General features: G+C 36.4%; 7 protein-coding genes and 1 long non-coding RNA gene across 13 annotated transcripts; 2 read left to right on the top strand and 6 right to left on the bottom strand.

Annotated features, from left to right (window-relative positions):
• Nucleotides 1-12,604: 12,604 nt before the first annotated feature.
• LOC117325467 lies at nucleotides 12,605-18,180 on the bottom strand. Of its 2 annotated transcripts, none has more exons than XM_033881682.1 (2): nucleotides 18,107-18,180; nucleotides 12,605-13,412 (listed from the first exon to the last, which is right to left on the bottom strand). In XM_033881682.1, the coding sequence occupies exon 2, from the start codon at nucleotides 13,343-13,345 to the stop codon at nucleotides 12,680-12,682; it is 666 nt and encodes a 221-aa protein (XP_033737573.1). In that variant the 5' UTR covers nucleotides 13,346-13,412; nucleotides 18,107-18,180; the 3' UTR covers nucleotides 12,605-12,679. The 2 variants fall into 2 exon arrangements, with proteins under 2 accessions (XP_033737573.1, XP_033737574.1); XM_033881683.1 differs by lacking the exon at nucleotides 18,107-18,180 and adding an exon at nucleotides 17,884-17,980.
• Nucleotides 18,181-24,581: 6,401 nt separating this feature from the next.
• LOC117325468 (coiled-coil domain-containing protein 78-like) lies at nucleotides 24,582-75,978 on the bottom strand. 2 transcript variants are annotated; one of them, XM_033881684.1, is made up of 22 exons: nucleotides 75,859-75,978; nucleotides 75,259-75,391; nucleotides 73,347-73,564; nucleotides 71,872-72,038; nucleotides 71,448-71,591; nucleotides 64,927-64,944; nucleotides 63,063-63,259; nucleotides 60,908-61,082; nucleotides 42,799-42,930; nucleotides 40,309-40,440; nucleotides 37,725-37,811; nucleotides 37,101-37,280; nucleotides 36,629-36,802; nucleotides 36,185-36,235; nucleotides 35,159-35,247; nucleotides 34,647-34,725; nucleotides 33,749-33,874; nucleotides 33,127-33,323; nucleotides 32,573-32,747; nucleotides 31,345-31,376; nucleotides 30,721-30,894; nucleotides 24,582-29,423 (listed from the first exon to the last, which is right to left on the bottom strand). In XM_033881684.1, exons 2-22 carry the CDS (start codon nucleotides 75,369-75,371, stop codon nucleotides 29,303-29,305), a joined length of 2,781 nt encoding a protein of 926 aa, XP_033737575.1. In that variant the 5' UTR covers nucleotides 75,372-75,391; nucleotides 75,859-75,978; the 3' UTR covers nucleotides 24,582-29,302. The 2 variants fall into 2 exon arrangements, with proteins under 2 accessions (XP_033737575.1, XP_033737576.1); XM_033881685.1 differs by lacking the exon at nucleotides 64,927-64,944.
• On the bottom strand, nucleotides 49,433-55,991 carry LOC117325469. The gene is made up of 6 exons (XM_033881687.1): nucleotides 55,148-55,991; nucleotides 54,065-54,191; nucleotides 52,141-52,214; nucleotides 51,398-51,812; nucleotides 51,027-51,113; nucleotides 49,433-50,596 (listed from the first exon to the last, which is right to left on the bottom strand). Exons 4-6 carry the CDS (start codon nucleotides 51,465-51,467, stop codon nucleotides 50,301-50,303), a joined length of 453 nt encoding a protein of 150 aa, XP_033737578.1. The 5' UTR covers nucleotides 51,468-51,812; nucleotides 52,141-52,214; nucleotides 54,065-54,191; nucleotides 55,148-55,991; the 3' UTR covers nucleotides 49,433-50,300.
• Nucleotides 75,979-76,890: 912 nt separating the features above from the next.
• LOC117325470 (acyl-coenzyme A thioesterase 13-like) lies at nucleotides 76,891-79,695 on the top strand. The gene is made up of 4 exons (XM_033881688.1): nucleotides 76,891-77,036; nucleotides 77,975-78,159; nucleotides 78,346-78,497; nucleotides 79,266-79,695. Exons 1-4 carry the CDS (start codon nucleotides 76,944-76,946, stop codon nucleotides 79,298-79,300), a joined length of 465 nt encoding a protein of 154 aa, XP_033737579.1. The 5' UTR covers nucleotides 76,891-76,943; the 3' UTR covers nucleotides 79,301-79,695.
• Nucleotides 79,696-85,290: 5,595 nt separating this feature from the next.
• LOC117325471 (DNA repair endonuclease XPF-like) lies at nucleotides 85,291-108,891 on the bottom strand. The gene is made up of 22 exons (XM_033881689.1): nucleotides 108,744-108,891; nucleotides 104,562-104,658; nucleotides 102,988-103,070; nucleotides 101,783-101,905; nucleotides 100,954-101,011; nucleotides 99,882-100,034; nucleotides 97,891-98,004; nucleotides 97,310-97,458; nucleotides 96,713-96,766; nucleotides 96,057-96,126; nucleotides 95,782-95,845; nucleotides 94,244-94,404; nucleotides 93,778-93,864; nucleotides 93,240-93,368; nucleotides 91,392-91,589; nucleotides 90,305-90,442; nucleotides 89,991-90,122; nucleotides 89,740-89,826; nucleotides 88,974-89,147; nucleotides 88,262-88,402; nucleotides 87,970-88,065; nucleotides 85,291-86,308 (listed from the first exon to the last, which is right to left on the bottom strand). The coding sequence occupies exons 1-22, from the start codon at nucleotides 108,815-108,817 to the stop codon at nucleotides 86,063-86,065; spliced, it is 2,628 nt and encodes an 875-aa protein (XP_033737580.1). The 5' UTR covers nucleotides 108,818-108,891; the 3' UTR covers nucleotides 85,291-86,062.
• Nucleotides 108,892-109,092: 201 nt separating this feature from the next.
• Nucleotides 109,093-116,130, top strand: LOC117325473 (transcription elongation factor 1 homolog). 2 transcript variants are annotated; one of them, XM_033881693.1, is made up of 4 exons: nucleotides 109,093-109,158; nucleotides 110,996-111,144; nucleotides 113,684-113,754; nucleotides 114,458-116,130. In XM_033881693.1, the coding sequence occupies exons 2-4, from the start codon at nucleotides 111,029-111,031 to the stop codon at nucleotides 114,520-114,522; spliced, it is 252 nt and encodes an 83-aa protein (XP_033737584.1). In that variant the 5' UTR covers nucleotides 109,093-109,158; nucleotides 110,996-111,028; the 3' UTR covers nucleotides 114,523-116,130. The 2 variants fall into 2 exon arrangements, with proteins under 2 accessions (XP_033737584.1, XP_033737585.1); XM_033881694.1 differs by having other exon boundaries at nucleotides 109,116-109,145.
• Nucleotides 116,131-121,933: 5,803 nt separating this feature from the next.
• LOC117325474 lies at nucleotides 121,934-126,176 on the bottom strand. Its single transcript, XR_004532269.1, has 2 exons — nucleotides 122,816-126,176; nucleotides 121,934-122,728 (listed from the first exon to the last, which is right to left on the bottom strand). It is a non-coding gene; the product is annotated as an uncharacterized LOC117325474 (long non-coding RNA).
• A 1,681-nt stretch (nucleotides 126,177-127,857) lies between these two features.
• Nucleotides 127,858-139,323, bottom strand: LOC117325472. Of its 3 annotated transcripts, none has more exons than XM_033881691.1 (6): nucleotides 139,271-139,323; nucleotides 138,516-138,684; nucleotides 132,171-132,244; nucleotides 130,558-131,695; nucleotides 128,596-129,548; nucleotides 127,858-128,179 (listed from the first exon to the last, which is right to left on the bottom strand). In XM_033881691.1, exons 1-6 carry the CDS (start codon nucleotides 139,277-139,279, stop codon nucleotides 128,126-128,128), a joined length of 2,397 nt encoding a protein of 798 aa, XP_033737582.1. In that variant the 5' UTR covers nucleotides 139,280-139,323; the 3' UTR covers nucleotides 127,858-128,125. The 3 variants fall into 3 exon arrangements, with proteins under 3 accessions (XP_033737582.1, XP_033737581.1, XP_033737583.1); XM_033881690.1 differs by having other exon boundaries at nucleotides 127,858-128,182; XM_033881692.1 differs by having other exon boundaries at nucleotides 127,858-128,272.
• Nucleotides 139,324-144,179: the final 4,856 nt, after the last annotated feature.

Consider the following 144,179-nt stretch of genomic DNA (forward strand, 5'->3'; position numbering starts at 1 on the left):
TTGGGTCGCAGCACTGGCAAGCTATGACTTTACTATCACTTACAGGGCAGGCAAATTGAATGCTGATGCTGATGGTCTGTCTCGCAAACCTCAGCTATTTTCTGAGGAAGTGAAAGCTATTTGCCAAGCAGCCTTGGTATCTGTCCCTTTAGCTGAGTGCCTTACTCAGGATGCTGTCCTTCCTTCGGCCGGGGGGGTGATGGTATCTGGAGAAGAGTTAGGTAAAGTCGATTGGGCGGCTGCTCAGAGAGGGGATGTGACCATCAGTAGAGTTGTTCAGCTCATCACTAGCGATCCTTTTCCCAGGAGAGAAGCACTAAAGAGTGAACCTGCAGAGGTACTAAGATATTTAAGGGAGAGAAAACGCCTTGTGTATGAGAATGGCATTCTCTATAGAATCGCTAGTGTTGAAGCTGAGAGAGTGAAACAACTACTGCTCCCTGCAGCTTATCGGAATGATGCACTTAAGGGGGTTCATGACGATGTAGGTCATATGGGAAGAGAGAAGACTCTGTGGTTAGCAAAACGTAGGTTTTATTGGCCTGGGTTAGAAGGTGATGTCAACACATGGGTAGAACAGTGTGAACGCTGTATTTTGCGAACACCTGTGAGAGCGGTGGCAAACTTAGTCCCTATAGAAACTTTCAAACCTATGGAACTGGTGTGTGTTGATTTCTTAAGCCTGGAAAAGTCTAAAGGTGGGTTCGAAAATGTGTTGGTGATAACAGATCATTTCACGAGGTATGCGCAAGCTATTCCGTGTCGCAACCAATCAGCACATACTACAGCCAAGGCTCTGTATGAACACTTTATTGTGTACTACAGTTTTCCAGAGAAACTTCACAGTGACCAGGGCCGCAATTTTGAGAGTAGGGTAATTAAGGAACTGTGTAAACTTGCGGGTGTGAAAAAAACGAGAACTACTCCATACCACCCTATGGGGAATGGTTCTGTTGAGCGATTCAATCAAACACTAATTAAGATGCTCTCTACCCTTGAGGATGACAAGAAGTCTGATTGGAAATCGTATGTCGCACCTATTGTGCAGGCCTACAATGCTACCAAAAATGATTCCACCGGTTTTTCTCCCCATTATCTGATGTTTGGGTGGCACCCACGTTTATCAGTAGATGCTTTCCTGGGATTGGAGCCATCAGACCAGGGAAAGGGGGCTGATCATCAAACATACATAACCAAACTCCGGGGGGAAATGGAGTATGCATATCAGGTCGCTACGGATGAAGCACGGAAAAGTGCCGCCCGGAACAAAAATAGATATGACATGAAGATTCGAGATTCTAAGCTCGAATCTGGTGATAGGGTGTTAGTGAGGAAAGTAGGTTTTAAAGGAAAACATAAACTTGCTGATAGGTGGGAAAAGAATCCTTACGTAGTCTTGAGTATACCAGATAGTGAATTACCTGTGTACAGGGTAAAGTTGGAAACTGATAAGGGGCCTGTCCGGACTTTACATAGAAATATGTTGTTGCCCTTTACAGCTATTCCACCTGGAGAGCATATGCCGGAGGTCGACTGCAAGGTCACTCCAAAACGAGGCATCAAGATTGTCACTGATATTGATCAGGGTCATCCTGAATCCGATTCTGACTCGGATAACTCTCAGGGCTATCATACGTATGTGATCCCACAGAGAAGGAAAAAACCAGGATTACCTCCCTTGGACAAAGGTCAATGGAGACATGAATCCAGGTCTTCTCATAAGAGTATCAGTAATATAGATTCCCAAAACAACACTCCTCCAATAGCATTGTCATCATCATCGCGAGATAATTCGTATCATAGCGAAACCCGTATAAACAGTGATTCCGCTGGGAACACTGGAACTGACATGAGTCACCTAAATACTCACGTAAAGGTGACAGATGATGAATATGCTGCCAGTCATATCAGTGACACTGATATCAGGGAACAGAGTACAGAATCAAGTCCTGGAGTTAGGCGGTCTCAGAGAACCAGAAAACCTCCAGAACGGTTCGGTCAGTGGGTTTGTTCCCAAATGAAAACCGATAGACAGGAAATTTATGTTTAACCATACGTGTAGTATACAGTTTTGTAATGAGGTATAAAATATCATATTTTACATTTTATGAATGCCAGTTGTATCTCTGGTTAGGATGGATTGTCAAGGACATACATAATAGAGTATAACCAATTTGTAGTTGGGATTAGTGTATTCTGTAAAGTGATGGCAATACACCTATTGTTTTATCTAGTCTACTCTGGTATGTATCAGAGTATGCTGGTAATCCGTTATCGATAATTTAATAATTGTGAAAGTTATTATTTTACAGGAGGAATAATTTCCATTTGTTGCAGGAGCTGCTCTCTTCGTATGTTGTTACATGTATTATGTAGTTAAAGGTTGTAAATAACTATCTATTTTTCTCATAGGTCGTCCAAGAATGGCTGTAGGAAAATGTGGGACACATTTTCATTAAGGGGGGGAATATGTAACCCAGTCTTATATGTGTACATGTCTATGTATGTAAATCTGTATATGGTCAGGGTTATATAATCACGTGATCTTGACATCCGTGTTGTGTGTTTGACATATATGTTGACATTGACCTGGACTCGGGACATCTGCAATGCGACAAGTACGACACTGACCGGAACTCGCACTGCACGCTCCAATTTCCCGCCGGACATAACACTCTAACATCCGGTCTGATGACCGCACCATCATTATGTGTTTTGCTCGCGAGGGCAACACATCGTAGGAATCATAATACTAGCCTTAGCTGCAAAGCTACTGAAGGATCGGGGTGCCGGATAGTCTGGTAAGCACAGCATATATGAGTAAACGTGTTTGTGTGTGAGTGTGTTAATTCTACTTTCGGTTTACCTGTATTTAATATTCGTATAGTCCGTTTCCTTGTTCTGTGAGTAAGAATGTGTTTGTATATTACAGGTTTCTTGTATAAAGGAACCCGATGAAAGGAATAAAGTATGTTGCAGAGAATCGTTGTCCGATTGATCTTTAAAAAGAGCCTCATGTTACATACAGTTAAAAACGAAACAAAAGTTAAAGTTGAATGTAAGCTGAATAAGTGGATGTATCTTTTCAAATGTCAGATTAAAAAAATGTATTCCTGATTCAAATGCAGTCTTACTATAACTAAAAATGATTCAAACTGATATGATTATGTTATCCGTGCTGAAATGCATTACTTAGTCAATTTATTTCACCAACAGTTTCACATTGTAACCACCACTAGCACCAGCATCAAAAGTATGCCGTTTATCTTGTTTAAAGATATTTCTTGTTTTGTTTAAAGATATTTCTTGTTTATACTCAAACATGTTTAAGGTTTAAAACACCTTTATGGTTTAGTGTTTTTTCATGGCTTGGTTAAATGGTTCCTCAACCGCGATTAAAAGTATGTTTGAGATCGCTGCAAGCCGTAGAGCTGACAGGCGAGGAAGGAGACTTTCAAATGTTGATTTGATTTCTTCATAATAACCCTTTTGTCTGATATGACCTTCAAATTCTCCAGGGTTTATTTGCAACGATGACAGTAACAAATTAAAGCATTTAAATGAAGTTGATATGGATTATCACTTCGGCATGATTTCATTATATTAAAACATTTCTGAAAAATGCTGTTGTTCTCTTCGCACATCTCATTTTCAGACAGTATATGTTCTTCTTCTTTAATTATGGAACCTCCGTCAAAAATGACGATTACGGTCACAGGAAGGATCGTTGTATGCTTTTATTAAAAAAGAAGTAAAAAAAGTGCGGGGATTTGGGTACAGTGAGAGTTTTTTTTAAATTTTAGTGGAAACTGTAAGATAAAAACATTATGAGGTTGTGTTTACGGTGTGTGTTTGAGATCATCAAGGGCTGCATTATGTATATGTGCCTTGAAGATCTCTAGTGTAGTGCAATGTACTGCTGCCACCGGGAGGAGGTTCCATTGTGTTATTGTGTGTGGGAAAAAGGAGTATTTGTATGTGTCATTGGTGGCAGATAGGTGTCTGAAGGTGTAGGGGTGTGTTTGCCTTGTCCTAGGGTCTGCTGGGTGCATGATGCCGTGTGGGTCTATTGCGACATGATGGTGAATGATTTTGTATAATAGTATGAGTCTGGTCTTGAGTCTACGTGTTTGAAGTGTGGGCCAGTGGAGTTTGTCCATCATGTCTTGTACTGAACTTGTGTTGTGGTATCTGTTTTGTACGTATCGTGCTGCTCTGCGTTGAATTTTTTCTATTTGGTTGATTTGGTTTGTGTTGTGCGGGTTCCCATATGGAAGAGCAGTATTCCAGTTTGGGTCTCACTAGGGCTTTGTATGCATGTTCTTTTATATGTTGTGAGTTTATTTTCAGGTTGCGTTTTAGGAAGCCTAGTGATCTGTTGGCGTTTGCAGTGATGTTGTTGATGTGTGTATCCCATTTGAGATTTTTCTGTAATGTAAGTCCTAAGTATTTGCTGGCGTCGACTTGTTGCAGTGTGTGGTCGTGCAGTTTGTAGTTGTATGTTGTTTTGGTGCGTTTGTTTGAAGTGGATATGATATTGCATTTGTTTGGGTGAAATTTCATGAGCCAGTCTTGTTCCCACTGTTCTGCTGCGTTTATGTCTTGTTGTAATTTGTGTGCGTTGTCTATGTTGTGGATTGTCTTGAAGATGATGCTATCGTCGGCGAAGAGTCTGAGAGTGCTGTGTTTGATGTAGTCTGGTAGGTCGTTGATGTATATGAGGAAGAGTATGGGGCCAAAGCAGGTTCCTTGAGGTACTCCTGAAGTGACTTGGACTTTGTCCGATTGTTTCCCTTCAAGTAATACTGTTTGGGTGCGGTGTGTTAGAAAGTCTGTTGAAGTATACAGTAATGTGCCAAACGTATTCGGTCATGTCATATTTTAACTATATATTTCATGCATTTTGAAAAAATTTCAATGAATTTTTTTGACATTCACCTGATATTTCTAACATACTTTTACGCTGCTTAATTTATCAAAAATAGATAAATATAAGCATGTTGCCTGAAATGTGAAGTCACTTTGCTCTTTATTCTTACTTAATGATTTCATTGCTAACCTTTTAAAATCTTAAGCATGCAATATCTCTTGATGTTAGCTACAGAAATTAATGCAAATATTGTAGCTAGTTCTTGTTGTTTTAACACCATTTTTTTCAACCAATGCGTTTTTCAAAACCCTTAAACATGTTTCAGGTTATTTCAAACCATAAACATGTTCGAGTATAAAAATTCAGGCCTTAAACCATGAAAAAACGCCTAACCATAAAAGTTCTTTTAAAACTTTAAACATGTTTGAGTATAAAAACAGGCCTTTATCACCCCCGGGAGATACAAATACAAGTACATTGTAGACTGAAACAAATTCTCAAGTCCATGTGTGTTTTATTTATACGACTATATATGTTTTATACTTTGTAACTATATACATTTGCACGACTACGTTTTATACTTTGTAACTACTGTATATACATTTATACGACTATGTTTTATACTTTGTAACTATATACGACTATATATGTTTTATACTTTGTAACTATATACGACTATATATGTTTTATACTTTGTAACTATATACGACTATATATGTTTTATACTTTGTAACTATATACGACTATATATGTTTTATACTTTGTAACTATATACGACTATATATGTTTTATACTTTGTAAACATATACTTGCACAATGTACTATAATTTACATTTGTATAACACTCAAATAAACAAATTGATTGATATATAAGCGGCATCTGCCGGTGCAGTAAATGTATCATGTACTGTACTGTATACCATTTGTTGAGTACATGTAGTTTAATTACCGCGTTTTATCTAAACTTGACGATAGAAGATTTTATTTATGATTATAATTCACATCTACTTTATGTACGATACATTTTCATACTTTGTCCATTGCTTGATAATAAGCACATTAAAGTAAACGGAACAGAGTCCCATTTTTGAACACTGTCGAGGAATCCTGAACTTAATCACAACACCACAATGAAGTCACGGCTGACCTGGATGCCGCTACATGTATATCGTTGCGACACTCAATACCTAAACCAGAGCAGGCTGCCGCAAAGTTTGAGAAATCATAAGCAATCCACTATTACCGCTGCGGGAGGCTAACAAAAATGTGAACGACGTCATGGCCGGCTGTCATAAAAAAATTGTAACACGATGGTCGCCACTGCCCAGACTGACACTACATAACATATGTGACAGAGGGTCGTGATGAACCCGTTCGATGTTACGGTGCTATACTTAAAGGCAGGCATAGGTAAGTTTATTATTGTATGTCCGGCTGTTCACTCGACGTTACATCGACTCCATTATGCATGATGTACTTAATTACACGAGACATTGTTGATCCAGAAAGCACTGGCCTTCGCTAGGTCATACCGCAAAGGCAAGTCTGACAAACCGTTTTTTTCAGGGACACCTCCAACAAATTATGTATGTTAAAGAAATGGGCATGACAGATCTATTCCTGCCCGCATACGTAAAACAGCGCCCTTATAGTGGCTCTGGCATTGGACGTTCAATTAAGCATTTAACTGTTTTGTTAGCACATTATGATTTGGTATTCAAATAGATCATAAATACCATACAAAAAACGTTTAACGCTTATATTTACATTCCTTTTACTTTTTCTTTTTAAATGCTATAATTCATATTTAAAATTCATAATTCCCGCCTTACCGACAGGGAACAGCCGGAACAGGGTTTGAGTGCTCTTTGACAAACGAAATAGTACATGGAAAATTGAAAAAAAACAACAAAAAAACTCAATTTTGTTAATCATTTTATTATCAACGTAAAGCGCAAATGACATATTTTTATAACAAATAATGTAGACAAAATAATTAGTCGTTAAATTTTTTTATCCTGAATATTGTAGTTCCGGTTTGTGTTGTATTAATACGCTGATAAGTGAAGCGCGTGGTGGATGTAATTTACACGTACATCAATGCCAGAGCTCTCAAACAGACTATATAGTGACAATGCCAGACAAATGTAAATATTTTGCATTGCCACCATGTCTACGATGGACTGGCAAACTCATGGATAAAGCATCATCCTTTTGTGAACGTAACTGCTTGATACTGTAGAGGACTATTCGTTGCCGTAGGCTTCACATTGACGCGAGATACGATACTGGGACAGGTATTCACGGAACAGTTTCAATGCAAGCCATGACTTTCACATGATGTCAGAGGTGCCTTGCTGCTTCGAAAGTGATTCGTCGCCTTGGCTTAGGGGAATCTGACCTTGTGCCCGTAGCCATGCAAATGCACACAGCTACAAATGGCGGTATACAAATTCTATGTACAATCTTCCGTTTAATCGGGAATGACAAGGTAGTTAACGTCTAAGAGACCAGTCAGATGGCATATATAACAAGCTTATCGGACAAGCTGTTTCTCAGTCGCGAAGCGTGTGCTACCTTACGTAATAATCCCAGATTCATTCACAATCAGTGCAGCGCAATTCCATTCAGCTAGCATAGCTGGGGATTCTACTTCCCCATTACTTGATCAGCAAGACATGGCACGCCAATAGCCTCCATCGCCCAGCAGAAAAGCTGCCTTTCCCTGCCACGATAGAAAACATCGATCTTCTAAGGTATAACCTTTTTGAATATCATATGTCTAGCACATTCAAAACATGTGAACATCAGACTTTACCACTAATGAAGCTCATTGTTGACCCTTAAGCGAAACCTGGTGCCCACCACACGCCCGTACCTATCTTAACCATTGGTAGGGAGCAGCGAGGGGTGGACTAGATCAGGATGTCAGATTGGGAGTAATTGGACCTGTAAAGGTAAGCGAGCCTGTCACTTGGTGTCACAGGATGGTTGTATGTGTAACAAAGAATGACAACGCGGCGCACTGTTGACTTTCAGCCATTAAACGTACATGCCACCCGCGAGATTCATCACACCCAATCGCCATTCCACTAAGCCCGCTCTATTCCACCAGGCAGAAGGAAAACACTATGTGATGCATGGAATGGCTACCACAGTGTACAAAATCTGCAAGGAGGGCAGGAACTTAGCATTCATTACTCCTTGAGGAAGATACCGTTACAAAACAGCACCTCAAGGCAACATTTGAATCTGGCGACGGCTGCACAAAGCACTACGACGAGCTTGTTTCAGACATCCCCAACAAAACTAAATACGTCGACGATTTTTATTATGGTCCGACAGTAATGACGGAAGCTTTTTTCAGGCAGACAAAGTAGAATTCGCTGGATTCGCAATAACTAACGATATAGTGTGCAACCAACACAGAAATATTTACGCGCCATCCATGACTTTCCAACACCCGGGAACATCGCAGATGTGCGCTCATGATTTGGAGTTTTTGGGTGGCGCGTTGGCCGACTGGTTAAGGCGGCCCGACACTTTATCACTAGCCCTCCACCTCTGGGTTGCGAGTTTGAAACCTACGTATGGCAGTTGCCAGGTACTGACCGTAGGCCGGTGGTTTTTCTCCGGGTACTCCGGCTTTCCTCCACCTCCAAAACATGGCACGTCCATAAATGACCATGGCTGTTAATAGGACGTTAAACAAAAACAAGGTTTGGATTGATCAATCAAGTGTCTTATGACTTCAGTATGGCTGATAACATGTATCCCTTCCGTCAGTTAAGACTCTTCGAAGAATCGCCAACGAGATTGGGCATGGCGTACAGATTTTTTCGATCGGGTAAGCCAACTTGTCTCGCGACAGATTGGTTCGCGTCATTACACCACGACTACGAATGACTGACATTGTGCCTTCGTGGAACCTTGGACGAACTACTATGGCAAGCCAACTTAATATTTATTCAAGGAGCAATGTCGATCTTGTATTTCAGAAAAAAATATATCAGATATCTTATATAGCATATGAGATATCTTATATACTATATAAGATATCTCATATGCCATATAAGATATCTTATGTATTATATAAGATATCTCATTTACGATATGATATATCTTATATAGAAATTAAATCAGATTCTATATACGATATCTTAATTAATATATAAGATATCTCATATAGCTATATAAAATATCTTATATAATCAAAGATCCCGTTCCTATATAAGATATCTCATATATAACAACAAGATTTTAACAAAACGACGAAATGAAGTCTTCCCGTCCGAAATCCCTCGTTAGTCTCCGTAGGGATCGTGTAGGTATAGCTTCTGCTTTGGCTGCCATAACAGATGCTAGGCGAGAATAATCTATCCTTCTCCGCCATAGTGCAACGAGATTTAAATTATATAAGATATCTTATACGCTATGAATGATCGAGTTGGGAAAATGTTGATGAGAATAGGATTAGAAGGAGCTGTTTGTAAGAAGCGCACTTGAAAAAGTCAAGCTACAGAGACTGACAGAGAGTTACAGTCTCTTATACCAAGTAGTTCGGGAAAAAAATGAAACTTGGTAAAAGTCTTGTGTTGCAATGACAGGTTTAGATTTGTGTTGGTCTCTTGTCCCTGAATCTGATTTAGTAAGTAGGGTGTATGGAATAGATATGGAGTGGTTTTATATTTTGACTAATAACGCGTTCCTCCTCCGTTTCTCTTATGGGCCCCACTGAAGAGTATCAGCCATAGTGGTGATTGATCCAGGGGTGCGAGAGCGGTAACTGTTTAGCATACCTGGTTGCTCTCCTCTGTACTGATTCAAGATGAGTGATGAAATCCCCGCATACTTTAGCTGGGGCGTACTAAGGACGTGTACATTTGGGCCTTAACCATACATGAACAACTGTGTTACGACGTGGGAAGCCACGTTTCCTTCTGGCCTTGGCGATTACTAAGTATTGGGGAATGAGGTCCCGAGGAAAGATCTTGAGAAATGGTAACACCTATATATTTACTAGCAGGAACTCTTTGGAGTGTTTGACATCTGATAGAGTAGTTGGTAGTGAAGACAGAGCGCCTACATGCTCATTCTGCTGGCAAAGCATTTATCGGCGTTAAAAATCGTGTGCAATTTAGACTCCAGTTTATATATGGAAAGAGGCGAACATTTAATTATACGTAGTCTGGTAAATCATTTATGAAAAAGTAATAGGGGAGGGGCCCTAAAACTGTTCCTGGTGGGAGACCAGCATCAACGGGGATTGTATCGGAAGTGCAGTTATTGACCATTACTTGCTGTGTCCAGTTATGGAGGAAAGAGGAAATCCAGGCATGAGTGGAGCTGCTAACGCCGTAGAAGTTTTGGTAGTAAGCGTTGATGTGGGACTTTATCAAAGACATGTCGAAAAATCTAACAATGTTGCATCAATTTAGCCACCATCAGCTAAGGATTCAGCAATGTCTCGGAGTGCAAAATAACCTGTGATGCACAGGAATTGGCATTCAGCATTAGCATGTACTAAAATAATTAATTATAACCTAAAAGATAATATTAGTAAAGGAAATATTTGTATCTATACCTTGGATAACTCCAGCTAGTGTTGGAACCCGCTGTATTCGCAGAATACGCTTTGGTTTGGTTTGTATTTCAACGTCTTATCGATATCAACAGCTGACTCAGGGAGCCTAATTGAAAAGCCTAGTAATAAGTAACAGCAATGGTAAATAAGGACGGTCATTTTGATCCCCTGTTTACAAACTGCATGCGTGTGGTGGGTGTGTTCCTGTCTCCTTGTGATAGCTTGGGACAGATGCTTTAGGGGTATCTAAACAGCAAATCCAGAAAAATACAGTGATATTTTACAATCCAATTTATTCCTACTGTAATGCAATTTAACAGAAGTATTGATCAATTTTAAGTATACATCATGGCAAATCGTGGGCTTGCTGTTGACACGTAATTTGTTAAGCTGTTTGTAAATCTCAACAAAACATGCGAAAATGCATGTTTCATGGGGTCACAATTAGCTCAATGGTATCAAATATATTGCACAAAATAGCCGTTCATTACTAGTGTAGTTTAACCAAAGTTGATTTTATATACATGAATGTATAAACACTGAATTTATTTTGACCTAGAAATGCATATGGCAGTTATGGATAGTATCGCACAAATATGGCATATAAGGAGGCATTTCAAGCATCAAAAATGTTCTTATTGGATAGTATCAAGAACAGAAGATGCATATTTCTTAAAAGGGCTGCAGACTCCCTAGTTTAACGCTTTGTCTTGAAAACGTCCTTCTTAAAAGTATGATATAGGAGCATTTTATTGATTGAAATGCCTTCCTTTACGCCATGTTACTGTTACATTATTCACAGCCGCCATTGGCATTTTAAGTTCAAAGCAAAATAAGTGTTAATGCGTACATAAAGTCAAATTCGGTCAAATAAATGCTCCTGCCGTGTGCTTAGACACTCGTGAGCATAACAGCATAGTTATTCTTTAATTATTCAATGCTATATCGTACCACGACGTAGCTCTATAGAAGAAACTGTAAGTTATGTTTTGTGTATGTGACAAATGGTATATATTTCTTTCAATATGCTTGCTTATCAGTAATATCTTTCAGTGTGGTGATTATGTTAATAGTGTACTTAGCTTGTCTAATATGTTATATAATGTTCAGATTTGTATAGGAGTGTAGTGCTTTGATCATTTTATATGCTGAAGTGTAAGTGATGGTCTGTATAGTTAAACTCAGCACCAGTGCCAGTACAGAATTTTTAAATGAATACCTATTTTGAGCACTGCACTCCTTTGTGCGTACACATAACTTAACATAAGGCGGAGGCGGGTGATTTTGAATTTTGATTGCTTACTAGTGGTAGTAGTGGTTATTGAAAAATAGCATGCTACACCCATTGACTAAGAAATGGATATATTTGTTACGAAATAATAACAGAAAGATGAAACCCATCAGCTAAGTTAAAAAGCAATTGAATGACATATACAAAACTAAGAAAGTAACAGAGATCATTCACAGTTACAATTAAGTGGTGTATAAGGGGGTACACAACACTGTTAATCACTTATAACAGCTGTACTTGAGTAATCCTTTACCATCTCTTTCTCCAAAATAAAGAATGTTTTATTAATCCAACAGTTCACAGTTCCATGCAATTAATGATCAAACAAAATTCATGTAGCTCTCCTTGACAGTTGTAAACCAGCTCTGAATAACAATTAGTCTCTCGTGGTATTTAAACTATAGTGCCAACATTTCAAGTACATTTTCTAACCATCTCTTTTCTGAAATTCTCTAACACACTTATTGTAAACAACCACATGTAAACAAAATATTATGACACAGCTCTCTTCCATAACATTCCAGATAGAAAAAAACCTATTTACATATAATTTCTAAGAGTTGTCTCTAGAGTAAACCATATGGTATGCATACAGCTTATATTTTCTGTAAAGGTTATCTCCCTTTATTCAATACTGTACATTATAATCATAATGCTCTACACAATATAATAGATTTAATCTTCTTTCTTGGTTGATGTACTTTTATTAAAGTAATTATACATCATACATACATACATACTGTACATGCATCTGTACTGGTCTGTCCCGTCGCGGGCAAAAGCCAGAAGCCCGGGACAGAGAATAGATGCCTCCAAAGTAGTCTAACTATTCATACACATGTATAATATGTCTCATAAGTGAACCAATATATTAATCTATTTTTGAAATAAACAAAGTTTCGGTACAAAAATATTTAGGACAAAATTGAGGAACTTAGTCATCTTCCAGTTCTCTTTTCATATCCTCCTTTTGTTCTTTTTTCCGACCTTTTCTTAATAGTGTGTCAATATTTTTGAAACAACTGGTGTGCTGTTCATTTTCTAAAAACACATCATAATGCAATCCCTGTAGCACAGAAAGCTCAAATGGACATTGTTCGGAGTCCTTTATACGAGGGTCTGCCCATACTGGCACAAGTCTCCACAAAGTTCCGAATCTCCGAAGATCATCAATCAAGCCAGCACTGGCCAGAAAGGCATTCACTTGATCATTATAGAAATTTTCAGTGACAAAAACAAATATGTATATTGAAGACTCCAATTCTTTTTTAAACGCTTCAAGGATTGTCATTCCATGTCCCATTTCACTATTCAAGTCAACATTTAAATCTTCAGTTTCACAATGTCTGTAAATGTTTTGTCGAAATATTTCGACTTTTTCAAAATCCTTGTCAGTATGCAAGATGCATATGTCTTTTCTCTTGCTGTCCGAACTCCACGCCTGCTGCATTTTTTCCCCTAAAGGTTTAATTATCCCTTTCCTGGAACTAGAATTTGGTATTGATGTAGATGAACTATTGGTAAATATTTTATAACCAATGTACCCTAAACCAAATCCGAGAATTCCCACACCAAGAGCTCTAGTAATTTCTTTTGACATGGTTGGTCAATTACAATCAGTTTCGGCATGCTAGGGTATCACGTTAACTCCCTTAACAGGCTTTGCTCTGAAAATAAAATGAAAAAGAAAATAACTTTCAACATCGTTTACATGGTCAACAATAAACATCATTACAACGTCGCTAATGAGCATATATTGCTGTTTTGGATGTTGGCAGGGAAATCAACGGGGAAAACCAACATGTCATCGGCGGGGAAAATAAACAGTTATTGTCCCTTCTTATTAAAAACATGTATAAGAAATCAAAACACACACACACACACACACACACACACAAATAAAAAAAAAATACACAAATAAATCGGTTTATTTTTTGGTCGGAAGACTGTGAAAAACTTTCATATTTCCTATTTATCTAAATGATAAATATTATATGGTAGGTTTTCTTTCTAAAATGAGTTTCAAGTTTTGATTTAACCACTGAATTAAAACGTTTTGTCCTGTTGTTCGCAGAAGAGACTTTATTTTTAATTGGTAACCATCTATTCGAAATCGACAGTCAAGCTATAGAAAAGAGAAATACTTTAGCTAAATGTACTTAAACGTGACATTCAATGACGATGTTAGCCTTTTAAAATGTAAACAGGAGCTTAGTGAGCAAGCCCAAAAGAAAACCCATTTTACTGTTGGTTGTAACGGGGAAAATAATACCTTCCAAATGACTTGATACTTTTTGTAGATCTTATTTACAGTGCTAAGAAAATGTCGATATATCATGGAACGCACTCATTTAAATCACTATACGATATACGGTCACACATTTCAATATTTAGGGCAAACTGATGAAGATAGGCATGACTACTTTTCATGACTCCTTAAAATGAATACGTCTGTAGAAGTGTTATCAGCAGTCAGAAGTACAGATCTGTGTTCAGTTTTCACATCAATACAAACATTAAAAGATTTAGTACTTTCATATCTTAAGCATTAATACGTGCATTTTCAGCATTAGGAAAAATAATGTTTTCTTCACTTAGAGACCTCAAATTAAAATAATTACAATCGGGTATAATCTACCAGGATATCATACTAGTTCTACAATTGGTTGTTTGAAATATATGTTAATGTCGATTATTATGAGTAACTTAGTCTTTATCTATAAAATAAGGTTCAATGGTTTCAAACAAGAGGGTAGGGTATCATGGTTTGTAAGAATAACACGTGTTGATGGTCATTTTTATTAAGAGTATGACATCCAAGTTCCTTTTGAATTACAGCATGACTATAGTATCCCTGCATAATCAAGTAACAATATAGCAACATCTAGCTAGATGGAATGAAATTGTTCTATACAACACCTGAATATTCAGGATTTGGACGAATATAGGGTCTGTTTATTGTTTCTAAAGATTTGCTTAACTGATTTGAGTAAAATTATTTTTATGTTTTTTTTTTTTTTTTTTTATAAACTAAGTTGATGTGATCTGACCATGAACCATGGATATAAAGAAAAGTTCCTAGATGTGTATGCGTGTTTACAATTGTCACCATGTTGTTAATGAATATAAGGTAAAGATACATGTATAGTCCATCAGTATGATAAGCAAAATACCAGCATCAGCAAAATAATTGACATTTGACTGAATTTTATTTGACAGAGCTGATAAAGTTTTCAATGAAGACGCTGATGTTCATCAATTTGGTAACTGGAGATCCAGTAAAGCACATTGTCTTAAAAACCATACTATTTCACATTTATCATACATGTCCATCATAGCAAATCCTATCAAATAGTCCACTAATATCACAAAATAAAACTAGTCATGCTCTATTTCTTCTATTAAGTTGTCGAAATAATGTATTATTTACTGATAATAGTTGATCAACTGTAGATTCTTTGGGAAGAAATTCGGATTAGGTTTTCGAGATTATAATTGATGATAGACAACTGAATAAAACATCTAAAAATGATGTGACATAGAAAGGTCTATAGCTGGACAATTCCTCATCCCATTGCCCTTAAAAATAGCATTTCAGCATAAACACTTTTCCGGATATGAGGTAAATAGCCTGATTGTACAGATTTATTTTAAGAAATTGTGAAGGCGTAAAAGTGATTCAGATACACCATTGGTCTGGGTGCTTTTGAGTCCAGGCATGGGACTTCTTATATACAGTATTAATGAGATGGAGCTGGTAAGTACATCTTGCTAAGTAGAAATATCAATATTACATAGATTAATTGATTTGGGAGAGGAGGTTTATAAGATGGAACATCGTCTAAGGGTGTTATCAGTTGTAGAAACAAATGTTTAATAAAAATTGAATGATTCAGACTTATCTATAAGATGCACTTTCCTTTACCATTCATTTCCGCAGAAATTTAACTATTCACCACCATTTTCCAGGCGGATGTTCTTGTCGGTAAGAAAAAATTGCAATTTTGAAGGATACTTTTGCTTTTCGTTTCTAATCATGGTGATAGCTGTATTTCTTAGTTTTTCCAACAGTATCTGTTTCAATTCAATAAAGTCAAAAATGGTGAAAAAATTGAGGTTGTTTTATTTTTCTTATTAGCATATACTGTGTACAACGCATCCTGAGTATTATGATAACTTATACTTTTATAATCACAATAAACATACCTGAATAAAATGGCCATATTAGAAATTAGCTATCTATATGAATACAGACCATAGTTTTTTTAACTAAGCTATTTACATGAATATACAGACCATAGTTTTAGTAGTTTAAAAGTGAGATATCTACAGGAATATACAGACTATAGTTTTAGAACCGAGATATCTACATGAATATACAGACCATAGTTTAAGAACTGAGATATCTACAGGAATATACAGACAATAGTTTCAGAACTGAGATATCTACATGAATGTACAGACCATGGTTTTAGTTGTCTTGATACTGCGTTATCAGAATGAATATACAGACCATGGTTTTAGTTGTCTTAGAACTGAGTAATCTACGTTAATATACAGACCATAGTTTTAGTTGTCTTAGAACTGGGTAATCTACGTTAATAAACAGACCATAGTTTTAGTTGTCTTAGAACTGGGTAATCTACGTTAATATACAGACCATAGTTTTAGTTGTCTTAGAACTGGGTAATCTACGTTAATAAACAGACCATAGTTTTAGTTGTCTTAGAACTGGGTAATCTACGTTAATATACAGACCATAGTTTTAGTTGTCTTAGAACTGGGTAATCTACGTTAATATACAGACCATAGTTTTAGTTGTCTTAGAACTGGGTAATCTACGTTAATATACAGACCATAGTTTTAGAGCTGAGATATTTTTACATGAATATACAGACCATGGTATTAGAACTAAGCTATCAACATGAATATATGCATCATAGTTTTACTAGTTTTAGAACTGAGCTATCTACATGAATATACAGACCATGGTTTTAGTTGTCTTAGAATTGTGTTATCTGCGGGCCATATTTTAGTAGTTTTAGAACTGAGCTATTAAGTGGTTTTAGAACTAGCTATTTACTAGAATATACAGACCATAGTTACTGTTTTAGTAGTTTTAGAATTGTGTTATCTACATGAATATACAGACCATGGTTTTAGAAATGAACTATCTACATTATATACAGACCATGGTTTAAGAACTTGGTTATCTACATAAATATACAGACCATAGTTTTAGAAATGAGCTATTTACGTCAACAGGATGATGACCTTATTTCAGAAGTAAATGTAAGAATGTGTTAGAATCTTCTTACATAAGGCATTAATTAAATATTTTCATACCGTCGGTTCATATTGTTTAAAAAGCAAAATAATATATTTTTATGTTGTAGAAATATCATTTCTCAAAATTATATTGGCAAATTATTCGAAATCTCTTTTCCTCAAAATATGACATTATTGATAGGCACATTGTGTTAACCAGGTAAACCAATCAGTAACGATATGTGGATGCAATAAACTTGGAAACTATATTCTTCATCCATTTTAGGATTGGTCGTGTTGATAACCAATTCAAATGTAGAAAATACACGGTAGAAAAACTGTACGTGTAGGTACATGTAAAGTCGACACTGATTTTCTAAAATGAAAATTGGACTATTGCATTTATCAATGTCTGGTATCATCCAGAGTGAGTGGAATGTAAGTAATGAAATCACTAATAAAATGCTCTTCAAAACAACAGACCTCCTCGGCTGGTATTAGCAATTACAAATTGAGTTTAACGGTACCAGTCGAAGAGGCATGCTATTTGAGAAGAACATTTGTCAGTGATTCCACCCCCCCCCCCCCCCCCCCCCCCCCCCCCCCCCATCCAGTCAGTTCTTGTTTGAGAAATTATTACCCCCAGGTAGGTGTGGCAGTATAGCAGACCAACCACACAGGGGCATGTCTAGTCTTATTTTAGAAAACAGACGTAAATACATGTACCTATATATAACTCTGACCTTTATATATATGTATAGACCAGGCATGTCAATGTGGACCAACCATTGATGTCTACATATGATTAGAATATAAAAGGTCAAAGTTTCACCAGATTTACTCACAAGAACTTAGCACGAAATTACAAACCCACGGTCCATATACATCATATTCAAAATTATCACGAGTTCCATATCATGTGACAGAGTGTCCGTATATAAAATACACACAACATGGACCGTGGGTTGGGAATATTGTACTAAGTTCCTGGTGGACTTACTCGGTAATACCGAGATAATCACACTTCATAAAATCATTAACGTGGATGATTAGGTTAATTTTTAAGGTAAATTTCAATTGCGATTTCACTAACCTTCCAATTTTCTAAATATTTTGTGACGTACGTGTACAATGTACTTTCGGTTTGTTAACTACCATATCCGGAAACCTCGGGAAATCTCGGAAAGGCCCGAAGTCAGTTCGCCGATTAACGCAATCAGAGAGGTTTGGTCACAATATTGTTTGCAGTTTTCTGCTATTTTGCCCTGATACTAAACAACAATAAGAAATGTATATACATTATAGACATGCTTTGTGAGCGCCGTTCTATTAAAACACCCGAGAGAAGTCAGGGAGACTTAATTATTACTGGTATTGTTCTGTTTATTACTTATTCTTATCACATCATTAACATTCCGCCTTTTTTATCCGCGATCCACATGAAACTTTGCATACGTATAGATTACTCTATATATGATTTGTAATTGTGTATTTAAAAAAAAAATTTCAGTTAAACATTTAATTAACCCTTTCGCTGACACGGCTAAATCCTCGGTTTTCGCTAAATTGCCACGATTTCAGCTGGTTTGAAATACCTCCTTTTATGACGTCGCTGTTCTATGACGTCATCAGTTGATGCATAGAGTCAATTACGCTTCTCCGTGACGTCAAGTATCAAGCAATGAGTTTGTATAGTGTACAAATCAAACCCATTAGATAAATGAATTCCAAGTACTACGGAAGTCATGTCATACCTCTATGGAAACCTGAAACGAATGGTAATTTGTTCTAATTGCAAATTTGATTATTTTCTTGCTACAAATGCTACAAATAAAGATAGTAAATGATCACGTAATAGTTTTTTTTTCATGGATATTTTGTCAAAAACAGTGATGTTGTCTTCGTCTTTAAACGAAATATTTAGACTTGTGCATCTTTTTTTTTAATTACAATTGTCATGCCATCTTGCATATGCAGAGATTGAGACCCTATTTGAATATTGGCATAGTCAATTACTGATATTAAATGAGTCGATGAAGTAAAACATAATTAAATGACGTTCACGTGTGACGTGATTTACATCCAAGATGGCAAACAGACCATGGGTAACGGTTTTCCCTCCGAGGCCAGAGATATATGGTGTCCCGCCTGTTTCACATGAACTTAGGAATATACCGAGACGTGACGCTGCACCTGTGAAGTACCTTTTCATAATTTCCACGCTGAACCTTATGAAAGCGTTCGTAAGACAAACAAATAGGTAAGATAATATAAATAAAACGGAGGTCTATAGGCCTAAAGTATTAAAAATAATGCCGATTCAACTGCATACAAATGCAAATCTATTGAAAAATAACGCGATCCATTGCCAACGTGTCAAAAGTGAATGAAGTACATGTACCGAATATCAAAAACATCAAGCGTACATACACTTAATTTTGTTATAAGTTAGATACATGGGCCCTAGACCCCTCGCAGAAAAAAAAAACGGCTCGCGCCTACGGCGCTCGCATTACCACTAAATTTCTGGACTTCCCTTTTCAAATTCCTGGATCCGCGCCTGGAAACGAAGGGGAGTATCCCTGATAGATGATAATTGTAGGTCTATAAAACCTTGTCCATAGTGACCTGACCCCATCACCCACCCCCGGTCCCGATATCTCTTCGAACATGCTTTGATTGTCAAAAACAAACATAATTCATCATTCTTATACTTTAAAGTTAATTTTGAATTCCAATGGAAGTACAGAGGGAATATTTTCTTGATGGGGTTAGGTGAGGAGACCAGCATATCCAGTATCATAAGTATTATGTATGTTTTTGTGTAACTTTTACATGTACTCCAGCTGTTACCGTGCCAAAATCTGTTGAAAAAATGCTGTGATTAAAATCAAGGACGTCAAATTATAAAAATCAAGAGAGATATGTTTAGAGAATAGATACAATAATATTTAAATGCAATCTAATTAAAATCTAGATGAACATCTAACAACATCCCATAAGGGGTCACGTTCTGATGACCTTTGAGATGTGCGTATTTCACTTTCAGGGCGAATTGTCCACTTGCCGATGTCATCGAGGCAAACCATTTCGTTACAGTATGCATCTGAAGCAAACCATTTCGGTACAGCATGTACTATATATTTTGTGGAACGAAATGACTTGAAATAAATTGACAGATTATGCAAGTTATCATGAACTTTTAGTCATGCTAATTCGGACATATAAAAATCACTTCCAAGATTCTGGAAGTAGTCATTTGATTGGCTATTCCAAAAGGTCACCCTGACGTGGCCCCTTATGGGATGTTGTTAGATGTTCATGTAACGTAGTGAGAATGACCATCTAGATTTTAATTAGATTGATTTAAATGTATAGTGGCTATACCGATTTCATTTTTCCGTTTTGAGAATTGTCGATAATTGGTTGTCATGATGAATAGATTTGTTCACTAATAAGACGGGAAAAAATAACAAATAATAAAGAGAGAAAAAAACAAAGGTAGATTGTTTGTTTTCAATTTTTGAGTTAGAGTAGGATGTCTTAAAATGCTTTGAACTAAATACGTAGAAACATTTTTTTTTTTCAATTTCCTAAGAAAGAGAGATAAAACTGAAAAAAGTGTTTTAATTTTTTTTAATGGAAATTTTCACAGTTATGCACGCCACAACATCAGCACTCATATCACGTCAAGCTTTTCTAGGATAAAGAGATGGAAACCAGTGCGGATCCCTGAGTTCCAACGTGTTTTGTCGGTGGTATTCAATATGGGAATCGGTCTCTGAAAAGCTAGGACACACCGTGGTTTCAGCGCATAATGTCACGAAACAGATTCCAAATAATTCTTAAATTCCTTCACATAACGGACTACAGAAAAATACGAAACAGAGGGGTGTGTATTGTTAACATTTCATATATACATTGTATAATCATGAAATTTATGGAGAAACAAACTCCGATCACCTTATCAATATCTATGTAACTGTCTTGCTATCAGGAAAGTATATCACTAATATCATGGTCTACCTGTAATAATAAACCCCTGTCACACTGTGTCGGTTTTAAGTCTTGGTAAACTGCTGTGGAGCAAACCGAGTATATATACCAGGTTAATCCGCATTGAGTCGGCCTTCAGCAAATCGGTGTGAAGAAACTTTCGTTGCAACTCGTGGAGAAAAAAATAGGAAATAATCATTGCGTTTTCTCTCCGGTACATCGCGTCGGTGGTCGTCGGCTTTTGGCGAATCGTTTTAGTGGTACATATAACTGGGTCCCATGTAACCTTGGCATGTCGTGGTGACTCGTAGTGGTATTCGTATACGTAGCAGTACCATATACGTTAACGTTGTATGGTAGGATTGGTGATTCGGTACCAACTCCCTTAAACTACTGTTTTCGCATGATCAATACCGAGACCGTGTGATTCTGTCCCTTCTAAGGCCCGTGTAATTGTCTTTGATTTCTTTGTGAATAGCACTACAGTGCTAATGTTGACTTGTTATATAACATGCGACTTTAAATAAAATGTCTTGACTCTTGACTCTTGTGATTGTTATATTTGTTCTTTACAGGACCCTGGTTACAGCCCTGATTCGAGGTTCAAATCTCTATTGACCTTTGTCAACAACCGATTCAAATCACTATATACGCCAGAGAGAACTTTCCATTGACGAATCCCTAGTCGCTAGCAGAGGAAAAAGTGTAATAAAACAGTATATCCCTAGTAAAGCTGCTAAGTTCGGAATCAAATTTTGGGTGCTAGTAGAGGCTTGCAGTGGTTACGTCATGAACATGTCTGTATATCGCGGTAAAACGTATGACCCGACACCTAGAGGTGAACAACAGGGAACAAACGTTGTTATGTACCTGTTACGCGCATGCGAATTGCTGTACAAAGGATATCATGTAGTCTGCGATAGTTTTTTCTGTTCGATAAGCCTTGCTAGGTTATTATTCTCCAAAGGTACTTACACTTCGGAAAAATAGACCGATGCCCACAACAGTAAAGGAAGCGAATCCAAACCCAGGACAGATTATTTTTATGAGGTCGGGAGATAAACTTTGTGTGGCTCACAGGGGTGAAAAAGCTAACAAGCCGGTTAGATTATTAAGCACTTTGTTACCGGGTTCAAACCATAACGGTAAATCACATCAGACAAGTCGGTAAAATCTCGATTGAGATTTACTCAGTTGGTCATTGAATCTCTGACAGGGAATAATGAGGCTGGTCATGATCTACTCCTATACGTATATGAGGTCTTATTCCACCTGATTACATTGGTGGATATTGCGACCTCATATCCCCTCAGCGTGTTTTTCTTGTAGCTGCCAGCGCCCTGATTCTAGGGCGCGACGAAAAAGTGTCATAAACCATCTAAAACAATAATTCTTGTTAACAAATATGTGTATGCTTACTTGTTGATGAAGTATCAATCCATTTATGCACAAACTGTTGATGGACACCTCTTAAATATAATTATATCCACAATAATTCACTTGCAACCTACTGTGTTAAATATTGGGTCACTAAAACAACTTTGCTGTTCCGGTTATTATAAAATACGGAATGCACATAAAACGGAAAACGTAGCGTAATATTTTCACAGCGTTTCGTTTGTTTCGTCTATTTCAACTCCATATTTGGATAAACCGGAAATAACCTCGAGAGGTCACAATCAAAACAAGTATGGCGGTATATACAAATGGGACCTACGCTTAAACGACAAAAGAGGCTAATAATCACTGATCTTGGATATAGATATGGACACACGTTGTGTGACTTTGTGTATTTATGATAGATAAATAGAATAAGGTAGGTCAGATCATATGAAATGTGAATAAAGATAACTTTTAAACGACTTTAATTAGGTGGGTCACAGCAACAGGTTTTATGTGCGGTGGTGATTAGAGCCTGTCAAAAGTTTCCTGTCGTGTAAACCTCTAATATTATTGGAGTAGTCATGATCATGTTTGTGCAAGGATTCCACCACGGTGCGTTACCGTTGAACTTATAGCAGAAGGAAAAGAGAAGGATTGTGTAGTGTGTTTACGACGAAGAGGCACAGGAGCCGCCGAAGTCGAACTCGGTGCACTCAGTGTTTCGGGGGGCTGAACAGGCACTGCCAAAGACATCACAATTGCATAGAACAGTGATACAAATTATCTGTTTACCCGTTGCAATTGTTGTTACATCTTTCAATACATTTACTTTTCTATAATTTGTTTCTGATTAAGTATTATCGAGTTTATACCAAACATGAAAAATCACAATTTTGTTGTCACCTTTTACTAAGTTTTACCAGAAAACCATTATAAAATATAGCAAAATATGTCAAGATGTTGAAACCAGTTTCGAAATGAAGTTGTCAGCTTTCTAAAGAGGTATGATATAATATGTATACATGAAAAAATAATTATACATCCGTTCAAACTTTGACATCGCATCTGCTGAAAAGATGTACATGATGTTGTTTCAAGTGTGCATCACGCCAGTGTGCGGATAACACATGAATTGATGACGTCATCAACAATGCAGCACGTTACGTCAAAATTCGTTAAAACCAGATCGGCCCTATCGGCCCAGTTGGCAGTCAACGTTAAAATTCAGATCGGCCCAAATCGGCCCTATGGCAGCCTAAGGGTTAAGGTGGCCACCATAGCCTCTGATTGGCTAAAAAATTCAAACTTGGCTATTTCTACTTTACTGATTGATGATTTTATGAAAGTTGGCGGGAGGGAAAATTACAACATGTAATTTAATGTGGTGCAAATAGTCAAAATTAAATTAAAATTTTGATGAATTTTATTTGTAGGTGTGATACGGCACGATAATAACAATGGCGACGTTTAGTTTTGAGGGAAAAAAACGCCATTTCCTTGCCTATGATTGGTCGAAATTTAAAATTTGTCCGATTTTTATGAAACTTCGTATGTATGTACTAGGTATACCCAAGGACGAACAAGACGAAGGGAGACTACCTTATTGTGAACCACTTTTCTCGTCCAATCGTTTCAATTTTTGAATCAGTAAAAAGGCTGAATAAAGTGTCTACACGTGCACTGATTAAAGTTTTTTCTAGCAAATGGTTCAAATTTTGCCAAAATAATCACTGATTTTACGTAATGGCCGCTTAATTACTGTTCATAGTAAACAACAAATATTATCGAAATATACTACCTTATTGTGAACCACTTTTCTCTATAAATACTTGTCCAATCTTTTTTTTCATTTTTGGATTAGTAAAAAGATGAATAAATTCCACATGCACTGATCAAGTTTTTTAAACATATTTTTGATATAAACTTATTAAAATTTTGCATCAAATACAGTTTATTTTTTAGCAAGATTTGTCCAAAAGCACTTCTATTAAAAGCGTTATAAAATTACATTGCTTGTGACCTATGTATTTCCCTGCCAAAAATAAACCAAAATATCAAAATTCATGAAATAATGTAATGAAGGCTGTGTTGAGATATCCACTGTGTGATCTAACTCTACAAACATTTTGAGAAACGGATATAAACACAAAACTCGCAGGCAAAACAAAAATTGCAAAAAACACTTTGGCTTTCAATTTCTGTATTTATTTCAGTACAAGATATATCTATAACTATGATTTATCACATGCATTGAACTAAAAAGAATTAAATTATATCACATCAGCATTGATCATCACATTTACAAAGTGTTTGTATATATACATGTACATAGTATATGACAGTTCATCCTCCCCTACATTATACAGCTGAACTACAGGCAGCCAAATATATTTGTATGAAACACAAGCACAGGAACTTGATAATCTGTTACAGTAGAATACTCTGACCAATCCAGGTGTGTATAGAGTATTATTAGATGTTTTAGAGAGTATGGTTAAACTCAGTAAAACTACACCTGACATTCTGATATAGATACTATTTACATCCATATCAACATAGTGGTGATGTACAGATACAAGGTGTCACTATAGCTAGGATATCTCCTTGCCCATTACTCCCCCCCCCCCCCCCCCCCCCCCCCCCCTTTTTTTTTTAACAAACGAATAAAGCATCTTTGTACTAAGATGTTATCATGGCATATGTCGAAAGAAAAACATTCTTTGAGACTGATGGTTGTTTATTACAGTTTGGTGACCACAGGGAAGAAAAAATCACTTGGGTTAGATTTTTTCATAGACAAATTCACATGCAATGCAATGAGGAGCAAGTAACTGGAGATTTTAATACAACTCTGGACCAGTAGTACGGGTCACAAATATCAGTATAGAGACAGTTTTACATTTTGCAGGAGTATCCAGTTGAATGTGTGGGACTTAACATGTCTGTATACACAAATATACTACCACTACTGAATACCTGGTATCAACCCCTCCCCCCAAAAATATCTAATAATGTTCTATATACATCAAAACAGGCCACAAAACATATACAATACATAATGTAACAAATTATCTGTCCATTTGAACAGATCTACAACACAATTGGGTAACTTACATCTTATATACTGGTATATATTAAAATTTATTTGAATTTATACATGTAGTTAAAGCACTTTATTTTGTATTTGTTTTAAATAACAAGTTTTATAATTTGTGTTTATATGTAGTTTTGAAATATGTTGTATAATGCCAGTTCAGACTTTATTCTCAGTGGCACCAACGAAACAACCACAGAATATTTTCACTTTAAACTATAGAATTTAAATACTTGCATGAAAATCTCTGGGAACAGTTTGTAAGACTGACACCGTTTAAATGATATTACATCATATATTAAGGGAAAAAACAACATTCAGTATTTCAATCAATCATCTATCGATAGGTATACCATCCTGTATGTAATTATCTACTGTAAACATACTTATCTGAGCAGTAAGCTTATTTTAGTGTTTTTTACCCTGGAAGCATTGCGATAAATTATGATTGCACTAATGACTCTTTATATATGCTATTTCTATAGGAAATGATGTGGCCGTGTCAATCAATCATCCTACTAACCAGTTAGAATATTGATAATGTTTGCTAAAATTGGAGTGCACCAAAACTAATACATGTGCAGTATTTCATTTACACAGGATGTATATGTTCTAGAAAAAATATGTGGGTGCTAATTCTGAATACATTGTACTTTACATTCATTATTAAAAGTATCTGGTATACCAATACAATCTATTTTCTTTCTAACCTTACTTCTAGGCTTAATTTATATGACATAATTTACATATCTTTGTTTACATGTTATGGCACAAACTTACCATAAATCTACATATAATTGTGAATAGACTGACAGCAGAAGATAATGTATAAAATAACATTTGCATGACTATGATCAGCAGGAAAATATTGCTAAAAATTGGTCTTTAAATATGATAATTACTGATTCTAAGCAGCATTAGTATACCAGTGTACAAACAACAGTGTTTGTTACACACCATACAAGTCAACAGTGGCTGTAACTTGGAGAATAGGTCACCGAAAAAAAAAGGATTTTCCACTCAAGTATACATATACAGATAATCTCAGAATCTTGTGCAGTATGTGAAAACAATTGTTAGATTAGAAACATCCATAATATTTGATACTATTAGGTACAGGAATGTGAATGAATACAGGTAAATCAGGGACCTGTGCAATCACAAAAAAAAAAGAAGATGAATCATGATCCTGTGCAATCACAAAATAGTGATAGTATAAATGTATATACATGTATTGGGTCAGAACCAACAGGAGAAAAAATACACCTTATAAATATAATGTATCAGGAAGACTGGTGACAAACAATATTAATATCTACCAGTATATACCATACTGTTCATGACTTATAACTGGGCGGCTTGACATGCCGATGTGTATAAATGTATATAAGTTGGGTATATAATATTCTCAACCTACATACTGGAAAGGCACAGGAAGATAAACAAGTTACAAACACTATATTTTGAGCCATATGTGACAATAAAAAATCTGTTTTTGGCAAGATAGAAATTATTGAAAATAATTTTACACAGAAAAAATTACATTATCACAACACAGTTTGCCTAATGATGTACAGACATCAGCGTCGTCCTAAACTACAGTGACAAAATATCTGGTCATAGCCTTCATAAGAGTTACTATAATCAAAAGGACATGTTTTTCCTTTTCACTTTCATGCAGTGTTAGTTATTCATATGCCTATACTTCATAAACTTAAAGTGTTACTTTTAATTTCAAATGATTGCAATATATTTTCATTTTTTAATATTTACAATTTTACAATCTTAGATTTCTAATAACATCACCATTTTCAAAAATAAACCTAAATAATTCATGAATTTAACATCTTAATTGATCTCATTCAAAGGTGTTCTATATTTCACCATTTTTCGAGAATAGCATCAAATCATGAAAATCAGATAATAAGAAAAAAGAACGAATTAGTTAAATCCCTTTCAAAATTTCAGAGAATGAATGCATCATTATTGGTAAAATTACAAAAATTGAACCATCACAAAAAAATGCCTTTACAGTTAATTGAAACAAGATTCCCTGCTTAAATAATAATGCTCACTATAGATTCTGTAACAATTTCAAAATAAGGACTGAAAGAAATACATTCGTGTATTTCGACAAAATCACTCCTTACACAAGTATCAGAAAATAAATAACAAAATATATCTTTATAACATGACAATCAGAAAATAAAAATGTCATAAAGTTTACCAGTGTGGTAGGGTATTTTGAAGCATGGTGAAATGAACTGGGGTGAAAATACCATTATGGTGAAATAAACTCCCTCCTCCCTCATGGTAAAGTGAAGTCACCTAATGATTTGTTTTTAATTGACTTTTCTTCACTTAATTTTTGATCAGTTAACTTAACTATTTCTCTAAACCCAATAAAACAAAAATTTAGGGTTGGGCGGGGTGCTTCACTTGGTCATGGTAAAGAGAGGCGTACCCCACCCATCCCTATCCATACTGCATTGTATACAGGTATGTGAAAAAATGTACATACAATATGTAAATGTAAACTTATATCAATACGATGGAAGTTACGATGGAAGTTAACTATCGTATCCTGACAATGTATTTATACAGTAATATGCCAGATGAATTAATACTTCAAATGAATTTCACTTAAAAACATCACATTTCTTTTCTTGATTAGTTTTCTGATATAACCAGGTATAATTTTTGAACGTAACGGAGAAATAAAAAAGATAGATGAAATTGTAATAAAAAAAGTGATCAAAGGTAATAAAACAAAAAGTGTATTATTCCAGTCAGCCACATTATCAGACTGTATTGTGTCACTAGCACTTTACCCAATGTCTCTTCTGAGAAAAATACATTTACATAACTAAGAGAGAAATTCTTATTTGTCAGATCATTTATGCACAGTATTTCTGCATACAGTTGGATAAATACATCAAAAATGTCTTGGAAATATGATAGATGCAGGCATAACATTTGATTTATGGGGAATATTTGTAGCAGTAAGAAAGTGATCAATTTTCCTTGAATTTGACCGTACACTGAGCACCTAATTAATTATACATTATAACATGAGCCAACCACTAGTAACATTACAGTAAAAGTCTATACAGAACATGGACAAACGCGCTGACCAAACACTCACTATCAACTGATATCTTAAAACAGGGACAACCTTGTATAACAAATATTCACTTTAAAACATTTGTCTGTTTTAACTTCCATTTGCAAGTCAAAGTATCCAACATTGTCAGAGGGGCAAGGAACTATTCTGGAATAAATGTGAACACACCGTAGTGGCTGTGAACAACATACTATGTCAAGCCCAAAAAGCTGTTTCCATCATCTATCAATTTATCTTGTTTTGTGTAGAAAGTCTGAAAACTAGTGATAGTCAGACAAGTAGCTAGACACAAGCATGGTGCACCACTTAATCTGCAAGGGCCGCATATTCCTTGGGACAGCCTCTGTTCCAACGTGTGCCTGTTATTTGTCATTAAGGATCACACCACAGCAGCCCACAACTAGAAGATTCAGTAAATGATCTAGACTAATGAAAGATGAACAAGGTGTTGCTAATAGCAACTTCTGTCATGGTCTCCACCATTAACCATCCACAGACCTTCCTGAAGTTCATTAAATGTACATGTTGGTCCACTTTTGTTAAAAGTCTATCACTAAATACATTTAAGTCCAATGAATTTCCTCAAAAGATCATTGTTCCTGTTGTCCTTGGCTGTCATGGGCAACTGCAACTAGGTCAGTAATCCCAAGACCACAAAAGTCCACTGTTCTTCAGCTGTAAGGGGCTGATCATTATTTCCGCCTTGGACGGCGAGGTCCTCTGTCACTATACCCTCCTTGGACACCAGGGATTATCCCGCCATCCTCGTCATAACCTAGCTTCCTTCTTAACTTCACAATCTCTTGTTTGTATCTGTAAAACACAAATTTAGGTAAAAATCAGTCTAAGTTAGTTTAATCAATGTAATTAAGAAAGAAAAAGATGTTTGCCAGATTGGGACAGATATTAGATAAGATGATCTCTTTATGATGATATAAGGGACAGATATTAGATAAGATGATCTATTGATGATGATATAAGGGACAGATATTAGATAAGATGTTCTCTTTATGATGATATAAGGGGCAGATATTAGATAAGATGTTCTCTTTATGATGATATAAGGGGCAGATATTAGATAAGATGCTCCATTGATGATGATATAAGGGACAGATATTAGATAAGATGTTCTATTGATGATGATATAAGGGACAGATATTAGATTAATTGATCTCTTTATGATGATATAAGGGGCAGATATTAGATTAGATGATCTCTCTATGATGATATAAGGGACAGATATTAGATTAAATGATGGTTTGGTTTGGTTTATTTTGTTTAACGTCCTATTAACAGCTAAGGTCATTTAAGGACGGCCTCCCGTGCGTGCGACATGTATGCGTGTGGTGAGTGCGTATGTGTGTTTTGGGAGGCTGCGGTATGTTCGTGTTAAGTCTCCTTGTGATAGGCCGGAACTTTTGCCGATTTATAGTGCTATCTCACTGAAGCATACTGCCGAAGACACCCAGCAGCACACCCCACCCGGTCACATTATACTGACAACGGGCGAACCAGTCGTTCCACTCCAACTATGCTGAGCGCTAAGCAGGAGTAGCAACTACCATTTTTAAAGACTTTGGTATGTCTCGGCTAGGGGACAGAACCCAAAACCTTCCTCACAGCGGCGAACGCTCAACTAAAGGCCAAAAGTGAGGCATTGTCAAGGGAGACATTAGGAAGAAGAAAGTTGTTAAGAAAGAAGAGAAAAGAAAAGATCCCAAGTTTAGTCGCCTCTTACGATCATGCAATGGGGGCAGCAGGTACAATTCTTACGCCCTACCTGCAGGGCAGATTAAATGATCTCTTTATGATGATATAAGGGGAAGATATTAGATTAGATGATCTATTGATGATGATACCGGTATAAGGGACAGATATTATCATAAATGAGCTCTTTATGATGATAAAAGGGACTAACTAATCTTACTCAAGATCTTCCAATCTTGCTTAGAAATCTCTATAATGGAGTTACATCCATTTTCAATTGTTTAATGTCTAACCTATTTTGTAGAATGGGCAGCTTGGATGAGTCTTATGCCAAACAATGGTTTGGCTGTGCAAGTGGTATAAAAAAAATTATATGTGATTTGAAATTGATAATCTGCCTCACCTGATCAGGTGCCGTTCTATATAGTCCTGACTTTCCCGTAGCTGTTCCTTCAGGGATGTGTTTTCACTCAAAAGTCGTGCTCTCTCCTCCTCAAGCTGCTGCTGTGTGTTCAATGTATACTCTCGCAGCTGTTTCCTCAACATGGACCACGACTCAGCAGGCATGTCACCAACTCTGTAAAACATCAATGACTTATATTTATAGAATGATAAATAGATATTTTTCTCGAATGATATAGATATTTATTTTCTCTCTCATGTTTAAAATTTCTATCAAACCAAGGGTCTGTATCACTATTGTGATGTCACAAATTAGGCATGTAGCAGTTCTGACATCACAATACACTAAAAGAAAAATTACATCCTTCACTCTGTCAGAACTTCAAATTTTTGTATCTTTATATGGAATTTTTTCTTTTCTCCCAAAGGATGAGGCATAGGTTGATTCAAACTCTTGGAATTAAATATCAGCAAGATGAATCATGACGCAGTCATCAACATGAGATTTATAGGTTTTTAACATTTCTTTACATGGTTACAGGAAAATTATGAGAAATGCAAACAACTCCATAACAAAAGGCAGCACTAGACCAATAGTGCACTGCATGTACCATCATTAACTCACCTTCCTGAACCCAGACTAGGGTCACCTCCAAACTGAAAAACATAAACATATAGATTAGATCACTTCTCTGTAAAAACATTTTGCCACAACATACCTTATTCTCTGAACACCTCTAAATTTTTTATCAGTTTAAAACAGGAGAGCCAACAGTAGTATGTGTGTGTGTGCTTTGGAAGGCTGCAGTATGTTTGTGTTTGTCTCCTTGTGTTAGAGTGAAACTCAACTTTATAGTGCTATCTCACTGAAGCATACTGCTGAAGAAATCCAGAAAGGCACCCCACCCTGTCATATGGTACTGAGAATGGGCGAACCAGTCATCCAAATCCCATGACATGCAGGAACAGCATGTCTTGGCTCGGGGAGAGAACCCAAAGCATTCCTCACAGGGGTGAATGCTCAACTAAAGGCCAAAAGTGAGGCAGTGTCAAGGGAGATATTAGGAAGAAGAAAGTTATAAGGCTAAAAAAAATTCCAAGTTTAGTCACCTCTACAAATCATGCTATTGGGGCAGCAGGTTCAATTCTTCAGTCCTACCTGAAGGGCAGTCTGGACCATGGAAAACACATTATTACTAAATCAGATAATAGTGAAGCAAACTTGGTCATATCTTATTTATAGCTGTTAAAATCTTATTGTTCCCAACATTGTTATTTTCAACATTGACTTTATATCAAAGCAATATTAAAATTTAATATGCAAACAAGGTTTGGTTTGATTTTGTTTAACGTCCTATTAACAGCCAGGGTAATTTAAGGACGTGCCAGGTTTGGAGGTGGAGGAAAGCTGGAGTACCCGGAGAAAAACCATCGGCCTACGGTCAGTACCTGGCAACTGCCCCACGTAGGCTTCGAACTCGCAACCCAGAGGTGGAGGGCTAGTGATGAAGTGCAAACAAGGTATCTCCAGGGATAGAAATAAACCCATCACATGATGGACCTGGACATTGAAATAGCATCTGTTTGTGTTTTGAAATTCACTGAACTGTCGTCGGCATGGACATGTTACCAGACATGAACTTAGCTGATAAATACAATAAACAGGTTTTCCTCAACTGTTAACTAAACCTTATAGGCTTTGTATATTAAGTGTGGCCAGAAAGTTTTATAAAAATCGTGATTTTGTATAGGGGTATATTTAATGTACCTTCACTAGTTTGCATACACCAAGAGCATCATCGGAACTATCAAATTCGTAGCCATTTAAATGTATATCACTCAGCATAATTTACCTTGGTTTTCAGATTTGATGCATTTTGTTTTGTTTTATTGAGCTCTGTTTTCAGTCTTGCTATTTCCCTAAGGTTTGCTGAAGTCATCTCTGAGTCTGTCATAGTGATTTCCTGTTCATCTGGACCCATGTCCAAATCATCTATACCTCTCTCCTGACACATCAAGCGCAGGTTTCTGAAAATAATATCTTTAATGTGAAACAGAACAATGATACAAGGAGTGAAATCCACACGCACCTAGCATCTAGACTAGGATTCCCTCTGTGAGATCAAACCTCTAGACAAATTGTGAACGAAGCCTTAATAGTTTTTGATTGATATTCCACAGATGATATGGCAGGATGATCTCTTTTTGCATTTTGTTTGCAGATAAATAATATCTGAATTACAATTAGTTTTGTTTTAGACCTTAAGGTAACAAGTTCCCAATACGTACAGGTGAATCCCCACCTGTGATCTCTACCTCTCCCTCCCCTACCACCCACCCCCAACCTTATCTGGTTAATCAGAGTTGGTATTCCCTTCACACTGATACCACACCTGTATTAACTCACCTGTAGTGTATGAGTAATTCCTCGTACTTATGTATAAGGTGTCTCTGTCTATCACGGTACTGCTGTGCCGCTTTACTCAACTGTTCCTCACGTTCCTTGTGTGACCTTGTGATGTCCTTCATCATCTTGTCCATGTACTCTCGCATCTGTGTGGCTGACCGTCCGTCCGGAATACCACTACCCTTGTCAACATATTCCTAGTAATGGACAAAGCAATGAGCATTTATTCAGACAACTAAAGCTTCCACATTGTATATATAGCAGTTACCTTATACCTACCACCCATGCTTCCATCCAGGCCAACAAGAGTGATTGGTATATTAAAGTTTAAACAACTTGTTTCTCAATTGATGTAAAATAAAATTTATAATGATAATATTTTCCCTATAGGGTTTGACATCTAGAAAAACAGAAACATCTATTTTGGGTTTTATTTTTTTATCAATTACAAGTTTAATCTTATTTGATATTATTACATGTACTTGTAAATTAGTGAAAGGTTACTTGATATAGAGGTATGCATCACCACAAAATCATATACCAACATTTCTTTGATACTAATGAAGATATTCACAGTATGCTTTTTGTTTTTTGATACACTTGTTTTTAATGTTGTATTTACCGAGATATCCTCTACGTATTTGATGAGACGTGATCTGTAGTCCTCACCAAGATCTTTCACCTTGTGTTGTAGACGATTGTTCAGTAACTCCAGTTGCTCTTTGTCGCCCCTTAACACAATCAATGACTGATGGGAAGAGAGCACAATGTCAGTTACAGGTATATGAACAACAAGCTTCTTTTGTATTTATTTAATACACCTGTTCCTACATATTGCAATTAATCAGGTGTGGCAACCAATGCATTCATTGTGCAACTAAAGGTCATCCAAGATACCAGTAAAATTTTCCCTCACAACTACATTCCCATTATTGCAAGAGATTATCTTTATCCCACACTTTACAAGAATGTTCCAGTTTTTGGTAAGGAAATGATAATCTGTTTTCTTCTCTACCATAGCACAATCATGTAACATTATAAATTTTTCCACACATTTCATGCTCCATCAATAAAGGTGCAATATGTTTGGTTTACGATTACATTATTTAATGACAAGATAGAGTAGGAGAAAAAGAATCAATATCCCTGTGTTAGATAGGCAGCAATATCTCAATATTTGGAATCAGATTTTTAAATTTAGCACTTTGAACAAAACAAGAGGCCCATTGGACCTGTATCTGTCACCTGTTCTAAACTTTATAAGGTCATTAGGTCATTGATGATGATCAAATTATTACTCATTCTTTCTGGTATGAAACAAATTTTATATCAAAATAACCCTGGGATTCTTGGTTATCCAGAAGAATATATTTGAAGGTTTTAGTACATTTGACTGTGCTACCTTGAGAGTAGGATAAGGTTTATTCATTTCAACAAACTTGGTGGCCCTTATTTATGGTCTAGAAGTGACAAACAATCCTTTAATTCATTAAGATCTAATAAAGTAAGCAATATATTACCGCATTCATTTCTGCCATTTTCTTCTGTCTGTCTCTTGCCAAGTTCCTGGTATCATTCACCTCCTTCTGTAGAGTGGTTCTGTGTACCAACAAATCAAGGCGTCAGAGGTCAACGAAAGGTCAAAACAGAAGTGTCAATTCACTAAGGAAAGGTGTCAGTAAAGTTAGGTTTCATCATATGACTAAGGTGTCTTCAGGCGGCACTGTGGTAACACACCTGCCTTTCACCTAGAGGGCTGGGGTTTGATTCCCCGCGTGGATGTGAAAAGTCACCTGCCTGATTACATTGATTTTCTCTGGTACTTCAGTTGTTTGCTCCCACAGTAATTAAGACTCCTCGCTCACTTCCATCCAGGCCAACAAGTGATTTATATAAGTTAATATAATAGCTTGTTTTGCGATTGTTGTAAAATACACAAAGTCTACATTTAATAATCTATTGTCAATACAACACTGATAAGGAAATGAGGTTTAAGTATCATGCCTTAGGTCTAACCAGCCAAAATACTTACATTTTAGACTCAAACTTGCGATGTTCATCTCCATGATCCTGTTTTAACCTCTCCAAGTCTCTGTCATACCGATTTTTGTTATGGAACAACTGGAAAAGTTAACATTAATCAAGGTTAATATCCTGGTTACAAAACCAGTCATACTTATAAACTATAACACTGATTGGTCAACACCACAAAGTGGATATATATGGAGATTATATATACATTTATTTATAATTGGGTATCAAAGAGAAAAAAAAGAAACAGAAAAATTTAATTCATGTACCATAATTACCCTGCGATAAATGTAAAGAACCAATATATAAAGAATGGAATTACACACTTATAGGAAATAACTGAAACTGAAGTTGTTGTTTTGGTTTTTTTCCAACCATGACCTAGTTTGACTTTCATGCTAATAAAAATATGGGTTCACTTACGTATGCAGAAAATCCTTGACCTGTCCAGTAACATCTAGAGAAGATTTTCTGGACTGATGCATGGACAGACTATGTGATTACTGAAGAGTGCTATAGCTGTATTACAATGCGTGGATAGCATTTTCTCATACGAGTGAGTGAGGGATATCCACAGTTTTACTGGGGTGAGATTTTCTTATCTCACCCTAGGGAAAAGACAAGCTACACATGCTCTTTTCACGTTCTTAACAATTGTAATTCATCATGTAAACAATACCATGACGTCATGGCAACAGTACAATGACATCACGTCGACAATTCAATCACGTCAATTGATATATCAACATTTCCTTGCATTGATGTAACGTCAATATTAGATACATAAGGGGTAAACAGACCCAGTGTAAGAAAACAAGTAATCATTCACCCCATGGAAGTGAGACAGGGGAATCTCAACCCTCGGGGTAAGATAATTAAGCTGACAAACACTCGGCAAACCTCTTGTTTAGCACCTTAGGAATCTTCCCCTCGGGTTGAGATTCCCGTATCACCCCCAAGGGGGTGAAAGATTCTATTAATCTCAGTATGGTTTATACAACTTTACACAAAACTCAACATAACTTACAGATTCTTCCACATTAGCACGATCATTCTGTGTACCAAGTATTTCATCAGTCTGAAAAACAAAATCAGTATGATTTATATCTACTTAACATTGTCAAGTTATCAGATACTTTAAAGAGCTGCTTGCTTTATTTTTGGTTTATTCTTCTGTAAACAGTTAAATTGATGAATCTTACACTTATAGTTCTTTTTCCTTCAAATTTTATTTTGGGAAATTAAGATGAATATGAAATTTGATCATCTCTGGATTAATTCAATCATTAAGATAAATCTATGTGGGAGAGATAATGATACACTTTATGTAATTCAAAACCACCAATCATCATTCATTATAGGGGCCTAATACAAATATGTCAACCATTACTTAAATTGAAAACCTAAAATCCTTGTGTCTTTGACCTTGATATTTAGCATTGACTGAATAGGGCCTTGACCTCAGACTCACCCTGACCCTGCCCGAGGAGTTCTTGATCACTAGGGCCTTGACCCTGCTGATCTCAGCCTCCGGGTCACCCACGCTGCTGTCACCTCCAGACAGGACTAGCAGCCTCTTCATTAGAGCTGCCTTAGCATTGACTAAGTTGAGGACCTCTATACTCAGTTCTTCATTCTTTTTTGTCTGAAATGAAAAAAAGATAATTATCTAATTCTTGAACAATTCCTTTCTTTTTTTCTCCTCAAATTTCAAATAATTACAAATGTACATGAAATAAGAAAAAAAAAGTTTTATACCAAATTATATGTTTATATTCATTTTTGTATTATCTAACTCACTCTAATGTATTATCATCATAATATTTTATCATTATTGATAAAAAAATATCAAGGTCAGGATTACTAGTATTCATATACATGTAATTACTGATATTGATTTAATGGCAACAGAATTTTAAAAATAAAAAAAAAATTATTTTTACCTCCTTTTCATGTTCTCTGACAAGTGCTAGGTAGTTTGTCTTTAAAACAACATATTCATCTGCTAAATCCTTCCTGTCTTTTTCCATTTCTACCACTCTGTCCTTTGCATGTCGTGCTCCCTTCACTGATCTATCTCTCTCATTCTCTGCCTCAATCACTGCCTTTTCCAATAACAGGATCTGGTTTTGGAGAAATCAAGTCAGCAAAAACTACATTCAGTACAGTATGATCATGTCTGTTAGCATTGCAAGATTAGAATACATTCGAGTTGATATCTTATTAATCATATTTATATGGATTCTCAGGGGATTTGCAAAAGTGAAACTGAACTTTTATTCACTAATCATTTTGATTATTGTTATTCTAAGTTTTATTTTTTGTTTCTTTCAAGTGTCGAAAAAAAAATTAAAAATGTGAAAGTTGAAATTATAGTAAAGTCTGTTACACAATTTCTTCAGTCCAAGATTTATGGCAGAGCTTGACCTTTACTAGGTACCTCTATAAAACCGCTCCAATTATAAAGTAATACAATAATCCAGCTATTTTTTCTGTTAACTATGTGACAGATATTTTTATGAATCTCTCGATATCTGTGATGTATTTTACTTTATCAAGTTTCTAACCTTGTTATTCAGTTCAAACTTTGTAGCCTCAGACTCTTCTCTCAGTTTGTTGTTTTCAATCTGCATTTCAACCAGAGACTGGGAGACCTGTAGGAAACAGTTAACTAAGTAAAACAACCAGAGACTGGGAGACCTGTAGGAAACAGTTAACTAACAACCAGAGACTGGGACACCTGTAGGAAACAGTTAACTAAGTAAAACAACCAGAGACTGGGACACCTGTAGGAAACAGTTAACTACCTGTAGTAAACAGTTAACTAATATATATAAAACAACCAGAGACTGGGACACCTGTAGGAAACAGTTAACTAAGTAAAACAACCAGAGACTGGGACACCTGTAGGAAACAGTTAACTAAGTAAAACAACCAGAGACTGGGACACCTGTAGGAAACAGTTACCTAACAACCAGAGACTGGGACACCTGTAGGAAACAGTTACCTAACAACCAGAGACTGGGACACCTGTAGGAAACAGTTAACTAAGTAAAACAACCAGAGACTTGGACACCTGTAGGAAACAGTTAACTAAGTAAAACAACCAGAGACTGGGACACCTGTAGGAAACAGTTACCTAACAACCAGAGACTGGGACACCTGTAGGAAACAGTTACCTAACAACCAGAGACTGGGACACCTGTAGGAAACAGTTAACTAAGTAAAACAACCAGAGACTGGGACACCTGTAGGAAACAGTTACCTAACAACCAGAGACTGGGACACCTGTAGGAAACAGTTACCTAACAACCAGAGACTGGGACACCTGTAGGAAACAGTTAACTAAGTAAAACAACCAGAGACTGGGACACCTGTAGGAAACAGTTACCTAACAACCAGAGACTGGGACACCTGTAGGAAACAGTTAACTAAGTAAAACAACCAGAGACTGGGACACCTGTAGGAAACAGTTAACTAAGTAAAACAACCAGAGACTGGGACACCTGTAGCAAACAGTTAACTAAGTAAAACAACCAGAGACTGGGACACCTGTAGCAAACAGTTAACTAAGTAAAACAACCACAGACTGGGACACCTGTAGGAAACAGTTAACTAAGTAAAACAACCACAGACTGGGACACCTGTAGGAAACAGTTAACTAAGTAAAACAACCAGAGACTGGGACACCTGTAGGAAACAGTTAACTAAGTAAAACAACCATAGACTGGGACACCTGTAGGAAACAGTTAACTAAGTAAAACAACCACAGACTGGGACACCTGTAGGAAACAGTTAACTAAGTAAAACAACCAGAGACTGGGAGACCTGTAGCAAACAGTTAACTAAGTAAAACAACCAGAGACTGGGACACTTTGTTTTGTTTTGTTTTTATTTAATGTCCTATTAACAGCCAGGGTCATTTAAGGACGTGCCAGGTTTTGAAGGTGGAGGAAAGCCGGAGTACCCGGAGAAAAACCACCGGCCTACGGTCAGTACCTGGCAACTGCCCCACGTAGGTTTCGAACTCGCAACCCAGAGGTGGAGGGCTAGTGATAAAGTATCGGGACACCTTAACCACTCGGCCACCGCGGCCCCCTGACTGGGACACCTGTAGGAAACAGTTAACTTAGTAAAAAAAAAAATCAACATAATGTTTATGATCCTAAAAATAAACGCAGCTGAACATATAAAATAATATAAAATAAGAAGTTAACAAAGCAGAAAACATACATTTTTAGGTCACATTAACCTAGATTTTATATACTGGTGTGATAATACAGTATTTATTGTGCACACATTGCTGATTGTTACACAGTTGAAAGAGTAATTGAGCTAAATATAAAGTCTATCCAAGAGTGGACAGGTTGATGTAAAAGGCAAATACTACTCCCTACCCCTCCCTCTCCACACACCCCTCTCCACACCCCTACCCCCATCCAAAATATAATGACAATAGTCAAGCCCTAATGGTCATGATGAGTATGGTATGTAACGTGTATAACCTCATTGATTATAAACTAAAACATGTTTTGATGATTGTTTTTCCAGAGATTTATTCCCCTTTAGAAATAGAATAATTTAATAGAAATCCCCATATAAGTTGTTAGAGACAGGGAGGATATAGTAAGCCTATAGCTTACAATTCTTCTTTATTACATTGGGTGATAGGTAGACACAGTTGTCAGCATACTTAGTATAACTTACTGTATATTGAGGCAAATAACAAATCAATTTGCTTCTCTTAGCGTTATATGTAACTAACAAAATTCACAGGTTTCTTAGGATTCATTATCAAATGTAGTAAAATTAGTTCTAAAGGTCCTCTAGTGTATGCCTGTATGGCGTAGGATAAGCGAACCCTGATATTGCCACAGGATACAAAAGGGGCATAACTCCAATGAAAAAAACAACAACATTGAAACGAATATTAAGTTGCATCATAGCGATCTGTGATAGAAATTCTGGGTGGTTGATAGAGTTCCTCAGCTTTTAAATCTACTCTCTGATTAAGGCTGTGTTCAGTTGATGCAAGGAGTATACGTGCATGGACAAACTTTATATCAGGATATCTCAGCAATCATGACCTCTGACCCATACTCTGTCTGTATATATCTATATCTGGAGAGATCTTGAGCCTTGCCCTCTTACCTTAAGTTTCTCCTCCTCTGTCAGAAGCAGCTGCTGAGAAAGGTCCGTCTTAGTTGTGGCCATATTGCCAAACTTGTTCTGGACCGAATCATAGCGGTTCCGCAGCCTCTCGTTCTCATCCTTTAGCCTCAGCTGATAAAATAAATGTCACAAGATTCCCACTAAACTGTATATCACATTCATTTCCCAATGAATCAAATATATCCTACATGAGTTCCACGATCCTCAGAAACATAGATAGGAACAAAACTGAGATTCTGTTTAGTGGGAGAGGAACAAAACTGAGAGCCTGTTTAGTGGGAGAGGAACAAAACTGAGAGTCTGTTTAGTGGGAGAGGAACAAAACTGAGAGTCTGTTTAGTGGGAGAGGAACAAAACTGAGAGTCTGTTTAGTGGGAGAGGAACAAAACTGAGAGTCTGTTTAGTGGGAGAGGAACAACACTGAGAGTCTGTTTAGTGGGAGAGGAACAAAACTGAGTCTGTTTAGTGGGAGAGGAACAACACTGAGAGTCTGTTTAGTGGGAGAGGAACAACACTGAGATTCTCTTTAGTGGGATCATCAACATAGATCGAAACAAAACTGAGATTATGTTTATCATCTGTTCAATAATGTCAATAATGATTACATATCTTATTATGAAGATTAAGATAGAAAAAAAATTAACACAACAACCCAGTTGTCTCGGAGAAGATCACTAATCATCAAGCGTGACGTTAAACAAGATAAACCAAACCAAACCATCAAGTGTAGTTTAATAGAGCTTTTTGCTTTTTGTAAAAAAAAAAAAAAAAAAAAAATGCAATCATCTTTCATACCTTCCTGGGGAGCATACAGTCTTAGCCAGCTAACAGCTTGTACACAATATTTTCAGCACTGCTGATCAATCACATACACATTTACAGATAACATGTTTAAGTTACTGGTACATTCTGAATTCAGCATGACTTAATATGAATCTGAATTGCATCAAGATTTCTTTCCTACAAATGTTCGTGTTCTATTTAAGAAAAAATATTTCAGATAACGGGCTTGTTCTACTTTGTAATCATAAATCATAAATAACTGGTAGTTTATGACATCAGAATGAAAATACAACATCACATGATTGCCTTTGTAGAGAAATACATACCATGAGAGATGAAATTCTCCTGTCTTATAGTTAGTAGTTGAAAGTTTTCAATTTTGTTCTCATAAATATGAGTCATGTGATAAAGAGAATCTTACACATGTATCCATGTGTCATAAGGCTCATGGCATATGAAATAGTTGAACAAGTTATATAAATTCCACATGACCTTACCACTCATATAATATAACCTCTACCCTGTATGTCCAACAAATACTGTAAATCACTTATATTTCGCGAGTACTTAATTTCGCGAACTCACCTAATTTGACTTATTCGCGAATACATAATTTCGCAAATTCCGATCTCAAAATGACTTTAAATTCGCGAATAACGTTAACAGATCGGAGATATGTCCATGCTGGTAGCCATTTTGTTGATGAGAATCATGTGACGGTGCAAGAAAAGTCATGTGATTCAATCATGTGATATCGGTGTCTGGTCATACTGAATTGTATTTACCGTACCTGTATACGCCTCTCGGCTATATACAAGTGAATTAAACAAAAGAAATATGGTGTTCAACGTGCGTTTATATTTGGAGGGTGAAATGAGTTGTTTTCAATATAAATAAAGCTTTCACGCCCGCTCATATGTAGTTAGTCTGGATTATTTCACCGACATGACCACGCTTACAACGACGGTGTCAGACATTAAACAAAATCCACGGCTCTTTAAGAATGCCTGGGAGATGACGGGACTACAATAGGTTGTGAGTAATTAACGTACATAGCAATTAACGTACGTGTGCATACAGTGATACCGATGAACAGTTCTCGGGACAGTCTATTTCGAATAATATATACTCCAGGCGATTTATTGTTCTGAATGTTTGAATTAAATAAATAATCTGTTTGATTTCAACTTTGTTATGGTAAATATCTTTTCGAGAATAAAGCGATGTGAAGTGCTATATATACATGTAACCTTACATAACTTATTACAGCGTGGGTAATAAGGTACGACGTATTCCGGATGACCATCCGAGTTTAACCACAATATTGGTGTTCAGTGGGGTTTTGTGTGTTTGAAATTTTGGTGTTTTGTGATATAAAATTACACTCTGATATAAGTACATAATTCTATTATTACTTTAATGGCGATGTCTGTTCACCAACTAAAGATTACGATCAATTCAAAATGGACGCCAATTATTCTTGTCATTTTTATATAAATATTCGCGAGGGATTTGAATTCGCGTTTGACTCTCCTCGCGAATTAACGCGAAAATAAATCCCACGCGAAATATAAGTGATTTACAGTACTCGTTATCTTAATGGAAAAACCTTTCAATTTTTCCTAACCAATGTAGAATTGTGACTTTTTCAGTTTTAAAGCTGATGAATTATAAATAATACTATACATTGTCTGTCTGTAGTTGTCGGATGGTCTCCTGGATGTCGTTAAGGTTGGTGATCTTTGACATTGGTGACGGGCCGACACCTCCCTGGTGTTGGAGGTCAAGGATGCGGGCTCGGTATTGTGTGATCAAATTCTGGGATTAAAAGTCATAAAAGTTTATGGAGCACAGGCACAGATATTTGAAAAGCATTTAGCTTAGACTTTAACAAAAACCCTTTGTAGAGTTAAAATCATTTTAATATCACTATGGAGGTGATCTAAATTCAATAATAAATAAAAATGTATCCAACTTAATCCAGCTTTATGACAAGGGCCCAATGGGCCCAAATCGCTCACCTGCAATGCAGTGATCTTTTCATATATGGATCCTGCAGTTATTTGAAAGCATGCTACGGGACCAATATAATAATGTTTCTCTGCACTTTGGCTTTTCACTAAAAGTCATTCAAAGATTTAAGCATACTTGATCGACGTGACCTTGAATGCGAGTCAGGGTCATTCATTTGAACAAACTTGGTAGCCCTTTACCCCAGCATGCTACAGACCCAATATTAACTCCATGGGACTCTTGGTTATTGAGAAGAAGTCGTTTCAAGATTTTAGCCTTTTTGACTCCTGTGACCTTGAATGAAGGTCAAGGTCATTCATTTCAACAAACTTGGTAGCCCTTTACCCAAGCATGCTACAGACCTAATATCAACTCCCTGGGACTCTTGGTTATTGAGAAGAAGTCGTTTAAAGATTTTAGCCTTTTTGACTCCTGTGACCTTGAATGAAGATCAAGGTCATTCATTTGAACAAACTTGCGAGCCCTTCACCCCAGCATGCTACAGGCCAAATATTAGGTCTCTGGGACTGTTGGTAATTGAGAAGAAGTTGTTAAAATTTTTAGCCTTTTTGACCGCTGTGACCTTGAATGAAGGTCAAGGTCATTCAATTGAACAAACTTGGTAACCCTTTACCGCAGCATGCTACAGACCCAATATAAACTCCCTGGGACTCTTGGTTATTGAGAAGAAGTCGTTTTAAAATGTTAGCCTTTTTGACTCCAGTGACCTTGAATGAAGGTCAAGGTCATTCATTTGAACAAACTTGGTAGCCCTTTACCCCAGCATGGTACAAGCCAAATATTAGGTCTCTGGGACTGTTGGTTATTGAGAAGAAGTCGTTTAAATATTTTAGCCTTTTTGACTCCTGTGACCTTGAATGAAGGTCAAGGTCATTCATTTGAACAAATTTGGTAGCCCTTTACCACAGCATGCTACAAACCCAATATCAACTCCCTGGGACTCTTGGTTATTGAGAAGAAGTCGTTTAAAGATTTTAGCTTGTTTGGTCCCTGTGACATTGAATGAAGGTCAAGGTCATTCATTTGAACAAACTAGGTAGCCCTTCACTCCAGCATGCTACAGACCCAATATCAACTCCCTGGGACTGTTGGTTATTGAGAAGAAGTCGTTTAAAGATTTTAGCCTTTTTGACTCCTGTGACCTTGAATGAAGATCAAGGTCATTCATTTGAACAAACTTGGGAGCCCTTCACCCCAGCATGCTACAGGCTAAATATTAGGTCTCTGGGACTCTTGGTTATTGAGAAGAAGTTGTTTAAAGATTTTAGCCTTTTTGACTCCTGTGACCTTGAATGAAGGTCAAGGTAATTCATTTCAACAAACTTGGTAGCCCTTTACCCAAGCATGCTACAGACCCAATATCAACTCCCTGGGCCTCTTGGTTATTGAGAAGAAGTCGTTTAAAGATTTCAGCCTTTTTGACTCCTGTGACCTTGAATGAAGATCAAGGTCATTCATTTGAACAAACTTCGGAGCCCTTCACCCCAGCATGCTACAGGCTAAATATTAGGTCTCTGGGACTCTTGGTTATTGAGAAGAAGTTGTTTAAAGATTTTAGCCTTTTTGACTCCTGTGACCTTGAATGAAGGTCAAGGTAATTCATTTCAACAAACTTGGTAGCCCTTTACCCAAGCATGCTACAGACCCAATATCAACTCCCTGGGCCTCTTGGTTATTGAGAAGAAGTCGTTTAAAGATTTCAGCCTTTTTGACTCCTGTGACCTTGAATGAAGATCAAGGTCATTCATTTCAACAAACTTGGTAGCCCTTTACCGAAGCATGCTACAGACCCAATATCAACTCCCTGAGCCTCTTGGTTATTGAGAAGAAGTCATTTAAAAATTTTAGCCTTTTTGACTCCTGTGACCTTGAATGAAGGTCAAGGTCATTCATTTGAACAAACTTGGTAGCCCTTCACCCCAGCATGCTACAGGCCAAATATCAGCTCCCTGGGCCTCTTGGTTATTGAGAAGAAGTCGTTCAAAGATTTTAGCCTTTTTGACTCCTGTGACCTTGAATGAAGGTCAAGGTCATTCATTTGAACAAACTTGGGAGCCCTTCACCCTAGCATGCTGCAGGCCAAATATTAGGTCTCTGGATCTGTTGGTTATTGAGAAGAAGTCGTTTAAAGATTTTAGCCTTTTTGACTCCTGTGACCTTGAATGAAGGTCAAGGTCATTCATTTGAACAAACTTGGTAGCCCTTCACCCCAGCATGCTTCAGACCCAATATCAAGTCCCTGGGTATTTTGGCTATTTAGAAGAAGTCGTTTAATTTTTTTTTAGCATATTTGACCCCTGTGACCTTGAATGAAAGTCAAGGTCATTCATTTGAACAAACTTGGTAGCCCTTCACCCCAGCATGCTACAGACCTAATATCAACTGCCTGGGACTCTTGGTTATTGAGAAGAAGTCGTTTAAAGATTTTAGCCTTTTTGACCCCTGTGACCTTGAATGAAGGTCAACGTTATTCATTTGAACAAACTTGGTAGCCCTTCACCCCAGCATGCTACAGGCCCAATATTAGGTCTCTGGGCCTTTTGGTTATTGAGAAGAAGTTGCTTGAATGGAAAAGTTGACGCCGGACGGACGGCCGGACGTACCCACATACTGACCTTAGGTGGAACTTATCTTAAGTGGTACGGTTCTTAAGTGGTAAAATTCTAAAGCGGTATTTTATTAAGCTCAATAATTGCTTAAATGGTATAAAAATAATTAAGTTCAACGATATCTTAAGCAGAACAAATGGACAGTGGCGCCCTCTATCACAATGTGTATTGTCCGTCTTAAGAGGTAACATATATAAATTAACATTTTGAATAAAGAAATTAAAAGAATTTATTCAACAGCAAGGTTTGTAATTTATAATTATTAAAATAAAATCTTTCTCTGCAATATTTATAGTGTGAAATAACTTTATTCATGATTTAAAGAAATGAAAGAATTTTTGCTGCAGAGACGATGCTATATTGAATAACAGTAAGCTAAAATATGACTAATTAATCCAAAATAAAATTGAATAACTTTCTTTAATTTCTTTAATTGTAATTTTCAAAATACCACAAGACATGGACTCTTGACTACTAGAACCATTAATGTGTCCATTTAAGTCTAATACTACCACACAAGACATGGACTCTTGACCACTAAAGAAACAAGAATGTGTCCATTTTAGTCAAATACTACCACACAAGACATGGACTCTTGACCACTAAAGAAACCTCAATGTGTCCATTCTAGTCAAATACTACCACACAAGACATGGACTCTTGACCACTAAAGAAACCTCAATGTGTCCATTCTAGTCTAATACTACCACACAAGACATGGACTCTTGACCACTAAAGAAATCTCAATGTGTCCATTCTAGTCAAATACCACCACATAAGACATGGACTCTTGACCACTAAAGAAACCTCAATGTGTCCATTCTAGTCAAATACTACCACACAAGACATGGACTCTTGACCACTAAAGAAACCTCAATGTGTCCATTCTAGACAAATACCACCTCACAAAACATGGACTCTTGACCACTAAAGAAACCTCAATGTGTCCATTCTAGTCATATACTACCACACAAGACATGGACTCTTGACCACTAAAGAAACAAGAATGTGTCAATTCTAGTCAAATACTACCACAAAAGACATGGACTCTTGACCACTAAGGAAACCTCAATGTGTCCATACTAGTCTAATACCACCACACAAGACATGGACTCTTGACCACTAAAGAAACCTCAATGTGTCCATTCTAGTCAAATACTACCACACAAGACATGGACTCGTGACCACTAAAGAAACCTCAATGTGTCCATTCTAGTCAAATACTACCACACAAGACATGGACCCGTGACCACTAAAGAAACCTCAATGTGTCCATTCTAGTCAAATACTACCACACAAGACATGGACTCTTGACCACTAAAGAAACAAGAATGTGTCAATTCTAGTCAAATACTACCACACAAGTCATGGACTCTTGACCAGAGAAACCTTAATGTGTCCATTCTAGTCTAATACTACCACACAAGACATGGACTCGTGACCACTAAAGAAACCTCAATGTGTCCATTCTAGTCTAATACTACCACAAAAGACATGGACTCTTGACCACTAAAGAAACAAGAATGTGTCAATTCTAGTCAAATACTACCACACAAGTCATTGACTCTTGACCAGAGAAACCTTAATGTGTCCATTCTAGTCTAATACTACCACACAAGACATGGACTCGTGACCACTAAAGAAACATCAATGTGTCCATTCTAGACAAATACTACCACACAAGACATGGACTCTTGACCACTAAAGAAACAAGAATGTGTCAATTCTAGTCAAATACTACCACACAAGTCATGGACTCTTGACCACTAAAGAAACCTCAATGTGTCCATTCTAGTCTAATACTACCACACAAGACATGGACTCTTGACCACTAAAGAAACCTCAATGTGTCCATTCTAGTCAAATACCACCACACAAGACATGGACTCTTGACCACTAAAGAAACAAGAATGTGTCGATTCTAGTCAAATACTACCACACAAGTCATGGACTCTTGACCACTAAAGAAACCTCAATGTGTCCATTCTAGTCTAATACTACCACACAAGACATGGACTCTTGACCACTAAAGAAACCTCAATGTGTCCATTCTAGTCAAATACCACCACACAAGACATGGACTCTAGACCACTAAAGAAACCTCAATGTGTCCATTCTAGTCAAATACTACCACACAAGACATGGACTCTTGATCACTAAAGAAACCTCAATGTGTCCATTCTAGTCTAATACTACCACACAAGACATGGACTCTTGACCACTAAAGAAACCTCAATGTGTCCATTCTAGTCAAATACTACCACACAAGACATGGACTCTTGACCACTAAAGAAACCTCAATGTGTCCATTCTAGTCAAATACTACCACACAAGTCATGGACTCTTGACCAGAGAAACCTTAATGTGTCCATTCTAGTCTAATACTACCACACAAGACATGGACTCGTGACCACTAAAGAAACCTCAATGTGTCCATTCTTGTCAAATACTACCACACAAGACATGGACTCTTGACCACTAAAGAAACAAGAATGTGTCAATTCTAGTCAAATACTACCACACAAGTCATGGACTCTTGACCACTAAAGAAACCTCAATGTGTCCATTCTAGTCTAATACTACCACACAAGACATGGACTCTTGACCACTAAAGAAACCTCAATGTGTCCATTCTAGTCTAATACTACCACACAAGACATGGACTCTTGACCACTAAAGAAACAAGAATGTGTCAATTCTAGTCAAATACTACCACACAAGTCATGGACTCTTGACCACTAAAGAAACCTCAATGTGTCCATTCTAGTCTAATACTACCACACAAGACATAGGACTCTTGACCACTAAAGAAACCTCAATGTGTCCATTCTAGTCAAATACCACCACACAAGACATGGACTCTAGACCACTAAAGAAACCTCAATGTGTCCATTCTAGTCAAATACTACCACACAAGACATGGACTCTTGACCACTAAAGAAACATTAATGTGTCCATTCTAGTCAAATACTACCACATAAGACATGGACTCTTTACCACTAAAAAAACAATGAAGTCAAATACTACCACACAAGAATAACCAACTTTTATGAGTTAAAAACAAAACCACTGCTATTTTACCAATTATTATGAAGTTGAGTAGAAGTCTGTACAAAGTTTAAAAACTATCAGATGTTCTGTGTTCCAAGCTACATCATCATTGTTGCAACATCACCATGTTACTGCCCTTCAAAATAATTTATAACTTTTTTTATTCTTCAGTTGGAATGTATGATTTATGTAAAGATTCTTTTCGCTATGTTACGTTCTGTTGTGTAATGAAGATGACATAATGTACTAGTCATCGAAATGCCAATGTTGAATGGTTGTGTAAAACAATGTTTACATAATTCATAATTCAACTGTTCAAAAACATCCCAAAATCTGCGAGGCCCTCGACTATAAGGGGCTGAATTTCCTGGAGAAATTCAGTCATACAATATGTCTGTAAGTATCAAGCTCGAACATAAACCTACATGTATCTATAATCGTGCTGTTCTAATTGTAATTTAGTTTTTGATGTCTTTCGACAGTGTCACCTTAGCTTCTGCTGAGGTACAATTCAAAAACTGTGTAAAATTATTTTAGTACAAATCTCTATTGTATACAAAACTAAAGCATCTTTGTTATAAAGTAGATTTGTTGTAGTCCATAAAATAATCAACAATCAAACAAAATCCAACAAAAACTCCTGTTTATTGAGGATTTTACATATTTCAATGAAATAATTCCCACAAATTAATTTGAAAACCATGTGAAACACACACACACACTCACATTAAGAAAAGTTTCTTCCTTTTTAATGGGACATACAAGTTGTGTTTTGTTAATAAATGTAATCATTAACACACAAATATCTATCAAAGTGAAGACATCAATACCGACATTTATGTACTTAAAACCAGTGCTTTAGGAGGAAATCGCTGGACAAGTCCATAATTGAAAGATCGAAGAAAGCCGAATAATAATGATAATAAGAAACGGAGCAAACAAAATAGGTTCCCCTCCACTTTGTTTGGGGGACTTAATTATATATGTAAACTACCTGTTTTTTTAAAAACTAATATGTTAAAATTATTTCACATTATGTCAAGAAGAAGCATTTTTATCTGAAAACTATAGTTACTCATCAGTAACTAAATAAATGACAAAAATTGTCTCGACTAAAACATTGAATTTTAAAACGTTTTCAGGAAATGGCTTGTCAGTTAAATTTGAATGCTCATTATGAAATATTTCTGTTAGAGGTCAGAATGTTCCCCTCACAATATAATAATAGAATATGTTACAATATTGTTTTTATACTGAAATTTACTTCAATGCAGTTAACAAGAACACTAGCTGATCAATGTCTTCATGACTGCTTTGTCATCTTGTTGAAACTGAACACTTATACAAAAACAAGAGACCCAAGAGCCTTAACAGTCACCAAGTTCTATAACATCTGTCGACAGAGTGAATAGCAATTGCTCCCTATTATCAGGAGAGCTAAACATTAGGGCTGGTCAGTCAATTTTCAGAGATAGTTAATACACATTTGAAGAGCTACTTTTTTTTTTGGATTAGATTCCAAACTTTCTTTTTAATGGTCTCCCACTGTCTGTTGTGGATAAGTCCATTCTGTGTTTTGCTTATAGCAATGCATTTCTTGACTTCCTTGAAACCAGGACATTTCCCATTTTTTAAGTTGTCCTGGAAGAGCTTTTCAACCTCTTCGATTTCTTCACATGTCCATTTAACTCTCTGTTTTGTCGCTTTTTTCTCTTTTGGTGGCAGTGGTCTGGAAGTTTGTGGGATTTCCTCCAATTCCATAGCTTCTGGTGTTTCCTCCGATTCCATTTCTGAATGAATTAAAAAAGCAATATTAAAATGTACATTCTTGAAAAACAAAAGGCAATGGACTTTAATGATCATCCGGCTATAAAGTATCAAGGATATACTAGCAGCGGTACAAGTGGACCAATTATTTAATGATTCAAACAATTCCAAATTTTAGCAATAAAGCAGTATTAAACAAAAAGTACTATTGTAACCGCTAGTTACTATAATGTCCCCCAAACTACCCCTACAGTCGTAAATTATGCTAAATTTAGACCAATCAGAAGCCTCCATTTTGTAACCATGATAACAGTGCTTATCTAAATTTCAACCAATCAGAGACCAGGATCCGTTACCATGGCAACGGATGGTTTCGTAAATGGTACCATTTTCTTTGGCTGCCCTCAATACCCCTATGTACCAACTTTCACCGAAATCCAACCAATGGTATACCTGTGTTCTCCTGACTTTTTTGGTGCAATGCCGCCTCAATGTCACTAGAATTCCCAGAGACAAAGTCTTCTCCTTCTTGTATGATTTCTAAAACGAAATCAAAATCATTTTGTATAGACACAAACCCTTAAAGGACTCAACCCTCCAAAATCAAATAGTGAATGCTATTTTTTAGATTTGAACAAATCAATTTTTAATATAGAATAGGGTTAGTAAACTAGCAACTGAGACTTTCATTGTATCTTGGTCTGGGCATTTCAAAGTAATGCAAATGTACATCAGAATATATCTTTGATATTCATTCTTTTAAAAACTGGTTCCGAAATGAAATAATAGAAGCATTTCTATCTAGGTGCTGTAAACATTCTTACCATCTACACTGATCTCTTGAATACTTTTGCCTTTGAATTTGCTGACTGCATTGAAATCTTGGATCAACATCAGTTTTCCTTCACTGACAGTGTCTGCATTTCCCTTAGTATCGTTGCCTTCACTGACAGTGTCTGGATTTCCCTTAGAGTCGTTGCCTTCACTGACAGTGTCTGGATTTCCCTTAGTATCGTTGCCTTCACTGACAGTGTCTGGATTTCCCTTAGTATCGTTGCCTTCACTGACAGTGTCTGGATTTCCCTTAGTATCGTTGCCTTCACTGACAGTGTCTGGATTTCCCTTAGTATCGTTGCCTTCACTGACAGTGCCTGGATTTCCCTTAGTATCGTTGCCTTCACTGACAGTGTCTGGATTTCCCTTAGTATCGCTGCCTTCACTGACAGTGTCTGGAGTTCCCTTAGAATCATAAGAGTTCACATTAGCATTTTTCTATCATTACCAAGCTTGCCTATTTAGCCAACAAAGTCATCGGTATTTCTACATCTTTTAAAGGGACAAGGGATAGATTTTTAGCTGTTTTTTTTCACTGCAAATTGCTTCATGAAATCAGTTTGATACTCCTTATGAATGAATCTTGCTTACATAAACTTAAATTGACTTTTTTTGTACATGCATATCATGATTTAACAGTAACTACATTTTAAAATTGCTACTTTCTGCTTACAGGGCGATAACAAGAAAAACAAAAATTCATTGTGTGAAATTTTTTTTGATAAATAATCACCTTTTGATGTAGAGCCAATGCTCTTTTGAGATCTGTTTCAAAATTCTCTTTGTCATCTGCGCATCTTAACTTTCCTGAAAGAAAAACACATCTTATTTAAGACAAATCGTGGTGCCATGATAAAAAATTGCAAGTCAAAATATACTCAAGAGATCTTCAATGTATTTTTAAAATGGACCATGCACAACTACAGAAAAAGGGGACTCCAAATATGAAGTTTGGCAATGATTCATCATCCAGTACCTTTAAAGAAAAAGAGATAGCAAGAATGGTTTAAGGACAGCCAGACAAATGGCAATTTGAAAAAGAGAAAATAAAGAAAGTCTCGAGTAAGCTGTAAAATCTCTATGTGAAAAGAGCACTAGCAACAGCTTATTTCTTAATGTTTGTATTTACCAGCCACAATGAAAGGTTTCAATGATATGTCTGCATATTACTAAACAAAACTTATCCTTTAACAATGAGTAAAAAAAAACAATTTTTACCATATATTTTTAAGAAATACACTTAAATATTTTTTATCGTGATTTTATGTATACTTAACAGCATAATGAGTCAAGTTGAATAATTTCTTTTAAGTGTCAGATGGTAGTTATTATAGTAACAAACTGCTAGCATTGCAACTCTGATCTGATGTCTTTCTCTCACACACTCTTAGAACTCATCAACACTGATTTGTTGTGGCTGATCACATAATCATAACATTTAAATCAAACTGAACATCAAATTGAAAATGGTTAGGGAGTCATGTTGGTCACCTTCTTCCCTATAATTTGGTTAAATTAGAAATATTTTGCTGGGGTTTTTTTTTGTATAAAGTTGGTATATTTTTCACTTTATATTAAGAATATCTAGAATTTTTCCTCGCTTGCTGGTCATCATCAAAAAGCCCACAGTAATATCCTCAGGATTATACTGCCCTTAACTGCTTTAAAACATTTGTTCAATACATACTTTGTGCTTCAGGAACACTTCAAACAGTAAGACATATTTTTGGTATTCTTCTTAAACATCAACTTATCAAGACAACTGTAAGAATTGGCTCTTCATCAAAATTGTTTAATAGGATTACCGGATTCTAAAACCATGACTCCCTAACACTGAAATAGAAACATCAACAGCAACATAACTCTTTACACTGTACCTCTTGTGAACTTCACTAAACTGTGAGAAATTTCAAATGGTTTCACAGTTGCTCTGGTTACATTACACCTTAAAAATTTTAAATGTTAAGAATTAGAGATGAATGTTATTTGTTACAAGCTAACTGATATATTATCTTACAGAATGGTCATGGTAAAGAACAATCGATCCTTGGTAATTAGAGTATTGGTACAGGGAGGTGTACTTCCGCCGCAATATATTTTGTAGTTACAGAGTTTATATATATAATATTATAATAAGTAGGACAATTCGGAAAGCTAAGGCTCATCCAAGATTGGCCAATACTTTTATGTCCATCTCTTTGATGTGGAAAGTAAAAGTGGTTGTGCATATTTCACAAAAATAAAATGGGTGCTTTCTGAAATCTTTGAAAGCACTGAAAAGATGGCGAAGAACTAAATTTTGATATGGAGATGCTTTTCTTTTGTGTGATTATAACTTTAGTTTGATGTCAATTGAACTATTAGCCCAATTAATTACAAAGAATTTTCCTGTGATTTTTAGTAAGACTTAGTTGTTTGTTTTTTTAGAATTGGTCAAATTATGAGCTAATTATGACATTTAGGAAAAATTGTTAATTATAGTTAAATACAAATGTATGTAGAATTGTAATTTGATACATGTTATAGCAGATATATCAAACATGCATCCAACAACTACTTTCCATGTTTACCCCTCCAAAAAATTATCAAAATACATTGATAAGTAAAGACAATCAGTCTCGAAAAAATACAATTATGTTTTGTTTGTCATGTTTTACCTGCTTTGATCACTCCAAAAGTACACTTCGTCTATTCTTAAAAGTTTTCCTGGCCACCATGCCCCACTTCCATCCCCTGTTAACTTAACCCAAACTGGGTGGCCAACGGGGCATGGTATTGGTAAATCTGCAAAATGAACAAGAAAATCTCAAAAAGTTATTTTGTAACTTAAATCCTATTCACATGTTTAGCAAATATTGCTGCGATATATATGCATTCAATCGACTGTTTAGAATAAACCTAGGTATGATTTTGAATCTCTTCATTGAGATCAACTCTTTGTCACAGATTGAAAATGTCTTTTTAACCCTACAAATAATATAACGGAAAGAAGAATCTAAATTCTGTTATCAATCATTGCTCAGAATCAACTGAACACATGCATGGTCAGAGAACAGTACTAACACTATAAAGTATAATACATCAATAAAATATGTTATTCCCTAAGCTAGAGAGCTTGAGACAGGCATTAAGTGTAATATCATTTCAAGCCTAGAAATTGAAGATCATCATACAAGAATGAAGTGTACACATATATAGACAGGGTTCGTACAGGAATATTGTTATGAAATTTCTGGCCTTGTAGGGCCTTTCTGCGTAAATTTAAGGGCCTTCAAAAACTTTTAAGTTTTAACGTATACAAAAGACAACAAACATTGCTAGTTTTATATTCATGTCTAGACTTTACATCAAAAATACTAAAAGCAGTCACGGAAGCATACTGATATCCAGAAAATTTAATTAGCTATAATAAAATTCTAACTTCAATCAGTGTAAACCAATAGGATAAAAAAAAGACAGCATATAATGAAAATTAATAAAGTGACTTATTATACAGAATTGAAGCTAATGCATATTTCATCAAATTCTAGGCTAAAATTTCCAATTTCAAGGGTACAAGGGTAAGTGACCCATAACCTATTCATGTCCAGACGGGGTATCAATACCCCGGTCGTCTTGGTAAAAGGCGAATGCTCTCCCACTACTCCACCTGATCATGACCACCCTATATAAAGCACTGGATAGAGTTCCCCAACTAATGGGCAACTATACTATAATTATGAACAAGAAAAAAAATATACCTGCTGTTTGTTGCCGACGTCTAGATCTGGATGCCATCATTGTAAATACCAGCTGGTACTGACTGAAATAAAAGCAAATCACTGAATTGTATTTAATAATAATTACATCTATTAATTTCAATATGCTCTATTTTAACAATTACAGAGCTTTGATAAATGATAAATAATACACACTGTACTAGCAAACCCTTTAATGAAACTTTATGCAGGAACAACGCTTTTTATGTGATTGTCTGCATTGTATACTTACTTTTAATGCTTAATCATATGTGTTGCTTTTATCAGATGGCTTTAAGTGAAATTACACCAAACTGAGCGCAATAAAATCAAAATGAGAAGAAGCACAAACGACAACAGTGGAATTAAACTCTACAGCATTGAAGAAAACCAAATAGTTTAATCCACAAATAAATAACTCTAGAACATCAAAATTAAAATCAGAACAAAAAGAGCAAGCTTCAGAAAATTCGAAGTCAGAGAGAAAACCAATGAAACCAAAAGGGATATCCGCCAAAACTTGTTCCATCATAAACTTCAAAATTAAATTCTACTAAGTCTACAATTCCAGACACAATTAGGCAAATCTGTCAAAACAAAACATGAAGAATTAAATTTGCGATTTTATACATTCTTTTTGTAAAGTCGGAACTGTTTCTGTTAGCTGAAACATTGGATTTGTTTATGGCCTAATAAACCTACAATCGTCTTCACAATGTATTAAATTTACAACTAAATTTAAAATCCTGAGTACATTTAGTACTCTCAACGCATTTTAAAATTTTTCATTTTTCTTCCTACTTGTCCAAAGACATTAGTGATTTTAGTATACTGGGGCTTTATGTACTACACACCAAAATGGTTAATAAGTGGTGACTTGTTTCAAACCAAACCTAACTTAAGTAATGATCATGAATGTTCAATAGTGTTCAGTGGCAATTTATTTACTTATCATATCTTGTCGGACATGTACATGTACATTTTGTATATGGTATTGGTCTCGTGTGGAAACATTTTGGTGTTTGAGTGGTCGCTCAGGTTTATTGGTGATTTCTTTTTCAAACTGGCCGGTAAAATATCAGCATTTGGTCAGGATAAAAAATCTAGTTCAAAATATTGACAGTCTAGATCTATGCACAGTAATGTTAGCGGATACAACAAGACAGCTATACGTTATTCTTGATCAGATCAGATGATCCTAATTTTAAAAGCTTTAAACTGTGAATTACATGTACGAGGTGTTTTATCTGTTATTATAATGAAGTCAATGTCATTTTAATCATTGTAGTACTTCTGAACATATAATCTCTTTAAAGAATTTTGAAATGGAGTCAGATTTACCAAAAATACACTCACAAATTTTGAGAAATTTTCGTAACATAGTTTAACTTTACAAAAACTTGCAAAAATATTGAAGTGAAAATATGGGCAGATCAGCATTGGTCTCTCAACCTTAAACGACCATAGCTATTAATAGGATGTAAAACACAAACAAACAAAACTTTATATTTACATTTGCTCTGCATAGAGCATACAGTATTAATGTGTGTTGTAGATTATATATAATTATATAATGTTCAACATTTGGTCCGACGCTTGGAGACGGAATATAGCGAAATTAATAATAACACTACATTAAAATGTAAGTAATGAATGTTTTAGCAAATGTTGATATGGTCCTATAACACCCATTGCTATATAAAGCCCTAGCTACCGATGACGGTGACCTGGACCCTGGAACCCTGAAACACAACAATGGTTGAAGTATATTCATACTTCAACTATGTATGATTCAAAGTTTGGCAAAGAATAAAGTTTTTAAATGTACAACAATTTAACCGATGAGGATTAAGTTTCAAAGATATCTGTCTATGTTTTGACGGATCCAAATCTGATGTTTCTGACTATATAATATGCATAGCCCTACCTGCATAAAATACATTGCGTAAACAAAAATAATGTACGCTGTAGGATCGTATTAAATGATTGCACTCATACTAGAAATCACTGCACATTATTCAGGTTAGGAAATAATTACCTACAGGTCACTATCGGTAACCAATCAAAATGCAGGAATAGCGGAGAACTGTTTTACCTGTGATGGGCTCATCGAAAAGATTCCGTTCATTATAAATTCATATTTTCTTCAGTTAATCATTAAGTATTTACAACTCATAATTTCAACATTCATAGTACCGGACAATCGGTCCAGACCGATATGGCGGGTTACCGGACCGACAGCAAATTTGCCAGACATTGTCCGACGGACCGGCGTATTTCACATGGTCTGTTATATAGTTGCAATGCAGAGCAAATGTAAATATATCATAAATAACTTAGAATTCAATAGAATGTAAAAAATATAGAGAACCTTACCACATATATGACCTAGCTGTTCAGACACCTTTCTTCATGACAATGGAGATAACCAGACCAAATCAAAACAACCAGTAAAAATATCAGGTCGACCAAAAATGAGCTTGTAACAAACAATCCATAAAACTCTGGATTGATGAATGAGAATATTCTCAACAAGAAATTAACAATATAGAACAAGCAAAAGCCCAAAACTTCTACTCTCTCCATTGTCAATCATTTACAGTGTTTTTACATCTCTGTGAAATATTAAAAGTAAGAATCGTCAATATTGATCATTGCTTTTGAAATTGGTTCAACATTTGTGTACAGTTAATTAAAGATTCCCATTTGGGCTATAATATGAAATTATGGACCAACAATTTTGGTGAATGAAATGTGTGTACGGGTACCTATATTTTTTCACTTTCAAAAATATCAATGATATTGAAAATAAATCAGAATTTTACAATCAGGTTTTTTTATGTCACATTGCAACAGGAAATATCAGTTTACAATTAAGATGACCCTTAATAAACAAAAATTGAGGGTACGTTGGATACTTCCATACTAACTCTAATGTTTCTACTTTAAACAGACCGTCAAAGTGATGATGGAGCACTGTTCTGTTGTCATACAGTCTGAGATTAGTGAAAAGATCAGGCTGGAGAAACTTGATTTTTTTAAATCAACAAGTGTTTTTGTGCAATCAGGGGTGTACAATTCTGAAAATTTTCCACTAGCCCAAGGGCTAGTAGCTTATTTTTTCCCCTAGCCCTGATGAAAATTCTACTAGCCCTGCACTTTTGAAATTTTTCAATACATGTATTCTATTTAAATATTGTTTTCCGAAATGTACCTTTCCCTCAACATAATTGATCAGAATCTTGCCATTTAACAAAGAATTCAACAATTTTAATATTGTTCAGAATGTTATATGGTCTGTGTGTGAAAATAGTCATAACTATTGCGAAAAAAATTAACTGTACAGTAAAATAAGTTTACACACTTCAAAATAATTAAGAGTATAAAAATATGGATTTTATTTTACTGGTTGTAGATAAGAGTTAAAACTTTCTGACTGTTGCATGTACCTATACAACGACATGTCAATATTGTATTTTGAATAGTTAAACTGAAATATACTTCAATCTAAATTATATGAGAGGAAATAATTAATTTCAAAAATTTAAAGCTGCTAGTTTAAATAAACCAACACATTACCAACTCAATCACTACTTTAAAATAGTTCTGGTTTCATGTCATAGTGAACTTGAAGTTTAATTCACTCTGATCCACTACTTTCTAGATATGTTTGTTCTCCATCTCATTTCCTGAGGGAAAAACTTATAGCTAGCAAATTGTATTGGAATGGAACTAAAGGTGCCAATGTCAATGAACTTTTAACTTTTAATCATAATCATAGGAAATTATTATCATGACAATTCAAGTAAAGCTCAAATTTTAATCTAAAACAATGTTAAGTCGAGTTTTTTAGGTGAAAATGTTATGACAATTGTCAATCTGTCAAATATATTTATATCTACAAGATTCCCCTACTTTATTTAGAAAACCAACAGCTTAACAAATTTGGTGTGATCACGCCTGCTTTGTGAATATAACATCTATCAAAACAGACCTGTACATATAGCAGCACCAACGATCTAATTTCAATTTCAACAGGAAGATTAACTCAACTGATAATAAGATCCATATATCCTAATAATAAATATGATATGATCACTAACTGTCACTTCATAATTTAATTCCTATCTTAATTATCTCTGTAACTATGCTGACATGTCGGCAGACCGTCCGTATCTGGGTCACTCGTGTTTGCATCTGGATCACTCGTGCGCTTGAATGCTATCAATGGCATAACTAAGCATTTGATAGACCTAGATGAAGATATTATTTACGTTTGGGAAACGTGTTGAACCGATGTCAACCACCTGTGGTTGAAAAATCTTATTAACTTGACCAGTTACCATGTTTACAAATGTCAGAACTGTATACAGAAACAAACTGGCTTTTAATGTAGATTTATTAACGAAAATTTTGGTACAGAAACATTTTGACTTTTCATGCCATAGAGCAGCTAGCCCTGACCTGAAAACTACTAGCCCCGGGCGTCTGGCTAGTGGAATTGTACACCCCTGGGCAATTACAAAGTAATAAATCTGTGCCATTTAGAAAATACATCGCATGAATATTAGGCCTAACATAATAGTTATAAATATCATTTAATATTCGTGGAAATGTCCAAGCGTAGAAGCAGGCCGTGTTCCTACATTACGATCGCGCGATTTAATTAAATAGACCAACAAATCACCGGCTGGTACATCATTTAATGTTGACAAATATATCTACATTTTTCTGTTTATTGCGTTATTAACATCCCTGTACCTAACATATTTCGATACATTAGCAAGGTTTTCAGAGTTTCTCTGTCGACAAATATACAGATATAAGCTGAAAATAGCACGCCCTAGAGTATTTTTAGGCCAATCGCGTGCCTTGAAACAGGAATAGCCTAGGCTAATAATGCATAAAAAAGCTAATTCTTCGACTAGGATGATAACTGAGATTTGATTAAGATTTTGCCTTGAATTCGTTTATAAATTGTAAATCTCTCCGTTGATCAAACCCGTCGAGGTTAGGCTAATTCAGATTTCTAGAGTAGAGACGTTTTTCAATCGATCTGACTAGGTTGGTTACTAAACAATTTGCGTTTACGATTAAATAATGTTAAAGGGTGATTAACAACTGCATTTTCGTGTAAATGATTCATAAAATCAATTGAAATAACTAACTAGAACACTCGGATTTCGACTTACCTGATCACCAGCAAACCTGTAATGGCGGCGTCTCCCGCGGTACGTTTTCGGCACTCCTCGGACTACTTCATTCATATGACACAGAACAAAAAACATTCCGATTGTCACTCGTTTTGTGGCAATGTCCGGAAAATGTCCGTAGTAGTCCTTTTCAGTTGGACAAAATTTCTTTAGTGGGATTTTTAAGACATAGTCTCAGATTACACCTAAGGTCATTTCCAGCACATTAAAACAGTCCATCTTTAGTGGTTACCGCTTAAGAATTTTCTACCACTGAAGAACGGATTGGACGTAAAACAAACCACCTAAGGTAGCAATTGCAAGCACGGACGGCCAGACGGCCGGACGGACGACGGACGCCGCGCCACGGCATAAGCTCACTTGCCCTTCGGGCAGGTGAGCTAATAACTTAAGATAAACACTGGTTCAGTTTGTTTCTACTTAAGTACTGAAGTATTTCATTTACAGATTTCTCAAATAATGATAATGTTAAAAAATTAATGTGGTTATTTACATTTAGTAAGAGGCCAAAAATATACCTGGTAACTAGAAAAAGGTCCAAATAATATACCTGGGCAAAGCTATCGTTGATTACAGGGAAATTCTTTGCTTGTGACACACGAGTACAAAACGTCAGAATGGAGGAGAGATTTCTTTGGTCTGTATGTGGCTTCAAACAAAGAATTGCTCTGGTTTTAAAATTTCCTCCCAGCTCCTCTCTCAACAGCTGTGTCAATTTAGAATCACTGTAAGAGAAAGCAATATAAGTCCATATAGGAGTAGTTTTATATAGGAATAGTTGTATAGGAGTTGTATAGGAGTAATTTTATAGGAATAGTTGTATTGGAGTAGTATAGGTGTAACTTTGTAGGACTAGTTGTATAGGAGTTGTATAGGTGTAACTTTGTAGGACTAGTTGTGTGTATAAGAGGAGTTGTACAGGAGCTAGGAGTTGTACAGGAGCTAGGAGTTGTATAGGAGTTGTATAGAAGCTGTGAGTTGTATAGGAGCTAGGAGTTGTATAGGAGTAATTTTATATGACTAGTTGTGTGTATAGGAGGAGTTGTACAGGAGCTAGGAGTTGTATAGGTGTACTTTTATATGACTAGTTGTATTGGAGTAGTAGAGAAGCTGTGAGTTGTATAGGAGCTAGGAGTTGTATAGGTGTAATTTTACAGGAATAGTTATATAAGAGTTGTATAGGAGCTAGGAGTTGTATAGAAGGAGTTATACAGGAGCTAGGAGTTGTATAGGTGTAATTTTACAGGAATAGTTATATAAGAGTTGTACAGGAGCTAGGAGTTGTATAGGAATAGTTGTATAGGAATAGTTGTATAAGAATTAGTTGTATAGGAATTAGTTGTATAGGAATAGTTGTATAGGAATAGTTGTATAGGAGGAGTTGTACAGGAGGTAGAACTTGTATAGAAGGAGTTATATAAGAGAAGTTGTATTGGAGCAAGGAGTTGTATTGGAGGAGATAGGTAGGAGTTAGGAGTTGTATTGGAGGAGATAGGTAGGAGTTAGGAGTTGTATTGTAGGAGATAGGTAGGAGTTAGAAGTTGTATTGTAGGAGATAGGTAGGAGTTAGGAGTTGTATTGGAGGAGATAGGTAGGAGTTAGGAGTTGTATTGGAGGAGATAGGTAGGAGTTAGGAGTTGTATTGTAGGAGATAGGTAGGAGTTAGAAGTTGTATTGTAGGAGATAGGTAGGAGTTAGGAGTTGTATTGGAGGAGATAGGTAGGAGTTAGGAGTTGTATTGGAGGAGATAGGTAGGAGTTAGGAGTTGTATTGTAGGAGATAGGTAGGAGTTAGGAGTTGTATCGGAGGAGATAGGTAGGAGTTAGAAGTTGTATTGGAGGAGATAGGTAGGAGTTAGGAGTTGTATTGGAGGAGATAGGTAGGAGTTAGGAGTTGTATTGGAGGAGATAGGTAGGAGTTAAGAGTTGCATTGGAGGAGATAGGTAGGAGTTAAGAGTTGTATTGGAGGAGATAGGTAGGAGTTAGGAGTTGTATTGGAGGAGATAGGTAGGAGTTAGGAGTTGTATTGGAGGAGATAGGTAGGAGTTAGGAGTTGTATTGGAGGAGATAGGTAGGAGTTAAGAGTTGTATTGGAGGAGATAGGTAGGAGTTAGGAGTTGTATTAGAGGAGATAGGTAGGAGTTAGGAGTTGTATTAGAGGAGATAGGTAGGAGTTAGGAGTTGTATTAGAGGAGATAGGTAGGAGTTAGGAGTTGTATTAGAGGAGATAGGTAGGAGTTAGGAGTTGTATTGGAGGAGATAGGTAGGAGTTAGGAGTTGTATCGGAGGAGATAGGTAGGAGTTAGGAGTTGTATTGGAGGAGATAGGTAGGAGTTAAGAGTTGCATTGGAGGAGATAGGTAGGAGTTAAGAGTTGTATTGGAGGAGATAGGTAGGAGTTAGGAGTTGTATCGGAGGAGATAGGTAGGAGTTAGGAGTTGTATTGGAGGAGATAGGTAGGAGTTAGGAGTTGTATTGGAGGAGATAGGTAGGAGTTAGGAGTTGTATTGGAGGAGATAGGTAGGAGTTAAGAGTTGCATTGGAGGAGATAGGTAGGAGTTAAGAGTTGTATTGGAGGAGATAGGTAGGAGTTAAGAGTTGTATTGGAGGAGATAGGTAGGAGTTAAGAGTTGTATTGGAGGAGATAGGTAGGAGTTAGGAGTTGTATAAGTCTTTTGGGAAGGGGTTTTGTACACGTGGCCATACCTGTAGTTGATGACTCGGTCTGGGAAAGGGTTGTGGGCGAGTGATGTGAAAGTGCCGTTAAGGGCGATAAGGGCCTTGCTTAGACTAGCTCCTTCACGTTGACGGAGATCAGTAGGATCATCAGTAAGCTTCTCCAGTCCCGGTAACTCAACGATAGTGAAACGGGACTTGTTGGGCTGTGGATTGTCACCAACAGTCTGAAATATAGACACTCACATGCTTAAGTCCCAGACGATTACAGATAGCTGTCAGTTCAAACTCATGAATAGCCATACAGGTCAAGCTGCAAGTTTTCATGATCATGAAAATCATTATTCTACAAATGTTTCATTCCTGTTTTACTTTAATGGTCGTTTCCCTTGTCATCTCATTTCATTCCAAACTATTCTTTGCTAGATTTTTTTTTCAATTCAACACATTTAAGTGAAATTTAGTTTTCATATTTTTTTCAATAACAGCTTTTTTTCAATATCCTTTTGTCAATTTTGTTCCCTCTTTTTTCTTGATACTGTTCCAAATTGGTATTTTAATAGCTTCATGAACAGTAAACTTTTCAGGCTATAACAATCCTGTCAATATGATTTTATGAATGACACCCAATACTCAAATTATATTTTGACGAAACTTAATAAAAATATCCCAAAACCCAGATTGTGATTTTTCCCATGCCTTTCTTAAGTTTGCTCAATTCACTGTCAAGTTAATCTTGAGGACATGGAAACTCTGTTTTCCTCGACCTTTGAACTCATTCATTGAAATTTGTTGGGTTTATCACCTCCTCAACAGTCAGGGTTTACTTGAAAAGTAAACATAAGATAAACATATTACCCCATATTTATCCTCAATCCAACATGTGATAAACCTATATTAAAGTACACAGGCTAACAGACACTGTATTATCTATTTGTAATAAGCCCACGTCCCACATCGAGTCAGAGATCATGCTCCTGGGTTTACTGAAGAATAAGTATGATACCTTCAATATTAATATTGTTACTGACAGAACATGCCATATCACATAACATACTGTAAGCATAAATAAATCATACATTATTCAACAAAATCGCCACTCAAGCTCCAGCAATATAAAAATATGATCATCACGCTACACATCAAAACAAAAATAAACCTTCATTAAATTCAAAATGTTTGGTAGATCTATTAAACATGCAGGTTCATACAGACTTTGAGTCGTTTAATTTCAAGACTTTTCTTGGACTTTCTGACATTAAATTTAAGGACATTTCCAAGACATTATAGGTTGGACAGTGATAAAATTTTGGCAAAATTTAGATAGTTAATGCAATGTTTGATATATGTTTACACACATTATTTCCTGTCATTTTAACATTGTAGTACAATTGTAAGCATATTGTCTGTAACAATCAACACAAAAAAACAAAAAAAGATTTAACACCAAAGACAAATTCAAGGATTTTTCATGGCATTTACATATATGTCAAATTCCAAGACATTCAATGCATGCCACTAAATTCCAAGACTTTTCCAGACAAGGGCTAAATGAACCATGTTAAATCTTATCCATATGTATATCGGATAATAAAAATAAATCATAAATCTTCACAAAAATTACAGCTAAGTGATATTTTAGCTTTTTTTTTTTTTTTTACATATATATGTATGTTGTATTGGTTTTGAACTTATATATATAAAAAAAACAACGAAAAAATCACTGCATTATTATGAAAGGAAGGAAACTTCTACAGAATCTACCAGTGTTAATTAATGACAATTTTGCCTCAATTAATGAAAATTTGCCTCATAATCACCAAATAAAAATGTTAAACAACATGCTAATGGTTAGGACATTATGCACCAGTCCCAAACAAAAATAATACTGTACCAAGCTTTTTCTGGGGGCCTGTAAACAGAAAGATACACCAATAGAATGTGGAGATCGAACAATAAAAAAATCCAAGTGATTATTTCAAACTGTCACAAGAATACCAGAGTAAGTTATGAATGCTGCCAGGTCATAAATAAGCAGACAGGATTTTCTAATGTCATATACATATCCCAGCCTGGTTATTAAATGTGATGTTATACCATAGTATTTCATCTAAAAAAGGTAAACTTTATCTATATCACAACAATTGTTAAATGACTTATATAAACTTATATCAACCTCTCCTGTTAGCCCAGATGGAAGCATGCAAACGGTCGATCATATTAAGGGAGGAAACGGGAGTAATCTCGGAAAAGCCCACGTGGTCAGGTAGGTGACCATATACCGTTCTCATTCAGATTAGGGAATCAAACCCAGGCCGCCTTGGTGAAAGACGAATGTGTTATCACTGTGTCACCTGACCATCTTAGGTAGCACCTATGAGCAATCTAATTAAAATATAGATGCTCATTCTCACTACGTTACATAAACATCTAACAATATCGCATAAGGTGTCGTTTTCTGGTGACCTTTGTTATCTCAATATTCACTTTCAGGGCGAATTGTCAATTTTTCGATGTCATCAATCTCACCCATTCCTCACATCATGCACGATTTCGGTACAGCATGTTATATGCTTCATTGGACGAAATGACTTGAAACAGATTATGCAAGCTATGCACTCTAGTCATGCTATTTCGCATAATTATACACATTCATTTCCAAGATTCTGTAAGTAGCAATTTGATTGGTTTATCCAAAAGGTCATCCTGACGTGACCCCTCATACAATGTCGTTAGATGTTCATGTAACGTAATGAGAATGACAATTTAGATTTTAATTAGATTGCACCTATGAGCAGGTTTGCGGAAGATGAAAATATCTTACAATATCCTGTGACTATTTTCAATCAGCTATATCTATTATAACGATCCTAGGTACAATAATTTTTTCAACATAGCCTGGATTTGCAGGTATAAATAATACATCTTAATTATGATTGATTTCTCAACTGCTAAATAATTTGTAATTTCCGTCTTCAGAAAGCTCATGGATCTTCACTGAAAAGTACCGAGAGAACTTGTTATCTTTGATGGAATTCTTAATACAACAGTGTTACAACCAAGACAGTTATTAAATTGTTTAAATGTCTACAAACTTTTCATACCAAAATACAAAATGTACCAAAAGTAACTCATCTAAAATACTAAACTGTTTATTTCGACAGGAAAATGGTTCTACCTACATATTGTCTAGAAAGGACAAATTTAAATATGTAATACTAGTTACCTGGTAACTAATCAAATCAAGGTCTAGTGGTATTACATATGTTATATAAGTTATAAAAAATATTATCAATTTATTTATAATGAATGTTAAAGTGACAGCTTATATCATATCTACCTGAAAATGTGTTGCTCCCCGATGAGAATACAAGTAAATATATCCACTCTAACAACAGGTACCTGTCTACCTCTACAGGTAAATCACACATACATAATGTTAGGTCTCATAGAAAGCCAGGCGGGGAGGCTCAATTCTATGGTCCCTGTCAGTTTACCCCAATAAGCCCTTTAATTTCACTGAAGAATTCCGTTATAGTCTGTATCAGAGAATATGGATTCCTTCTCCCACACAAAAGATAGCGGATTCATTTACTGTATATAATATATATATATAGATCATGTTCCTATCCATTTAAATCTAAGACTGGTTGATAAAATTTCCATCTGCTAGTAACTATGTGAGGAACACTGGTATGTATAATACATGTTTGTGTACATCTCTGAATTACAAAATCAATAAAGATGACAGAATTTGATAAGAAGTGCCAAAAATGAAATTTAATAATCAGCAAATTTCATTACTATATTTTTTATTAACATTTTGAATGTATGCATAGTAATTTGATAAATAAACCATATTAATAGACCTTTCGTTTTATCTTGTGTAATATACCTAATTATATTAACTAAAAACTAAAATATCATTCTGAAATACACTAGAAATACATAATTAAGTATGTACAACATAATTTTGTGTTCAATAGTTTAACAAATACCTGTAGGACAAATCAAAAGAAATGAAAAAGTTGACTATTCTTTATGATATGTACAAAATGAACAAGAAGAGAAATATAACTTCACTTTTTATTATCAATAAATATTACCATGTTATCAAGATAAATATCAGTTAATGTGTACATGAAAAACACTGAAAGTACATGTACCTTGTACCTGTATTTAAATATTTTCTGTGGAACTGAAGTAATCTCTTTCATATTTTCACTTAAACTTAAAACTAAACATTTCTCCTAATCAAATAAACCAGTATGCCAGCCCTCCAAGTCAAGCATGCACAGACTGGCAAGTAAACAGAGGGAGAAATCATGTATAGATAATTACTCGATAATTAATAAATATCTTCTGATAACAAAAGAATCTTTAACTCATTGGAGATGATAGGTGATCTCAACCTGAGGGGATTCTCAAGATACCATAGAGTTGTATTCCTTTTATAAATGTCATTCTTTAACTACAAATATTATATACCCGATATATGTATATATATATGTACACATATATATTAATGTGATAGGATATATCATAACTACATAGAGTGTGATAAGTTTTTGACAATCATTTAACCTACCTGTATATGATTTAGGTGTAAAATGAAATTTGAAATGATTTTTTGGATCAATAGTTTTCAATACAAAAGCACTGACGTGGACAAGCATGGTCCATAATGGGGCTTTCATCACCAAGACACGGTCCTTTTAACCATTACTTCTCGGTAGTAAATAGCCTTTCTGTACCTATACCAATGATGGTATTGAAAGTTGGACAATCATTATAACACTAGTACAGTATACTTCAAAGGAGAATCTACTTAAATGTTTGTATGTCATTTCAGGTAACAAAGTTCACACAGGTGTCCAACTACGTGTGTTGACTTTGATTTTGAGCTATTTGTTTATTTCAACACCTACTTGTTTATTATATAATGCTGCTAGCTATAGAATAAACTGAACATCAATGTTAAGAGTATAAGGGATATCTATTTATAAAATCTACTTGTTGGTATACATACATCTAATAATGAATGATTTTGATAAACACAATAAAATGTTTAATGCAGGCTAAGAGTTCTGTACAGCACAGCAATGTTTAACTAAACCATCTATTATGAATAAGAAAACCCAAGTTTTGTTTTGACTTATATTTAAATCTTTGTGCTGGCTCAGTGCCCTAGATTATGTGTTGTATCTCATCCCATTACCCTCACACCTTAACTTCACCCAAAACACTTCACCACACCTCACCCAACCCCACATACCTGTACCTCATTCCCACCCCACACACCTAACCCCACCCTACACACCTCACCTCACCCTACACACCTCACCCCACCCCACCCTACACACCTCACCTCACCCTACACACCTCACCCCACCCTACACACCTCACTCACCTCACCTCACCCCACTCACCTCACCTCGCCTCACCCTACACACCCCGCTCCACCCTTAACACCTCACACACCTCACCTCACCCCACACCACACCCCCTCCCCTCACCCCACCCTACACACCTCACCCCACCCTACACACCACGCACCCACCGCACCCCACACACCGCACCGCACCCACCAGACACCCACCCCAACCCACAAGAACACACCACCTACCCACACACCGCACTCACCCACCCACCCACAAACCACACACCGCACTCACCCCACAAAGAACCACGCACCGCACCCAAACAAACACCACAGACACACACACAACCACCCCACCAAACAACAGACCCACACAACGACAACATAGCAACACACAAAACAACCACAGACACAACACAACAAACACGACACCCACTAAACAACACCAACACACCACCAATAACAACAAACAAACAAAAAAAAAAACCAACAAAACCACAACAACACAAACACCAAACCACGACAAACGACCAAACACAAACAATACAACAACAACAACCCCACACAAAACAACCAACAAACGACACACACAAACCAACACCCAACACACACACCTAAAAAAACAACCCAATCAACCCCACCACAACACCACCACCCTACACACCACACCACCGCAACCCGACACACACACCAACCACCACAAACACACACCGACCCCACCACCCACAGACCACACCCACCAACACCAACCCACCTACACACACCCACACCCAACACACACCACACACTCACCACACACACACCCACCCAACCCACACACCACCCCAAAACCACCACACCTCAACACACACACAAACACTACCACCCAACACACCACACACCACCACCACCACCACACACACACCGAACACACCCACCTCAACACACCCACCACCCACACACCAACCCACCACCACCCCACGCACACACACCACTACACCACCCCACACCACACCCACACCTACACACCCACCACCACCCACACCATCCAACACCTCACACCACTCTACACACTTCACCCCACCATACACACCTCACCTCATCCAACACACTTCACCCCACCCTACATATCTCACCCCACCCTACACACCTCACCCCACCCCACCCTAAACACCTCACACACCTCACTCACCTCACCCTACACACCTCACCCCATCCTACACACCTCACCCCATCCTACACACCTCACACACCTCACCTCACCAACCACCTCACACCACCCTACACACCTCACCCACCCACACACACCTAACCCCACAATACACACCTCATCCCAGCCTACACACCTCACCCCACCCCACACACTTCACCCCTACCCCACATACTGGTACCTCAACCCCAACTGACACACCTCAGCCCCACCCCATACACAATTACTTCACCCCTACCCCATACATATCACTCCTACCCCTAAAATTTCACCTCCACCCTATACACCTCATCCCATCCCACACACCTCATACAGCTTAATAGGAGCATTGGTGGGGGAGGGGGTGGATGATAGGTACATGTGAATTGGTCTTACAACAATGAGGCAGATTTTTGTATCAAATGCATAAAATTTGGAAATGTAAACAGAGAAATTGTGTAATCAAACTGCTGCTAAAGAAGCATACTTATGTGTCATGGTAACAAATCCTAGCAATTTTCATAGAGATTAGTTTAAAACAGATCTCCACACAAGAAGGAAATAATGATAAAAAAGGGGCAATAACTCTTTCATTAAATGACAAATCAAAATGCTGCTCAAGAAAAAACACCTTTGTATCATGATTGTAAAGCACAAAGCATACCAATGCAAGTTTCAAAGAGATTGGTTGAAAACTGAGACAGGAAATTTCAAGACAATCAAAAGTTCATGCCATATAAACTTAAAGAGACAATATAACATGCCATATAAAACTCCTGTCAAATTGGAATGTAAAAACAATAGAATATTATTTTTGTTCTGTATATCGTGTGATTATAATAATGCAACACTAAACTAAATATTTTGTATTTTATATGAGAAAGAATTTACAAAATGAAAATTATCTTTAATGTTGTTATTTAAATGTATTCATTTTCTATCTTGTTATTTTCTACCTTGGTAAAAACAAATCATAACAATAAGAATTCAAAAAGACTCAGCACAATATACAAGTTGCACACATGTCTTTGGGGATAACTTTTAAGACTGTGTATGTTTTTAGTAGACAGTATTTTTTCCAAAATAAGAAAGGGGCCTAAAGAATGTAATAAATAAAATCCACCATTTTCCTTCTAAGAGAAATTGAATAAATGGTGGCATTGGTTTTTGGTGAGTTATTGTTTTTGATGAGCTATGAGTTAGGGTTTTTGATAGAAAATAATAGGGCCAGATGTGTATGTCCATGTACAATATTAATTGGACAATAATATATATCTTTTTGTTTGGTTTTATTTTTTGCAATAAATAATGTGCTTCAGATTATGTTGGTTTTTTTTTGGTCATTTATTAGCATAACCTAAGATAAGCAAACCAGTTATTGATTGGTTAAGGATCTGCTGCAAAAATTCGTGACAGAACAACCCTGTAATACATAAATTGTTGTTATGAAAACAAGACGAATGATTGGGTAGACAGCAGGAAACAGACAGGATACCAACAACACATGCTTCTACTGCTGTTTCCATCACTTAAGTGCCATCTGTATAAAACTGGGGTTTCTGGACTTCATCATAGCTGGAAAGCAAATTACAAGTATACCTTTGTTTTGAAGATGTCCATGACCTAATGCAAACAACCTAAAAGCTAGCAACACACGGTAGACACTTGAGTATTAGCAACTACAGAAAATCTAACCAGAATTTCCCAGAAATCTGACACAAGAGACAGACCCTTTATTAATGTAACATTTATATGCCAGGGTAGTATCCAGTATCATTCAGTTTTCAAGCCAGGTAAGATAAAATAATATAATGAATTGCAAGACATCAACAATACAGTTATATGAGCTTATTAGTACTTGACTCACCATGACGAGGTCAAAGTTGATGATGGTGCTGGCATTGTTTGATGCAGGTCCATAATCTGTGGTGGTCTCTGTTCTTCGGCCCATTCCTGCTCTGAACTGGGAGTTTGCATCTGAAGCATCTTTCAGGGTCACAGAAGTACCATCCTGTTGATTAAAGTAAAGTGAACTCTTATTATCATGACTTACCAGGAGAAACATGTAGGATAATGTTAAATACATGTAGCAATTACTTGTCTGTATATTAAAATGAACAATAAGAAAAAAATATTATGCAACCTGGAAATGTTGAGGTTTATTTATCCTTTGCTTATTTGGTACACATGTTTGTTTGTTTGTGAGAAAATGGTGACACAATTTTCAGTCTGACAATTCGATCTATGCTCTCACAAGAAAAACATATGACAGTTACAGCAAAAATTCTGACCTTGACATGGACTCCTTTGTCTGCTGACTCTGTTAGGTCCTTGTATGCCCCACCAGTGACCCCAGGGACCTGGAGCAGATCCTTGATAAGTTCATTGTACACTTCATACATCTGTAAAGTCACTGTGGGACTATGTCTTCTCACCTTTGTATCAGCCATGAATTTCTCTACAATATATAAACACGGCCATAAACTCTACAATGTCCAAATACATCCATGAACTTTTCTATAACTCACAAATAATTGTTGAATCATTCAAAGTTGAGTACATGTAAAGTGGCCACAATCTTCTCTACAACAAACACATTAGTCATCGACCAAATAGCAGGAGTAATAACACGAATAACAAGTGTTAATTGTAATGAGGAACCATACCAAAAGTCCCCCAAATGCCCCCACAGTTGTACCATTGTGTTCTGCATCCCTCAAAACCTCTTTATATATACCAATTTTCGACCAATTAGAGGCCATCCTGGATTTCCGATCGCAAAATCACCCCGCCCCCAATGAGTATGTCTGTGAAATTTCATGAAGATCACCTTAGTTATTTCTGAGAAAAACTACGGAAACCTCGGCGGCAGAAGAAATGAGAAGAAACAAAGAATAATTATAAGAAACGGAGCAAAAACAATATGTCCTTTTTTCAAAAGATTAAGCCATGAATGTACAGTTTTACCCAAATCTACCTAGCACACAGGTATAGACCATTGTTACCATGAAAACATGAGAGCTCTCAATTGTGCTAATGCAACAGAATACAAGAGATCCCAGAGGGATCTTGGTGCCCACCATTGAATGATCTTTATAGGTTCCATGTCAGATTGATCTTTTCCCTTCCTTTAAGTCTTACTAATCTGTGTAAATTCAGAAACAGCCCTCTAGTACTTTTCAAACAAGGGTAACCTATATATAAAATTATTTAAGATTTAGCAATAATGGCTGTCTGTTGTTTTCGGATTGGTCCCAAAATGCAACACCAGGGACCAAGGGGAACCTACATATGAAATTTCAGAAAGATCCCTTCAGTACCTTCTGTAAAATAGCGATAACAAACTTCAATTGTCAAAATACAAGATGGCTGCCTGTCGGGCAGGTTGTTTTCTGACTGGTCTCAAAATCCAATATGCATAACTAGGCACAGAGGGCAACCTACAAATGAAATTTCAGAAAGATCCCTTCAGTGGGCTAAAAACCTTAAGAGTAATTGTGTTCAAGGTTCCACAAACTTGATATTTTATATAGTTTACATAGAACATGAATCTTGCTCACAGTACTTTTGCTGGCCTCAAAACATTAAGTGTGATAATTACTAAGTTGAGGGTATAAATACACAATTTGTACAAGGCTTATTAATGGTGTATCCTTTGGTACATTAATGACCAATATTCAGCAACATACAATAACTTTTTTATTATTCTGATGTGTTTATACATATACTCAGAACAAAATTCTATTGTATGTATATGAGTTCTCACCTTCTGCAAGTCTGCTGAACAGGTAATCAAACACCATCGGTGCAATGCCAGCCTTGTTGGCAGTTTCTCCAGCAACAGTGAAGGATTTTCCAGACTCACTCTCCCCCATAACCAGGAGGCAAACATTGAACCCTGCCAAGTACAGGTCAAGCAGGTTCTCCACAGAGTGCTTGAATACATCATAGTTTCCTGCATCTTTATGGTGCAGATAGGAGAAGCTGGGAAAGAAGAACATCAAGATCAAGATGTGTTAAAGTATTTTTTGTCAAAAGGACCTGATATACTTCATAATTACTCTAGATGTGATGTAAATCAATTTCTTCAATGCTTTCTTTTGAAAAATTATGGAAACTTATGTAACATAAATCCAGTTATGTCATTAAAATTCTACTCTTCTTCTATTATTTGCAATCCTTCTGAAATGTTTTTGTAAAAGGTTTTGTCCTGTGTTGGATATACACATGTACAACAGATCATTTTTCTTTTAAATATACACCTGTATATACCAGTAATTTACAAGAGATTGGTACACCTTTGATGTAAGATATGATACAAAATTATTGCAGATTTGAAAGATACAATCTGTGTCTTTTGTTATCTGAACTTGTCTGAATGCTGCACTGCCATTGACTAGTTCTGGTGTCTGCTGGAGTGATGTTTGTTGTACAGAATACAAATTACTAGTACATTTTTATTGTAATTGATGATTTACTCCTCCATCGAGCATGGCCAGATTAAAAAATTATCTTAATATACAAGTATAATGATAGTCATTTAAGTTAACAAGCTGGTGTTTTAATATCTGTTGTAGATATACTTTTCAGATTAGTGAGCAATATATCAAGTTTTCAACTTTTCATTGGACATCATCTTATGTTTTTTTCATTATAGAAAAAGAGTTTATTTGCACAGGTTTCAACAGATGAAACCAAGATACTGGTAAAATTTACTAGTCATAGAATTGAAATGCTTGTTCCATTTAAAGTTAGATTGTATATTGACACCAAGGGATTTTGTAGTAATTTCAAGAAATGATGATCATAATTGGTGGCCTTACATGAATTACTCTGGTAGCAGACACTTGTTTTGGATTTTTAATACACTATATTTTATTTGGATGGAAGTTCACTAACCAGTCTTTATTCTCATTGACCTTCAGCATATTGATCTGTCCAAAATTTACCCCTCTATTAAAAATTAAAAGTAGTCACTTGACAAATACCTAAATCATATAATTATAACTTGAAAAGATTATCTGATTCCAATAAACATTATCCTCATACATATTTTTAAATGAAAACATGTTTTGTTCTTACTCTTTACCTAGGGGCAATCTGTATTCTCCAAAGTTACACTCCTCCCTTCTTCATAAAATGTTCACCTTTAAGGACAGAACCATAACCCATGTTCTTTACAATGTAGCTTCAACGAAGCCCTCCACCCCCTCCACCCACCCAGCCCCTTTAGCTAATTCAATTTGGAATAAGTCTATAGCACAAATTTGTAAACCTCTAGGAAAAAGTAATAAAAAAATCCTGCTTGGCTAAAGCTGAAACAAGCTATAATCTGAGGTGCCTATAACTCTCCACCTGACATACTGACAGACAATCTGATGGAGAGGGTAGGCTATCAATCAGGACAGAAATTATGGTTAGATAGTTAGATTCCCTTGGAGTAGAGAGACATCCAGAAATGAACACTTTTGCCCTACTGTCTACGGTACTACTAACTACATGTAAACTAAAGGGATGTCCCTCCTAGCCAGAGCTGGTAAGGTGACCTATACTCTCCACTTTTACAGCACAATTTATAATTATCTTATGTTAATTTCTTGCGTGTATTGGTCTGTGTATGTTAAGCAAAACAAAATCGTAGCACTAATTTTCTTAATAAATCAGTATAATTAACTTACTTAAGAAAAGGTCCTTTAGACTGTGCTGCTATCCTCTGTCCATCAATGATAAGATTTCCCGATCCCTCAGCACGGATGGATGGGCGGATCCGTCCAACCACGTCAATATTCATCCTTCTTCAGGATTTCTGTCCTGTCATTGTGAACACGCTTAAGTAATATATGATATTCAATGCTACAATTATGAAGCAGGCCCTATTGAATTTTTCAACTGTCTCAAAGTCAACTCCTGGAATTTTTGACATTTGAGTATTTGAGGCCAAATCCGATCGAAGATTCATGCTGTATTTTAAAGAAGACGAGTTATCCCCCCTGATCATTATTTCATTTTCATGGTAAACCTAAATTTACTAAGAAAAGAAACAAATAGAAATGTAAACAAGACAAAATGACCTTCATTATCTGGAACAATGTTATGCCATATGGATGGCATAACCTAAAACTCAAGACAACTCTATATTGCGACACAGGTCTCATGCTGTGAACCAATAAAAAATAACGCATTTCAATAAAAAGGTGAGATGAATGGATAACAGAATTTTCATGGTTTGTTATAATAATCAAGTGAATAAATACTACACTCAGATAAAGTTTAAATACCTTTTGATAGCTCAGTACCGTTAACTAAGGATAAATCCCATTTTTAAGACGCACTTTTACAGGTTGTTTTCCTTCACGACAGCCATTCCATATGTGTCTTTAATTACCTCTGCATGCTGAAGAGTTCCATACTTGTTTAAGGATGCATGTCTCTTATTTATGCAACAAAATTAATATAAGTCTGAATTTTTATAAACGTTAAGAATTGTTCATTGAACGTGAAAAGGCTCGACGGGAGAAATTTCGACTGAGACAATAATTATCAGGCCTAAGGCAGGATTTGACAAGATTTAGAGTAAATTTGGGATGGGAAAGATAACCATCCAAATATATATAATTTTTGTCCGGATTTTGCCCTCGTGTGTTTAATCGATTTTGAGTTAAATTTGCTGTTTCGTTATTGTGTCGGTATTCTGTTGTTTTTTTAACTACGTGAAGACTTGATTAACTGAGTTAATAAAATAAATAAGGCCCTAAAACTACGTACCCCACGAGTCTCACAAAACACAAATGTCAAGGTTTGGGAGGACAGATTATTTATTTTTATCATCTGTTTCTGTCTATACGCCAATAAAATACATCTAATAGATCCTGGTTCCGGCTTCATCAACGTTCCTCAACTTCAATATTTTCATAAGAAAGTGTTACAGAATTCAAGGAATATATATCTTCATTACGACCCTCATTAAATTCTGTAAATTAAGTTAAGGAAGATTGATGAAACTGGCCCGAATATGATTTATGTCTGTTTCTGCCAGGCAGTAAAAAGATCGAAGGTATCATACATGTAAAGAATGTATCCATCATCTCAACAATGCCATTATAATTATGGTATGAATCTAGTGTCAAAACAGTTTAGTTATTGATGTTTTTGTTCCCTCAGAGAGCGTCGTAATAAAAGCTCTACAGAGCTTAAGTTGCTAATTGTTTACCTTGTACATGTATATGGCGATAAATAAAGGTTATTTGTTTTATTTATTCATTCATTTAGTGTACGTATTGAGTCCGTAAGATAAAATAATCATGTTATCGGGAAAGGGATTGTCTCCCTTTGGTAGGCCTACTTGTTAACCTCTTTCCTCATCATGGCAGACAACGAGGAGGGTTTGCGGCTTTCTAGGCAGATAAAAAATCAGCGGACATCACTTGGTGGATTCGAGGCCAACAACCTTAAAAGGGTAATGTATTACTTTCGATAACTTGTCAAAGCAATAAAACGGTCTATTATGGTACATCGGCTACACATTGTACATAGGACAGACGAAGATCAAGGGGGAGAAAACTCTAAATGGGACTTATTAAGGCGCCGATGTCTATCTTTTTTATATAAATATTTTCATCGCGAACTATCGATTCAAAAGATGACTGATAAGGTGTTTTTTACACAAAAATGTTTAAGAGAGTTTAAAAGTAAATCAACAACTTTTCAAGTGAAGACAAAAATAGATCAAGTTTTTTTTGTTTTTTTTTGTCAGACGGATTGTACAAAAGAAACATGAAATGTTGATACAGGTCTGTCACTTGATGGGATACAAAACAATGATAAAATGCTATTTCACGAGAGAAAAATATGTCCAATCGAACGTCAGACTAGATACAGCGGATCCAACTATGAATTATACCTGGTTGTGGCGATGGACATACAACCTCTGTAGTACACTTAGTCTAGTTTAGTTTAGTTTAAACATATCTGTTTGAAAATATTCAAAAGGAACTTGGCCACAAGTTGTATAACTTACGTATGTTTGAAAGCTACGAAACTCTATGTCGTAATCTAATGACTTCGTTACAATGTGAAGTTTTTCTGTGTCAGGGATATGAATGGTAGAGTTTTTCTTGTAGAACGATCATGACGTATTGACTCCCTAAACACAAGTTTGTATATAAAAAAAAAAAAAAAAAATCTAAAAGACTGCCCAAGAAGAACTAATTGACAGATTTTATGCTAATTTTATACAAACAATACTTTAGTTTGAGGAATTAAGTTTTGTTTAAGGTAGCACCGTATCCCCACAACCAATGACCGCGTTTAACGACTCTTGCAACATATCTGTTGTGGAATTCGTCCGAGTCCATGTATGCCGTTCTCATACCCAGATCTTATGTTATTTTATAGTTACGTATCCTGTCAGGAGGGGATGGCAACATGGTGTGTGAAATGGATGTGTTGCCATCGGACAAGAACAGCCACGGAACTCTCCATGGTGGGATGATATGTACTCTGGCCGACGCCGTGTCCTCGTGGGCTTTTCACGTCGTCGAACGAATCCAAGTCAGCGTCAGTACCGACCTCCACGTCATGTGAGTCATTGTCACGTGGCGTGATTGCATAAGTTCAAAACTGGCGCCACGTGTTTTAGAGTAACGCCGTTGCAGGAACACACATTGATTTACATTACGTTTGTTCGAACTTAATGATTAATTTTTGTGAAATTTGACGAAATGAAAGCAAATGGATATCTATCCAATTTAATTACTCTGTTTCAGGTTTATGAAACCCGCGATCGTTGGATCGACGATTGTAATAGAGGCCCGTACGGTCAAACGTGGCAAGAAAATGGTTTTCCTAGAAGTAACTATCAAAGACAAAGAAAAGGGGTTCATTGTAGCAAAAGTAAGCCACTCCAAGATGATATTAGGTAAGTTCCCTTGTACTGAGATATTACATTTCAAGCCATAGTTAAGTTGTCGATTTTCCTTGTTGAAAGTCATTGGATGATATAGACGTTTCTTTGAGCTTTGAATAAGATCGATCACCAGCTCATATCTGAAGATGGTATTGACTTGTTGTGTATCTTTAGTGTACAATCATTGTATATATAACAGACTTTTCAAATAAAATCACTTTATATCATTAATTGCGAAACTGCTGCCCCTCAATTTTTACAAGTTGTCCAAAACTTTGCCGTAATTGGTCTATGTTACTTTTAGAATTTCCGGTTTAAAGAGTCTGTGTGGTCGACAATACACGTTAAGTAGATATTCCAAAAACTGTAAATTAATTCTAAAATAGTGCTTTTGACTGTGGTATGTTTCTATACGTAAAGCAATAGTCTGACTCAGCGATATAACCTACATAGATTTCGTTCAACACCGTCTACCCGAGATCAATAGATGTCCATGTTTGTTGTCAATCTCAGTCATATATAGAAATACTTATCGGACTCAGGTTAAGAAGAGTTGTAGTATAGCATTCCTCAAATCTGACATTTTAACCCAGTTTATTCCAATTAGAAGAAGACCCCACGCATTTTTATGGCGGATAGTATTCTTTGCGATTAGACAAGAGAAGCTCCCAAATAGGCTATCTTACAATGCGAAATATACCAGATACATTGAAAAGACACGCAGATGCTTTTCATGAGTTAATTATTGAAATATTTGATACAGATTTTCTTGTATTTCAGATGTTGGAACAAAGCTGGTAAAAAGTAAGTTGTGACGGATTGAGATCGTCAGTGTCACAAGAATTTAGGGTTCCATGATAACCCACAGGAAGTGACATTCAAGGATAACCACAAGAGTCACGAACTGTAACAAAATGTATTACCAAGTAATAGTTCCACGGAGGTAATCGTGCGGGAGGACCGTTGTACCTGAGGAAGCATGCGAATAGATTATGTGGTGATAAAACGCCACAATAGAAACATGGACGGAGAATTACAATTAAGATTTGCAAATATTTAATTACTTACTTAATCATTATGTCTGTGATACCTTATTCCAAGAGTGAGTGTTAGCGAGAAAGTGAGGTATAACTGACATAGCGCATTACATACAAGTCTAGTTGTAATACGTACGAACAAAATACCAAATACACGTGTATTGATAACCGTCTGCATTGTTTCATTTTGTGTTACCATCCTCCTAGGAATGTGAAAAATCAATCTAATATTACAGAACATCATTATACACTACAAGATGCATACTATGTGACGTTGCCTTCCGATAAGACGTATCAAAGAGGATGGCGTGTAGTGTTTTAAAACACGTGGTATCGAGAGAGAGAGAAAAACAATATTGATGAAGTGCATATCAGCTGCTGCAATCATAGACCTCTTGATTACTAGCTGCGATAACGTAGCATTGGACGACGGACGGACAATTTCTGACAGATGGTCGTCGGAGAGCAGTGTAGGCAGGGTATGAATATTCGTTCTACTTGATTACGTGTAGGAAATATCTGACTGGAATGAAGAAGAGAATTTAATCCAGCAGAGAAATATATACACTGTATCGAAATCACAACAAGCAGGCGCATTACATGATGAATGGAGTTTAGTGAAGGCACGCAATTCAAGGTCAATGAACGATTAGCAATTTAGATACACCAACAACCGAAAGCTACAATACAAGAGCATAACTTCTAAATAATTTGCCAGCAATTAACAAGGCACAAGTACTGAAACTTTACGAACCCTATCATTAACAGGAAACAACTAAACATCCATTGTTATTTATAAATCCTCCGGTGATGAGATAATAAATTAAGGAGTTTACAAAAGCACTTTCAAGCCTCACTAGAGCCAGACATCATACCACGTGACTGGAGAGTTGTCTTATTATCCCTCACTAGAGCCAGACATCATACCACGTGACTGGAGAGGTGTCTTAGTATCCCTCACTAGAGCCAGACATCATACGACGTGAATAGAGAGTTGTCTAAGTAACCATCACTAGAGTCGGACATCATACCACGTGACTGGAGAGTTGACTTAGTATCCCTCACTAGAGCCAAACATCATACCACGTGACTGGAGAGATGTCTTAGTATCCCTCCCTAGAGCCAAACATCATACAACATGACTGGAGAATTGTCTTAGTATCCCTCACTAGAGCCAGACATACCATGTGACTGGAGAGTTGTCTTAGTATCCCTAACTAGAGTCAGATCGACATCACACCACGTGACTGGAGTTGTCTTAGTGCCCCTCACTAGAGCCAAACATCATACCAACTGACTGGAGAGTTGTCTAGTATCCCTCACTAGAGCCAGACATCATACAACATGACTGGAGAATTGTCTTAGTATCCCTCACTAGAGCCAGACATACCAAGTGACTGGAGAGTTGTCTTAGTACCCCTCACTAGAGTCAGACATCATACCACGTGACTAGAGAGTTGTCTTAGTATCCCTCACTAGAGTCAGACATCATACCACGTGACTGGAGAGATGTCTTAGTATCCCTCACTAGAACCAGACATCATACCAAGTGACTAGAGCGTTGTCTTAGTATCCCTCACTAGAGTCAGACATCATACCACGTCACTGGAGAGTTGTCTTAGTACCCCTCACTAGAGTCAGACATCATACCAAGTGACTAGAGCGTTGTCTTAGTATCCCTCACTAGAGTCAGACATCATACCACGTGACTGGATAGTTGTCTTAGTATCCCTGTCTAGAGCCAGACATCATACCAAGTGACTGGAGAGTTGTCTTAGTACCCCTCACTAGAACCAGACATCATACCACGTGACTGGAGAGTTGTCTTAATATCCCTCACTAGACCCAGACATCACACCACGTGACTGGAGAGTTGTCTTAGTATCCCTCACTAGAGCCAGACATCATGTCACGTGACTGGAGAGTTGTCTTAGTATCCCTCACTAGAACCAGACATCATACCACGTGACTGGAGTTGTCTTAGTATCCCTCACTAGAACCAGACATCATACCACGTGACTGGAGTTGTCTTAGTATCCCTCACTAGAACCAGACATCATACCACGTGACTGGAGAGTTGTCTTAGTATCCCTCACTAGACCCAGACATCACACCACGTGACTGGAGAGTTGTCTTAGTATCCCTCACTACAGCCAGACATCATGTCACGTGACTGGAGAGTTGTCTTAGTATCCCTCACTAGAACCAGACATCATACCATGTGACTGGAGAGTTGTCTTAGTATCCCTCACTAGAGTCAGACATCATACCACGTGACTGGAGAGGTGTCTTAGTATCCCTCACTACAGCCAGACATCATACCATGTGACTGGAGAGTTGTCTTAGTATCCTCACTAGAGCCAGACATCATACCACGTGACTGGAGAGTTGTCTTAGTATCCCTCACTACAGCCAGACATCATACCACGTGACTGGAGAGTTGTCTTAGTATCCCTCACTAGAGTCAGACATCATACCACGTGACTGGAGAGATGTCTTAGTATCCCTCACTAGAGTCAGACATCATACCACGTGACTGGATAGTTGTCTTAGTATCCTCACTAGAGTCAGACACCATACCACGTGACTGGAGAGTTGTCTTAGTATCCCTCACTAGAGCCAGACATCATACCAAGTGACTGGACAGTTGTCTTAGTATTCCTCACTAGAGCCAGACATCATACCATGTGACTGGAGAGTTGTCTTAGTATCCCTCACTAGAGTCAGACATCATACCATGTGACTGGAGAGCTGTCTTAGTATCCCTCACTAGAGCCAGACATCATACCATGTGACTGGAGAGTCGTCTTAGTACCCCTCACTAGAGCCAAACATCATACCACGTGACTGGAGAGTTGTCTTAGTATCCCTCACTAGAGCCAAACATCATACCAAGTGACTAGAGAGTTGTCTTAGTATCCCTCACTAGAGTCAGACATCATACCACGTCACTGGAGAGTTGTCTTAGTATCCCTAACTAGAGTCAGACATCACACCACGTGACTGGAGTTGTCTTAGTGCCCCTCACTAGAGCCAAACATCATACCAACTGACTGGAGAGTTGTCTAGTATCCCTCACTAGAGCCAGACATCATACAACATGACTGGAGAATTGTCTTAGTATCCCTCACTAGAGCCAGACATACCAAGTGACTGGAGAGTTGTCTTAGTACCCCTCACTAGAGCCAGACATCATGTCACGTGACTGGAGAATTGTTTTAGTATCCCTCACTAGAGTCAGACATCATACCATGGGACTGGAGAGTTGTCTTAGTATCCCTCACTAGAGCCAGACATCATACCATGGGACTGGAGAGCTGTCTCAGTAGAAACTAAAGGGGCCTGGGAAGAGACATCATATAAAATATTGCATTCAAACTTCCTACGTTACTACAAGTCTCCCTCTTAGGTCTAGGTGTCTCCCTCCTACGACTTACATAACTCCCTCCTATGACTACGTCTACCTCCTATGACTACGTGTCTCCATCCTATGGGTCACCCTCCTACGTGTCACTCTCCTTCGTCTATGTACCTCTCTCCTACGTCAACGTGTCTCCCAAATAGTCACAGAATAAAATCCTTGATTGGCTGGTAAAAGTCATCAACTTCAACAATCACATGCAGTGGGATACAACAGGTCATATTTTTAGGCTCTGGAATGACCCTAAAATTGGAGGAACAAACCCTGATACTACAAGGGGCGAGTCGTGCAGTGATTAACTGATTTTCTTGAGAGTAATCAAGCGACAAAAATTAATGTTACAAAAGTATAACCTGCCTTCCCATAGGAAAACATGTCAAGTGTCCTTGCTTTTCAAATTTCTATTTTCCATTAAAGGTGCCAATTAATATCTGTTGATTGTTATAGACCATTCGGGGCATCTGCAAATTGTATCAAGTATTTCCTGCTCTGAAAGGTGCTGCTATCTTGTCTCTTTTGTACAATCCTTCAAATGAAGGCCTAGAAGGGCTGCTACATTGAGTGGCAAGGGAACTGATCAAGCCTATGTTTCATTAATATAAGTGATAAAAAAAACAACAGAAAATATTGACATAATAACAAAACCATAATTCAAACTCAAAATTGATTGAAGGCTGCCAAAATAGAAAAAAGAAATAGAAAAAAAAGAGAATATGTCACCGAAAGACTAAGCGTCTTCTGTTTCACTGACAACATCTGAAATACAAATCTAGGTCAAATCCCGGTCGAGTCACATTCTTAAATGAGAATGAGGGTAGTGACACTGTAACCACAAGGAATATCAATAAACATCAAACACGTGCGACTTCATATTGCATAAGGAAATAGTAGTAGTATATGTTAGAAACATCAAAATCCACTCCGGAGCCAAGAGATAGACAGGGATACTCGGTGTTAACATCAATAATCTCTGCTACAACTAATGTACTCTGAATAAGAAAAACGTGGTTAAAAAACTAATTTAACCCAAGGACTTCTCCAACGAAACCTACTCCTTGTCGACCAGGGACAAGGAAATATGCACGATACTTCACATCAATGAGGCCGCGGTAGTGTATCTAGAATAGGTCATGTCAAGTGTAACTGTTCTGTCTTGTATTATCTAAACTCCTCCTACATAGAACATCTGGGTTGTGGAGTGGTAAAACACTAGTGGTACGAGTAACTGGTTTAAAACCACATCAACTCGTGTAGAAAGATGTGAAGATTAAAACGCACTTCACAGGTGACAAGTTTTGACGTACCAGGTAGGTGATTGTCATCAATGACATGCTTAACTTGAGTAAATAATGTTACGGTTTCCCAATTACTCTAAGACAGAGGTCCATCCTCTATTGGGTTTATAAGGTAATAGACTAGCACTGTTCCTAACTTCCATAATCTAATTGGCCTAATGTTACGGTTTCCCAATTACTCTCAGACAGAGGTCTATCCTCTAATGGGTCTGTAAGGTAATAAACTAGTATTGTTCCTAACTTCCATAATCTAATTGGCTGACTTATAATGAATATATCTTTAATAAGGTGGCAAATGAGCCGATTTGTATCAGGCCTAGCTTCAAAGCATAGGAATCATTTTGTGATTTGGTTTGATTTGGTTAGCCGGAGTACCCAGAGAAAAAACACCGACCTACAGTCAGTACCAGGCAACTGCCCCACATTGGTTTCAACCTCATTTTGTGACCAGTGTGGCTGTTGAGAGAGCTCCTGACAGGATATAGACAGACAGAACTTGTTTCATTATATTTTTTAATAATCATTCCACGTTATATAGTTGTACCTCTTTCAGGATACATACCTCTAGCCCATACAGAATGATTGGTAGTGTATAAAATGTTAAGTACATCTAGTAAGGTCTGCCGAGTTTCTCTGAATCCCTGAAGTGATAGTAACATCATCAGGGTAAGCCAGTTCACTGCAATCTGTATATGATTGAGTATGCCATTTACATAGACATTTTAAAGTTTGGTAACATGAAGGCCCTGTAGTCCGTTCTACATGTAAAGCCGTATTCAAGAACCTTAGTTAGGGCTGATTGATAAGTTGTGAGCCTCGAGCCTGGTAATTGAGAGTTGGTTTAGAGAGGGTCATATAGCTGGTTAGCAACACTTTTTTCCATTTGACAAAAAAAAAGGATGTCATTCATAAATAACAACATGATTGATAAGTTGTGAGCCTCGAGCCTGGTAATTGAGAGTTGGTTTAGAGAGGGTCATATAGCTGGTTAGCAACACTTTTTTCCATTTGACAAAAAAAAAGGATGTCATTCATAAATAACAACACTCATATAAAGATAATCGTTTAATTTCATTGAAAAATAAATATCGCAATATGTAAATAAATAAGATATTTCATCACATTATACCTCAATGCTGGAGATTTAATCCACTAATGATTACATAGCCAAGATTTCAACTGATTTTCTTTATGAATATTTCCAAAAATGTTACTATTTTCTTTAAATTTTCATATTTGAAAACTAGAAATATGTTTGTAAAATATGTATGCCACAATTACCACTTTGCAAGAAATTAGCTAAATGCTAAATTCATCCAAAGACCAAAGCATGTAAAAAAAGGAATTCATCTTTCATGTATTAAATAATTGTATAACAAGCAAAACTATTAACCCAAACCTTCAACCTAGAATTGTTTAATCTAAAACATGTAAAGACCTCTGAAAAAAGAACATCTTTTTCAGTACCCATACCCAAACACATACACTATTAAAGATGGTCACATGTTAAAGATGCTTATTAGCTGTTTTAGTGCTTGAAAATACCTGAATTTATATCATTGTTTAGCAATTAGAAAGATATTTTTTTTTGAAAAACATACAAAATTGTTCCCATGTATTTTTAATTCTTTACCATAAATACATGTAAAAGCATTAATAAAGAAAACATCTTTATATTTAAACCAGCTTGAATCTTGGCTATTCCTCAAAATATCAATAAAAATATCACGTTGATGTATATTGACAAATGGATGGATTCTGCATTTATATATCGATTGGCTATATAATTTAATACATTGAAACTGTAATAACAATTTCAACACATCACTTTTTCCGTTTGAATCCTCGTCTGTAGTCTGTTTTTGCTGGTTTATTCAGTTTCTCCGACATTTCTCCTTTCTTATGCTCCGAGTGAAGAAACTTGTGAAGAGTTTTTGCATTAGATGAATTTCCCATGATTTCTGTTAATGTCTCCTCTGACAAGGTAGATAACTCTGCAAGATTGTGAACTTTTTTCATGATGAGGCGATAGTTCTTGACGTTAACCCCAGGTAGTCTCAGCAGAAAATCCTGCAAATCGAGGAAAAGTATAAAAATAATGAAAATAATGAAAATTATAACCACACAGTAACATCTGCAACAAAATTTTAATAATTAGGCTCTGAAACCTTTATATATCAGAACTCTATATCAACCAATGAGATTTCAGGTATTACCTGAGGGGCATGACTGTCTATATTTGAACTCAACTTTAACCAATGAGGCTTCAGATATAATCTGAGGGGAATGGCTGTATATATCAGAACTCTATATTAACCAATGAGGTTTCAGGTATTACCAGAGGGGCATGGCTGTATATATCAGAACTCTATATTAACCAATGAGGTTTCAGGTATTACCAGAGGGGCATGGCTGTATAGATCAGAACTCTATATCAACCAATGAGGTTTCAGGTATTACCAGAGGGGCATGGCTGTATATATCAGAACTCTATATTAACCAATGAGGTTTCAGGTATTACCAGAGGGGCATGGCTGTATAGATCAGAACTCTATATCAACCAATGAGGTTTCAGGTATTACCAGAGGGGCATGGCTGTATAGATCAGAACTCTATATTAACCAATGAGATTTCAGGTACTGTAAATCACTTATCTTTCGCGAGGGATTTATTTTCACGTTAATTCGCGAGGAGAGTCAAACGCGAATTCAAATCCCTCGCGAATATTTGTATAAGAATGACAGGAATACTAAGTGGCGTCCATTTTGAATCTACCGTAGTCTTTAGTTGGTGAGCAAACATCGCCGTTAAAGTAATAATGAGTGATAGATTATATATTTATATATCAGAGTGTGTTTTTATATCACAAAACACCAAAATTTCACACACAAAAAAACCCACTGAACACTGATATTGTGGTTGAACTCGGACTTAATTAACTTCTAGACGACGTTTTACATGTAGTTAATTTAAGTACAATAGGTACGGTCCCGAGGATTCCGGATGGTCACCCGGAATACGTCATACTTTATTACCAACGCTGTTGTAATTAAGTTATGTAAGGTTACATGTATATATAGCACTTCACATCGCTTGATTCTCGAAAAACGATTTACCATAACAAAGTTGAAATCAAACAAATTATTTATTTAATCAAACATGCAGAGCAAATAATCGCCTGGAGTATAAATCATTCGCAATAGACTGTCCCGAGAACTGTTCACCGGTATCACTGTATACACACGTACGTTAATTACAATGTACGTTAACTCACAACCTATTGTAGTCCCGTCATCTTCCAGGCATTCTTAATGAGCCGTGGGTTTTGTTCAATGTCTGACACCGCCTTTGTAAGCCATTTAGCATGTATACAGGTACGGTAAATACAATTCAGTATGTCCAGACACCGATATCACATGAACGAATCACATGACTCTCGTAAACAAAATGGCTACCAACATGGAAAAATCGCCGATCTGTAACGTCATTCGCGAATTTAAAGTCATTATATGAGATCAGAATTCGCGAAATTATGTATTCGCGAATAAGTCAATTAGGTGAGTTCGCGAAATTAAGTACTCACGAAATATAAGTGATTTACAGTATTACCTGAGAGGCATGACTGTATATATTTGAACTCAACTTTAACCAATGAAGTTTTGGTTATAACCTGAGGGGCATGGCTGTATATATCAGAACTCTATATTAACCAATGAGGTTTCAGTTATTACCTGAGGGGCATGGCTGTATAGATCCGACCACTGCTCCCCATCCTCTGTAGACCCAATAGCCATTGCAGTGGCACTATCTGGTTGAGGACGTCTCATCTATACACAAAAGGTTGATGACATAATATTTTAGGTAGTTCAAAATGATATTACTTAAATATTGTGTAGTGTCAATGACATACAATGGTATCTTATTTTAATTTTGTAATTTTTCACAGATTTCCTGAATTAAAGCGGAAAACTTTTCATCTGCATGACAAATTCCAGGAATGTATTCTGAATTACTAGTTTGTACCTTTAGTTCTTCAAATATTTCAGCTGTGGCATACGGACTCTGACACCACAGGATCCTAAGCTTGGAGAAATGTAGTGTCAGTAATGCCAAGCGGGAGATGGTGTCTTGTAGTGAAACATCATTTGAAATCTGGTATTTTCCCTGTAGATAGAGTTCAAGCAATTCCTTAAATATTGATAACATTTGAAATACAGGCCGGTGAATTGGACTTTGATCTCAGGTTTTTCTTCTAATCCATCATATAACGGATGTATCATGGACAGCTTTGATAACCAAATTCACTGAAGTCAGACTTCCTTTTCACTAATTTAAATTTTTTTCATTTCCAAAGAATATTTAGTTTTAACCAAGTGTTACTAAATATCTGGTTTATACAGGGTCCAGCTTAAGTGGGGTTGATGATGAAGGTATATAGGAATATAGAGTCTCTTTAAGATAAAATCAACATGGTAGTTGCATTTCTCAAACATTTTCAAGCCTAGCGGCCAACTAGGCAATTATTTTAATGACTTTGTAATGGCATCATGTGAATTATTACATTCAAGTATAAAGTGACTATATTAACTCCACTTCATTATGTTTTTTGATATATCTATTTTTGGGTATTTTATTCTGTTATATTCTGTCACCCCTCTGATGACCTTGGTTGTGTTTATTCCTGTGGTATTTAGGCAGACTTAGAAGTGGCCACCTGGACCTGTAATATCCTCACCTGGAGAGAGAAGGATTTATTGGCGTCAAACTCAATCAGTAGCACAGGTCTCTTGTAATGTCGACACATGGATACACACTGGTTAAATAGTCGGCCGGAATTCAGTGAGCCAATCAGATCACTAACACTTTTACGCTCCACACAGATATCTGGTGTCAGAATGTAGTCTCCAACCTAAAAATATAATCTTTGTGGTAGTGAGAGGTGTATTCAACCTTATTTGATGTTGTCTTCTAGAGTCATATATTCCGGATGCCTATACCTGTATACCAATAGCAGGCCATAAAGTAACATAAAAGGATCTTAAACATTGATGGTAATATTACGAAATCCTACTGCATATTCATAAAAAATCAAGATGACATTTTGTATTTACAACTTATCTGAAATATTATGCTCCCAACTACCTCATTAACAGAAATGGAGAGAAGATGAATGATGTTTTAACATAAAGTTGCATGCATATATTTGTGTCCGTCACATACTTATACTTGAGCAAAGAAATTAAGGGTTTATTTCAGTCAGGCTGATACTCAATGTACATGTCAGCTATATGTTTCATTGGCATTAATTCAAAAAACAGTTATGCTCTGCACAGGAAATTTTAACAAGGGCCATAACTCTAATTATGAGGTTATGGACACTGACTCTGGTACACTGTACATCATTTTAGTAATACCAATGTAAACAACAAGTTTCATTATCCTAGTTTAAATGCAAGCACAAAAGCGAAAGATGGCTGGACAGACAAAACGGCACTACTCACCACTAATGTAACAGGTTCAATGTCTATCCCTCGTCTGTGGATCAAGGATGGCAGCTCACTCCGGAATTCCCTCATGTCTACAATTACCTGTCAAAAAAGGTCAACACTTAAAAATGTGAATCTTTCTAATCTGAACACTAGAAATGTGCTTTATTTGTGATCTTGAGATATGGTTCTCAAACACAATGCAAGATTATTGAACATTATATATCAATTTACATTTATAAGTCAAGTATAATGAATCCACCAACCTTTTGTTGTACAGATGAAGGTTGTGATCCACCCTTTCGTGTGTTGACAGTAGCATTTGCAGGAGTTGTGTCCCTTGATAAATTTGGATCATCCTCCAATTTCCCATCTTGTTCCTCCGGTATAACCATGCTCTGGTAATAAATGTTGTGCCAATATCAGATCACCAAAATGACTTCACCGTATAATATATATAATTCTGTTGACAACTAGAGTCACTAGACTTGATAACTTGGAAAAAGTGCCACTATCTATGGATAACTAGACATGGAGACAAACACAGATTGTATGAGTCACTAGATTTGGAGATACTCACTGCCTTTTCCTTGATGAGGAACTCGAATGCCTCCTTCTCCTTCCTCAGTGTGGTAAGATAACGTTGTTCCTCCACTGATCCTGTATACATCAGAAAGTATACACGTAGTGGGACCCCTGGCTGGCTCGCCCTAAACACCTTTACATAAAGGGTACGGAAATATCAGTCTACTTCATAAATAGAATTACCCATTATATCTCACCTGTCCTGGCTTTGTCAATGCAGTAAGTATTAAGTATTAAGTAAACTCCAAAATTCACTAAAATTTCAGTATTTTTTCTAGAAAATACCAAAAAATCCCCCACATAATAGTTTGGCAGCACCATATATACATAAACATGTGTAAACATTGATGTATTGCAAAACAAATATCAAATTTCACAAAACCACTAATTCTAATTGAAATAACATTGATACTTTTTGAGAATCTGAGCTAAACACATACAGATTCATAGCATCCCTAATTTCCAGAGTCACTTGACCATTAATTCTGGATATTCTGTAAATTAAGCTGTGTTGAGATGTATAGCTATATACCAAGTTATTTCTAAGTTTGACTTACATTTATTGAGCAACCAATTTAAAATGCAAAACTTTGAAATGAAATGTTGACGATGATGACACCTCCGATGTCCCCAGGGGAAAAGTAACACCTAGTCACGTTTTCGTCACAGGCGAGACAATAAATTACTTTACAATACACCAATATAGCATTGTTAACTCAAGTTTTATACTATTGGTAATACAAGGCAGGTAAGATTTTTAAAAGAATGACACCCTTATATCAGGCTGGTCACTCAAGGTCATTTACTCAATGGATAGGTCTTTTTCATCAAGAAACTATTGCTCAAATATTGTAAACATACATCAATCTGATTAAAACTGGATCTTTAATTCCTCTCTGATAATCCACGTAGGAATGTAGGGTATCAGAGTGGAATTACAGATCTGGTCTACAGGTCATATTTGTACATATTTTAACAGTAATCCTATTTTGGAAAAATTGAGAATTTTAAGAATTGTGTTTAATTATAATTGCATCAATAGCAGTTTTTGTTTGTTATTTTCTGGTATTACTCTCCCGTACCTCAAGCTCCCGTACAAACTGCATGTCTGCGTCATAAAGGATGACATATCTGGGCTGGATCTCCTGTAGAGTACGAGTGAGTCCTTTGTGGTCGGAGCCCCCATGGAGGGGATGTATCACCGTCACTGGTTCTTTCATCAGACCATAGTAAGCATCCTGTGATGTGCAGGCAGGGCCTGGAGGGTTGTTGTCAGCATCCTGATAGAGAATATAAACCAGGTCATATTCTTAACATACCAACAGAAATGGACAGAATCTGAATGAAATCATTAGTTCACATAGCCTGAAGGTTCAAGTGAGCTTGTGCTGAGAAGCATCATCCATCATATTTAGCTGTTGGGTTCCAGAGAGGTACCCCAACAAATTTTGTGACAGGAAATGACCTTGACCTGTATTCAAGGTCACAGGGGTCAAATTTGATAAGATACTCAAATGATTAAGTGAAACACCAAGAATCAACATATTTGGTTTGTAGGTTCCCCAGATGACATCCTGCAAAGGAATTCACAGAGCAAATTTGCTAAAACACAGAAACATATCATTCTGGTTAACTGAAAGGCTGAGACTCATCAAACAAGTGAATACCATATTAGCGATACAGGCCCATTGCGACCTTGTCTTTGCAATCCAAGGGTTACAGTCTTGTTTACTTATCTCCTCTCTACAGACTGAACTTAAATGCAACCCCCTTTGAAGATGAACATATCTGAATAATTGGTTATTTTTGTGGATGCAAATATAAGTGATTGTGTGTCAATCAATATTTAAGATTTTTGTGGATTGCTTACCAGTAGTAAAGCATGTAAGCACCCACAAACAAGAGGCCCAAAGGGCCTGTATCGTTCACCTGATTGGATTTGACCAAACATCAAAATATGTTCATGTGCAATTTGTTAAAAGGTTTATTTGTTGAGTTCAAACAATACTTTACATGATTTTGGGTAAGGGATCTTAACTGCTTCATAGATAAAACCCAGAAACGAAGGCCAGACTCCCTAGAGGTGTGAAAAGACTCCAGGGATTGTTTTTACAACATGACTGTGTTTTACAACATGACTGTGTTTGAAGACACTAAGTCCCTAGGGGTACATCAGGATTGTGTTTATCTCTTGATGCCCAACAATACCATATATGGTTATGAAGTGGGATCTCAACAGTTTTAAAATTATAACCAAGAAACTTAGTCCCTGGCGGTGGGGAAAATTTAACAGGCCTATTTTTACATCATGATTGTGTTTATCTCTTTATGCCTAACAATGTTCTACATGGTTATAGGGTGGGGATCTAAATAGTTTCAAAGATAAATCAAAGAAACAAAGTCCCTTGGGGTGGGGAAAGACCTCAGGGCCTATTTTTAGAACAGGATTATGTTTATCTCTTGGTGCCCAGCAATGCTATTTATGGTTATTATTTAAAAAAAATTGTTTATAGCAATATAGCCAAACTCCTCCCTTCCTCCAAAAGGATGCTTTTTTGGCCCTGCCACTGACATACCTTAAACACACATGTATCAGAGCTTCAAATCTCAAGCCACTTTCATTCCAAGTAAAAGTGATAGTTTTTTTTTATTATGTGGGACAATCAGATTAGTGGTGGCTGGATAAACAAGGTCAGACAGTGGGACAATCAGATTAGTGGTGGCTGGATAAACAAGGTCAGACAGTGGGACAATCCGATTAGTGGTGTCTGGATAAACAAGGTCAGACAGTGGAACAATCAGATTAGTGGTGGCTTGATAAAGAAGGCTAGACCATGAGACAATAAGATAAGTGAATGTTGGATTAATGAAGCTCTCTATTGCCTATATTTTGATGTAGAACCTCAAACTAACGGTTTTCTGCGTATTACCAGGTCTATATCCATATCTTCCTTGTGTAACATCTGTGTAAGTGTAAGGCCGGTATCACTCGAGCTGGACTTCGCTTTCTCCTCTTTCTTTCCTCTGGCTTTAGCAAACCTATCAAATTTGGCTTTCTTCTACAAAATATTTCACAAAACAAACTGTTATATTTCTTACAAATTAAAAGAAGATCTTTTAAGTAAAGGGATTTTGTTGACGATTGAAATAATTTCAAAGAATGCCAATATCACATCTTGATTTGTAAAGTTTTAGCCATTATTGAATATTCCTTTTGGAATGTGATAATTGTTTGCCAGGTTTACAAAATATCATCAGGAGACAACTTTCCAGATCACCTATAATTTATTGAGCAGATTAAATAAAAAGCATACATGTGGGTAGATTTAATATTTAGGACCCTCAGAAAGTAAAGGTTTACAATGAATACTTTTGAAAATAAAAATGCTAAATTATAATAAAAAGCTTGTCAGATTTGTAAGTTGATACAGTTTTTAGTACATGTATGTAAAAAGAAGTTTTACTTACTGACACATCTTCCAATTGTTGCCCTCTGAAGGCCACTGACTTGTTGAACAAACGTACCAACATGCTCTGTCCTCCCTCACAGAGGTACTAAAATAAACATTGGTTGTTTTTGAGTTTTTAATAATTGTCTCTAATACATAACTGGACCACCTCAAATTGACCTTTCTAAAATCACATAAGAAAATGAATGCTCTTTTAAACTTGTCTCTGTAGTACTTCTGTAATTGAACCTCTCTTAAATTACTTTTTCAGCAGGCATATCCAATATGGCTACCTTTTCACAATGACTTCTCTCTAACACAAATACCTCTTTAAATTGGCCTGATTTTTTTAACCAATGCATTTCGAATAACAATTCTATTTTTGATAGATAGTGTTTCATTTTCATATATCCATATCCTTCCAAAACTTGAAATTTTCTGCATTTTGTCACCATCTTTTGTTACTAATTTATCATTAGAGCTACCTCTCTCAGCTGACTACAAGTGCGGTCATCCTCAGCTGCAATCAGAACTCGGCCAGGGTCCTGGTCAGCTGGTTGCTTACTGTTGTCTTCGCGAATCTCCTTCAGAACATCGGACAACACTTTCCACTTTGGACAGAGCTCAAAAACAGGTTCCGGATCAGCTTTAAAACAAAAGTTTATTGGATTGTCCAAAACAAAGTTAGATAAATGATTATCAAATCATCTACCGCTGGTAAACTCCTTTTCAAAATTTAGTCCTGCATCATTTTTAGCTTCACATTCTGTAAACCACTTCTTCAAGGTTTATTTTCATGTTTATCTGCAGGGCAGGTCAATTCTGAATGCAAATACTAATATGAGCATTTATATATTCAAATATTCAATTCCACGCAACAAAAACAAGTTAACAAAAAAAACAAAAAAATTGAGTCATCAGAAAAAACAACAGTAAATCATATCCAAGTATACTTTGATTATTTTGCACTACCAGCTATTCAAGACTTCCCTTCATCTGTGTATGATGGGGGTAAAGCCTCATTTTTCTAGTATTCCTTATACTAAATATGTTTTGATATTTGATGAGTGGTGGGGTCTTTAAGAAATGACTCCCACCCCTACCACACAGATTATTTATATAATTTTTGAACAGCCTCTCACTCCTACCACAGTAATTTTTGAACAGCCTCTCACCCCTACCACACAGATAATTTTTGAATAGCCTCTCACTCCTACCACAGATAATTTTTGAACAGCCTCTCACCCCTACCACACAGATAATTTTTGAATAGCCTCTCACTCCTACCACAGATAATTTTTGAACAGCCTCTCACCCCTACCACACAGATAATTTTTGAATAGCCTCTCACTCCTACCACAGATAATTTTTGAACAGCCTGCCACCCCTACCACAGATAATTTTTGAACAGCCTCTCATCCCTGCCACACAGATAATTTTTGAAAGCCTCTCACCCCTACCACAGTAATTTTTGAATAGCCTCTCACTCCTACCACAGATAATTTTTGAACAGCCTCTCACCCCTACCACAGATAATTTTTGAACAGCCTCTCACCCCTACCACACAGATAATTTTTGAACAGCCTCTCACCCCTACCACACTGATAATTTTTTAACAGCCTCTCACCCCTACCACACAGATAATTCTTGAACAGCCTCTCACCCCTACCACACAGATAATTTTTGAACAGCCTCTCACCCCTATCACACAGATCATTTTTGAACAGCCTCCCACCCCTACCACAGATAATTTTTGAACAGCCTCTCACCCCTACCACACAGATAATAAATAATTCTTGAACAGCCTCTCACCCCTACCACACAGATAATTTTTGAACAGCCTCTCACCCCTACCACAGATAATTCTTGAACAGCCTCTCACCCCTACCACACAGATAATTTTTGAACAGCCTCTCACCCCTACCACACTGATAATTTTTTAACAGCCCTAAGGTTTTCGCTCTAACAAGCAAATACTGTCAATATCACATTATTCTGTCAGCTGATTCCTTGATAATCTTACCTTTTGTTTCGCTGCCCTCTTTTGTTTTTTTCGCTGGTGGGCCATAAATTCTCTCTCGGGCATGCTGTAAACATTTACGGAGTCTGTGAATTTTTCCTTTTCCACTGATGTCACATTAATATCAAATATTTACTCAAAAAGGAATATTGGTTTTTTTTTTCAATGGATCCATTTTTCCCAATTTTACCAAAGTGTAAGTATAAAAAAAGAACTACAATTTTCTATATCATTGTTGATTTAAATATAAGGAATCTATTAACAAAGCACTAACTTACCATAAAAAGACTGTCAGCAGCTTCCAGAAACAGCCATCCAGTGTTCTGACCAAATGTTTTTTCACTGCTCCTGTAGATTTATTTACAATCATGTGAAATTATGCATGCAACAAAATGGTATGTATACAGCCCACAAGGTAGAAAGCCCAACTTAAAAGAAGCAGATTTCTAATCTCTTCAGCATGTTTTCCTTTTAAATAATTTCATCCCCATTTACTTTAGCAAAGAGTGAGACATGTTCTTACTATACCTTTACTTTCTACTAGGGGTAGAGGGCTTATTGTCAGTCGAGTTGGTAAGGTTCCTTTTTACCAAAATATCAACCCGAAGGACCTTTTAATTACAAAGCAGTGAGCTATAGGTCATATAGGTCATGATATTTGTTACATTAATCCTTTTCCTCTGGGCATGCTTTCATCATTATAACTCCCTAAATGGGCCAACAACCTTAAATTTTCTTTACATTAATATAACAGAGACATAAAGTTAAAAGAGAACATACTTACAAAGGCATGTTTACATTTAATGGTAGTGGTAGATTTGGTACTATTATTACTAGGTGACATCTTGTGATTCTATCTTTAAACCATATAACATTATTCAAACAAAAGCTTTACATTTGTAAAAGTCATTCTGTTTGTAATGAAGCTAAATACCTGACTGAATTTACCATGCTGTAGAATGTTACACAATCGTACTGGGTCAGATGTCTGTAAGAAATAAACGAAGCTGTTTTAAATTGTCAATATTATATTTCATTTAATTCAACTCTTTCATTGAATCTAGCATCATACAAAGTTCATATATCACAAATCACATACAATGTCTCTTCAAAAGAACCAAAAACTGTTTACATCTTGAATTTCACAATATTTTAGTCTCCGATCAACAAAATCTTTATTGGGACCCAAATAATATTTCTCTAGTCTGAATGAACTCCTAGATATTGAAGCTTTATCCTCAGACTTAGTAAATACAATGTAGCAATGTTGTAACATACTATAAACTTACATATCATAGTGATTATATAATTCGAGCGTCTTTCGCGCTGGAAGCATTCCTCTTAACTATGATTAAGCTGATTGTGGTTTCTACATTGGTTTCTATGGCAACCACTGTTGGTGCGCTATGCTTACAGTACATCATTAAAATTCATCAGTGTTAGTTTTAGTTAAATAATACGGATACATGGAATGTATCCCACTCTGATTTCCTTACTTGATTCTATTGGTAGATCAAGGATAAAAATTTACCTGAGAATGAGGCGGAGAGTTTTGAGATCTGACACTAGTTGTCTGGTTTTGGGTCCAATCTGGTGCCATATGGGATCCAGCTGCATGCGGATGATTGTATCAAAAGCCTTGCCTATAGAATTCTCCACAGTGATCTCATCAGCGTCAATCTGTTCAGTACAGACAACGGAGAAATACAGTGAAACTGATTTCCAACTGATAACTTGAAGACTCTGCTTAACTCGAAGTAACAAATTTGGTTTCAATAGTAAACAATAGCTGATATATTGTCAATATAGCTTCTTTAAAATATCGCTGATGGATGTAACTAGACAAGCTAGGCAACCTTTCGATTTACTTATTTCTTTTCCCCAGAAAACAGGTGTGATGTGCTGATAGGGACACATGTATGTATACTTTTAATGTAGTATAGATTAATACAGTCAAATATAGGAGAGATTTTATCTAAAAATCAACTTGTGATAAGTTAATAAACATACTCAAGCATTTACCCAATATACCCAGAAAGGTCACACAAAGTGATACCAGTACGATTCAGGATTTTGTCAAGACATGAGGTACAGTACGAACAACATACTTACAGCCGTAGTACACCTCTTAAGCTCCTGAATACAGGCATTGATGAGGTCAAGTAAAGCTGTCTGACATGCCAGCATGGCAGATGTCACCTGGACATGAATTTCTACAACATCTACCTGTAACAGTTTAACACATTACATACAGCCATTACTACTCCTGAGAAGAGATTTCAAATAGTGCCAAATTTCTGAAAACAAAATTTGATAAACAATAATCTGGCCTAAAAGATATTGACTTTTTATAACAAAAACTGCTACATTTCATTTCTCTGGAGAAGTCAATAGAATCACTTGTACTAACATAAACCACTACCTTATGTTTATCTAGGGACGTCATTACAACATACACCACTACCTTACGTTTATCTAGAGACGTCACTACAACATACATCACTACCTTATGTTTATCTAGGGACGTCATTACAACATACACCACTACCTTATGTTTATCTAGGGACGTCATTACAACATACACCGCTACCTTATGTTTATCTAGAGACGTCATTACAACATACACCACTACCTTATATTTATCTAGGGACGTCATTACAACATACACCACTACCTTATGTTTATCTAGGGACGCCATTACAACATACACCACTACCTTATGTTTATCTAGAGACGTCACTACAACATACACCACTACCTTATGTTTATCTAGAGACGTCACTTACAACATACACCACTACCTTATGTTTATCTAAGGACGCCATTACAACATACATCACTACCTTACGTTTATCTAGGGACGTCATTACAACATACACCACTACCTTATGTTTATCTAGAGACGTCACTACAACATACACCACTACCTTATGTTTATCTAGGGACGCCATTACAACATACACCACTACCTTACGTTTATCTAGGGACGTCATTACAACATACACCACTACCTTATGTTTATCTAGAGACGTCACTACAACATACACCACTACCTTATGTTTATCTAGGGACGCCATTACAACATACATCACTACCTTATGTTTATCTAGGGACGCCATTACAACATACACCATTACCTTATGTTTATCTAGAGACGTCACTACAACATACACCACTACCTTATGTTTATCTAGGGACGTCATTACAACATACACCACTACCTTAAGTTTATCTACAGACATCATTACAACATACACCACTACCTTATGTTTATCTAGAGACGTCATTACAACATACACCACTACCTTATGTTTATCTAGAGACGTCATTACAACATACACCACTACCTTATGTTTATCTAGGGACGTCATTACAACATACACCACTACCTTATGTTATTCTAGGGACGTCATTACAACATACACCACTACCTTAAGTTTATCTACAGACATCATTACAACATACACCACTACCTTATGTTTATCTAGAGACGTCATTACAACATACACCACTACCTTATGTTTATCTAGAGACGTCATTACAACATACACCACTACCTTACGTTTATCTAGGGACGTCATTACAACATACACCACTACCTTATGTTTATCTAGAGACGTCATTACAACATACACCACTACCTTATGTTTATCTAAGGACGCCATTACAACATACATCACTACCTTATGTTTATCTAGAGACGTCATTACAACATACACCACTACCTTATGTTTATCTAGAGACGTCATTACAACATACACCACTACCTTATGTTTATCTAAGGACGCCATTACAACATACATCACTACCTTATGTTTATCTAGAGACGTCATTACAACATACACCACTACCTTATATTTATCTAGGGACGTCATTACAACATACACCACTACCTTATGTTTATCTAGAGACGTCACTACAACATACACCACTACCTTATATTTATCTAGGGACGTCATTACAACATACACCACTACCTTACGTTTATCTAGGGACGCCATTACAACATACACCACTACCTTATATTTATCTAGGGACGTCATTACAACATACATCACTACCTTATGTTTATCTAGGGACGTCATTACAACATACACCACTACCTTATGTTTCTCCAGGGAACTCGCTACACTGGCATGGAACCGTGGCCACAGAAACAGTTTACGAACAAATAGATTCTTCATGGTCCTCTCCACATGAGCAAATCCCACGGTGAATGCACAAGCATTGTCAGTGAAAGCCTTTATAAATCCATTCTGTAAAATTGTAAAAAAAAAATTAAGCCAACCTCCCAAGGTATCATGAAACATATTTTTCTGGTTGGTACGCATAAGTGTGAATAGACTTTGGGATATATCACAACTAGAGTAGGATTTAAAGATAAAGTTTTGGTGACTACACTGTCATCTTCATCATACAAATGACCAGTAACAGACTTTGGGATATACCACAACCAGTGTAGGATTTAAAGATAAAGTTTTGTGCTGACTACACTATCACCTTCATCATTCAAATCACTAGTAAGCAGCAATGCACACTTTGATGTTATGTGTACGAGATTGTAATCAAGCTGACAGGTCTTCACGTCTACACTATAATCTACCTACACTGCAGTGGTAGATGGCATACAACTCAAATCGGCTACTCCATGGAGAAGAAGTTGATTCAGCTATTATGTCTATTTGGCTACGCTTTGTTAATAACCTGGTCATAGTTAAACGAGAGTCTCTTGTCCTAGGTTAGAGCTGTTCTGCTGCGGCGAATCCAGATGGCTTCCTTCTCTTTTTTTTGTCCTGTTGTTCTGTGATAATTGAATCAGCGTTGAATTATCTTCTGCACATAGCAGCCGAATCAGCTCCTTATGGGAGTAGTTAGATTGACTTGTACACTGTTTGTCACTTCAGTGTACATAGTTTATATATCATAGTGTAGACAGGATGACCTGTCAATGGATTACAATCTTGTACACAATCATCAAATTGTACATTGCTGCAAACTGGTCATTTTTCTGATGAAGGTGACAGTGTAGTCAGTGAAATGTCACTCAAATCATACACTGGTTATGATATATACCAAACTCTTTTCACATTAAGCCAAGGTCTTTTACAGAGTTATATGGAAATTCTTTTCCACCTACAATGAACTACAACTAAAAGCTAACATATCATATTTTACCTTGTTCTTTTGTCTGAAAAGTCGTAGAATGAAAGCCTCCTGACCCGATTCCACAATTCTATAAAACATAATATACTGGTATGGATTTGTGCATAATATATTTAGTAGTATGAAGTATTAATTACAGTAAACCTTCCGTCAATTAGAAAAAAATCAAATAAATATTGATGAACCTGTTCAAATTTGACAAATTAGGCTTCAGAAAATAAACATGAGTTTGTACTATCAGAATCTATATCAGCAAAAATCTTGGAAAAATGAAAATCAAAGCACAAACATAGATCTATATATCTGAATGTATATACCTGATACATGTATATCCAATGTATTGTTGATACATACATTAACAATGATGAACAACAGCACACTCATAAATGAGTAAAATGATAAATTATTTAATTCAATGTTAATTGATAATTAAACTTTCATTTTGTATTATAATCATTCTTTCGTGTGAAGCAAAAGGCCCAAAAACAGTACACATTTCATTTGTAACACAAGGGTTAGAGACCTAAATACTGAGAGCCTTACTGGCCACACCCATCCCTCCTACAAAGATTCTATTCCTACCTGTGAGCCTTACTGGCCATTCCTAGCCCTCCTACAAGGATCCTATTCCTACCTGTGGGCCTTATTGGCCTTTCCTAGCCCTCCTACAAAGATTCTATTCCTACCTGTGAGCCTTACTGGCCATTCCTAGCCCTCCTACAAAGATTCTATTCCTACCTGTGAGCCTTACTGGCCATACCCAGCCCTCCTACAAAGATCTATTCCTACCTGTGGGCCTTACTGGCCATACCCAGCCCTCCTACAACAATTCCTTTCCTACCTGTGGGCCTTATATACCAGGATTCCTGTGACATGGTCCAGTGGGACACGGTCCGTCAGAAGGTCAACCACCAGGATCCTTGACGTAATGAATAACACACCGCCTTGCATGTACACATTCTGTCTGTGGAGAATAATTTTGATGACTGGTATATTAACATCTAAATATAATTTGGACACCAGTTTAAATATCTACACTGTCATTCTTTATCATTTATTTTTCGTCAGTCAAATTTGCTTTTTTGTTGTTGTCACTATTACAAATTGCATCATAATGACCAAACAACCAATAATAGAGTTTACAATGAAAAGAAACTTAATAATCAAAAAAACATTAATGACATTCCACATATTCCAATGTGCATACAACAACAAACACATTTCAAGATGAGTTACAAGAGGGCCATATGTCCTGTATTTTTCACCACCTGGCTATTTTTTCAAAGACAGGGTACTATCACAACCAAACACTTCAGCCTCAAGGATGGTCTACTCAAGTGTATAGTTTGGGTTTAGGGTTGTTACCACTACAATTAGTCAAAACAGTCCAATAGTATCAGAAGAAGTTGTATATTAAGTATATAATCCAATCTGAACCTTTTGTGGCTCTGCCCTTTAGCTCCAAGATGGTCTGTCCCTTTATCAAAGTACATGTATTTATATCAATTTTAATCCACATCACTAACAATGCTACAAACAGAATTCCACTGAAACGTCCCAAGCTATTTTAGAAAACTTTCATTTAAAGCCACAAAGTCAATTTAAACTCCTTGACCTCACCCTTTAAACTTACAGCTAGCTGAGTGGGTCACCAATTTTTATTTATATCACTTTTGATCTTATTTAGATAGGGATATACTACAGCTAAAATGTGGTTAAAATGTAACAGGAGTTTCAGGAGATGTAGACAGGAATTATCTACATCATCATGTAAGCGCCACAAAATAAACAGACCTTGGTACTTTGTACTGGGTAAGTTAACAATAGTATACAAATATCTTTTTTACTATCAAGCATCAACAAGGAAAATTAGGATTTTGTTTTTTTAAATGGATTATTTTTTACACTGTATATATGAAAGATCTTTATGTAGCCGAATTTATCCGAGTAAAATTGAGATGTCTAAGAGAAATCCAATTCAATTATACAGACAAGAAAAAACCCTGAGTGCATAACTGATTAATATTGTACAAAAACAATCAGTACCTATCTGTTGCACTTATTTCATTGGTAATCACTTTTGGCAGTGGCTTTACATTGTCATTTTCAAGTTGTTCAAGGAAATATTCCTGAAAAATAAAAGAACAGATCTCTGAAACACACAAAATAACAAAAATGTTTTTAACATTGATCAATAAGCATCTCTTAAACAGAGGCTGTACAGACAGAATTGATCAATAAGCATCTCTTAAACAGAGGCTGTACAGACAGAATTGATCAATAAGCATCTCTTAAACAGAGGCTGTACAGACAGAAGAGTCAAGCCTCCATTTTCCAGGGATGATAATATAATACTATCTAGCATATCTATGATTGACTGCATTTTGTTGGTTCCTATTGTTATAATTGTGATATTATATCATCGTGTCATCACAGACTTCAAAGTCGTATAATTACGTTAATGATATTCAACATGATAAATATCAATGTTGATTTCTTCCTACTTCATGCGATGTTTATCGTGAAACACAAACAACAATTGAAAAATGTATTTGCAAGCTTTCCAAAACGTATTTTCTTAGTCAAGCAAAGGGTGAAAATTAATGATGGGGACATTATTTGGCAATGGGACAAAAGTGTTAAGTCAGCTGTCACAATGTCAAGACAATTTTCACCCAATAACAGTGTTTTTACGGGGTACTTTGGGAAAATTAAATTGACTGAAAAGGGAAAATTTTACATGTAAATTATGTCAAAAGTTTACATTTGTTTCATGCTTACCAGTCTTTTAATGCAGTGTAAATTCCAGTTTTATATGACATGATGCCACACACCCTATCTGTCCTTTTTTCTTATCTATTTTTGTGTAAATTTGCCATTATAATTACCAGGTATATTTTTCTCTGTGTGTGCATGTTTGCGTGCATGCTTTTTTCTTTTTTTAAGTTTTAATCTATGAACATCAGTGGAAATTTTTTATTTCTTTTTGGGAAAAATAAGGATAAAATGCATTGGGAATGGGGTCATTTTGCGCTCCAGGTTATACAGTCAGGTAGGCAAAACCCTGATAAATAGAGGTTACACAACGAGTGGTTGTTGGATAAGGAATTTATTTCACACGAGTAAGTTATTTTTTAAAAGTTACAAAAGACACGAGCTTTAGCAAGTGTTTTTTGCAACTTTTAAAAAATAACTTACGAGTGTGAAATAAATTCCATATCCAACAATTTTGAGTCATGTGACCTGTTTCTACCACAATAATAACGGCTTCAATCAAAGGGAAACGTGGCCAAGTATAATTTCGCGTATACAAATAAAGTGTACCGGTGATGTCCGGGACCCGGTGATGATCGATGACATCAATAACAATTGCAGCTTGGGTCAAAGTTCACAGTGTTAGCCAATCAAAATGCGTACAGAGTTTATACCACGTACGTGTGGTATAAACAGATTGTTAATCAACAGCTGTAATGATTAACTGATGGTCTGAGAGTTGAATAACACAGGGTATTGTGGTAGAATGCTGTTATGTAAGGTGTAAATTGATGTAATTTGTATACTCAAATCAGGTCAAAGACCTTACAGTGACTTGTCCTTTTTAACTTCAATGTCCTACTCACCTCCTCTGTTGAGGATGTACCAATAACCAATACCAAGTTAGCTTCATCGCTGTAAGCATTGAGGAAATTCAAGAATATCCTGTCAACACCAAGGCCCCTGTGTCAAAAAACAGAACAAGAAATTGATTAATAATTGATTTCCATAACACAAATAGGGCAAACATTCAGTATGCATATATCTTATAAGACTTTAGTGAATTCAAATTTGTATACTTATAGGTAATTTAATCACAAAGCACAAATCTGGTTTTTTGTCTTTGTTGATTAGCCAAGGTACCCTTCTTGTGGATTAACACAGATTTAAAGGTAAATGTCTTCCTAACTTAACCTTTACTTTTTTTCCAATTCATCGTGTCATAATTATATATAACTTGCCCATTAGTGAATAGTTGGGCACTTTCTTTGTATTTTTCAATAAGGACGCTGCACCATGGCATAAACTCCCTTACCCTAATGACAAGTAAGATAAAAAGTAGGGCAAGTAAGCTAAAACAAAACATGTTTTCGCAAATAGGAGCTATATATGTGGCACCCCGTATTAGCATCTGAATTTATTGTATATCTAATAATCAAATATTAACCTGGAAGATAATTCAACTTGGAAGATACAATTTTGTAATTCAAAATATCTCTATCTTATCTAAAACATGCTGTTGAACATCATATAAGGAACCTAAACAAGCTGATCTTCAGAATGATATAAGCAACAACCTATTCTACTAATTTACAAGTATCCCATAACTACTTATGGGAGTATACTATGTTTACTTGGATCTATATCCATTAAACTTATATTCTATGAACTTTATTATACAGTTATTGTTAGGGTATGAGGGAAATAGCGTTTTTATTGTCCCCGAGACATGAACTATTTCCCGAGGTGAAGACAATTAGGGCAATAGTTAATGTCAAGGAAGACAATAAAAGTGCTATTTCCAGAATACCAATACAATAACTGTTTTATTATACCAGCTTTTAAATCATTCCATTTTTCTCTCAAACCAGTGTTCATATCCTCCACTGTTTCTAATGCTTTTTCCGAGGATAGATTTTCAGCATGCTAACTGCCGCTTTTATTGCTTGTTGTATATTAGTGCTGTCTTTTTCTGAAAAAAAAAACTCCTGTAGCATTCACTTGAGCGGTTTTAAAAAACACTGTGCGTGCTTCTTCTTGGTCTCGAAAACACTTTCGGACTAATTGTAATAGAAGCAATGGCAGTAGAGAATAATTTTCGCTTTTTGTCACGTATACCTTTTCTGGCGGAAATAATGAAATTAAATAACTCGATTTTCTAATGTTCAATATAGCTATATTTTTCTCATTCAAATACTGAAATAGTTATCATTAAGGGCATCGCCACAATTTGTGTGCTGTACAGCCCATCCTTTTACCTTTAGTCGAATAACCTCGGCCTTTCACATTACCTGACAATTGAGCAGAACTAGCAATGCCCAAGCAAAGGGGAGATAACTCGTATTGGAAATTTGGGATTGAAGAAAATTACATCACGAAATAGGTCTTCGGAAGTACGATGATTTTATCGTACTTGCACGCAGTAAATCAATGGATGGTGGGTGACATTCATTCATTCGATAACCCTCGATGATTTACTATCTACAATACTGAAGAAATGGTGTGTAGGCAAAACGTGCCAGCTTTATTAAATTTTTACAAAGTGCTCATTTCCTTATTAATGCAAGTTCATCCATCAAAAACATATCACAATGCTAAGTAATATTCATTTTAAATAGTTAACTATACAGTTCAAAGAGACATAACCGTTCTATATGTGAAAATGAGGTGTTTATCGCACCGAGAAATTTACCATTAAGCTAACGGTAAATCAAAGATGACGGACAGGTGCTGTCAGGCGCGGAACGAGATTGTAAACAGAGCCAAAATGTGATATATTTTGGTGTTGTTGCTTGTTTTAGTACTGTATAACATCATTTCACATAAAGTTGTTGACCTTTTGAATTAATATGAACATAAGGTCTGGAAATCTACCCATTTAGGCCTATCTTGTAAACTGGGTCAAAGTGAGTGTAACTTCTGCAAGTTCTGCAAATATTAAGTTCTGGAGTGTCACGAATTAACCATGGGTCCTGTCCCACTCAGCCGGGACATCTATTCAAACCCAAGTTAAGGCCATGTCTCTTGTTCCATGTTTTTGTTAGATAACATTCATGTGCATCAAAATGCCAATGTATTGGTAGTAGCAATATGCAATCATGCATATGGTTAAATATATTTCCTTGGACATGGACTACAAATCCATCTTTTGATTTTTTTAGATGCACTGAAAAAAAATCATCAGATTCAAGCAACTTGGATGAATTTCACTTGGATTTTCCAAGACAAAAGACACATAAGCACAATATTTTTTCATTTCATTTCAAAATATTTCATTGTCTACACTACAAAGTATTCTTACAATACACATACAAAAATGTAGAAAATTATAAAAACTTAGTTTTGACAAAGGGGATTGAATTGGATAACAGGCTAGGTTTGATATTAAAAATCCTTTCCTGTAGATTATAGAAAAATATAGACATAGTTGGAGAGTTAGTTGTAAGAAACTACTGTTTTTAGTTTAGATTTGTAGCTAGAAACTGAAACAGAGTTTATTATAAGAGTCATCAAGCGAGTTCCAGTGATTATAATTGTTATAGTTCTAGTAGGAGGAATATTGAGGATTCTTCCATTTCTAAAACTATTTGCATTTAAGAATGTTTTGATGCTTTCATAGAGATATGTAGGTGTATGTATATATTAATGATTTTATACAAGTGTAGGTTTGTGATTAGGATTTCTTTGTTCTGTTTCTAATTTTCTTCTGCTGAATAAAGTGCATGGTGATATGTACATCTTCTTAGACATGTTGTAATCCTTAGGGCTCATAAATATTTGATATATGATCAGACCTGGTACCCTTTTTTTATTAAAAGTTAAACCTAAATGTTTGTGACAGTCCTGCTGTGTTATTGGATGATTATTAAAGAAAATAGGGGGATGAGGATTTGTTTGTTTATGAGTGAATGTTATTGCTACTGTTTTATTTGAATTAAAAAGGACTTGACAATTTTTAAAGCAATGCATTACTATATTGTCACAGAAAACAAAAAAGTCATTAACTTTATCTAGATTAGAGCTTACTTCATCAAAAATGTCACGAAGTTGATTGACAGTTAATCATGAAGCATGTTATATTTCAAGATATAATCGTATTTTAAAATATTTTTTCCAACATTTTAATAATAGTAGCACAGGATCACACCTTGTTCATAATATATCTGCATCCTTCTTTTATAATCTGCCGATTGTTTCTTCATATTAACTTTAGACTGATTCATATAGACATCATCAAATTGTAATTAATATCTGACAACTGCATGCACATCCTATGTGTGCTTAAAAATTCTTAATCCCTTGCATGTTATTGAATATTAAGTAATAAATTAGTTGTCTGTGTATTTATCAAAAATGTAGGATTTATAAATGTTTGTTATTAAAAGGAACCAAGTTAGTAGTACATGTATGTTTAAAAGGAACTTTTAAATCATTTAAATTTTCTGATAAGAAACCAAGTATGTGTATAATAAATTAGATTGAACTTATAAACATATCTTACAGAACTACACACAGAAAAGGAATCTACACACATTGGGAGTTGTTTGACTGTCCATTTTGCACAAAAAGGCATTTTAATTATAAGGTGTTTCCTATGATATGGACAATTTGTTGTCAGTGGAGACACTTTGTAAAATATAATAGCTTCAATGATCCATGATGTGCCTGTGGAAATATTTAGCATGAATTTGTAGCTTTTTATATTAGAACATGATGTTATTTAAATTATGGTAAAAAAACTGTTTCTGAATCATATTATTTTCATAGTAATTGGCTATGTACGCTTTTTATTGATTTTTTGGAGAAGTGGTGTTTTGAAGATCAAAATTTCCATATTTCAAAAATTCACTATAAATTCACTAAAAATTCAATTTTAATGATAAACTTGTTCTGGTTGCTGTTTTACAATCAGGTGATGACACTCTTCAAGAAAATTACTCAAAATTACTTCTAGAATATAAAAAAAAAATTGCTTGGGCATTGCTAGCAGAACCTTCTTATTTTCACCAATAAAGTTACAGATAACGATAGTTATTTACAAAAATTACTTTGCGAGAACTGTTAGACCATCCTCGTGGTATCCATCTAGAAATATCTGGTTTTCATATTCCAGAAGACTCATTCTCCTCCGCTCCTCCAATATTATGCATATTCTATGAGCTCAGCATTTCACTTTCATGGAGGCCGCCATTTTCATCTTTTGCATACAAAATGTAGTCGATAAGTTTTCCTGACAATCAAAAATAACCCTGGGCAGTAACATATTCCATTGTTATTCCCTGTTATCGAAAAACATAACTATCATATTTCGGAAATAATTCTGTGTTCATACTTTAAGGCAAATGCTAATATTTTAAATCTTCATCATTTTTATCGATTGTAATTACCTTCTTACGCGGTAAAACCTCATTTCCGGTATCAACACGAGAGCAAGGGGATTGCACGAGCAGGTCACTAACTAGAGTAATAATGTTTTCTTATTTTTACGACATGATAATATATCTGTTTTCTGAAATTTGGTTTACGTTTCATATCTAACCTAAGTCTTATTACAATTTAACTGCTATATGTGTACAGACGCCAACCCATACGGAATGCATCTTTGGCCACGTTTCAAGTGACCAGTTTCGACGGATCAAAACACAAGATACAAGAAACGTCGAATATACACAACATTTAACATAAGCTCGAAGGAGCTTATATTTCGACAAACATAAATTCGGATGTGGCAGTTGACAATTCCATTATGATATATAATTTATTGTCTTTTGAAAATCTCACTAACTTTCATATGTAAACAAAATTGTAACTTGAGAGCGGACGTACACCATGTAATTTGTAACAGGAGAGAGAAATCGTCAAGTGCAAAAGGTTGGGGACTCTGACTTCACTATTTTAATGGTTTTCCACTTTAATAGCTATATATAACTAAATAAAAATCAGAATACTTCAGCCTAAAAAGGTATACATGACTCAAAGCGCGAGTTATCGTTGGTACCTGCAGACCGCCTTATATGCCAAATGCCCTACAGTCCGAAGGCTGGTTAGTCATACAATTCAATAGTCCAAAGGTCCGATAGTCAGAAGGCCCGTTAGTCTGAAAATAGGAAATATTGTAACATGGATAAATGGTTATATACAACATGTACACATATGACAGAATATATTATACAGTGACGTGCCAAAAGTCTTTCACATTTTTTCATTTTGGTAAATATTGTTTGTATTTCCAACTTTTTCAAAGAATTTCCATGACACAATTGTAATTTGCCAGGACCCCATCTTATTTGATTTTACAGAAAATGCACAGTGACATTTTAATTTTATGCCATTATCATAACAACCAATGACGTGGATCATGCTGATAGTGACCATAGCTCTTGCTCAAATAAATGTATAAATACATGTCTGGTGATGGCCAGAGAGCAACGCTTATGAACATTCAGGTTGGAAACTCTATCAGAAGGTTGAGATAGTCTTGGTTTTGGGAGATAACTTTGTATTTCATTATTTAGCATTCCCTATGACAATGATGGGGTATTATTGATTAACTAATGATTTGACATTATGATCCACTCTTTCAAGAATTGATTGTTATATATGGTCATCAATATACTCAGTATCAATATTTTGAATCCAATTGCCTTGGTACCAAAATGTTATATTTAATAAAAAAAATGTCCATTGTTGACAAAGCAATTTGTGGCCATGGTTGTTTCCAATCATTCCCAAAATGATGTGCAAAACTTAACTTTACTAGGCATTCTGGTGCAACACACAAATTTCAAAAAATCTCTTGACAGCCCGAGATAAACTGCTTGCATCTTCAGCTCTCAAAATCCAAGCAGAATATATTTGCATAGTTTTGCCAGCCAGCAACAGTCTTCCTTTAAAATATACATACAACAGGGCTCAAAGTGGTGTCTATTTTAATGGCCATGGCACCTTAATTTCACTAGTTGCAAGCAGTTATTGACCTGTAAGGTGCCTGCATATGATGACTAGAAAATTTGCACTACTGAGTTTCAATGTGTTGTGATTTCATCAAACTGTTATAGAATGTAAGTTTGCGATTTGGTTACTATTTGTTCAAAGGCGCAGTCAATGCAGCATTATGCTTGAATGAAATTTACAATCCAAAAAGTTACACAGATCTTATTGTATCCTGATATCATCTGAAAAAATTCTATTCTAGTCAAAGAAATATACACAAACTTATGTCATCAGACCAGGAGATCAACATACATGTATTTAGTTGAAAGTACAATGTGTTAATAAATATAAGGTACATTTCTTTCAGAAAGTAAACCAAAGACAATTTTGAACATCAATAATGGGACGAAGGAAGAAGGCAAACAAACCTCCCCCAAAGAGGAAGGCAATAGAACCGCTAGCAACATTGTTTAACTGTCCATTCTGTAACCACGAAAAGTCATGTGAGGTCAAACTGTAAGTACACTATGTACATCAAACCTATACATTCTCTTGTTAGGGTTACTAAAGTGAAATTAAGCTTATAATCATTAATCTAACAACAAATTATGGAAATGTTTATTTCAATTAATACACTAGGTTCTTGCTCAGACAGATGCATGAAGGGGAATGTAAATCTCCAGGAAAAAAACATACTTTTTCACTTCCTTCTGATAAAAGGAGAATTTGCTGTCCTCTGTACCACTTGTCCACTGATATTCTCAACTATCTGTAAGAGGACTTTCTGTTGACCCTAGACAATTAACAATTTCCTTGAAATCTGAAGGGTCAATATATAATTCAAGAAACATTGGCATAAGTGAACTCCATTGTAAGAAATACTAAGAATGGTCATTGTATAACTTTTGCAGTAGTATATAGATTATCTTTACATAGAATAACCTCCTTGAAAGAACACATAATACAAATATAAAAAACTAATGAAAATCCACACTTGTACCCAGAAAATATTGTCAATTTAAAAACAGCAATTGATATACACATTGTGTTTGATCAATCTTCCTTGTAGAGTGTAGTTGTCTCCCTTCTGATGACCAATTTTCCTTGTTTTTTAGGTCACCTGAGACGAAGTCTCAGTTGACCTATTGCAATCGCCTTTTGTCCGGCGTCGTCCGTCGTGCGTCGTAAACAATTTACATTTTCAACTTCTTCTTAAAAACTGCTGAACCAAATTCAATGAAATTTTACAGGAAGCTTCCATGGCTGAGGGTGAACAAAATTGTGAATTATATGGTCCCCACCCCCCAGGGGCCTGAGGGGCGGGGCCAAAAAGGATCAAATTGACTAAAACTTCAAAAATCTTCTTCTCTACTCTCAGATAAGGTGGAATCAAACACTCTTCATAGATGAAAGGGTCTTAAGGTGCTTTACCAAAATTGTGAATTTCATGACCCTGGGGTCTCACATTTGCCCCTGGGGAGGGGGTAAACTTTGCTATAGTTTATATAGGGAAATCACATTTTTGACTATTATTTGTTGGATTTGTATTGGAATTCATTCTAACTTGTATCAAATTATCAGCATGGGAAGACACTTTGATGGTATGTACATGTTGGCCCTAGTTGACCCCCAGGGGCTGGTGGGCGGGGCCAAAAAGGGTCAAATTGACAAAAATTTCAAAAATCTTCTTCTCTACTCTCAGATATGGTAGAATCAAATACTCTACATAAATGGAAGGGTCTTAAGGTGCCTTACCAAAATTGTGAATTTCATGACCCTGGGGTCTCACGTTTGTCCCTGGGGAGGGGGTAAACTTTACTATAGTTTATATAGGGAAATCACATTTTTGACTATTATTTGTTGGATTTGTATTGGAATTCATTCTAACTTGGTTCAAATTATCAGCATGAGATGACAGTTTGATGGTATGTACATGTTGGCCCTAGTTGACCCCCAGGGGCTGGTGGGCGGGTCCAAAAAGGGTCAAATTGACAAAAATTCCAAAAATCTTCTTCTCTACTCTCAGATATGGTAGAATCAAATACTCTACATAGATGGAAGGGTCTTAAGGTGCTTTACCAAAATTGTGAATTTCATGACCCTGGGGTCTCACGTTTGCCCCTGGGGAGGGGGTAAACTTTACTATAGTTTATATAGGGAAATCACATTTTTGACTATTATTTGTTGGATTTGTATTGGAATTCATTCTAACTTGGTTCAAATTATCAGCATGAGATGACAGTTTGATGGTATGTACATGTTGGCCTTAGTTGACCCCCAGGGGCTGGTGGGCGGGGCCAAAAAGGGTAAAATTTACAAAAATTTCAAAAATCTTCTTCTCTACTCTCAGATATGGTAGAATCAAATACTCTTCATAGATGGAAGGATCTTAAGGTGCTTTACCAAAATTGTGAATTTCATGACCCTGGGGTCTCATGTTTGCCCCTGGGGAGGGGGTAAACTTTACTATAGTTTATATAGGGAAATCACATTTTTGACTATTATTTGTTGAATTTGTATTGGAATTCATTCTAACTTCGTTAATATTATCAGCTTTGGATGACAGTTTGATGGTATGTACATGTTGGCCCTGACTGACCCCCAGGGGCTGATGGGAGGGGTCAAAAAGGGTCAAATTAACAGAAATTTCAAAAATCTTCTTCTTACAGCCCATTTAAGGTAGAATTAAATACTCTTCACAGATCGAAGGGTCTTAAGGTGCTTTACCATAATTGTGAATTTCCTAGCCCTGGGGTCTCGCGTTTGGCCCATGGGAGGGGATAAACTTTACTATAGTTATAGGGAAATCACATTTTTGACTATCATTTGTTTTATTTGTTTTTAAATTCATTCTTTCGTTCAAATTTATTGAAATATTTCAAAAATCAGGTGACCGTTAAGGCCCATGGGCCTCTTGTTCTTCCTACTGATGATCAATTTTCATTGTCTTTTTCTTCCTTCTGATAATCATTTCTCTTAGTAGTTATCTTTCTTTAGTTTTCTTCCTTTTAATATAATTATATTCATTCGTTAACTTTATAAGTACATTTTCCAGGGACCGAGAGAGAAACACTGGCTTTGTCACATGTAATGTATGCCTAGAGGACTTCCAGACAAATATCAACTGTATCCTTTTTCACCGGAAGGCTTTGGGTTCTGTCCCCTGGCGGAGACATACCAGAGTCTATAAAATGGTAGTTGCTACTCCTGCTTAGTGCTCAGCATATCAGGAGTGGCACAACTGGTTTACCTTTGTCAGTATAAGGTGATTAGGTGGGGTATCCTGCTGGTTGTCTTCAGCAGTATGCTTCAGTGAGGTAGCACTATAAAGTTGACGTCAGTTACATGTTTTCACAAGGAAACAAACACAAACATACTGCAGTCTCCCTAAACACATACATACATTACAGGCATGCATCTTGTACACAAGGGAGGCTGTCCTTATATGACCTTAGTCTAGCTGTTGAAAAGATGTTTAACAATACAAAACCAAACCAAACCTTTTTCACAGTGTTGATCTTATGAATACATTGTCCATTATTTCTTGATTGTATAAATACTATTAAAATGATATGACAGACAGGTGCGCGCATGCAGTGTATGTTACTTCAGCTAGCTAAAGGTCTGGCTAATTTTTGGTTCTGACATGTTATCCTGTAGCATTGTTGGGAGTGCAGTGTATGTATGTATTGATCAAGTCATGTAATTTGTGTCTTAAAATCCATGTATATGTAATTATGAAGAAAATAAGATTTTTTTAACAATCAAATGAGGGAAACACGTCACAGAATCTATGAGAAATTTATATTTTACTTAACATATTACACAGACCTTTCAGAAGCGATTGATGTTTACAGTGACTGGATAGATGCTTGTGAATCGGCCAATCAATAGCACCGGCTTACATACACATTGTTGGATGACCAATCATTGATGAGGATAGATGCAGCTTCAGGAAGAAGAATGCATATCTTAAGCATTTGTTTCAACGGTATTAATTTTGGAAAGAAAGGCACTTGGTTTTAATTGTGATGTATTGATTCTGGAAAGAGCATATGCTAATGAGGAAAATGGTATTGCATAGGAATTCTTAAATTAGTTTTGTGAAGCCATTCCATGTTCTCAAGTGATTTGTTATTGAATAATATTATGTTTGGTTAGTGGAATCAATTTGACCATTGTTGAAGTTTTTTCATTGGTCAAATACTCATCCACAACCCAAAGTATGAAAAGTGAATGTGTAGACAGTATATACTACATACCATACATACTTCATCACGATTGATAAAATTCTACATCACAGAACAAAAGTCTGTATATTATAAGTAGGTACAGAAGTATTGATGTTAAAGGAAACTCTTCATCATGTTGTAATGTACATTGCCAAGTTGTCATGGTGATAATTTACTTGTACAGGTCGCAGTACAGTGTATGTGAATATTGGTGATTTTGATGTATATTTCTAGTTAATTATACTGTAAAGAATTTGTACAGTATGTTAATGATTTAGGTGCTTCATTACTGTAAAGGTCGTTTTTTCTATGATTAAGTGTTTTGCAGTTTTACGTAACATTGTGATTGGATTAAAAAAGTGGTTTTTTTTAAGAAAATTATGGAGAGTTTCAAACTTTTCTCTATTTAGTTTAAGGCACATACATTTTCTAAGATTTTATCATACCTTTCAAACATTGTAAAGATGAAACCTTTGGAAATAACATTTACAGTAAACCCATTCCCAATATGAGTACCAATAATTGAAAAATTCAAAATTTTAATTTTGAATACAGAAAAATGATCTGTTGTGAAATTTTAAATGTATTTGATGTATGTACTTGATACGTTAATCATATTTTTGATTAGTGGAAGATGTTAAAATTGTTTATGCATGTGTTTAATTTGGCGTCGTTTTGTGTGAGAGAGAAAATAATGTGATTTTATATTTTTTGCCAAACAGCTGTCAGAATACCTACATTGTTATGATCAATGTCTTTTGAATTTCGAAGTGACACTTTGACGTCAGGTTGTTAGAAACCTTTTAATGTCATATAGATTAATAAGGAAAAATTAATCTTAACATGAAATTATATATTTGATGCATGAAACAGCAAACAATACTTAAACAAAGGTGAGGTAAAATGGGCCTGCTTCATACCAGTAACCTTTATTCCAGTCGTGTAACGCACACTTACCCGCCGGGTGCTGACCAAACAGGCTTTGTTTCACTCTAGTGCATAGAGACCTGTCACTTTTTTGTGTTGATCAAATAGAATTTTCATTTTTTTTTATTTTTTTTTTTCAAAATCCTTTGCTGATAAACCTTCATATGAGTTTCCCTGCTGCCAGTATGTAAAAGCCTCAACCAGACAAATGCATTGTTATAAGTTATTTTCTACATCAAACTTTATGTTGAAATGTCACTTTAAATAACTGCTCAGTTTCAATGTATAAACTTGTTGTTTGTTATGTGTGTGAATGACCATCCAGTAAAGAGTGTTTGATTCATAATAGTGTATGATATATTCCTTAGGTGTTGGTGAATTTGCAGGAAGCAATTTCTAGCCTTTCTTGTGTTCATTGTGCTATAATGTTGGCTTGTGTTTGCCTGTAATATTTGAAGAACAGAATTGTTTTCAAAATACATGTATGTTTAAAAAATTTATCAATGCAAAGAACTGTCCAAACAACCACTGATCTCTCTGATCTCTAAAAAAGATTCTAGTTATATGGTCACACAATAATCTGTGGTCACAAGTCCTGTCTTTAGGTGTAAATTTGCCATTATGTTTTACAGTAGTATAAGTGATGATGACAACCTCTCTGCTTTAATATTGTAAGCCTCATCCACTGTCTAGATATAATGAATTCATGTTTTTTGTAAGGAAACACCAAATTAATACATAGTTTTCCATATTTTTAGGTCACCTGAGACGAAGTCTCAAGTGACCTATTCTAATCGCCTTTTGTCCGTCGTCGTCCGTCGTGCGTCCGTAAACTTTTTACATTTTCGACTTCTTCTCCAAAACCACTTAACAAAATTCAATGAAATTTGGCAGAAAGTTTCTATGGCTGAAGGTCAACCAAAATTGTGAATTATATGGTCCCCACCCCCCAGGGTCCTGAGGGGTGGGGCCAAAAAGGGTCAAATTGACTAAAACTTCAAAAATCTTCTTCTCTACTCTCAGATATGGCGGAGTCAAACACTCTTTATAGATGAAAGGGTCTTGTGGTGCTTTACCAAAATTGTGAATTGCATGACCCTGGAGTCTCACGTTTGCCCCTGGGGAGGGGGTAAACTTTACTATAGTTTATATAGGGAAATCACATTTTTGACTATTATTTGTTGGATTTGTATTGGAATTCATTCTAACTTGGTTCAAATTATCAGCATGGGATTGCAGTTTGATGTTATGTCATGTTGGCCCTGGTTGACCCCCAGGTGCTGGTGGGAGGGGCCAAAAAGGGTCAAATTGACTGAAATTTCAAAAATCTTCTTCTCTACTCTCAGATATGTTAGAATCAAATACTCTTCATAGATGGAAGGCTCTTCAGGTGCTTTACCAAAATTGTGAATTTCATGACCCTGGGGTCTCACGTTTGCCCCTGGGTAGGGGGTAAACTTTACTATAGTTTATATAGGGAAATGACATTTTTGACTATTTTTTGTTGGATTTGTATTGGAATTCATTCTTACTTGGTTCAAATCATCAGCATGGAATGACAGTTTGATGTTATGTACATGTTGGCCCTGGTTGACCCCCAGGGGCTGGTGGGCGGGGCCAAAAAGGGTCAAATTGACTGAAATTTCAAAAATCTTCTTCTCTACTCTCAGATATGTTAGAATCAAATACTCTTCATAGATGGAAGGCTCTTCAGGTGCTTTACCAAAATTGTGAATTTCATGACCCTGGGGTCTCACGTTTGCTCCTGGGGAGGGGGTAAACTTTACTATAGTTTATATAGGGAAATCACATTTTTGACTATTATTTGTTGGATTTGTATTGGAATTCATTCTAACTTGTATCAAATTATCAGCATGGAATGACACTTTGATGGTATGTACATGTTGGCCCTAGTTGACCCCCAGGGGCTGTTGGGCGGGGCCAAAAAGGGTCAAATTGACTAAAATTTCAAAAATCTTCTTCCCTACTCTCAGATATGGTAGAATCAAATACTCTTCATAGATGGAAGGGTCTTAAGGTGCTTTACCAAAATTGTGAATTTCATGACCCTGGGGTCTCACGTTTGCTCCTGGGGAGGGGGTAAACATGGCGGGGCCAAAAAGGGTCAAATTGACTGAAATTTCAAAAATCTTCTTATCTACTATATGTTAGAATCAAATACTCTTCATAGACTGACCCCATTAGGACTGATGGGTGGGGCCAAAAAGGGTCAATTTAGTTGGCCGAAATATTTCAAATCTCAGGTGACCGTTAAGGCCCTTTGGGCCTCTTGTTTGTACAATTCTTTGATAAGTCAAACATACATGTAACAAGTGATCTGTATATCCAATAGGCATGCATATAAATAAAAATAAATATGATACTCTCTGCCATTTGAAAAATACATAAATTCCAAATTACTACAAATTAATTTGTCATTTAATGCTCATTGCAAACAGTATATTTTCAGGTGTTCAAGTTAACCAAATTTTTTTTTTAAATGAATCTAAATGAATTTGTTTTAAAGGAAACTAGAATCTGGTATAGATATAGCTGTTTCATTCACTTATGGCCTGTCATTCATTTCCCAGTGATAATGCTTTTATTATTACCTCTATACTGAAAATAGCTTTGATATGATAGGATAAATATGATAAATTATGGCAAGGACAAAAGTTTTTCAGAATTCTGAAAATTGTCTCTTTTTACTTTCTCACTAGAAAAAACTGTTACTAGATCCATTCTTTATAGTGTATGAGTATCTTTCCATTTTCTCTGCATTGTCGCTATATAACCTGACCAAAGAAAATAGGAAGTTATCTGATCATATAATTCCTATTGGTGTAATGATAGGCAGAACAATGTTCATGGCGTCATCACTAAATGATGTTTTGATTGACATCAGTCACATCACTATATTAAATAAAACATTTAATAGTCAGGGAATATATTGGAAACAGAGAGATTGGATAAAGTTTTATCCAGAGAGCAATATATCTGATCGATATTTTCTTAAATATTTATTACAAAATGCGAGTATTAGTGGAGTTTTACTGTATTTTATTAAAGGCGTTATAAAATAAATAGTTTTGTCTTTGATAGCAAAAAATATACAAAAATCCCCACTAAATATAGACAATATTAAATCAATGTTCATATAAAACTTTTACACAAATTTGTCATGGAAACTTCAAAAATGTTTGTAAATGGTGAAAATATGAAGTAATGATAATTTGTATTTAGACATCCATGTAAAATGTTCTTAATGGATGTTCATTTTCCTATTTTTCAACTTTTCAGTGTTTAAAAATGAAGTTGAATTTAATATTTTGACCGTGATTTTGTATTTGCTGTTGCTTCAAATAAATCAATTGAATTAAACTATGGCAGATATTTTAATTTTTAATTTGCCCTCATCTGGTTGGCTGTTCATGTCATCCTTCATCAGAAAATAATTCTGTCCATTTATTTTTAAATACATGTTATTATCACTTATGGCTCTTGTGAAGAAGCTAGATTGATTCAAATTTCATATTTTAGCTTCCCTTTGTCCCTTATTGTAAGTGTTTATTTTTGACACAGACAAACAAAATTGCCAAAATGTGGCCAATCAGTATTTTGACGGTTTTTGAATATCATTTGTCATAAAAAGATTTAATCTTTCTCAAACTTCACATATATGTTTCCCTTGGTACTTATGCATGTCCCAAAAAACAGATGTCCCACAGGTAGCCATTTGAATTTTGACAAATGTTTTATTCTGTATTTCTCGGAAAGAGCTGAAGATAATTTTCTGGTGTAGGTTCTATATCCTCTGTCTATCGCTCTTTGCACCACTCTTGCAGTCATATTATCCATGAGTTTGATGTAACTTCAAAGATTTGAATCTTCCCATTGTCAAAAGTCCACACTATTAGAAAATGAAACATTGTCTGCATTTGTGATTTGATACCTTTCACAATTTCTGTTCTGTTCACAAAAATGAACGATAATGCATTATTATTTCTACTCTGCTGACTGAGAATGTCAGTAACATTTGCTCTGTTGACTGAATATTATTATTATTATATATATTGTCCTTTTTCCCCTGCTAATGTTTCTTTTCCCCTGCTAATGTTTCTTTTCTATCGATTGAATAAAATACATGTTCTGAAACTTGACTTCAGCAGTAAACGGATCGTTGAATTGAAACCATTTCTTCATTATGAAATCAGATTATAGGAGTCGAGATTCAGTAGTGAACTCTTTCTGAAGACATGTTTTTAGATTTTACTATTTCGTAAATTAGCAAACGCAATGGCCTGAAGAATGGATTTCGTAATTGTCTTCCTATGGTAGGGAATTTGCCAGATAATGTATTGTCATCTGACAATTTCCCTACTAGCACCTATAAAGTGGAGTCACCAGTTTAAAATTTATTCTGCTTCATCTACCACAAATGATATCCAGCTTAAAAATCTCATAATGAGGTTGTACTTATCCATCTGCAGATGCCTTCAATAATTTGAAATGAAAATGCATGGTGCCTCACCAGATTCAGCAATTCGCACCACCTCTCTTATAAACTTGATGGTGGCTTTGCCATTGTTTTCCCCATAACTATTCAAAGAGCTTAATTACAAGTAGAGCAAACTGAATTGGTGCTCATCATTCCTCTTTGTTTTGAGAGAATATCAATATTACTTCTAGACATTGGCTATAATCTACAGCATATCTATGAAATTATTTTCAAGGTCAATTTGTCAATAAACAGCTTGTGGACCTCTGACCTCTGTTGACCTCTCACCCTGGTAAAACTGCAGATATCCCTGTCCAGGGTAAGAGAAAAAGGTATCTTTATCTCATTTGCAAAACTCGTTACACAATAATTAGCAGATGCGTGATGAAATATAATGCACACAAGTATACTAAATGAAATTTATTTCACACAAATGACCGTAATTAGGAACAATATAATAATACATCATATAACAAATATATCACAGGAAATCAAAATACACATGTATAAGATGGTCAGTGACAAGGTGTATACTACCCTCATCACCATGACAACTCTAGATGGTCAGTGACAAGGTGTATACTACCCTCATCACCTAGGCAACTCTAGATGGTCAGTGACTAGATGTAAAATACCCTCATCACCATGGTGACTCTAGATGGTCAGTGACTAGGTGTAAAATACCCTCATCACCATGGCGACTAGATGGTCAGTTACAAGGTGTATAATACCCTCACCACCTAGGCAACTCCAGATGGTCAGTTACAAGGTGTATAATACCCTCATCACCATGGCGACTGTAGATGGCCCGTGACAAGGTGTATAATACCCTCATCACCTAGGCAACTCTAGATGGTCAGTTACAAGGTGTATAATACCCTCATCACCATGGCGACTGTAGATGGTCCGTTACAAGGTGTATAATACCCTCATCACCATGGCGACTCTAGATGGTCAGTGACAAGGTGTATAATACCCTCATCACCTAGGCAACTCTAGATGGTCAGTGACTAGGTGTATAATACCCTCATCACCATGGCGACTCTAGATGGTCAGTGACAAGGTGTATAATACCCTCACCACCTAGGCAACTCTAGATGGTCAGTGACAAGGTGTAAAATACCCTCATCACCATGGCGACTGTAGATGGCCAGTGACAAGGTGTATAATACCCTCGCCACTATGGCGACTAGATGGTCAGTGACAAGGGGTATCATACCCTCATCACCTAGGCGACTCTAGATGGTCAGTGACAAGGTGTTTCATGTTTATGTTTTATATCTATATATAGATTAAATATTTCATTTACTCAATGCTTCTAAATAATGCTTCTATAGCCAAAATGTTTGGTGCAAGAGTGCTCTAATTTACAATTGCATTTATGAAATGATGAATGCATCTGCCTGAAAGCACTTAAATAATGACCTTTACAGTAGAAATTCTACACATAATAACACTCAAATGGCAACTTTTATAGGCATTTTACAAGGATATAATAATGTAAAGTACTGCAAGCAACCTGTAGTCTTCTCAGGTAGCACATATAGTAACCTAACTACAAACCTGTTATCCCCTCCGGGAGTACTGATGGGAGACTAACCACAAACTTGTAGTCCACTCCAGTAGTACTGATGGAAGACTAACCACAAACCTGTTGTCCCCTCCAGTAGTACTGATGGCAGACTAACCACAAACCTGTAGTCCCCTCCAGTAGTACTGATGGCAGACTAACCACAAACCTGTAGTCCCCTCCAGTAGTACTGATGGAAGACTAACCACAAACCTGTTGTCCCCTCCAGTAGTACTGATGGGAGACTAACCACAAACCTGTAGTCCCCTCCAGTAGTACTGATGGGAGACTAACCACAAACCTGTTGTCCCCTCCAGTAGTACTGATGGCAGACTAACCACAAACCTGTTGTCCCCTCCAGTAGTACTGATGGCAGACTAACCACAAACCTGTTGTCCCCTCCAGTAGTACTGATGGCAGACTAACCACAAACCTGTTGTCCCCTCCAGTAGTACTGATGGGAGACTAACCACAAACATGTAGTCCCCTCCAGTAGTACTAATGGCAGACTAACCACAAACCTGTTGTCCCCTCCAGTAGTACTGATGGTAGACTAACCACAAACCTGTTGTCCCCTCCAGTAGTACTGATGGCAGACTAACCACAAACCTGTTGTCCCCTCCAGTAGTACTGATGGCAGACTACCCACAAACCTGTTGTCCCCTCCAGTAGTACTGATGGCAGACTAACCACAAACCTGTTGTCCCCTCCAGTAGTACTGATGGAAGACTAACCACAAACCTGTTGTCCCCTCCAGTAGTACTGATGGCAGACTAACCACAAACCTGTTGTCCCCTCCAGTAGTACTGATGGAAGACTAACCACAAACCTGTTGTCCCCTCCAGTAGTACTGATGGCAGACTAACCACAAACCTGCTGTCCCCTCCAGTAGTGCTGATGGAAGACTAACCACAAACCTGTTGTCCCTCCAGTAGTACTGATGGGAGACTAATCACAAACCTATAGTCCCCTCCAGTAGTACTGATGGTAGACTAACCACAAACCTGTTGTCCCCTCCAGTAGTACTGATGGCAGACTAACTACAAACCTGTTGTCCCCTCCAGTAGTACTGATGGCAGACTAACTACAAACCTGTTGTCCCCTCCAGTAGTACTGATGGCAGACTAACTACAAACCTGTTGTCCCCTCCAGTAGTACTGATGGGAGACTAACCACAAACCTGTTGTCCCCTCCAGTAGTACACGTACTGATGGGAGACTAACCACAAACCTGTTGTCCCCTCCAGTAGTACTGATGGGAGACTAACCACAAACCTGTTGTCCCCTCCAGTAGTACTGATGGGAGACTAACCACAAACCTGTTGTCCCCTCCAGTAGTACTGATGGGAGACTAACCACAAACCTGTTGTCCCCTCCAGTAGTACTGATGGGAGACTAACCACAAACCTGTTGTCCCCTCCAGTAGTACTGATGGGAGACTAACCACAAACCTGTTGTCCCCTCCAGTAGTACTGATGGGAGACTAACCACAAACATGTTGTCCCCTCCAGTAGTACTGATGGGAGACTAACCACAAACCTGTTGTCCCCTCCAGTAGTACTGATGGCAGACTAACTACAAACCTGTTGTCCCCTCCAGTAGTACTGATGGGAGACTAACCACAAACCTATAGTCCCCTCCAGTAGTACTGATGGGAGACTAACCACAAACCTGTTGTCCCCTCCAGTAGTACTGATGGGAGACTTACCACAAACCTGTTATTCCCTCCAGTAGTACTGATGGCAGACTAACCACAAACCTGTTGTCCCCTCCAGTAGTACTGATGGGAGACTAACCACAAACCTGTAGTCCCCTCCAGTAGTACTGATGGCAGACTAACCACAAACCTGTTGTCTTTCCAGTAGAGTCCCCTATAATAGTACTGAAGGGGTAATAGACTATTTGTTGATAAATTTTCCATAGCAATACTAATATGTACATGTACTGAAAATTTCTCTACATACCTTTATACACTGTACATATAATTTTGTTTGACATAGTAAGAGAGTAATTAACAACGTACATTTAGACGCACCCTGGGAGTCAACAGAAAAATGGCAGATGAATCTAAACCTAGAAAATGTAAACACATGAGGATTGGGCATCTCAACGACCTGTAATCTACACTATCAAGTAGGATAACCAAATAACAAATTACCACCACTGAAAGTGAATAAGATCTTGGTCATGTACTGTTAGTTTACAACAAATTGAATTTCAATGAGCATATAGCTAAAGTGGTGTCCAAAGCTAACAGAAACCTTGGTTTAATGTTCAGAACTTTCACTTTCATGGATAATGTAAGATGTCCATACAGCTTTACAAAAGACATAAGTAAGATTGTATCTGAAATATGTATCACCTATATGGTCACATGCAATGACAACAAGAGTAAAGGCCTGACAAATGGCCTATGGTGTTGTATACTATCTTGCAATGAAATAAGATTTGCATCATCTTATAGAAGTTATATGTATAGGTTGCATGATTTAACCCTCATCTTTACTTTCACTAGTCTTCAATTGAAAACAACTTGATATCATGATTATAAAGCCTATCAAGTTTTTTTAAGAAATCATTGAAAAATGTAGACAAAAATCTAATTCAGGAATAACCAAAGGGCCATAAATTTGCAAAAAAAAAAGTCAAATCAAAATGCCTCTCAGAGAAACAAAACTATTAATCATGGTTATAAAGCCTTTCAAGTTTCAAAGATATTGGTCGATAAATGTACGAAGAAATCTATGGACTTCTTTCCCTGGAATACAGCAGAGAGCATGCAGATATTGTTATGAAGAAAGACAGAATATGATATATACACAAGTATAATGTACAACAATGGCAAGTGTAGACTACGCCGATTGTAGTCACGCATGGCTGAACATCACCTTTAGGATAAGCTGATATAAACACTTTGCTTAGAGAAGTCAGCTCATCACTTACATTCAGAACATTATCATAGAACTTTTCAAAATACTAAGTAACATTGACATTGTGAAGTATGACAAAATGTTCCAAACAACTGTCTATCATGGAACAAGAGGTCACAACAGAAACTGTGCAAGAGACAAGCCATGCTATCACTATATGGAACTAGATATTCAAAGACTTTACAACTGACATTTTAAAACTTATTACAAGAGATCCAAAATTGAATGATCTTTATTTGTTCTATATATGATCTTTTCTCTACTTTTATGATCTGATAACAAGGAAGCCTACATATGTGATCTAAGAGACATCTTAGAGAAGAATTTTCTGTGAATTAGAAATAGTAATGCTTAACTTCAACTGTCAACAGTTTTGATTTTTGGATCAGACTCAAAACCAATTGGACACAACCGGGGACCAAGGAAACACACATATGAAGCTTGAGACAAGGGGAACATATACATATGAAATCTAGGAGTTATTTAGAAAGAACTTTCTGTGAATCAGAAATCTTAATACAAAACTTAAACTGTCAGCCATGTTGTTTTCTGGATCAAATTCAAAATAAAGCTAGAACACTGAGATGTCATCAAAGGCCCCATCTTGTGACATGAGAGCAAAATATACGTTATATACATCCACCTCCATATATGCTGGGCTAACAGAAATTGAAATACCTGTATAAAACTCTTTTGTTGGTTTTGATTTGTTTTATTTTAATCCTTAATATGACTCCCACTAGGAACAAGGGTCATTCAGACATCCACTTTGTCCTTGACCTTTTTGACAAAACGTCCTTTACTTTTGACCTAGTGACCTTGATCTTTGGACAGTTGATTCCTTGTTTGATTCCAACTAATTTTACTTCATAATTGCATCACAAAATTTTAATCAGATAATTAACATAAAAATGTGACCTTGGTCTCTGACCCAGTGACCTTGACCTTCAGTCAGATTGACCTTAGTCTCTGACCCAGTGACCTTGACCTTCAGTCAGCTAAGTCCTTCTTAAATTCTTACCAACTTTGCTTCTTTGCTTCATAATGTTATAACAAAATGTACAAAAGACCTAAGGGGTTTGTCCACGGATATCAGCCAGTCTTATACAATGTAACAGGAGCGTATTTTTTTTTTTCATATCAAGCATATTGTTTATTGTTAGGATCTCAACTGGAGTAACTCTTCAATCATCATGATAACATACATATTTATATAATTGTATTATCGCTTAATGTCCAGCAAGCATGCATAAGGTTATATGGTCTCTCAAAAATTTCCAAGTAAATACCTGTGTTGGTCCCACCAAAAAGACTCCCGGGGGAATGATCCCAAACACAGATTACATGTATATCCACCTCATATGTCGCTTAAAATAATATGGTAAAATTATATAACAAGAGATCCCAGAGGGATCTTGGCGCCCACCATTGAATGATCTTTATAGATTCCATGTCAGATTGATCTTTTCCCTACTTTTCCCTTCCTCTAAGACTTACTAATCTGTGTAAATTCAGAAACAGCCCTCTAGTACTTTTCAAACAAGGGGAACCTATACATAAAATTTAAGATTTAGCGATAATGGCTGTCTGTCGGCCATGTTGTTTTCGGATTGGTCCCAATATGCAAAACTAGGCACTGAGGGGAACTTACATATGAAGTTTGAAAAAGATCCCTTCATTACTTTCTGAGAAATAGCGATAACAAACTTCAATTGTCAAAATCCAAGATGGCTGCCTGTCGGCCATGTTGTTTTCCGATTGGTCTCAGAATGCAATATGCATAACTAGGCACCAAGGGGAACCTACATATGAAATTTCTGAAAGATCCCTTCATTAGTTTCTAAGAAATAGTGATAACAAACTTCAATTGTCAAAATCCAAGATGGCTGCCTGTCGGCCATGTTGTTTTCTAATTTGTCTCAAAATGCAATATGCATAACAAGGCACCAAGGGGAACCTGCATATGAAATTTCATAAAGATCCCTTCAGTGCTTTCTGAGAAATAGCGATAACAAACTTCAATTGTCAAAATCCAAGATGGCTGCCTGTCGGCCATGTTGTTTTCCGATTGGTCTCAAAATGCAAAATGCATAACTAGGCACCAAGGGGAACCTACATATGAAATTTGAAAAAGATCCCTTCAGTGCTTTCTGAGAAATAGTGATAACAATCTTCAATTGTCAAAATCCAAGATGGCTGCCTGTCGGCCATGTTGTTTTCAGATTGGTCTCAGAATGCAATATGCATAACTAGGCACCAAGGGGAACCTACATAACAAATATGAAAAAGATCCCTTTAGCACTTTCACAGAAATAGCGATAACAAACTTCAATTGTCAAAATCCAAGATGGCTGCCTGTCGGCCATGTTGTTTTCAGATCGGTCTCAAAATGCAATATGCATAACTAGGCACTAAGGGGAACCTACATATGAAATTTGAGAAAGATCCCTTCAGTGCTTTCTGAGAAATAGCGATAACAAACTTCAATTGTCAAAATCAAAGATGGCTGCCTGTCGGCCATGTTGTTTTCCGATTGGTCTCAAAATGCAATATGCATAACTAGGCACCAAGGGGAACCTACATATGAAATTTGAGAAAGATCCCTTCAGCACTTTATCAGAAATAGCGATAACAAACTTCAATTGTCAAAATCCAAGATGGCTGCCTGTCGGCCATGTTGTTTTCAGATCGGTCTCAAAATGCAATATGCATAACTAGGCACCAAGGGGAACCTACACATGAAATTTGAGAAAGATCCCTTCAGTACTTTCTGAGAAATAGCAATAACAAACTTCAATTGTCAAAATCCGAAATGGCTGCCTGTCGGCCATGTTGTTTTCCGATTAGTCTCAAAATGCAATATGCATAACTAGGCACCAAGGGGAACCTGCATATGAAATTTGAGAAGGATCCCTTCAGTACTTTCTGAGGATTAGCGATAACAAGAATTGTTTACGGACGGACGGAGGGACGGACGGACGGACGGACGGAGGGACGGACGGACGGACGGACCACGGACCACGGACGCAGGGCGATTTGAATAGCCCACCATCTGATGATGGTGGGCTAAAAATCAACCCTTTTGACCTCCTTACTTGTCCCCTGGTAATCTTCTCCTATTCTCTGAAAAGATGTTATTTAATAATAAAAAAAAATAAGGACAACATTGCATTATGACATAGAGCCGTTTTGGTCTGTTTGGCGATTTGACCCAGTATCACAATTCTAAATTGTATGATTAAATCACTCCTCGAAAGGAAACTCTAAATTTCCTAACCTGAAGTAAAATAACAAAAGCGACTTATACAATTAACATTTGAACTAGTTTCCAAATAGAAGCTTTAGGTCTCCTCCACAGCATCAGTCACGCTTGTTTCCGTCTTCATCATTTTGACCTTCTGTGAATTAAAATCAATAGCGATGCATTAATTCTCAGTCAAATTTAACGGTCAATGCAGCCTTCATATGAATCATTTGTGACACAACGTCTGAAAAGTATTTAACAGCAGAATGTACAAAAATGAGTATGTATATATAGTAACACATTTATAAAAAGAGGATTGTAGATGACAATTTTGACAAATACATAACAATTCAAACAATCCATTGAACTTTCAAGTAACTTTTATGCTCCCCATATATCATATTTATTTTTGGCTTTCCAAGTATGGTTGTGATGGGAACCAGTTAGAAATTTGTATCAGTAAGTTGATGAAATTCAATCTGAGTGAGTGAGTCATTCAAATTTTGTCAAGATTCTGTGACTGGTTGATGATGTATGATGTAGTAAATATTTATTGTTAACATATACCTGTTGATGACAAGAGGACATGTCCTGTGCTAAGTCACTCCCCCCTGATGGACCCTGCTGGAAATCGGAAGGTGTGTAAACATCAGTGATTCCTGTCTCACCAAGAGATGAAGTCAGGTTCTCTATCTCATTTTCTTGATTGGATTCCTCAGATCTTTTAAGGATGTGTGGATCCATGTCTGCCTCGTACATAAAACCACCATCAACACCAGCACATTCGCCCTGTTGTCTGTTTCCCTTCACACTGTCTTCCTGTTTCTGGATACTTTTTCCATCGCTGTTTACACTGAGACTTTCTTCCACAGCTGTCTGTGATATTTTCTCATTGTCCATTTTCTGTAGTCCTTGCAGTTTCATGCCCTTATCTTCATAAATGACACCAATTTCTTCTTCAACATGAAGGTCTTGATCTGGCTTTGAAATCCCTCTAGCTTGATAGCTGTCAGAAACGCTGTCAAATGTATCTTGTTGAATATTGACCCCTTGACCCAAACTTGATAAAATTTGAGCTTCATCCTGACTTCCTGATCTACTGTTACCCCTATTCTTTCTTGCCTCGGAACCATCATCAGCACCTGCTCTGTCACTATCAGGATCTTTCTGTTCCATAGGATCATCCAGCTTTTTGTCAGCAAGCTTTTGAATACCACCCATCTCATCACCAGCCATTCCTTTCTTGCTGTGCACTTCCTTATCAAGCCAGAAGTCCTTGGCTTTGAAATTAAACTCTTTACTCCTGAATAGGTAGCGGTCAATAGCACCTTTTCGTGCTTCATCTTGGTCAAGGTCTAGAAGTGAGCGTAGCACCACAATTATTGAGCAGGTGCTGTCTTGGTTGTTGCCGACTAGTTTGACATTCTGGAGATGAATGGTTTGTTTCTCGTCGGTCACATGTAGTTGAACAGCATCAAAGAAAGCCTGGACACTTACATCAAGTGGGATTCCAAGACCACCTGTACAACAATTAGGTAAACTTATTGATTTAAACGTAGTTAATTGTCCAAAAAGAGGCCCAATGGGACTGTATCACTCACCTGCTTCTAATGCAAATTTGAAGTTTATATAAGTCATTTATGCAGATGCTAACCTGATAACCACTTGACTAAGATATAAGAGTAGGCTAGGTTTATTCATTTAAACTAATTCTGCAGCCCTTTATTCTAGCTACTACTCACCCAATATCAGGTTTCTGGGTTTCTTGGATATGAGAAGTTTGAAGAACTTGATATATTTGACCTCTGTGACCTTGACCATGAAAACAAACTTGATAGCATTTCGACCTAGCATACAGACCAAATATCAGGTCTCTGAGCCCTTGGTTATTAACTAGAAAATGTTTAACTCTTTAAGCGTATTTGACCCCTATGACCTTGAATGTAGGTCAAGGTTATTTATTTGAACAAACTTGATAGACCTTCATTCCAGCATGCTACAAGCCTAATATCAGTTCTCTGTGCCTTTTGGTTATTGAGAAGAAGTCATTCAAAGATTTTAGCATATTTAAACTGTGACCCTGAACACAGGTCAAGGTCATTCATTTGAACAAACTTGGTAGCACTTCACCAAGGCCTTTTGGTTATTGAGAAGTATTTGTTTAAATGGAAAAGTTGACAATGGCGGGACAATTGCTGGATGACGAACACCTCAGCATGGCATAATGTTAACTTATCTATAATTCACAATGAATTTGTAATCACTCTTCGTAATAAATAAAATATATCGTTTGGCAGACAACAATCAAGTTATGGAATAACTGCCAATGCTTTTCCCTTTACCAATGTAATTGTCTTATCTCAGCATGTTAATCACCCCATACCATGATTCTGGTCCTTTGACGTGGAATGGACAACAGAAGCTTCACTGTGGTATAAGCTCACTTGCCTAAACGGAAAATGTTGCTGAGACTGGCTCATTTATTTGAGGAATCCTTAAAATAATATGATAGATATATAACATATTTACCTGATCCTAAAATGGGGAATGACAAGGATCGCAGCCACAGTTGTTTGTTAGCAACTTGTAAACAGTTCAAGTATGTGCAGGTGAGAATATGGGACGTAGAGTCGCTCTCATTTTCCCGCCAGGTCGGTGGGACAGCGTGGAGGACAAAGTCCACTTGGCTATCAAGTGCCCCACCAGCACATGTCTTGGTAACCTGAGAAATCTCCAGGGGACCTTGACGAGTCACGTAATTCCTACATTCATCCATTAAGCCTCTTCCTGCCATTCTTGCAATTGCTGATGAAATTCCATATGTATTGCTCAAGGTTCTATTAGTTGGGTTCACTATGGCATCACTCTGTTCTTTAACAATGTCACCCAGGATGACCTTGACTTGCAAACAACCAACATAGGCATCAAATGTCAAGGGCATGTCACCAAAGTCTGAGTGCAGTAACTCAATTCCTTTAGGGGAGGGGCAACGTGGTCTTGTAACCGGAAAGTCAGGAACAGATATTTCTGGAGATGACGAACGGTCATTAAGGAATTGAGCTGCCAGTTCGTCATCCGTATCATCACTGTCAAAGCCTCCATGTTGTGGGTAGCTGGAAGTCCACATGTCCCTCCCACGAAGGGGGTTATCCAGGAGAGGAATGTGAGCATCTGATTTACCAAAGACCTGCTTCTTGTTAAAATGACTTGTTCCGAATTCCTTTGGTTCCTGACTGGCTGGTAAATGTTTAGCCCTATACTTCTTCTCCGAACTGTCTTCAGTCTGTGGTATATTTGACTCAAATGGTTGATAATGGAAAGAAGTAGCAGTGTCTGCAGGACGGTTGATATTCCATGCTATTTTGCTGTGTTCACCTCGTTTAGATGGGATATTGGGTGTAGTTGGCGACAGAATGTTACATTTGCTTACTGGGTCTTCCCCCTTGCCAAGGCCTCCAGGAGTAACCTTCTCATTGAAGACAGATTCCAAATAATTCCAGGCCCATTCCAATTGGTACCAGTTTCCGATCATAGTGTAGTTCATGGAATCAGGGTCAAAGTTAACATCTAACTCTCCCTCAAACTGAAGGATATCAAGAAAGGACGAGTTTTGGTCAAGCATCTGTGTGACTTCTTGTTCTAACTCCACAGAGACTTTGGAAAATATCTAAAAAATAAATAAAGCATCATGACGTCATTGTCAAAACAAGATCACAACAAACAACAGGTCATAATTATATTTACAAGGGGTCAAAATACTGTAAAGGACACAACATTCATCTATCTTAGGACACATATGACTAAGTTTGAACAAAATACTTTATACTTAAACAAATTGATAAAACAAACTCAATAACACCAGCTATTCTGGATGAGTAAGCAGTTTTTCATTCCTGAATGGAAGAAAAACATATTTTTACATTTTTCCCAGTGAAATATCAATAATTATTCATTCTACCAAAGTGATATTATTCAATTATTCACTAGTGAAAAATATCACTTTTTCTGATAATGATAATGCATGATTTAGTTTAATTTGGGAATTCTCTTCACCCTGAACTTCCATGGACAATGCATTAAGTGATAAAAATCCTGCCTAGTTTACCTACATATAGGGAAAGCTAAAGAAGCATGATACTTACATTCTTAGGAAGACTCTCAACCATGATGTCACAATTCTTGATCTTGTGTCTTCGACTAGTAATTCCTGTGATGACTGTATAAAAGGTTGATAAAATATTAAATGAACCCATTGTTCAAAGCTTGAAAAGATCAATATTAAAATCATGAAATTGTGCTACCTTACAAAACAAGAGGCCCATGGGCCTTAACGGTCACCTGAGATTTGAAATATTTCAGTTAATTTAATTAACCCTTTTTGGCCCCACCCATCAGCCCCTGGGGTCAGTCAGGACCAACAAGTGCATACCATCAAACTGCCATCTTAAGCTGATAACGTTAACCAAGTTAGAATTAATTCCAATCCAAATCAAACAAATTATAGTCAAAAATAGGATTTCCCTATATAAACTATAGTAAAGTTTACCCGCTCCCCAGGGGCAAACGTGAGACCCATGGGTCATGAAATTCACAATTTTGGTAAAGCACCTTAAGACCCTTCCATCTGAGAGTAGAGAAGAAGATTCTTGAAATTTCAGTCAATTTGACCCTTCTTTGCCCCGCACATCAGCCCCTGGGGGTCGGTCAGTCAGGGCCAACATGTGCAATATTGCCATCAAACTGTCATCCCATGCTGATAATGTTAACCAAGTAAGAATGAATTCCAATCCAAATCAAACAAATTATAGTCAAAAATGTGATTTCCCTATATAAACTTTAGTAAAGTTTATCCCCTCCCCAGGGGCAAATGTGAGACCCCTGGGTCATGAAATTCACAATTTTGGTAAAGCACCTTAAGACCCTTCCATCTATGAAGAGTGTTTGATTCAACCATATCTGAGAGTAGAGAAGAAGATTTTTGAAATTTCAGTCAATTTGACCCTTTTTAGCCCCGCCCATCAGCCCCTGGGGGTCAGTCAGGGCCAACATGTGCATGCCATCAAACTGCCATCCCATGCTGATAATGTTAACCAAGTTAGAATGAATTCCAATCGAAATAAAAAAAATTATAGTCAAAAATGTAATTTCCCTATAAAAACTATAGTAAAGTTTACCCCCTCCCCAGGGGGTGGGGACCGTATAATTCACAATTTTGGTTGACCTTTAGCCATAGAAGCTTCCGGCCAAATTTCATTGAATTTAGTTTAGGAGTTTTGGAGAAGAAGTGGAAAATGTAAATAGTTTACTGACGCATAACGCACGACGCACAACGCACGACGCAGGACAAAAGGCGATTAGAATAGGTCACTTGAGACTTTGTCTAAAAATGTATATATATATATTGTTTCTTTTTATATCTACTTTCATATGATATTTTAAAACAAAATATTTTGGAATTGAAATTACTTTAAGGTAACCATATAACAATAGGTCCAATCTATGTCATTTCAGCTAGGCAAGCTGAATACCTCTTTATTTCAATGTGAGAGTAGGCTAAGAGTAGTCATTTCAACAAACTGTGTAGCCCTTCTGCTCAGCATATTCCTGGAACATATCTTGAACAAATTTGACCTATGTGACTTTGAAAGTGGATCAAGGTCATTCATTTTAACAAACTTGGTAGGCCTTCATCCCAGCATGCCACAGGCCAAATACCAAGTCTCTGGGCATCTTGGTTATTTGAGAATAAAATATTAATAGCACATTCGGCCTATTTGACATTGAAATTAGGTCACAATTAAACAAAATGGTAGACCTTCATCCCAGCATGCTGCTGTATATTAAAAGATCTCTCAATATCTTGGTTATTGAGAAGAAGCCGTTTACAGAAATTTAATTAGCACATTTGACCACTGTGACTTTGAAACTGGGTCATTAATTTGAACCACATTGTTCTTTAAAAGGAAAAATTGATGTCAGCCAGACAGTTGGATGGACGATGACACCACCCAACAGCATTAGCTCACTTATCCTTTGGACAGGTGAGCTAAAATGTGTGAATCTAAGCTGTTTGCTGACTTCCTTTTTTTATCAAACTTTGCAAGGTATTTTGTTAAGTTATTGTAAATTTTCATCAACAGCATGGCTCCCCTTCAGTGTATTGCCCCCTGTTATAGAGAGGTAATTATCGCCTCTAACCCCTTTTATCGGCTGCAGATGACTACACCAATCTGAGGGCTCCTGCGATGCCCATATTTATATAACACGAGGTCAACATTTACTTGCCACTATTTTTTTCCCAAGTGTTATGTGTATTATTATTGTCACATTTAGGTAAAAGGAGCGGAACGCTCCTTCACAGGAGCGGGGTGCTCCCTTCTGCTCCTGCAAGCACACCAGTAGATTTTCTGTATAAAAGGGGCGAAAGGGGAGACGGAGTTCAAGTTATATCTGCCTAGGTGTTGCTTTGCTCAGTTTTACTGGATATTCCTTATGTGAAAGCAGTATTGCTAGTTAAGTAGTTACACTGTAAACTGTAACAATGTCATTTGAGTGCTGATGTTATGGATATAGATAGCCTGGAGCTGTACTACAGTGTTTTCTCGATGACTCACTTTACTTTCTCTCTAAACTCGATTATTGTGGCAGGTGTCTGAAGCTACCTCAAAGGCACCTACCGAGGGCTACAGGAACAGGACTTTGATTTGACTGGTTCTGCAGTTTTTTGCTTCATTAATTACAATTACACTTTACTTTACAAAAAAACAAAAATGCAATTATACAATATATATATACTATTGAAACAAGGATGGATAGTATTGCAGCAGCAATACAAAGTCCCCTGCCTTATCCAGGAGTGCAACTATTTATTTCCCATTTTTTAAACTACATGTTATACTGATCACGTATACCAAGTTTCGTTAAAATCAGAGTAATACTTTAGGATTGTCCGGACATGCCTCAACCAATGAGAAGCCGGCGGCCATTTTGAAAAATGTTTTATTTCGAAAAGAAAAATTGGGATGCAAACTACATGTGATACTGATCATGTATACCAAGTTTCGTTAAAATCGGAGTAGTACTTTAGGAGGAGTTGTCCGGACAAGTCTCAACCAATGAGAAGTTGGTGGCCATTTTGAAAATTGGTTTTTCGGGAAAAAAAAATGTGGGATGCACAACTACATGTTATACTGATCATGTATACCAAGTTTCATTAAAATCGGAGTAGTACTTTAGGAGAAGTTGTCCGGACAAGCCTCAACCAATGAGAAGCCGGCAGCCATTTTGAAAAATGAATTTTTTTTAAAAAAATGTGGGATGCACAACTTCATGTTATACTGATCATGTATACCAAGTTTCGTTAAAATCGGAGTAGTACTTGAGGAGGAGTTGTCCGGACAAGCCTCAACCAATGAAAGTCGGCGGCCATTTTGAAAATTGGTTTTTCGAAAAACAAAATGTGGCATGCACAACTACATGTTATACTGATCATGTATACCAAGTTTCATTAAAATCGGAGTAGTACTTTAGGAGGAGTTGTCCGGACAAGCCTCAACCAATGAAAAGCCGGCAGCCATTTTGAAAAATGAATTTTTAAAGAAAAACAAGAGATCCCAGAGGGATCTTGGCGCCCACCATTGAATGATCTTCATAGGTTCCATGTCAGATTGATCTTTTCTCTACTTTTCCCTTCATTTTACTAATCTGTGCAAATTGAGACATCCATCCAGTACTTTTCGAACAAGGGAATCCTAGCTATATAAGAAATCTGAGATTGAATGATAATGGCTGTTTGTTGCCAGGTTGTTTTCAGGACAGACTGGTCCAAAAATGCAATACAAGGGACCAAGGGGAACCTACTTATGAAATTTGAGAAAGATCCATTCAGTACTTTGAGAAATAGAGATAACAAACTTCAATTGTCAAAATTCAAGATGGCGGTCTGTCGGCCATATTGTTTTCCAATTGATCTCAAAATACAATAAGCATAATGAGGCACCAAGGAGAACCTCAAAATGAAATTTGAGAAAGATCCCTTCAGTATTTTCTCAGAAATAGCGATAACAAACTTCAATTGTCAAAATCCAAGATGGCTGCCTATCGGTCATGTTATTTTCAGATTGGTCTCAAAATGCAATATGCATAACTAGGCACCAAGGGAAACTTACATATGAAGTTTCAGAAAGATCCATTAAGTACTTTCTCAGAAATAGTGATAACAAACTTCAATTGTCAAAATCCAAGATGGCTGCCTGTCGGCCATGTTGTTTTCAGATTGGTCTCAAAACGCAATATGCATAACAAGGCACCAAGGGAAACCTACATATGAAATTTCAGAAAGATCCATTCAGTACTTTCTCAGAAATAGCGATAACAAACTTCAATTGTCAAAATCCAAGATGGCTGCCTGTCGGCCATGTTGTTTTCAGATTGGTCTCAAAACGCAATATGCATAACAAGGCACCAAGGGAAACCTACATATGAAATTTCAGAAAGATCCATTCAGTACTTTCTCAGAAATAGCGATAACAAACTTCAATTGTCAAAATCCAAGATGGCTGCCTGTCGGCCATGTTATTTTCAGATTGGTCTCAAAGTGCAATATGCATAATTAGGCACCAAGGGAAACCTACATATGAAATTTCAGAAAGATCCATTCAGTACTTTCTCAGAAATAGCGATAACAAACTTCAATTGTCAAAATCCAAGATGGCTGCCTGTCGGCCATGTTATTTTCAGATTGGTCTCAAAACGCAATATGCATAACTAGGCACCAAGGGGAACCTGCATATGAAATTTGAGAAAGATCCCTTCAGTACTTTCTCAGAAATAGCGATAACAAACTTCAATTGTCAAAATCCAAGATGGCTGCCTGTCGGCCATGTTGTTTTCAGATTGGTCTCAAAACGCAATATGCATAACTACGCACCAAGGGAAACCTACATATGAAATTTCAGAAAGATCCATTCAGTACTTTCTCAGAAATAGCGATAACAAACTTCAATTGTCAAAATCCAAGATGGCTGCCTGTCGGCCATGTTGTTTTCAGATTGGTCTCAAAACGCAATATGCATAACTAGGCACCAAGGGGAACCTGCATATGAAATTTGAGAAAGATCCCTTCAGTACTTTCTCAGAAATAGCGATAACAAACTTCAATTGTCAAAATCCAAGATGGCTGCCTGTCGGCCATGTTGTTTTCAGATTGGTCTCAAAACGCAATATGCATAACTAGGCACCAAGGGAAACCTACATATGAAATTTAAGAAAGATCCATTCAGTGCTTTCTCAGAAATAGCGATAACAAACTTCAATTGTCAAAATCCAAGATGGCTGCCTGTCGGCCATGTTGATTTCCAATTGGTCTCAAATCGCAATATGCATAACTAGGCACCAAGGGGAACCTGCATATGAAATTTGAGAAAGATCCCTTCAGTACTTTCTTAGAAATAGCGATAACAAACTTCAATTGTCAAAATCCAAGATGGCTGCCTGTCGGCCATGTTGTTTTCAGATTGGTCTCAAAACGCAATATGCATAACTAGGCACCAAGGGGAACCTACATATGAAATTTGAGAAAGATCCCTTCAGTACTTTCTGAGAAATAGCGATAACAAGAATTGTTTACGGACGGAGGGACGGACGGACGGAGGGACGGACGGACGGAGGGACGGACGGACGACGGACCACGGACGCAGGGCGATTTGAACAGCCCACCATCTGATGATGGTGGGCTAAAAATATAGGATGCACAACTACATGTTATACTGATCATGTATACCATGTTTCATTAAAATCGGAGTAGTACTTTAGGAGGAGTTGTCCGGACAAGTCTCAACCAATGAGAAGTCGGCAGCCATTTTGAAAATTGGTTTTTGGAAAAAAAAAATGTGAGATGCACAACTACATGTTATACTGATCATGTATACCAAGTTTCATAAAAATCGGAGTAGTACTTTAGGAGGAGTTGTCCGGACAACTATATTGCGTGACAGACAGACAGACAGACAGACAGACGGACGGACGGACGGACGGACAGACAGACGGACGGAGGGTAAACCTATAGTCCCCCCCCGTTTTTCAAACGGCAGGGGACTAATAAACAAGCACACATATGTTTGATGGGTTAAACTCCCAATGGACAGCTGGTGTCTCTTTGTAGTATATAGTGGCTATCTCACAGAACAACACACAAAAGACCTAGCTGTCCCATGCTATCCCAAAGCAATTAGGGTAAAGTGTCTTACCAATGTTGGCATACTAAAAGCACAGGATAGTTTGTGATCTTACATTATAGCTTCAGAGGAATAGCACAAACTACCTGTAGTAGAGATCAAACCAATTAAACATCTCAGATCTTCATCTAATATTGTAACTTGTTTAGTCTAATGATTTTTTTACCTACACTAAACATGAGTTTGTAAAGCAAGATAAAATTGTAGATTACATTTCCCAAGAAAAGGGTTTCTATCACTTATCTTTTATACCATTTTTATCAGTGAAGATGACAACAGCTGTGTGATTGAGGAGAGGGAAGAATATCTTGGACACCTGGCCTCCTCCATTACGTGGGTTGCTGAAGTAAACCTTGATATCACTCTGTGAGATTCCGGGAGTCAAACCACGGACTTTAACTCCACCTAATGCCATGTGGTCCTAGAAGGAAATTCATAAAACAATGTACATGTGCTATACCATAGTACTAACAAACAAAAGCTTATTCTTTTCAGATTTGCAAACTGAATAAATTTAAAAAGTAGCACACTTTAAAATGACTGAATGCATTTGGGCGAGTCCTAGAATCCCAAGTACCACAGGGGCATGTCTAGTCTTATAAGACCAAAAAAACAGCCTTCAATACCTATATACACAGCAGGACACTTCCGGGGAGAAACGTTATTTGGTATTCGAGTCCGTCAAAAATATACACCACTTTTTATTTTTGATATGGGCGCGCTCAGTCGTAACACGGGGACATGTCTAATCTTATGCGATAGAAATAGTTACCATATAAAACTAGACATATCCAAGTGGTCGTAAAATACAATGACGTAATGCAAATTTCCGAGGTACAGTAGTCAAGACCCCAAGGTTTGCAGCATACATACATATGTAGCCTACACTGTACAGAATATATAAACTTCTGGCAATGTGTAATAAATCATTGAACTGCTAATTGTTGAAATAATGCATCATCAAATTCCATGTGTGATATGAAAAATAAGCTCGTATCAATCCAAACCTTATCCATCGTATAACATCCTTGTGTGGTTTTCCAAAACAAACCGAAAGTGAAACAACTGATCCCATAATGCATTGCGGAAAAAGATCCGATGGCTTGTAGGCCTACCAACCGTGGGTATCCGACGATGAGTCTACTAAAATGGCATTAAAAAGTGATATGTTATTGATTTATTAAGTATCAAATTGGAACTCTGGGGGGGAAATTAGGATGAAAAATGACACAATATTCCAAACACGTTTTTGACTTTTCACTCATTTATAATTCTATATAGAAATTTATGTCTCTGATTTGAATTAGAAATATCTGTATATGATTTATTCAAAATAGAGATATATTTTGTGGATTTTTTAAAAATACGTTGTATTACATAATGTATAAAAAAATATATTTTTATTAGACACACTTAATCTGGCATAATGTATAAGAACACCATGGGGCGCCGTTTTACTATTTATTCCCATTTGGTGATATCACTTATTCGAATAGGTGATATCAACTATTCAATCAGTGATATCACCTATTCGAATAGGTGATATCACCAATTCATTTTTCAAATAAGTGATATCACCTATTCGAATATAGGTGATATCACCCATTCGAATAGGTGATATCCCTTAATGAAACGAATAGGTGATATCACTTATTCGAATAGGTGATATCACTTATCCGAATAGGTGATATCACTCATTCGAATATGTGATATCACCAATTGGAATATGTGATATCACTTAAAAATATTCTTAAGTGATATCACCTATTCGAATAGGTGATATCACTTATGAAATTTTATAAGTGATATCACCTATTCGAATTGGTTATATCACCTATTCGAATTGGTGATATCACTCATTTGAATAGGTGATATCACCAAATGGGAATGAATAGTAAAACGGCGCCCCATAGAACACGAGGGTCGCATACATTCCAACAACATGACACATACAAGATTTATACACAGACCTCTTTAATACACATTCTTTCCACGCAACATCATCAACTGGAATAAACACTTCTTCTTTTATAAGTGATATCATCTATTCGTTTCATTAAGTGATATCACCTATTCGAATGAGTGATATCACTTATTCGAATTGGTGATATCACCTATTCGTTTCAATAAGTGATATCACCTATTCGAATGGGTGATATCACTTAATGAAACGAATAGGTGATATCACTTATTCGAATAGGTGATATCACTTATTCGAATAGGTGATATCACTCATTCGAATAGGTGATATCACCTATTCGAATCGGTGATATCACTTAAAAAAGTTCTTATATCACCTATTCGAATAGGTGATATCACTCATTTGAATAGGTGATATCACCAAATGGGAATAAATAGTAAAACGGCGCCCCATACTGCTCAGGAGGGATGTTACACTCTTTCCTATAAGAGTCTATTCCCAAAACGGATCTCTATTTTCTATTCATACAGATATCTGTATATAGATTAATGACATCGTTGTTTAAATTAAAAATATATGTATTTGAAATACAGATATTTCTACCACAATACCCCGTGTTATTCAACTCTCAGACCATCAGTTAATCATCACAGCTGTTGATTAACAATCTGTTTATACCACACGTGGTATAAACTCTGTACGTATTTCGATTGGCTAACACGGTGAACTTTGACCCAAGCTGCAATTGTTATTGACGTCATCAATAATCTAATGACGTCACATCATCGGGTCCCGGACGTCACCGGTACACTTTATTTGCATACGCGAAATTATACTTGGCCACGTTTACCTTTGATTCAAGCCGATATTATTGTGGTAGAAACAGGTCACACGACTCGAAATTGTTGGATATGGAATTTATTTCACACTCGTAAGTTATTTTTTAAAAGTTGCAAAAAACACTCGCTAAAGCTCGTGTTTTTTGTAACTTTTAAAAAATAACTTACTCGTGTGAAATAAATTCCATATCCAACAACCACTCGTTGTGTAACCTCTATATCTCTAATAATCAAATAAATAGAGATAGCTGTTTTGAATATATAACTCTATTTGAGAGGGGGGGGGGGGATCCTATATGCCCAATCGGATAACCTCGGGCCTTTCCGGCAAGCTAGGAAATAGTGGATTATTAAAAAGAATACCCGAGGAGTTCCGATCGGGGGGGGGGGGGGGGGGGGGGGGGGGGGGGGGGAATCCTATATGCCCAATCATATAGGATTTCCGATCGGGGGGGGGGGGGGAATCCTATATGCCCAATCGGATAACATCGGGCCTTTCCGGCAAGCTAGGAAATAGTGGATTATTAAAAAGAATACCCGAGGAGTTCCGATTGCCTATATGACTAGTATTGCAGGCTCTTTGGGTTTTTGCCCAGATACCTTTATTTGAATTAGAGATATCTAAAATACAGATATATCTGTATCTAAGTAAGATATACATTTAATTAAATTAGGCATATCTCTATTTAGAATAGAGATATATGTAATTTATGTCTAATGAAGAGACATCTTTATTTTCTATTAACTTCAGATATCTGTATTTAGATTAAAGATATCTATACGAATTGGAGACATTTATCGTCTGATATATATAGAGATACCTTTTTCGGCATAGCCGTATAATTTTCTTTTTACGCCGGATATGACGCGACAGGTGGCGTTACTGGTCAAGATGAAGTATGTGAATGGTCAATGTAGCGGTAAATGCATAATAATATAAATGCAGTTAAAAACGAAACAAAGTTAAGATTGAATGCAAGCTGAATAAGTGGACGAATCTTTTCGAATGACACATTAATAAAATTATATTCATGATTCAAAAATGATTCAAACTGATATAATTTTGTTACCGTGCTGAAACGCATCAGATCGTTAATTTATTTCACCAGCAGTTTTACATTATAACCACCAGCATTAAAACTATGCCGTTTATCTTTTTTATAGACATTTCTTGTTTTATATTAACTAGAGATATCTGTATTTAAATTTGAAATATCTATATTTAAATTTTAATTGAAGATATACATGTATATTTGTGTTTGAAATTAATCTTTGTGTTTGAAATACAGATACACTTTTATCTCTATTAAATAAATAGATATATCTTAATTAACAATAGCGCTATCTGTATACAAATAAAGATATCCTTATTTGAAATAGAGATCTTTATATCTAAATACAGTTATTGATTTTGGATTGCCATAAAAACCAGCATAAAAGGTTCTAGAAGTTCATATAAATGTGAAAGGAAAAGGAATGGTTTGATAGGGATTTCTGCTTTGAAGGTACTAAATTATTTAGAAAAGGCAGTGATGCTGTAGTTTTTGTTTTTGTTTTTTTTGTTTTTTGTTTTTTGTTTTTTGTTATTTTTGGGTTTTTTTTTTTTTTTTTTTTTTCATTGGCAAATATTTCAGGTGTATCGCGGTGGATTCAAATATGTATTTTCGTGTCCAAATCAAAACCTCTGTAAATAAAGTCAATCCAATCCTCGGATTTACGAGAATATCTGTTACATTCTTGGATGAGGCAATGTTCATACAGTTCAAAGCACTAGTTAGACTTTACCTCGAATACGCGGTTAGTGCATTGAATCAGTATACATATTAAAAGACGTTCAATCGATTGAAAATGAGCTTGTAGGGAACCATTAATTATCATGAAAAAAGAACTTCCAACGCTGAAATACGGCAGGATGAGAGGGGAGCTGATATTTAAACTATAAACAAGAAAACACGAGATGGGCAAGTTACTTGGAGTTAGTTTAATTTGACTTGGTCTCGCGGAATCTGTTGTATGCATAGACTACTAGAAACTTTGAAATATTAATAGATGAACATTTCAGAGATAGAATCTATATTAGCTGGTAATGATAACAACTTGTATTTATCAAGAATTATACCATAGTCAACTGAAAAAAATATATATTGGACACAGAGGCTTCTACGCTGAGTCCATTATTCTTGACCGGTTCTGTGCCATGAAGCCGCTTTTAGGGTAACATCTACGTTGACTGCTACAAAACCGATTTTGAGCCGTGCAGGTGCACTAAAAACCAGCATGCTATTTCCTTATTTATTAACTGACATTCAGAGTGATATCCTACTTAGATTTTTGAAATCAACCTTGAAGTCATATCCTCATTAGTACCAGGTCGCTGTCACGATTTTGATTTAAACATATTTTATTGCCTTTAAACAATTGGATCGGGCACAAGTTTTTCAACTTATACAAAGCCCTTTCCTTACAATAAAACTGTATATGTTTACAAAATTCAAGATGGCTTATTTACAATACTAAAATACATTATCTCACACTATCATACAGTCACACGTGGAGAAACATCATGAGAGAGAGAGAGGGAGAGAGAGGAAGAGAGAGAGGGGGGAGGGGAGAAGGGCAGCATCTTATTTATTATTCAATATTATATACATATAAAATGTGAGTAATCCTTTCCGACACCGACGGCAAAAGTTAATTCTAACACTATTCAATGCTCACAACTTTTAATAATGTCCATCACTTCCCGTGCCTTGGTTAGCGTCCTCCTGGTCATTCCGTTCTTTCTTGTATATTCGTTTCTCTGTTGCCGCCGACGTCGGAAAAGACCAAATACAAGTAGACTTATACACTTTCAGAGTTTGTTTAAACTTATCAAAGAGAGAAGGGAGATGGGTGGGAGAGGGAGAGAGAGAGAGAGAGAGAGAGAGAGAGAGGGGGGGGGGGTGTTAGGAGCTAGAATCGGGGTCACAGAGGTCAAAGGAGAGATAAAGGAGGTAGGGAGAAAACTTGAAAAGGTTACAGTTCCATGTAAAGCTATGGAATAATAGGTAAAGGGGGAAAACAGAGGTGTAGAGCATAGCATTGGGGGGGGAAATGAGAAAATGAGAGCAAATGTTTGGAGTTAAATTCAACTGAACGGGTTTGTTGATTTCAAAT

The sequence above is a fragment of the Pecten maximus genome, chromosome 4 (genome assembly GCF_902652985.1).
Source record: "Pecten maximus chromosome 4, xPecMax1.1, whole genome shotgun sequence".
Classification (NCBI taxonomy): Eukaryota; Metazoa; Mollusca; class Bivalvia; order Pectinida; family Pectinidae; genus Pecten; species Pecten maximus.

Excerpts from the sequence above, each read along its gene's own strand:
- LOC117325473 (XM_033881693.1), top strand. The coding sequence starts at position 111,029 with ATGGGACGAAGGAAGAAGGCAAACAAACCTCCCCCAAAGAGGAAGGCA. Across the intron at positions 111,145-113,683 it reads AAGTCATGTGAGGTCAAACT|GGACCGAGAGAGAAACACTG; the intron begins GTAAGTACACTA and ends TACATTTTCCAG. Across the intron at positions 113,755-114,457 it reads CTTCCAGACAAATATCAACT|ACCTTTCAGAAGCGATTGAT; the intron begins GTATCCTTTTTC and ends CATATTACACAG.
- LOC117325467 (XM_033881682.1), bottom strand. The coding sequence starts at position 13,345 with ATGTCAAAAGAAATTACTAGAGCTCTTGGTGTGGGAATTCTCGGATTT.
- LOC117325469 (XM_033881687.1), bottom strand. The coding sequence starts at position 51,467 with ATGTTGATCCAAGATTTCAATGCAGTCAGCAAATTCAAAGGCAAAAGT. Across the intron at positions 51,114-51,397 it reads TCAAGAGATCAGTGTAGATG|AAATCATACAAGAAGGAGAA; the intron begins GTAAGAATGTTT and ends ATTTCGTTTTAG. Across the intron at positions 50,597-51,026 it reads AAAAAGTCAGGAGAACACAG|AAATGGAATCGGAGGAAACA; the intron begins GTATACCATTGG and ends TAATTCATTCAG.
- LOC117325470 (XM_033881688.1), top strand. The coding sequence starts at position 76,944 with ATGGCAGACAACGAGGAGGGTTTGCGGCTTTCTAGGCAGATAAAAAAT. Across the intron at positions 77,037-77,974 it reads AGGCCAACAACCTTAAAAGG|TTACGTATCCTGTCAGGAGG; the intron begins GTAATGTATTAC and ends GTTATTTTATAG. Across the intron at positions 78,160-78,345 it reads AGTACCGACCTCCACGTCAT|GTTTATGAAACCCGCGATCG; the intron begins GTGAGTCATTGT and ends ACTCTGTTTCAG.
- LOC117325472 (XM_033881690.1), bottom strand. Across the intron at positions 132,245-138,515 it reads CATCTTCACTGATAAAAATG|TCATCACAGGAATTACTAGT; the intron begins GTATAAAAGATA and ends CCTTTTATACAG. Across the intron at positions 129,549-130,557 it reads ATTCCCCATTTTAGGATCAG|GTGGTCTTGGAATCCCACTT; the intron begins GTAAATATGTTA and ends ATTGTTGTACAG.
- LOC117325471 (XM_033881689.1), bottom strand. The coding sequence starts at position 108,817 with ATGAGTCTTCTGGAATATGAAAACCAGATATTTCTAGATGGATACCAC. Across the intron at positions 96,767-97,309 it reads ACTCTCCGCCTCATTCTCAG|ACATCTGACCCAGTACGATT; the intron begins GTAAATTTTTAT and ends TATTTCTTACAG. Across the intron at positions 90,443-91,391 it reads AGTTTGTACGGGAGCTTGAG|GTGTTTAGGGCGAGCCAGCC; the intron begins GTACGGGAGAGT and ends CTTTATGTAAAG.
- LOC117325468 (XM_033881684.1), bottom strand. The coding sequence starts at position 75,371 with ATGAATATTGACGTGGTTGGACGGATCCGCCCATCCATCCGTGCTGAG. Across the intron at positions 73,565-75,258 it reads TCTAAAGGACCTTTTCTTAA|CTTCTCCTATCTGCACCATA; the intron begins GTAAGTTAATTA and ends CTTCTTTCCCAG. Across the intron at positions 33,875-34,646 it reads AAATGGCAGAAATGAATGCG|TCATTGATTGTGTTAAGGGG; the intron begins GTAATATATTGC and ends TCTTCCCATCAG.